General features: G+C 64.5%; 13 protein-coding genes across 42 annotated transcripts; 9 read left to right on the top strand and 4 right to left on the bottom strand.

The window, feature by feature from the left end:
• Positions 1-3,280: 3,280 nt before the first annotated feature.
• UBTF (upstream binding transcription factor) lies at positions 3,281-22,906 on the top strand. Of its 13 annotated transcripts, none has more exons than XM_037411301.1 (22): positions 3,281-3,426; positions 7,417-7,548; positions 10,535-10,710; positions 11,018-11,101; positions 11,798-11,953; positions 12,696-12,760; positions 13,403-13,532; positions 14,012-14,122; positions 14,427-14,560; positions 14,996-15,137; positions 15,484-15,525; positions 16,307-16,420; positions 16,615-16,770; positions 17,268-17,423; positions 17,657-17,767; positions 17,857-17,945; positions 18,152-18,341; positions 18,623-18,670; positions 18,890-18,958; positions 19,362-19,508; positions 19,878-19,997; positions 20,415-22,906. In XM_037411301.1, exons 2-22 carry the CDS (start codon positions 7,491-7,493, stop codon positions 20,526-20,528), a joined length of 2,412 nt encoding a protein of 803 aa, XP_037267198.1. In that variant the 5' UTR covers positions 3,281-3,426; positions 7,417-7,490; the 3' UTR covers positions 20,529-22,906. The 13 variants fall into 13 exon arrangements, with proteins under 13 accessions (XP_037267198.1, XP_037267197.1, XP_037267195.1 ...); XM_037411300.1 differs by lacking the exon at positions 3,281-3,426 and adding an exon at positions 3,731-3,756; XM_037411298.1 differs by lacking the exon at positions 3,281-3,426 and adding an exon at positions 3,863-4,163.
• Positions 22,907-24,188: 1,282 nt separating this feature from the next.
• Positions 24,189-31,743, top strand: ATXN7L3 (ataxin 7 like 3). 2 transcript variants are annotated; one of them, XM_037411283.1, is made up of 13 exons: positions 24,189-24,299; positions 25,881-25,993; positions 26,075-26,207; positions 26,682-26,853; positions 27,367-27,464; positions 27,706-27,728; positions 27,807-27,852; positions 28,089-28,120; positions 28,231-28,299; positions 28,662-28,705; positions 28,843-28,914; positions 29,242-29,375; positions 29,681-31,743. In XM_037411283.1, exons 2-13 carry the CDS (start codon positions 25,943-25,945, stop codon positions 29,827-29,829), a joined length of 1,023 nt encoding a protein of 340 aa, XP_037267180.1. In that variant the 5' UTR covers positions 24,189-24,299; positions 25,881-25,942; the 3' UTR covers positions 29,830-31,743. The 2 variants fall into 2 exon arrangements, with proteins under 2 accessions (XP_037267180.1, XP_037267179.1); XM_037411282.1 differs by having other exon boundaries at positions 27,706-27,852.
• A 253-nt stretch (positions 31,744-31,996) lies between these two features.
• On the bottom strand, positions 31,997-34,344 carry TMUB2 (transmembrane and ubiquitin like domain containing 2). 2 transcript variants are annotated; one of them, XM_037411280.1, is made up of 3 exons: positions 34,043-34,344; positions 33,084-33,900; positions 31,997-32,712 (listed from the first exon to the last, which is right to left on the bottom strand). In XM_037411280.1, exons 2-3 carry the CDS (start codon positions 33,623-33,625, stop codon positions 32,358-32,360), a joined length of 897 nt encoding a protein of 298 aa, XP_037267177.1. In that variant the 5' UTR covers positions 33,626-33,900; positions 34,043-34,344; the 3' UTR covers positions 31,997-32,357. The 2 variants fall into 2 exon arrangements, with proteins under 2 accessions (XP_037267177.1, XP_037267178.1); XM_037411281.1 differs by having other exon boundaries at positions 34,311-34,339.
• Positions 34,345-34,712: 368 nt separating this feature from the next.
• On the bottom strand, positions 34,713-37,494 carry ASB16 (ankyrin repeat and SOCS box containing 16). The gene is made up of 5 exons (XM_037410998.1): positions 36,979-37,494; positions 36,395-36,662; positions 35,318-35,810; positions 35,132-35,245; positions 34,713-35,037 (listed from the first exon to the last, which is right to left on the bottom strand). Exons 1-5 carry the CDS (start codon positions 37,286-37,288, stop codon positions 34,852-34,854), a joined length of 1,371 nt encoding a protein of 456 aa, XP_037266895.1. The 5' UTR covers positions 37,289-37,494; the 3' UTR covers positions 34,713-34,851.
• Positions 37,495-37,692: 198 nt separating this feature from the next.
• Positions 37,693-41,419, bottom strand: HROB (homologous recombination factor with OB-fold). 2 transcript variants are annotated; one of them, XM_037410993.1, is made up of 10 exons: positions 41,322-41,419; positions 41,007-41,057; positions 39,893-40,807; positions 39,729-39,812; positions 39,408-39,548; positions 39,119-39,227; positions 38,951-39,036; positions 38,628-38,735; positions 38,251-38,443; positions 37,693-38,056 (listed from the first exon to the last, which is right to left on the bottom strand). In XM_037410993.1, the coding sequence occupies exons 1-10, from the start codon at positions 41,322-41,324 to the stop codon at positions 37,983-37,985; spliced, it is 1,764 nt and encodes a 587-aa protein (XP_037266890.1). In that variant the 5' UTR covers positions 41,325-41,419; the 3' UTR covers positions 37,693-37,982. The 2 variants fall into 2 exon arrangements, with proteins under 2 accessions (XP_037266890.1, XP_037266889.1); XM_037410992.1 differs by lacking the exon at positions 41,322-41,419 and adding an exon at positions 41,272-41,314.
• HDAC5 (histone deacetylase 5) lies at positions 39,078-59,369 on the top strand. 8 transcript variants are annotated; one of them, XM_037410991.1, is made up of 27 exons: positions 39,078-39,162; positions 43,767-43,899; positions 46,245-46,319; positions 48,643-48,845; positions 49,624-49,759; positions 49,874-49,988; positions 50,087-50,214; positions 50,328-50,459; positions 51,152-51,264; positions 51,645-51,773; positions 52,451-52,673; positions 52,786-52,991; positions 53,442-53,717; positions 54,272-54,428; positions 54,897-55,030; positions 55,101-55,221; positions 55,340-55,389; positions 55,470-55,577; positions 56,304-56,359; positions 56,477-56,564; positions 56,661-56,780; positions 56,893-56,990; positions 57,404-57,522; positions 57,606-57,739; positions 57,961-58,045; positions 58,617-58,770; positions 59,225-59,369. In XM_037410991.1, the coding sequence occupies exons 2-27, from the start codon at positions 43,878-43,880 to the stop codon at positions 59,262-59,264; spliced, it is 3,222 nt and encodes a 1,073-aa protein (XP_037266888.1). In that variant the 5' UTR covers positions 39,078-39,162; positions 43,767-43,877; the 3' UTR covers positions 59,265-59,369. The 8 variants fall into 8 exon arrangements, with proteins under 8 accessions (XP_037266888.1, XP_037266885.1, XP_037266884.1 ...); XM_037410988.1 differs by having other exon boundaries at positions 51,642-51,773; XM_037410987.1 differs by having other exon boundaries at positions 49,621-49,759.
• Positions 59,370-59,777: 408 nt separating this feature from the next.
• Positions 59,778-65,119, bottom strand: G6PC3 (glucose-6-phosphatase catalytic subunit 3). 3 transcript variants are annotated; one of them, XM_037410996.1, is made up of 7 exons: positions 65,011-65,119; positions 64,044-64,270; positions 63,598-63,704; positions 62,900-62,990; positions 62,390-62,508; positions 62,111-62,282; positions 59,778-60,969 (listed from the first exon to the last, which is right to left on the bottom strand). In XM_037410996.1, the coding sequence occupies exons 2-7, from the start codon at positions 64,259-64,261 to the stop codon at positions 60,642-60,644; spliced, it is 1,035 nt and encodes a 344-aa protein (XP_037266893.1). In that variant the 5' UTR covers positions 64,262-64,270; positions 65,011-65,119; the 3' UTR covers positions 59,778-60,641. The 3 variants fall into 3 exon arrangements, with proteins under 3 accessions (XP_037266893.1, XP_037266891.1, XP_037266894.1); XM_037410994.1 differs by lacking the exon at positions 59,778-60,969 and adding an exon at positions 61,179-62,007; XM_037410997.1 differs by lacking the exon at positions 59,778-60,969 and adding an exon at positions 61,179-62,007 and having other exon boundaries at positions 62,111-62,252.
• Positions 65,120-65,138: 19 nt separating this feature from the next.
• Positions 65,139-74,233, top strand: LSM12 (LSM12 homolog). The gene is made up of 5 exons (XM_037410982.1): positions 65,139-65,337; positions 67,982-68,115; positions 73,045-73,154; positions 73,602-73,728; positions 73,940-74,233. The coding sequence occupies exons 1-5, from the start codon at positions 65,217-65,219 to the stop codon at positions 74,030-74,032; spliced, it is 585 nt and encodes a 194-aa protein (XP_037266879.1). The 5' UTR covers positions 65,139-65,216; the 3' UTR covers positions 74,033-74,233.
• An 864-nt stretch (positions 74,234-75,097) lies between these two features.
• On the top strand, positions 75,098-77,151 carry TMEM101 (transmembrane protein 101). The gene is made up of 4 exons (XM_037411491.1): positions 75,098-75,264; positions 75,949-76,129; positions 76,215-76,361; positions 76,570-77,151. Exons 1-4 carry the CDS (start codon positions 75,128-75,130, stop codon positions 76,876-76,878), a joined length of 774 nt encoding a protein of 257 aa, XP_037267388.1. The 5' UTR covers positions 75,098-75,127; the 3' UTR covers positions 76,879-77,151.
• A 1,950-nt stretch (positions 77,152-79,101) lies between these two features.
• Positions 79,102-81,240, top strand: LOC119158676 (peptide YY-like). 2 transcript variants are annotated; one of them, XM_037410870.1, is made up of 4 exons: positions 79,102-79,928; positions 80,308-80,495; positions 80,717-80,788; positions 80,953-81,240. In XM_037410870.1, the coding sequence occupies exons 2-4, from the start codon at positions 80,308-80,310 to the stop codon at positions 80,975-80,977; spliced, it is 285 nt and encodes a 94-aa protein (XP_037266767.1). In that variant the 5' UTR covers positions 79,102-79,928; the 3' UTR covers positions 80,978-81,240. The 2 variants fall into 2 exon arrangements, with proteins under 2 accessions (XP_037266767.1, XP_037266766.1); XM_037410869.1 differs by lacking the exon at positions 79,102-79,928 and having other exon boundaries at positions 80,237-80,495.
• A 2,187-nt stretch (positions 81,241-83,427) lies between these two features.
• LOC119158724 (pancreatic hormone-like) lies at positions 83,428-84,333 on the top strand. The gene is made up of 2 exons (XM_037410981.1): positions 83,428-83,606; positions 84,261-84,333. Exons 1-2 carry the CDS (start codon positions 83,428-83,430, stop codon positions 84,322-84,324), a joined length of 243 nt encoding a protein of 80 aa, XP_037266878.1. The 3' UTR covers positions 84,325-84,333.
• Positions 84,334-85,680: 1,347 nt separating this feature from the next.
• On the top strand, positions 85,681-93,503 carry MPP2 (membrane palmitoylated protein 2). Of its 5 annotated transcripts, none has more exons than XM_037411610.1 (12): positions 85,681-85,781; positions 87,573-87,673; positions 88,601-88,753; positions 88,838-88,987; positions 89,267-89,494; positions 90,550-90,681; positions 91,025-91,130; positions 91,483-91,551; positions 91,714-91,875; positions 92,190-92,392; positions 92,480-92,608; positions 92,687-93,503. In XM_037411610.1, exons 2-12 carry the CDS (start codon positions 87,575-87,577, stop codon positions 92,861-92,863), a joined length of 1,608 nt encoding a protein of 535 aa, XP_037267507.1. In that variant the 5' UTR covers positions 85,681-85,781; positions 87,573-87,574; the 3' UTR covers positions 92,864-93,503. The 5 variants fall into 5 exon arrangements, with proteins under 5 accessions (XP_037267507.1, XP_037267506.1, XP_037267505.1 ...); XM_037411609.1 differs by having other exon boundaries at positions 87,573-87,691; XM_037411608.1 differs by having other exon boundaries at positions 85,718-85,828; positions 87,573-87,691.
• Positions 93,504-94,809: 1,306 nt separating this feature from the next.
• LOC119158854 (all-trans-retinol 13,14-reductase-like) lies at positions 94,810-100,798 on the top strand. The gene is made up of 11 exons (XM_037411252.1): positions 94,810-95,046; positions 95,162-95,344; positions 96,228-96,457; positions 97,390-97,585; positions 98,062-98,259; positions 98,360-98,485; positions 98,896-99,034; positions 99,134-99,243; positions 99,363-99,529; positions 100,186-100,345; positions 100,550-100,798. Exons 1-11 carry the CDS (start codon positions 94,869-94,871, stop codon positions 100,693-100,695), a joined length of 1,833 nt encoding a protein of 610 aa, XP_037267149.1. The 5' UTR covers positions 94,810-94,868; the 3' UTR covers positions 100,696-100,798.
• Positions 100,799-117,946: the final 17,148 nt, after the last annotated feature.

Below are 117,946 nucleotides of genomic sequence, written 5' to 3'. Positions count from 1 at the left end.
CCTGGCATTCTGTCCCAGGACCCACTGAGGCCCCCCCTCCAACAGGGTCAGCTGTGGGCCCCTCACTCCCAGAGGGACACAGACGGGCTGGAGCCTGTCCAGGGACGGGACACGGGGCTGGGGCTGAGGAGCAGCAGCTTCGGGAATGGGGGTCGCTCAGCCTGGAGAGGGGGAGGCTGGGGGGGCTGGTTGCTCACTGCAGCCGCCTGGCAGGGGGCTGTAGGCAGGGGGGGGTCTCTGCTCCCAGGTAACAAGCGACAGGACAAGAGGGAACGGCCTCAGGTGGTGCCGGGGAGGTTTAGGTTGGACATTAGGAATAACTTTGTCACCCAAAGGGTGGTCAAGGATTGGAACCAGCTGCCCAGGGAGGGGGTGGAATCTCCATCCCTGGGGGTGTTTAAAAATCACCTGGATGCGGTGCCTGGGGACACGGCTGAGCGGTGGGCTTGGCCCTGCTGGGTTAAGGGATGGACCCGATGGTCTCAAAGGTCTTTTCCAACCTAAATAACACGATTCTCACTGCAGCCATTCCAGGCCAGCTCAGATGCTCAGCCCCCCCTCACCCCCCTGCACCCCAGGGTGCTCCCCTGTTACTGCCATCCCCACACCGGGGGGGGGGAAACACGCTGAGCTGCCTGCCCAGCAGGCTGTAACACATTGCAAAGCAGACCCCAGCTCCCCCCTCCAGCCCATGCTGGCACTAAATTGACCCCAATTACCTGTAATCTCATTAAGGAGAGCAACCAGCAGGGCTGCTGCCCCCTTGGAAGACACCTGCCAGTGCCCAGCTCTGTGAAATAGGGAATGGATGTGCCAGGCATCAGGGTCAGCATCTGTCACTGCTCCTGGCTGTGCCCCCAGAGGCTCTTGGTGGGGCTGGGATAAATCCCATTGTGGCCACCGGCCTGGTGCAGCTGCTAGCCCTTGTTTTCTGGAGATGGAGGTACACGGCCAGTGTTTGTTCAGCCCGAGGCCCGCCGAGCCAGCAGCCACCTGTCCTTCTGCTGGCCTCACATGGGCCAGCCGTGCTGGGTGCCATCGGGGGGGCTTCATGTGCCACCATCACTGCCAGCCCTGCTGCTGCGGCCCCTGCTCTGAGCCCTGGTGCCACCGAGCCCTGCGGGGGGGGGGGGCTCCACGTGCTGCCACCGCCACCAGCCCTGCTGCTATGGCCCCTGCTCCAAGCCCCCGGTGCCACTGTGCAGTGATGGAGGAAGGTGTCTGCCAGGGCAGCATCCCTGCACCCCGGGCAGCATCCCTGCTCCCCGTCCTTCCTGCTCCCCACCCTGGGAAGAGCTGTTTTATTCACTGGGAGATGTCAGCGAGGTCGCTGCCATGGGATCCAGCCCAGTTTGGGGGCAGGGGGGTGGGATTTAGGTCAAGCTCTCCTATGAGCTTGGCTTAGCCCAGTGCAATGTGGTTGGGGGTGATTTGTGGCAGGGACCCGCAGCACGGTGCGAGTTGTAAGGGGGAAAAAATTAAAATACTGGTTAACAGGCCTGCTAACAAGAAGCAGGGAGCACAGGGCTGGAGAGCTGGGTCACATCCCAGCATCACCCCTGGGAGCGGAGAGCCCTGGTGCCGTGGGGTGCCCCCAGCATCCCGGGGTACCCTGTGCCGTCACATGGCTGAGGACAGCCCGGACGTCCCCACAGTGTGAGTGAGATGCTGTCGGTTATAGTTTGTGCAATGAACAAGGGGAAATGCAAACAACCCCCCCAAAACCAGCCACAGTTGCACCATCTTATTGTGCCTTTATTGGCAAAAAATACTCCTCTGCATGAATTACAGCAATTAAAAAATTCCCTTGGTAAGAAGCACAGAGGGGAGCATTTGGGATGTGGGTTCGAGGAGTCTCTGTCCCTGCTGCAGGGCTGGTGGCTGGTGCCCGGGGCTCCGGTGTCCCCTCCTTGGTGTGCTGCATCACAGGGGGATCTGCACCTCCGTCGGAGCCGCAGCACGTTTGCACTCCCCATCCAAAATGGATTTTTGGTTAAAAAAAAAAAAAAAAGTTAAAAATTAAAAATGTGGATATTTCATGTGTTTGGCCTGGTTGTCTCTAAATATTTTGTAGTGGGTTGTTTTTGGTTTTTTTCCTTTTGCAATTTTTCCCTATTGCAAAACAGTGACATTTCACCTAATTCAGACCAGGGAAAACAGCTCAGCTGAGGGCCCTTTCCATGCAGAATAAATATATATATTATTTTTTTTTAAAGCTTTCGGTGGCAGGATTAACTGCTCGGCGCTGAAGCTGGCTGGCGCAGCTTGGCACACCTCGGTGGCGGTGGCCGTGCTGGCGGGAAGCAGGACCGCGGGACGTGGCGGAGGGGCCGTCCATCCCTCCGGCTGATCCCAGGCTTGGGAATAAGGCCCACATAAGCCACTCGTACAGCCGGGCGCTCCCCCGCTGCCACCCCCGCACCCCCCGATCGGCCGGGGGGGCCAACGGCACCCAGACTTGGGGATTATCATAATCATTATTTTTTCCCTTTCCACATAAGCAGAGGTGGATTTTGGCCATTCTCACGCAGCCAGCAGGGAAGTGCCCCCAGCCAGCCAAGCTGGGCACCCCAGGGCCTGATCCTGCATCCTTGGAGGGGGTCCCCCTGCCTCCCACCGCCCTGTGGCAGGTGCCTGCCAGCACTGCCTGTGCCGTCTTGGCCACCGGCACGGAGGTGGCTGGAGCTCACCAGTACCACATGGATGGCCACCAGCACACAAGTGGCCAGAGCTCACTGGTAGTGTGCAAGCAGCTGGCAGCGTGCAAATGGCCAGAGCTCACCAGTGGTATGCAAGCAGCTGATGGTGTGCAAATGGCTGGAGCTCGCCAGTAGTGTGCACACGGTCAGAGCTGCCCGGTAGTGTGCAAGCAGCCAGTGGCATGCAAATGGCCAGAGCTCACCAGTAGCGTGCAAGCAGCCAGCAGCGTGCAAATGGCCGGAGCTTGCTGGTAGCATGCAAGCAGGCTGTGGCATGCAAATGGCTGGAGCTCACCAGTAGTGTGCAAATGGACAGAGCTGGCCGGTAGCGTGCAAGCACCGGTGCCGTGCAAATGGCTGAGCTGGCCAGTAGTATGCAAGCGGATGACAGTGTGCAAGCACCGGTGCCGTGCAACGGCCGGGCTGGCCGGTGCCCCGCCGAGGGCCGGTGCCGTGCGATGGCCGGGCTGGCCGCAGCGCGCAGGCGGCCTGGAGCGGCCATGGCGGGCGGGCGGCCATCGCGCACGGCAGCCCCGGCCGGCGGGCGGCAGCGGAGTGGGGGGGGCGAGCGGCCGGGGCCGTGCCGGTGCCGGGGCCCGGAACGGCCGGTGTTGTGCCGGCAGCCTGGGATGGCCCGTAATTTGCAGGCAGCTCGGGATGGCCGGTAATTTGCAGGCAGCTGCCCGGCCGGGATTGGCTGCGGGGAATGACGCCCAGCACAACAAAGGTGGAGTTGGAGAAATTGCATTAAAAAAAATTAAGAGCGAGAGAGAGGAGAAAGGGAGCGGGGAGCGGAGGGAGGGGAGGAAACTGCCCCTCGCCCGCCCCGCCGGGGAGATTCCCCACCGCGGCCGTGTCCCGGGGCTGCCCGGGGCCGCGGGGCGGGCAAGGAGTGCGGCCCCGCCGTGGCGGAGGGGACCCACCGGGGCGGGAGGCGGCTCGGCTCGGCTTCCCCCCCCCCCCCCCCCCCCCGCTTCCCCCCCCCTTTTTTTCTCTCTCTCTCTTTTTTTTTTTTTTTTTTTTTTTATGCAAACGCCGGGCGAGGATTGTTGCACATGTAAGGAGATTTTTTTTTCCCTTTCCCCCCCCCTTCCCTCCTCTCTCCTTCCTCCTCCTCCTCCTCCTCTTTTTCTTCTCGCCACAGTGTTGCAAAAGCAAAGAGCAATAAAAAACACGGCGAAAGCGGCGGGAGCGCGGGGCGGCGGCGGCCGGCGGTGCCGCTTGGGGAGCGGCGGAGGCTGGCGGCGGACCCCGGCGCGCAGAGCCCGGCTGATTGGAAGAGAAAACGCAGCGCCATGGAGGCGGGGGAAAGCGCGATCGTCTCTGCGGGGACTGGAGCGCGTCCACGCCCGGGGCCAGCGCTGCAGAGCTGGCCGCCGTTCAACCGCCGCTTCCCCGCCCCGGCCCCGCCGAGCGAGCCCCGGCCCCGCCGAGCCGCGGCCCCCCAAAGCCGCGGCCCCGCAGGTACGTGCCTGCGCCGGGGGAGCCGTGCCGCGCCGTGCCGCCCGGGCTCGCCATTCGCCGCCGCGCCGCTCCGCCGGCGGGGCTGGAGGAGGCGCTTTGTTCCTCCCGGGCTGCCGCCGCCGCCGCGCTCGGTAAGCGCCGCCGCTCCGCGGGCTCTCGCCGCCCGCCGCGGCCGGGGGGGCTTGCGCTCGGTGGGGTGGGCTTTTTTTTTTTGTTTTGGCGGCTTTTTTCTTTTTCTTTTTTTTTTTTTTTTTCTCCCCCTAATCGAGGAAAGCAAAACCAGCTCGTTTTCGCGCAGGCCCCGCGGGCAGGAAGCCGCCGCCGGGTCTCGCCCGCCCGCCCGCTCCGGCCCCGGCCGCGTCCGCGCCGGCGGGGGGCACCGCGCTGGGGCTCGGGGCGGGGGGGAGCGCACGGCTCGGCGGCCTCGGTGTGCCCCCCCTCCCTCCTTTCCCTTCCCTTCCCTCTCCTCCTCCTCGCTCCCTCCCTCCTTCCCGCTCGCCCTCCCTCCCTCCCGGCTGCCGCAGCTGGATTTCGGGGGCAGGCTTCCAGCGCTGGGCGGTTGTTTTTCCCCAGCCCGGGTGAGTCCCGCGCCGCGGCGGGGAGCTGGGCGCCGCGCTCCGCCGGCTGCGTGCCCGGGCTCGTCCGCTCCCCCCCGCCGCGCTTTATACCCCTCTCCCCTTATTCTCTTTTTATATATATAGATTATTTTTTTTAAAACACCCCTTTTTTTTTTTCTCCCCCCCCCCCTCCCTCCTCGCCTTTCTTCCCCCCTTCTTTCTTCCTTTCTTCCCTCCGGACCGGGAGCGGGGCTCCAGCCCCCCGCTGGGTGGGTGGGTGTTTCTGGGCTCGAGGAGGGGTCGCGGAGAAGGGGGGGGGGGAAGGGAAGAGGAGAGGAGGGGGCGGCGGTGGGGAAAAAAAGGGGGGAGGATTGGGTAGGAGCCGCTCCCCGGGGGTCGGTGCGGGGAGGTCGCGCTGCCCTCGCCCGGCTCGCTGCAGCTGCCCGGCCGCCCCCAGCCGGGCATCCCCGCCCCCCCTTCCCCCTCCTCCTCCTCCTCCTTCTTCTTCTTCTTCTTCCCCCAGCGGCTCCGGCGCGGGGCTGGGGCTGCGGCGGCTCGGCTCGAGCTCCCCCCCCCCTCCTCCTCCTCCTTCCACCTCCTCCTCCTCCTTCTCTCCTCTCCTCCTCCTCCCCCTTGCAGCCCGGAGAGGTGGGTTTGTCTCGGCTTTATAACCGCGCCGGCTGCACGGGTGGAGGGGAAGGAGCGGCGGGCGGAGGCGGGCGCAGCCCGGCCATTGTGTGCCGCGGCGGAGAGCGGCCGCGCCGGCCGGTAACGATGGGGGGGATGGCGGATGGGGAGAGCCGGGGGCGGGGGGGGGGGGGGGCGGCAAGCCGCGGCGCATTGCATCGCTCCGGGGGGCCGGGGGAAGCGGAGAGGGGCCGGGGAAGCGCGCGCGCTTCCCCGGCCCCTCTCCGCTTCCCCCGGCCCCCCGGACTCGCCTCCATTGTCTTGCCCGGGGGGGTGGGGGGTGGCTGTGCTGTGGGGGGGGGAAGGCGAAGGCGGCTCGCTGGCGCCCGGGTGGGAACCGGGGGCGGGAGGGGGCCGGGGAGGCGCCGCCGGGGCCGCCCGCGCTCGGTCCCACCCGGTTCCTGCTGCCTGGCGGAGGAGGAGACTGGAGCTGGCCGGCGGCGCAGGGCATGTGCGGGCTCCCCGCCTCCGCCCGACGGCCCGGCCCCTTCCTCCCCCGCCTCCTCCTCCTCCTCCTCCTCCTCCCCCCCCCCCCCCCGCCCCCCCCCAGGCGCGGGATCCGGTTCCCCCCCCCCCCCGGGGGATCCCGCGCCCCCTCCCCCCCGGGGATCCCTCTGCGCGCGCAACGCGATCGCCCCCGCCACGCCCCGCGATGATCCGATGGATCCCTCCCCTTGCCACGATCCCGCCTTCCTACCTCCGGGTGTAACCCCCCTCCGCCCCGCGGCGATCCCCGGTCCGCCGACGCCTCCGGGGGATGGGCCGATCCCACCCCCGGGGTGATCCCGCATCCAACCCACGAGGTGGTCCCAGATCCGCCCCCCCATCCCCCTCGAGGGCTTATCCCACCCCGGGGGTGATCCCTGGTCCCACCCTGGGGTGATCCCCCATCCATCCCCCCCCCCCCCCCGCCGGAGGTGGTCCCAGATCTGCCCGCCCCAGAGGCTAACCCAGCCCTGGGGCCATCCCCCCCCGCCCCGAGGGCTCATCCCACCCCGGGGTGATCCCACGCCAGGGCCTGATGGGGTCTGCACCCCCATCCACCCCCCTGGGACTGATCCCCCCCCCCCCCCCCAGCAATCCCAGACCTGCCCCCTGCATCTCCCCAGGGCCTGGTGGGGCCTACACACACCCCCCACCCCACCCTTGCCTTCTGTCAACCCCGCGTTCCCCCTCCCAGGAGCTGATCAGCCCCCCCAGGGCAATACTCGATCCCTCCTGCGGCCTGGGGGGTCCTGCCCCCCCCCCCCCCCCCCCCCCGGGCAGTCCCCGATGCCCCCAGGGTGATCCTGCCTCAGCCCTGGGGCCTAGATCCCCCCTGGGAGGCCCAGGCCCAGCTGCATCCCCCAGCCCTGGGGCCTGCTCTGGCCTGTCCTCCTGGATTGATCTGCCCCCAGGCCCGCGGGCCTGCCCCCCAAGCCCCCCTTGGAGCTGGGGGATCCTTCTGTCCTCTGAGCATGCCCCCTGGCCCTGGCGGGATCTCACCTGATCCGTGGTGTCCCTTCCTTTGAGACCCACTTTTTGTCAGGGGGGTCAAACACGGCTTGGAAGATCCCTTAGAGCCCTGTTGGCTCAGATCCCCCTGACCCCGCACCTATGGATCCCACACACCACAGGGGACCCCCTGAACCCTTCTCCCCTTGGATCTGTGGGGATCCCCCTGGGATCCTGCCCCACCCCACCCCGGGGACATCGCCCTCCGAACCTCGTCCCCCTGCCCGTGCACCCCTTTTCTCCTCACCCCGCTAGGCTGGGGGTCACGCCGTCATTCAGAATCCCCCCTCCATGAACCCCCTGCAGGATCTCGGGGACGCCCCCATGTACCCTCCTCCTTTACTACGCCTGCCCTGCACCTCCTCTCCAAGTCCCCTCCAACCTCACAGGGTCCCAGTACCTCATTCATCTGGGGGGGCATGGATGCCTGGGTCAGGCCCCCCTGCTCCCCGTCAGGGGTTGGGGGTCCCTCCAGCTTGGGGGGGGTGCCTAGCGGGGGTCTCCTTTGCTTGCAGAGCTGAGCAGGAGTGATCTCGGGTAGTGCGCAAGGGAGCCGGCAGGGACCGTCCTGGGCGCAGGCAGGTGGAGGATGAACGGCGAAGCCGAGTGCCCTGCAGACTTGGAAATGACAGCTCCCAAAAACCAAGGTGAGTCCCCCCGCAACCACAGCCCCCCCCCCTCCACACCGGGGTCCCACGGGAATACCGCTGCCGGTTTTAAAAAATAACAGCAAAAAAAGCCCCAAACATTGGGGTGGCCCTTTTGTCCAAGGGATGGAGGAGCCGCGATCCCGGCTGTGCCAGTGCTTGGGGGGGATTTACCGGTGCGGGCTCCCCCACGGATGGGCACGCACACGTGTGCTGGCGTGTGGATGCATGTGCAGCGCCGGCAGCCCCCCTGGTCCTGGTGAGGTGGCCACCAGTTCGCAGCGCTGAGGATGCTCTTTTTGGGTGGCTGGCGTTTCGGGCCCGGGGGGCTGGCACAAAGAGGTGCTGCCTTTGCCGTTCACATCTGGGCTGCATTAAAAGCTGAGTCGTTACCTTGGGCCTCCGGCTTCCAGACCCCAGGATGACATCAGAGGTTCAGCTTTTATTGAAAAAGGGGCAGGAAAACAAGAAAAAAGGGACATTTTATTTGGGGCAGCCTGCCTGGGCAGCGGGGCTCTGCTGCCCCACCACCCAAAAACTCCCTGGGTGACCCCCCCAGCCCCGGGGGGTGCAGCCTAGCCCCCCTCACCCCTCTAGTCCCCCCAGCTTCCCTCCGTTGCCGCAGTCAGTCTGTTGCCCCGAGCGAACCCAGCTGGAGCACGTGTTCTTCGCTGGGTCTTTAGATGGATTTAATTACACCGGGGCAGCTTTCCTAATATAGACCTGGCCTGGCCGATGCCAGGAGAGCTGGGGATAAATCGGTCCCAGGGCACAGACAGCCCCATTCATCTTGGCAGGTGAACTCCACAATTCCAGAGTTTTTGGGCAAACCCCAGCCAGTCGGAGGGGGACAAGAGCAATGCGGGGCTGGGTGTGGGGTCCCCGTCATCCCCACCCCGCTGCCGGCGAGGTTTTTGGGATGTTTCCACAGTTTTTTATGTATTCCTGTGGGCTGTGGTTATTTCAGCTGTCTGCTGGCGGGAGGGGGTGGGGGGGTCACACAGGGCCAGAGGTCTTGAGGCATTCCTGCGTTGGAGAGGGGAAACTGAGGCATGGGGCTTGTTGATGGGGGCAGGTTTGGGGAGGGGGGGGTGTCTCATCCCCTTTTCCTTCCCCGCTTGATTTTCCCGGCTGTGCTGCTTTCCGTTATTTCTCCCGATTTCTGCAAGTAAAGTCGGCACCAGCATCACAGCCCGATTCTGCCTCATTAGTCCTTGCCTGGTGGGTATGAAAGTGGATGGGAAAAATAGGAAGACAAAATTTTGGGCTCGGTGGCCCCTCAGCTGTGATCTACTCCCACCCAGGATGTGCTGGGGGGATGGGAGGTTCCTGTCTCTTTTCCCCCATGGTGACATTTTGGGGCTCTGAAGCTGGGAGTGCGGAGACACGTCCTGAGCCACTGGGCTCCGTGCTTTATGGTTGCGGGGGCGGGTGGGCGGGGGGCTCTTTCTCTCTACCCCCTGCCCCCAATTAATCACTAACAGACCTGATGAGGTAACCTTAGAGACCATCTGGATCTCAAACTGTTCCTGCCTTGGACCCCCAACCTTACAGGCTCAGGAGGCAAAGTGGGGTGGGGGGACAGGTTCTGGCTGTGCTCCCCACCCCTACCTGTGGGTCCTATGTGTCCTTTAACACCCCTCATGCGGATTTGGGGCTCAGTGGGGCGGTTGCCCTCCACAAGACCGATGCAGATGCAGGACATGGAGGCAGGCAGAGGTGGTGGTTTTGTGCACACTGAGTTTGAGCGGAGGGAGAGCTACAGCTGGGTATTTCTGGGAGCTTGTTTTCATTCCTGGGGGCAGTGGGAGAAAGGTCCTCCCCTCATCCATGACCGGCTTGCACTGTCCACTTCTCACCGGGATGCGCTGTGTCCCTTAGGCAGCTTGGAACACCCGTGTTCGCCCGGTGGTGGTGTGGGGCAGGGGACACTGTGGAGAGCCAGTCCCACACCTGGGGAGCCCCTGGGCTTGGGTGCCTGTCCCAGGCTGAAGCAGGCAGGGCTGTGTGGGTGTGCAGCTTGGGGCACTGCTCCTCCTCCAGCCCGTCCCCAGGGACCTCTCTTTCCGCTCCCAGGGCCCGCTGCTTTTCCCCAGGGCCACCCATCTTTGCAGAGCACCCAGGGTTCCTCTCCCCAGCTGGTGCACAGCCCAGCAGAGGAATTCCCCTGGCAAGGAAGCAGCCCCGGAGTCAGTGCTGGATGAGGCAGTCAGTGCTGGGAGATCTTGCCCGCTGCCTGTCCCAGCATGGGGCTGCTGTGAGTCCGGGCCTCCTGGTTGCTCCAGGCTCCCTGTTTTTGCCACGTGCCCATCCCGTCAGCCCAGCAGCTTGTCCGTACGGGAGCTGGGGATTCTTCTGGCAGCTCAGGGGATGATGGGGTGGCGTAACCATCGCCCCTGCTCCATCAGGGAGCCTGCTGCAAGACGGGGAGGCTGTGCTGGGCTCTGCCCCCCTTGCTTTATTGTCTCTTGAGTTTTGACCTTGGCAGAGGTCAACATGGAGCTAGGTCCTGGGTGATGGCAAGGCTCTCCAAGTTGAAGGAAAAGCAGCACTGGGGTTTTCCCATTGCTCCGGACACATCTTCTCCCCTTAGAAAGTGGGTTTCCCTGTTTCCTCCTTGGCTGGAGAGCACGTTGCTCCCGTCTCGCTCTGCAGGGCTTCGCTCCTGTGTGTAGGAAATAGCCCTCTGCTCCCGCACGGCAGAGCTGTTGCCTTATCTGATGGTGTACTGGGATGAGCGAGTCCCTCTGGTTTGCACCGAGTGGATTTTCTAGCTTTGCCTGGATTGTTTTGGCCCGTAGAAAGTTGCTCGAGGGTGATGGAAACAGCCATGTCCCTTTGATCTTTAATCTTGAGAGGCAGCATGTGGAGATTACGTGTCCTGGCGTGCGGTCCAGAGCTGCACGCTGGGAGCTGTAGTCCCCATGTCCTGCCGGGAAGGCTGCCTGCCCGTTGCTGCTGCTAAGCCTGTTTCTTTGCTGCCCAGACCGCTGGTCTCAGGAGGACATGCTGACTCTGCTGGAGTGCATGAAGAATAACCTGCCCTCCAACGACGGGAGCAAGTTCAAAACCACCGAGTCCCACCTGGACTGGGAGAAAGTGGCTTTCAAGGACTTCTCGGGGGAGATGTGCAAGATGAAGTGGATGGAGATTTCTAATGAGGTAATCGACAGCTGCGCGGGGCTCAGAGGGGTCTCTGTGAGAGGGACCAAGCATCCTGGTGACCTTCTGGGACTGTTTGAATCGCTCAAGCCCAGCGCCCCAAGTCCTTGGCCATTAGTGCCGACACTGTCACGTTGCCATCGGCATTGCGAACCCCTCGGAGGTGCTGGGATGGGTCATTTGCCCGGTGGTGTTAGGAGACCCTGTGGGTTCAAGCTGTGCTGAGAATGGCTCAGTGCCAAGCAGGCATCTGCCCTGTCCCCCGCGTCCAGCCTGTTCATGTTTGTGGCCCTTTGTTACCCCACAGGTGAGGAAGTTTCGGACCCTCACGGAGCTCATTATGGATGCCGAAGAGCACGTGAAGAATCCTTACAAGGGCAAAAAGCTCAAGGTATTGGGCAGGAATTGTGGTCGGTCCCTAAAGGGGGACCTCCTCCTTCACCGGGACAGGGGCCTGTCACCCATGTGGCACCCCAGATCCATGTGGCTCTGCCACTAGAGTCCCTGCAGGCACCTCACCGCCCGTAATCCCTGCGGCCGGCTGCCCAAGGCTCCGCAGGCTGCGGGCTCTGGGCCCAGGCCAAGTCCAGGGTACATTTAATATGGCTGGCTGTATTGCTGGCAGCCTGCATCCAAGTTTAGCACCAGGGGGGCCGGGAAGCCTCTGTCCTATTCCTGGCCTGCTGGGTCGGGTGGGGTGCTGCTTTTGTCCAGGCGGCCTTGGGGCAGCCAGTGCTCTGCCACCAGCCGTCCCCAGGAGGTGGGTCCCATCCTCGCCTTCTGCCTCAGTTTCCCCTCTTGCAGCACAGCCACTGTGCCCCCAGCTCTGGATGGCTGGAGGCTGCTCCTGAGATGCCCTGGGATATTGTAGTTCCTGGGGAAGGGAGTCCTTGTTCCCAGCATTTTTCCCTGCCTTCCCTGCAAAGCTGGGGTGTTCCCAAGTCAGGGAGCTGGATCACCAGCAGGGCTGGATGGAGGCAGGTCTCCGCCAGTACCAGCGGGAGCTGGGAGCTGGCAGGGTTTGGCCATGCCCTCCACAGTGCTGCCGGCTCCACACTCAGCATCTGCCACTCTGCTCTCTCCCCAGAAACACCCCGACTTCCCCAAGAAGCCCCTGACTCCCTATTTCCGCTTCTTCATGGAGAAGCGGGCCAAATATGCCAAGCTTCACCCTGAAATGAGCAACCTGGATCTCACCAAGATCCTGTCCAAGAAGTACAAGGAGCTTCCTGAAAAGAAAAAGGTACGGGGTGGGGGGGCGTTAGCAAGCCCCTTCCCACTTGTGTGCCTCTGCATGCTGGGCTTTGCCTGTGCAGCTCTCCCAGTAAAACCAGTAGAGCCCAGCCTCTGCCTGGTGAGGGTTTAATCTGGCTCTCAGTGGGAGAAGGCCTGGGTGCTTGTTCAGTCCCGTCAGACCAGTAAGACTCCCTTTGCTTTTCCTGTCCTTGTTCCCAGGATCTGTGGGGTGGAGGCTGGCTGGGTCTGTCCCTTGTCCGTCTCTTCCAGACGGACCTGGATGATGACTTTGCTGTTGGGTGGATCTGTATTTAACGCTGGGGTTAGATCACACGCCCCACCGCGGCTTCCCTGTCCGAGTGAGGGATGGAGGGGCCGGCTCTGCTCCGAGATGCTGGAGGTGGCCTTGGGCTTGGCCAGAGCCTGGGCAGGCATTTTGGGTGTCCCAGCTTTCATCCTGGGTGGGTTTGCCACCAGCAGGACAGGTCCAGGGCACAAAGCCCTGCTGTGCCCTCTTGCCCAGGGCTGCTGGGGTGCAGGGAGAGAGGGGAGATCCTGCCTCTGAATCCCGAGGCAGGCTGGAAACCCTCAGCTGGGAGCTGCAGGACTGGTCTGGTGGGCTGGGGAGCCTTTGAGTCCCACTGGGGCTGCGGGCTGCCCAGCTGGCAGGGTCGACAGGGATGTATCTGCCTGCCCGTTCACCAGTGCTGACGTCCTTCTCCACCTCCCCGGTGACTTTGTGTCCCCAGATGAAATACATCCAGGACTTCCAGCGAGAGAAGCAGGAGTTTGAGAGGAACCTGGCAAGGTTCAGGTGAGCAGGCAGCCCCCTGCCCCATTTCCCGCTCTGGGCAGACCCAGTCTCCCCTCCTGCATGTAGCTCAGAGACGAAGCTCTGATGGGCTCTGTGTCTTGAAGGCAGAAAGGAAGAGGGGATGCTGGAAAAAAAAAAGAGCAAGGAGAAGGTGTCTGAGAGCAGCCATCTGTTTGGGAGACTTGGTGTTGGTGACGGGGAGAGAGTGGAGGACCGGCCACGCTCTGGGGGTTAGGGTCTGCAAGGGGAGGACAGGAGCCCTGCCACCAGCGCTGTGAAAAGCTGTGGTGGCCACCCCGTTCCCCCCAAAGCTTCCCTTGGAATGTGGTTGCTGTGACCCAGGTGGGGTCCTGGCGTTCCCCATGACCCACCGCTGCTCCAGGGATGCAGCCCTGCCTGGCACATGAAAGGCAACACTTGTAGTTGATGCTCCCCCAGGAGGGGTGGGCTCGAATCTCTCCTAAAACCCTCCTGCTCATTTTGGGGACAGACAAACCCACTCACCCCACCCCCCGATTGTCCGAGCCCGTGGAGGCTCAGCCCTGCGGTGACGGTTACCCCTCAGTGGGGAGGTTTAGGGGGTGCTCTCCTGCCTGCGACCTCCGTAACGCTCTCCCTTCCCCACCTCCCTGCCGGGTAAAGGGAAGATCACCCGGATCTCATCCAGAACGCCAAGAAATCTGATGTCCCTGAAAAACCCAAGACCCCCCAGCAGCTGTGGTACAACCACGAGAAGAAAATCTACTTGAAAGTGCGTCCAGATGTGAGTACGGTGGGTGGGAGTGCGTGTGAGTGTGAGTGTCGAGGGGTCCTGCACCCCGCTGCTGGGGGGAGAGGAGGGGGAAATGAGAGAAGCAATTTTAGGGGGGGGACGGGATGGAAGACGCTACTAGAAGCTCCCAGCAGTCTGGATGGAGGTAAGACGGGGCTCTGCACATCTGGAAGAAGCTCAGGGGTACAGACCCCACTTTTTGCCTGCAGTCAGAGGGGTGACCACAGCCTGAGGCAGGGCAGGACAGGTTGCCAGCGCAGACCTCCACCTCTGGCCATGCCCCACACTCACACGCACCCCCTTCCCCGGCCACGAGCTCAGCTCGCAGCCACCCCACGGCCCCAAGATGGGTGCTGCTGGGACAAAACGGCGGGCCACACTATTTTTGCCTTTTTTTTTTTTTTTTCCTTTTTCCCCCCCCCCCCCTTCTTTTTTTGGATTTTACCCCTCTGCCCTCACCTCTGGCTTTGGGTTTTCAGGCCACCACGAAGGAGGTGAAAGAGTCGCTGGGCAAGCAGTGGTCTCAACTCTCGGATAAAAAGAGGCTGAAATGGATTCATAAGGCCCTGGAACAGCGGAAGGAGTACGAGGTAGGGAGCAGCCTCACCCGTTCCCCTCCACACTCGTCCCTGCGTTCACTCTGAGCCACTCTGCCTCCCGGCCACAGCCACCGGCAGCTAGCTAGCCTCACCGGATAGCCAGCGTGGGCATTCAGCTAGATCCTTGCAGGTCCCTAGTGAGTCTGAGCCCTGTCTCCTCCAGTGACATTCGGGGAAGGGAGAAGTACCACTGGGGAGATGATTAGGACAATGGTTGGCTTCTCTTTCCTCCTCCTCTGGCCCCAGCCAGGCGGGGATCGGAGCCCTTCTCCTGACCGCTCTCTGGCCTTTGCAGGAGATCATGCGTGACTACATCCAGAAGCACCCCGAGCTGAACATCAGTGAGGAGGGCATCACCCGCTCCACCCTCACCAAGGCGGAACGGCAGCTCAAGGACAAGTTTGACGGACGACCCACAAAGCCACCTCCGTGAGTCCTGTCCCTCCCTGTCTGGGCGCAAGGGATGTGTCCCTCTAGGAGCTATGGCTTCAGGCTCTTGGCTGGCTTGGGCAGTCGTGGGTTCTGGCTAATGAGGAAGCCGAGGCTCTGCCTGGCTTGGAGAGCCCCGATCATTTCTGGGACCATGAGTACAGACTGTCAATGATGCCATTAACCTGGTCCTTAAATAAGTTACATATACATTTATGGAGAATCTGAGCAAGGTTTATGGCGATGGTGTTATGCTCCAGGTTGGGGGAAAATCCAGCCCCTCGATTCCCTCAAATGCAGGCACCTCTGGCACAGCACTTCACTGCCCAGTGCACCTGGGAGGTCTTGGGGGGCTCTGAGCACCCAGCTAGCTCTGCGGAGGGGACGTGAGTGCGCCAGGTTGTCCCTAATGCTGGGTCCCTCCATCGGTTGCAGGAATAGCTACTCCCTGTACTGTGCAGAGCTGATGGCCAACATGAAAGACGTGCCCAGCACCGAGCGGATGGTGCTGTGCAGCCAGCAGTGGAAACTGCTCTCCCAGAAGGAAAAGGACGCGTACCACAAAAAGTGTGATCAGGTGCATGGCTGAGGATGGAAAGATGGGTGGACAGGCCGATGGGCGCTGGTGCTATGGGGAAGGAAAGGAGGAGCAGGATGGGAGAGCTTGGGCTACACATCTTGTTGGAAGTGAGCCCCTCACCCTTCCTCAGTGCCCGTTTGTGTCATCTCGACCGCCAGTTCCCCTGGAGGTCCTCTGTCACCTCCCTTCGTCCTCTGTCTCCCCGCTCTGTGTGTGTGGGACCAGCAGATGGTCTGGGTGGAGGATGCTGTGCCGGGCGGGCTGAGGTTGGGTCAGGGACTGCGTGAGGCAGGGGTGGGGCGGGGGATCTCCTGTGTAACCACACGCTTCTGTCTCCCTCCAGAAAAAGAAAGACTACGAGATTGAGCTCCTCCGCTTCCTGGAGGTGAGTGCCGTGGGGGTGCCTCAGCCATTGGGTGTGGGAGACCCCAAACGTGGGGAGGGAGCCCTGGCCAGGGGCTGGAATGGGTTAAACAGGGGCTGCACTGATGCTGCCCTCTTCTGCTCCCCCCAAACGTGGCTGGACCCAGCCATGGGTGCTGGTGCAGAGGTGTTTGCACATAGTCTTGACCCTTCCTCAGCTGCCCTAATGCCTGAGCCAGTGTCTCTGTTAGGCACTGGGAGGTGGGGACAGTCCCCCAGGCTGGCAGGGGAAGCGGGGGTGAGTGGAGAGCTGGTGCTGGAGGAGGGGTTGCTGGCAGCAGCTGTGGCTGTGCAGGCGGCAGTGAGTCTCTCGCTTCCTTCCCTTGGCTGGGGCGTAGGTGGGGGGAGCCGCGCGGAGCTCAGCCTGCCATCATGCTCGGCCCCTGGGCGGACGTGACGCGGCCCCCGCTGCATCTGCAGGGGCAGGGGGTGGAAAACCCAGGGGTGCACCCGGATCGGGGCACCTGCCTTGGCAGAGGCGAAGCAGATGAGACTGAGCCGGGGAGGGAACAGGGCTAGGGAGGAGGGATGTTGCCCAATGATAGGGGTGACACAGGCATGGGGACCTCCAAGCTGTGCTCCCAGGCTTGCGGTGCCTGCCGTTGGCCCTGGCTGGGGTGGTCTTTGGGTGAGGACAGCTGAGTGCCTTAGCTCCCCTTCCCCAGCGTCCCTGTTCCCTGACTGCATCAAAGCCTGGTGAGTGTCAGGCCAGCTAACCGTGTCTCTCCTGCTGTGCCACACAGAGCCTGCCTGAGGAGGAGCAGCAGCGGGTGCTAGGCGAGGAGAAGATGCTGGGCAGCAACCGGAAAGGGGCAACGAGTCCAGCATCCAAAAAGTCCTCACCAGAGACTGGCAAGGTGAGAGCAGCAACCAGAGAGATGGGGCAGCATGTGCCAGAGACGTGGGATGGGGTTGCTGGCATCTTGTGGTGTTTTGAGGGTTTCGCTCCATGGCTCTTTAACCATGTTATTCCTGGGGTTGGAGGCTACCAGTGCAAGGCAGGTCCCTCAGTGGGCTTGCTCCTAGCCACGGTCCCACGTCCCTCCCTCAGGCCAGCTCAGAGAAGCCCAAACGGCCCATCTCCGCCATGTTCATCTTCTCGGAGGAGAAGCGGAAGCAGCTGCAGGAGGAGCGGCCGGAACTGTCAGAGAGTGAGCTGACCCGGCTCCTGGCCCGCATGTGGAATGACCTCTCCGAGAAGAAGAAGGTTGGTACCGTCCCTGACCCTTCTCCTCCATCCCTGTCTCTGCTGCTCCATTGGGCATCTCCAGCAGTCTGGGGGACACTGCCTGGCCTTGTGCTGCTGCAAGGGGCTTTTTGCTTGTTCCCCAGCATTGCAGCTGGGGGACGATTGTCCCCAGGAGCATCGCAGCTCCAGTGAGCCATCACCCAGGCGCTGGTGCCAGCACTGATGGGTGCTGCCAGCTGTGCCCTCTCTCTCTCGTGACCTAGTGGGTCAAAATCCAGCAACTTGAGAAGCCTTGGAGGGTCCTTGAGCCTCAGTCTAAAGACTGGATGGTTTTCCTAGTGGTGGGAGTCCTGAGGTGGGAGGGTGTGTACTGGGGGGCTGCTGGTGTTACCATGGGAACAGCACTGGGGGCAGCTGCGCCGTCCTGCTGCCTGCCCTCGCAGTGCTTGGTGGCCGGGGGCTCGTGCCCAGGTGGCCACGCTGCCCCTTCACCCCCACCGTGCACCCCTGCGCAGGCCAAGTACAAAGCACGGGAGGCAGCGATGAAGGCGCAGTCAGAGAAGAAGCACAGCTCAGATAAAGAGGAGCGTGGGAAGCTGCCCGAGTCTCCCAAGACAGCTGAGGAGATCTGGCAACAGAGTGTCATCGGTGACTACCTGGCTCGTTTCAAGGTGAGGAGTGGGCTGGGAAAGGAGCTGGAAGTGGGATCGTTGCTCCCGCCAGCAGGAATTGCCCAGCACCATCTCCCCTGCTTTCACAGTTGAGGCAGTGGGTTGGGGCTGGGAGCCATGGGGAGGACAGGGTCACAGCAAGGGAGTGGGTGCCCCGCAGTGCTTGGGGGGGCCAGGCTGGCGTCCTGGGAATCTTGGGCGCCTCTAATGTGGTGCGGGGTTCTGTGGCACAGAACGACCGGGGGAAGGCACTTAAGGCAATGGAGGTCACTTGGAACAATATGGAGAAGAAGGAGAAGCTGATGTGGATCAAGAAAGCAGCGGAGGATCAGAAGCGATACGAGGTGGGTCCTTGCTCCTTCCTGCCCCTCGCCACATACCCATGGCTGGCGCTGCCCCTGTCTCCCTGACCCCTCTTTCTTCTCTGACTCAGAGGGAGCTGAGTGAGATGCGGGCCCCTCCGTGCTCCACCAACTCCGCCAAGAAAATGAAGTTCCAGGGAGAGCCAAAGAAACCTCCCATGTGAGTACCTGGGGGTCTGGGGTCTGAAAAGTTAGATCTGGCCAGGCAAGCGGGCTGGTGCAAAAGAGCCTGGAGCAGCACTGGGGTGGAGGGAGCATGGGATGGACCATGGTGGGGACGGATGACGGTTACTGTGGGCTGCTTGCAGACACCTGGGTTCTTTGTGCATGCCATCTGATCCGCTCTCCGTGTTCCCCCCTTTGCAGGAACGGTTATCAGAAATTCTCCCAGGAGCTGCTGTCAAACGGGGAGCTGAACCACCTCCCGCTGAAGGAACGGATGGTGGAGATAGGCAGCCGCTGGCAGCGCATCTCCCAGGGCCAGAAGGACCACTACAAAAAGCTGGCAGAGGAGCAGCAGAAACAGTACAGGGTACACCTCGACATCTGGCTCAAGGTGGGTGCTGAGTCCTGATACCTGGTGGCGGCACCAGAGGGCTCTGGGATCGGTTGTTCTTGGGAATGCTTGGCGTGATCTCTGCTCACAGCCTTCCTCTGGGAACCACCATCTCCAGACCCTTTTTTGGCATTTTGTAACTTAAAGAGCCTTTAAAAAAAAATTAAAAAAAAATGCACGTGGGGAGGGGGTGCCCTGTGCTGGAGTCCTTCTTGGCTCCATGCCCTGCTCCATGCCTGCCTGGCCCTCCCTGCCCCTGACTGTCTCCCCTGTCTCCGCAGAGCCTCTCGCCCCAGGAGCGGGCCGCCTACAAGGAACACACTTCCAACGTGAGTATCCCCCCAGCATCGCCGGGGGGACCCGGGGGGCTTGGGGCTAGCCCGGGGTGAGGTTGGGCTGAGCAGCTGATGAGCCGGGCTCAGGAGAACGCCCCCGAGGGATGTGCCCCTTGCAGCTTGGCGGTGGGGTTTTCTCCCTGCTGGGCGGTGGGAAGCTGCTGAGCTCGAGCCCTGCAGCGCTAAAACGGTTTTGCTCTGTTCCCCCTGCAGAAACGTAAGAGCATAGGGAAGATCCGGGGCCCCAACCCCAAGATGAAGCCAACCATGCAGTCCAAGTCGGTGAGTGCACCGTGGCCGTGCTGGGGGCACACAGCACCCTCCTCTCTGTGGAAGGCGCCTGGGGGACACACCCAGACCTCTTGTCCAAGGCATCCCTGGTGCTTTCTTCTGCCTCCCCTTTGCTGAGACCATAAACCAAGGGTCCTCCCCAGATCTGTGCTCAGAATCCACCTGGGTCTGAGTTTTGACCCCCTGTAGTCTATGACATAAGCTTGCTTCCGCTCCTGGAGCCTTTTTGGGGCCATTTGTAAGATAAATGGGGAAAGGCTCCCAGGAAGACATGCGGGAGGAGCCACCTGATCCTGCTCCATGGGTGGAGGAACCCAGGGATGGGGTGCTGCACCCAGGGGTGCTGGTGTGTCCCAGGGTCTCTGCCTATGACCAACCCTCTCCCACCCCACAGGAGTCAGAGGATGACGACGAGGAGGAAGAAGAGGAGGAAGACGACGATGAAGATGAGGACGATGACGATGACAACGGTGACTCTTCAGAGGAAGGTGGCGACTCCTCAGAGTCCAGCAGTGAGGAGGAGAGTGAGGACGGGGACGAGGTGAGGCTGCGGTGCGTGCCGCGGGGAGGGCGCTGGGGCCAACCCGGGCCCCGCTCCGCTCCCATACTACTTGCTCTGCCCCCCACTGACCCTCCAGGGCTGGGCGTCCGCACCCGGGCTCAGATAGGACCATGGTGGAGGAGCTCCCGGGAAGCAGGGGGACACGGGGAGGCGAAGGGGAATGGGATACCCCCACACACCCCCCCAACGTCCCCGGGGAGGGTGCGAGGAGCAGCCGCGGGGCGTAGTTAGGAGCAGCCTCGGGACGTAGAGGTGCGGGTTGTGCAGAGCCCCCAGTGAGCAGAGAAAAATCTCCTGTCTTTTTCCTGGTGGAGATACTGAGTCTGGTCTCGGCTCCGTTTGCGCCAGTGTGAATGCCGAGTAAGTCACCAGAGTCAAAGTTTTACACCGGTGCAACTGAAATCAGAGTATGCTGGATGGCGCTGGGGCCAGAAACCGTGTCCGTGCCTTGTGCTCGCCACCGGACAGGTGAGGTGTTTCGACCCCCTCGTTGGTCTCAGCTCACGCCTCTTCCTTCCCTGGCTTTAGAGGGGGGAAACTGAGGCACGAGGCGGGTCGGGTACCCTACCTCAGATCGTGTAGCGAGGCAGTGGCAGAGGTGAGGGTAGGACCCCCGCGCGCTGCTCCGGCACGCTCCCCCCCTTCTGGCACCCCTGAGCTGAGCCCTTGCAAATTCATTCCCGCCCCATGTCCCTCCTCCATCCCCCCGACCCTGGGGTGGCAGCGGTGGGAGGGATGGGGTTGCACCCCCTGCTCCGTGGGGAACCCCCTGTGCCACAGTGGGGAGGGTGAGCAGGGGGCCAGGGGGAGATGATGGACAGCAGCTGGGGCCCCCCCACCCTGCCGCTAACCCCCCCATCCTCTCTGCCATGCCCCCCTCCCCAGAACGACGACGATGACGAGGATGAGGATGATGAGGATGAGGATGACAACGACTCAGAGGGCAGCAGCAGTTCCTCCTCCTCCTCTGGGGACTCCTCTGACTCCGACTCCAACTGATGCAGCCAAGCTCTTAGTAACGTTGTTTGGTTTCTCGGTTTCGGTCCCGAATCCCACCCCCAGCCCCCCAAAACCTTTTCCTCCTCTTCCTCCTGCCCCACCCGGTGAGCCACAGCCCCCCGTGGGACCCCCCAACCCGGGGAGCGGGGGCCAGAGGAACCCCTCCGCCGAGCTCACACTACCAAGAGGGAGCCAGGGGCTGCTCCTCCCCTTGGCTGGGGGGAGAGGAAAGGGTGAGCCCCCTTGTCCCTCCCACCTCCCATTTATTCTCCCTTTACTGAGGGAGGGGAAGCGATTTTTTTTTTTTTTTTTTTTTTTTTTTTTTTTTTTTTGAGATTTCATTATTTTCAGAGAATCACCCCATCTCACCGCCTTCACACCCTTGCTGCCAGCTCCGGACTTTATAGAAAGAAAACAAAAACACACAGGAAAAAAACAAATACCCCCACACCCCCCTTTTTTCTTTTTTTTGGTTAAAAAGTCCCAAACAAATGCCACCACCCCCCCCACCACCACCCCTGCGCAGACCCTCCCAGCCTGGGGTGCAGAGCATGAGCCGAGTTGCTCAGGACTCAGCTGTTGGGATGTCTCCTTTCTGCCCCCTCCTCCCCTCTCTGTGCACCACCCCGGCATCTCGGGGCTGCCCACCCACCCACCCAAAAAAACCCCAACCAACCCAACCCCCCAACTCTTGTACAGTCTGGAAGCTGCACTGGGAGCTCACCGGGACCTCTGCATCCATGGCACTTGGGAACGCCGGCCACAGACATGACCACCCGGCGTGTCCCCGTGGTGGGGGGGGGGGGATGGGGGGGGGGACGGGGGGGGGGATGGGCGTGCGTGTGTGAGCGTGTGAGCGTGTGTGCCGGGGAGGCACCCGGGGCCGTGGCACGCATGGCTCCTACCCGCCCGGGGTCCTGGCTGCTCAGCGTGACCAAGGGGGGGGCATGGGGGTGCTGCCGGGGTGCCCCTCGGTGTTGTCGCTGGTTGTTGTGCTGTTGTATTTTATTTTATTCTTTTTTTTTTCTTTTCCTTTTTATAAAACGAGAAAGATACATCTTTTATTTTTTCTCCCCTCCCCCCATTTTTCCCTCCATGTCTGGTGAAGCTGCTCCTCTCCCTTCGCCCCAAACCCTGGGGGGGACCAGCGCTCCCCTTGTCCCAGTTACCCCCAGTTTGCCTCACCGGGGGGGTTCCTGCCGTCCCCGACCCCCCTGGCCATGCTGTAAATATTGGTGCGGTTTGGGTTTATTTTGGGGGGATCGATGCCCCCTTCCCTGGGAGGAGGATGGGGCTGCGGGGACCGGAGTGGGTGCGTGGGGGGGGGGGGGGGGCTGGCAGTGCCTGTCCAGGGCCCCCCCCCCCCCCCTTTTTTTTTTAAGCAGACATGAGCACCAGCAATCCCACGGCACCTCCCTGCAGGGTTCCTGTCCCCCCCCCCCGTCCCCGTCCTCCCCCCAGAACGCTCAGTGCAATTGGGGGACCCACCCCAGACTCCCACTCTGTGAGGGGTGGGGGGCACAAGGTTTGTCCCTTCTGGTCCCCCCTGTCCTGTCCCCGGAGAGGAGCTGGGCTGGGGGACAGGATTTGGGGGACCCCAGGGAAGGGGGTGGGGGGCACCTGCCCCCCCCCCCCCCCCCCCCCAGGTTGGGGAGGGGAGGCTGGGGCGGGGGGGCTTTTCCTTGTGTGCTTTAATTTAGCCATTTTTCTCTTCTTTTCACCCAAATCAGCTCAGCAGGTGGCTGGGGGGGGCGGGTATGCTGCAGGTTTGGGGGTTTTCTGGCTGCAAGGGTGGGGTCCCACGGGGCCTCACCCCCCCAGCCATGACTGCCCCTCGGGTTTGCTGCTCTCAGCACCCCAAATCCAGCCCCCCCCCCAAGACCTTGAGTCACCCCAAAACACAACCAAGGACCCCCTCAGAGCTGGGGGGGGTGTGTGTGTGACACCCCCTTCGTGGCCTCTCACTTCAAATTGGGCTGAAAAACCACCGTTTTGGGGAAATGGACCCCAGCCCTGGGGTGGGGGGGTGAACCTGGGTGCCCCCACGTGGACAATCCCCCCGTGTTCCCCCTGGGACCGGGGCCCCGAAGAGAACCCGGCCGGTGTCGTGTCCCCACCCCCCATGTCCGTCTGTCCGTCCCTCTGCCCCCCCCCCCTCCCCCCCTCCATTTGGTAATTTCCTTTAATTTTCTTCCCAATTTTTAATGCCCCCCCCATCCCCTTCCCCTAAGGGGAACCCATCCCTTTTCCTGCTGAATGTACCCAGCACCGTCGTGTTTTAGTGGATGTGTTTTTAGTACAAAAAAAAGACAAAAAAACCCCGCCTTTTTTTTCTTTTTTTCTGTTTAAAAAAAAATAATAAAAATGAAAAATTCTTACAGCGCCGACAATTGGGGGAAAAGGCGTTTGCGCTGCAAGAGAGTTGAACCTGAGTGCATTTTGGCACTGCCACAAAATCCCGGGATCCTTTAGATGGAAGTTCTTGTGAATTACATTAAAAAAAAAAAAAAAAAAAAAAAAAAAACAAACAAAAAAAATCATCTTTTTTTTCTAATATTTAAAGAGTGTTTTTGTAGGTTTAAAAAAAAGACAAAAAAAAAATTAAAAAAAATAAATAATCCCAACTTGGAATTTGTACGGCTGAGCGGGACACGGGGGCCTCGCGGCTGCGGTGTCCCGGTTTGCTTGGGTTTCGGTTCTTTTTTTTTGTTGTTGGGTTTTTTTTGAGTTTTTTTGAGTTTTTTGTTTGTTTTTTTTTTTTTGTATAATAAAGTGAAAAATAATGTTTCTGTTCTCATGTCATTACTATAAAAAATAAAACTTTAGGAAAAAAAAAAAAGCGTGAAGAGTGTTTTTCCCCCACCTGTGTTGTGGCTGGGGGGATCAAGGGGGAGATCACTCGGGGGGGATCCACTTCGGGGGGGATCCCTAGGGGTCATTTGGGGGGCTGGGGGAAATCCATGGGTGTTTGTAGGGAACGCTGGTGGTGGTGGGGGAAAGCTGGGGTTATTGGTGGAGGGATCCGTAATGGCATAGGGATCTGTTAGGATCACTGCGGGGGCCTGTAGTGATGACGGTTAGGGGACTCCGTCGGAGCCATTATCTGGGGGGGATCCCTGGGGGTCACTGGGGGGTCTGTAAGGGTAGGAGGGATCCGTGGGGATGGGGGAGATCCATGGGGAAAGGGGGATCTTTGGGAAGGGAGGGGATCCGGGGGGATCCATAGGGGTGGGGGGGACCGTGGGGACGAGGGGGTCCCTGAGACCGGGGAGCCTCGGGGATCGGGCTCCCAGGGGGTTCTGCAGAGGGCCCGGGGAAACCCCCGGGGCACCCGCTGGGAGGGCCCCAGGCCCCGCCCACCACCAGGCCCCGCCCACTCCCGCGCCCCCCGACAAAGTGCCGGCCCCGCGCGGCGGCGGCGGTGGCGGCCGTTCCCATTGGCCGCGCCCCGCACGGCGCCTCCCCATTGGCGGCGGGGCGCGGGGGCGGGCCGTGCGCGCGCCGGCTGCGGCGCCCCGCCCCTTCCCCCCACCACCCCCCGCCTCGGGCCACCGCCGCCGGGCGGAGGGAGCGCCAGGCCCGGCCCGCTCCGCGCACCGCTCCCGCTGCGGCCCGGCCCCCCCGGCCCGGCTCCGGCCCCGGCCCCGGCCCCGGGAGGGCGGGCGGGCGGCGCTGCCGCCGAGCATGGCGAGCCGCCGCCGGGCCCCGCGGCGGAGCTGCGGGGGCCGCTGACCCGGCCCCGGCCTGGCCCCTCCGGGCCCCTCCGCGCCGGTGAGTGACCGACTGACCCCGCCCAGGCCGCAGTCGCCGTCCCGGGGGCCCCGCCCCGCCGTGGGGCCCCGCACCACCGGAGCGGAGCCCGGTGACCCCGCCCCGGCGGGTCCCGGGCTGCCCCCGCCCCGCGCTGTCTTGGGGCCCCCCCCCTCGGCCATTGGGGGTCCCCGATCCGCCCGGCCCCGGGCCGGGACCCCCCCGGCACCACCCACCCATGTCCCACGACCCCCCCCCGAGCGCCCCTGCTGGGGCCCCCCGGCCGATTTCCCCCACCTCCACCCCGCTCCGTGGGGCCCCCCAGACCCTGACCCCCCCCCTCACCTGCCCTCCAGCCGCCCCCCACCCCAGCTGATGCAGCGCCCCGCTCCTGCGAGGCTCTCCCAGCCGTGTGTCCCCCGGGGGGCTGGCATCGCCCCCCCCTGGCTGGCATCACCCCGGGGGGGGGGCTGGCAGGGTGCAGCCCCCCCCACATCCCTTTTGTTCAGCTTCTCTAGGCCTTGCCTGCAGTGGTGGTGGGGGGGGGGGGCAGCACCAGGCAGGCCCCCCCGCGGGCTCTGCCCGCGCCACACCGGCCTCTCAGCCCAGGAGGGTCCCTGGGGGGCGCGGGCCTGAGCCGATGCCAGCCTGTTTCCTCCTTCCGCGGCAGAGGGAAGAAATCCCTGGCTCAGACCCGGAAGCGGGTGGCTGGGTTGGGGGGAGCAAGAGGACGCCCCCTCCCTGTTCCCGGCCCGGCCCCCCTTCCCCCGGCCCCCTTCCCCCGGCCCCCTTCCCCCGGCCCAGTGGTTGGCTCGGAACCCCCTCTCCATGGCAACCAGGGGGTGTGACCCACCGGCCAGTAGCCACCGGGTGGGTGCTGGTCGGTGCTGGTCAGAGTGTCTTGGTATGAGTCTAAGGCCCCCCCTCTTTAAACCTGCTGTTGGGGGGGGAGGGGTTTGGGGTGCCCTGTGCATGGGGGGGTCACACAGTGGTCCCTGCCTCCTCCCTCCATCACCTTCAAGGGAGGGTGATGCAGCAAAACCCACCCCGCCTCGGGGGCTGGGGGGGCAGCTTTGGGGTGCAGGGGGGGCACCCCTAGTTCCCTGGGCCCACCTGCAACCCGGAGACGATGCTGGGGGAGCTTCTGGGGGCCTGATGCCTTGGTGATGGCCAGCCATGTCCCAGGCTGACCTTGGGGGGGGGGGGGGGCTGGCAGTGGAGCACGGGGGATGTTGTTGCCCCCCTCCCCACAGCAGCCAGCAGGGAGAGGTCTCTGGGTGAGCAAGGCCCAGGGGGTGGCTGTCCCCCACCCCGGGAAGGAGAGGCTGTCCTGGAATCTGGCAGGGGCCAGGCAGCGGGCCCGAATCCAGGCCCCATCCCCTTGATGCCCATGGTGGGGGCCAGACTGGGGGCCCCCCCTGCTTCCCCCAGCCACCCTGTTCCTGGGGGGTTTAATCCAGGGCTCGGCTTTTTGGGGTTTGGAGCCATCCCGGAAGCCCTGCGGCCTTGCTGGTTCCCTGGGGTGGGGGGCTTGGCTGGGCAGGGGGTGCTGCTGGCTGCGGTGAGGTGCCAGTGTGGCCCCTGCTTCCGTCCCCCCGCCAGTGAGACCCCCGGGTGTCCTGTGCTATGAGCGTTCGGCCTGACTTCTCCACGAGCAGTTGCAAATGAAAATGGAGGATATGTCTTTGTCTGGCCTGGATAACAGCAAACTGGAGGTGAGCGGCCCCCCAGGGCTGTCCCCCTGTCCCCCCCACAGCCCCCATCTCCTCATCTCTCATAGCCCCCCCTCACCCCAGGCCATCGCACACGAGATCTACACGGACCTGGTAGAAGATGCCTGCCTGGGCCTCTGCTTTGAAGTCCACCGGGCGGTCAAGTGCGGATACTTCTTCCTGGACGACACGGACCCTGACAGCATGAAGGACTTCGGTGAGCACCCGCAGCTCCTCAGGGACATGGGGACACTAGCAGTGGGGACATGGCAAGCACCCTGCTCCTGGGGATCAGTTGTCCCCAGGTGTGGGGATTTGGGCGTGAGCAGCGCCGAGGATGGTTGAATGTGCGGTGGCCCAAGCATCCCCCCAGCAGTGCTGGTGCTGCTGGGACACGGCCATCCAGTCGCAGAGGAGCCATTTTGTGAGCCCTGGGGCCAACTGAACCCCAGAGACATTGCCCCAAGGTGTGGCGCTCTGCGCTGGGTGGGTGGGCGTAGGAGATACCCCCTGGCTGTGACGCCACCACCGGTTTCAGGCCCCCAAAGCCGAGCTGAGGATCTGGGAAGGGACTGGCAGCACAAGGAGCACCCGCCCAGAGCAAAGCAGTGGAGAGTGGGATCACAGCCAACGTCACCTCCAGGGCAGAGGGAGATGGTGGGGGGGGGGCTGACGTCTGTGCCTCCCACAGAGATCGTGGACCAGCCTGGCGTGGACATCTTCGGGCAGGTGTACAACCAGTGGAAGAACAAGGAGTGCGTGTGCCCCAACTGCAGCCGCAGCATCGCTGCCTCCCGCTTCGCCCCCCACCTGGAGAAGTGCCTGGGCATGGGCCGCAACAGCAGCCGCATCGCCAACCGGCGGTGAGTGCGTCCCCCCAGAAAGCTGGGCTGGGGGCTCCTGCGGACCCCCCTGTGTGGGGAAACTGAGGCACAAGGGGGGAGTGGGGCTGTGTCTCTTCTCACTGTGGGGGCTGCAGTGGAGCCTGGGGTGGAAACTGGACATTCAGGCTCTCCCCCTCCCTTGCTTTTCACCATGGGGGTGTATGCCCATGCCCCCTGGCCCTGGTGTCCTACCTCCAGCTCCTCTTGCTCTAACCTGCTGCATCCTTCCGTCCTGGAAAAGAACCCTAGGAATCCTGGCTCCTCTGTCCCCACCTTCCCTTGGGGGGGCTGCTGGGAAACCCCCATCTTGGATATGGGGCTGGGACTGCTTGGGGTGGGCGTGGCAGAGCTGATGGGGTGTGGGATGGATCCTGGGGTGATAGGGAGGGTGCAGGACAGATCTTGGGGTGCAGGATGGATCCTGGGATACTGGGGAGGGTGCAGGATGGATCCCGGCGGTGGGTCCCTGACCTGCCTCCCCTCCCCGGGCAGGATCGCGAGCAGCAACAACATGAACAAGTCGGAGAGCGACCAGGAGGACAACGATGACATCAACGACAACGACTGGTCCTACGGCTCCGAGAAGAAAGGTGAGGGGATGCGGGGTGCGCGGGTGCTGGCTCGTCTGGGGGTCCCTGGCCACCTGTGAGGGGTGGGGAACACGTTCCGGCTGCCCCGTGGCCCTTGAGCCCCGGTGCTGGGCAGGCATGTGGGGGTCCCCGGCTGCCCCACCCTGGGGGCGTCCCGGCAGCGGCTGCTGCAGCGCTTGGGGCTAAATCCACCAGGAAAGCTAAAATGTACGAACGGTCCCTTCTCTGTCTCTCCCCGCAGCGAAGAAGAGGAAATCGGATAAGGTGAGGGGGCTGGGGGTGAGGGGGCTGGGGGAGCCCGGGGGCACCGTGCACCCCACAACGCCCCCGCTCTCGTTGCAGAACCCCAACTCGCCGCGCAGGTCCAAGTCCCTGAAACACAAAAATGGTGAGGGGGCGGGGCTAGGGCAGGGGGGCGGGGAGGGGGGCTGGGACAGGGACGGGGCGGAGCTGGGGGCGGGGGTTGAATGGGGGCGGGGCTGGGGCAACCAGCAGGGAACGAGGGGGCGGGGCTTGCTCGGGGGTGGGGCTCTCGGGCTGAGCACGGAGGGGGTAGTGGGTACAGGCCGGGGCAGGGACCCTCCTCGCCCCTCCTCACCCCCCCTCGCCCCTTCTCTCTTCTAGGCGAGATCGGCGGGAACCCCGATCCCTTCAAGGTGAGCCCGGGGGCTGGGGGGGGGGATGGCACCCGACCCCTCTTCCATCCCCTGCGCCGGCCCCGGTCCCCGCCGGCCCTGACCCCGCTCTCTGCCCCCCTCCCCCCCAGTACAGCAACTCGGCAGGAATCAACTACGAGACGCTGGGCCCCGAGGAGCTGCGGACGCTGCTCACCACGGTGCGTGGCCGGGAGGGCGCAGGAGAAGGCCCGTCCCCAGATGGCCGGGGTGTGTGTGGCCGGGGGGCTGCCGGGACCCCTCCCAGCATGGTCCCACCCCGGCAGGGCTGGCTTCCAGCCTGGGAACAGGGACAGTCACACACCCTGAACTTGGTGACAGGGACATGCATCCTCCCCTGGAGAAGCCCTGGCCCCCAGGAGGTCCCAATCCTGGGGGACATAGGGGCTGCTCTGGGGGACAGGCCAGCCCTGGGAGGGTGGGGGTCGCTGGGGCTGGGATCCCCGGGGCCATCCTGCTGGAGTGCAGCTTGGGGGCTGCGTGGCCACTCCGCTGCTCGCTCACCTACCCCTTCTCTCCCCAGCAATGCGGGGTCATCTCTGAGCACACCAAGAAGATGTGCACCAGGTGAGTGTCCTGGGCTTTCCTTGCTCAGTGTGGGGCTGCAGGAGGCTTCATGGGGGTCCCCAGTGTGCCTGGATCCCTGTGGGAGCTGGGGAGGGCACAGTGAAATGCCTGACTCTGCCCCATGTCTCGTTTGTCAGGTCCCTGCGGTGTCCCCAACACACTGATGAGCAGCGGAGATCGGTCCGAGTCTACCTCCTGGGTCCCTCCGCGTAAGTGAGCGCACACGTGGGGTCTGGAAGGTCCCGGGGCCGCTGTCCTGGTGCAGGGACAGGGACAAGGCCCTGCCACCCAGCATGAGCAGAGACTGGGGGGGCTGCATGGGTGCTGCTCTGGTGATGGGGACAGGGACACCTGCGGGGTGGCCTGGAGGGGATGGAAGCGTAGGGCTGGGGTTGGGATATGCAATCCGGACGGGCAGTGGGGGGCTGGGTTGAGCCCCTGGCATCCCCCACGCACTGAGGGGTGCCGCACTGCGGACTCGGTGCCCCGCCGCCTCATCCCAGGGGCTGGGGACCCTCCGTAATGCCTCTGCCCAGGTCCCTGCCCGAGGCAGAGGGCAGCGTGGAGAATGACAGCTTCGAGGTGGCGGAGAGCCAGGCCATCATGAGCCGGCTGCAGTGGGACGGCTCCTCCGATATCTCGCCCTCCGACTCGGCCTCCTCAAAAGCCAGTGAGTGTTTGGGGGGCAAATCTTGCAGCACAGACCCCTCGGCAGGGGCAAAACTGGGTGTTCCTGGCGTCTCCCCAGCACAGGAGGGGACGGATACAGGCTGTGGCTACCCAAAGCCACCTTGAAGAGTCTGGGGCATCTGCTGGGACATCTTGTCACCCACCTTCCTGGGGTGGGGGGAAAGTTTTGGGGTACATTTTCCTGGGTATAGGTCAGTGATTGGGGGATCTTCTCCCTTCTGGAGGGGCTCTTGCTGGCACAGCTGTTCCCCAAGACCCCCACCTCCTCCCTTTCTCCCCCCTCAGGTACAAACAACTCTGAGTCCCGCAAGACCAAGAAGAAGAAGCCCCACTTGGGGCTGGTGAGCGGAGCCCCGGGGCTGGGCTCCAGCAAGAAGAAGAAGCCCAAGCCCCCCGCGCCCCACACCCCCAGCATCTACGACGACATCAACTGAGCACAGCGGAGCCGATGGCAGGGGGACGGAGAGACGGACAGACTCGGGCTGGGGCAGCCCCTCCCACCCTGGCTGGGGCAGCCTCATGATTCGGACACAAAGCGGGTACCCGGGGCGTGGAGGATGGAGGACTTGGCCATCGCTGCAGGGGGTAGGGGAGGGGGGGGGGGCTGGATTTGGGAGCCCCCATTAGAGCCCCCCTCCCCCCAACCCCAGTGCCTCTATTTATTCTGTGACAGTTTCTGTACATGGGTATCCCATCAGGGCTCTGAGGGGGGTGGTCTCTCACTTGGAGATGGGGGCACAACCCCCCTTACCTTCCCACCACCCGCCCAAAAACCAGCTGTGCCCCTTCCCATGCTTGTTTCTCCAGAGCACCCTTACCCCAGCTGGGTGGGGGGCACCTGGGCCCCCAGGGAAGGTCTGGACTGGGGTGCTGGGGGCACCAATCCCTCCTGCCCCACAGCTTTGAGATCACCCCACAGCCTGGGGCTGCTCCCCCTCTCCATGCCCCGGGCCAACACTCGCTGGTCGGGCTGGCTCAGGATGGGGGGAGTGTGATGGGGCGGGGGTGTTCCTGCTTGGAGGAGACAAGTGGGGGACCCCCCCACACCCCAGATCTGCTGTAAGCAGCTGGATTCAGCTGCTGGGGGTGTTCGGGGCCCAGCAGGGCCTGCATGGGACTTGCCCAGGCTCTGGGATGGGGCGCGGGGGCTGTATGCTGCATCCTTCGTGTTTGGGACTGTTCGTGGGGGACACCCAGGGCTATGTCCCCAGCTCGGGGCAGGGGTGGGGTCGCTGTGACCTTCCCTGCTCTGAACTGGCCTCTGTGTGGGGAGGAGGGACACAGCCCAGCTTTGAGGCAGTGCCCCCCTGCCTTGTATCCCCAGGCTGGTGGCCCTAGGGCAGCTCTGTGTCTCCATCCCTGTGGACCTGCTGCTGCAGCCAGAGGGGGTCCTTTGGGACCCCCAGCAGCTCTGGCTGGTGTTTGTAGCCCACAGGCTCTGGTCTTCAACCAGTGGGGCTGGGATCAGCATCTCTCTGTGTGGGCCCAGGGAGGACAGGTCCCTCTGGCTGGACCCAGGTCCCCCCCAGCCCAGTGCTAGCCCCCCTCTCCAGCTGTTTTCCACTGCAGGGGCCATGTCGGGGACAGGGTTGGCATCGTCGCCTCTGTTGTACCCCTCCAGTGGCTGTCTGACACCCCAAGTTTGGCTCTGTGTCCCTGGAGGGGTGTTGCTTCTGTCCCCTCCCTGTGCCATGGTAGTGTGGCTCGTCCTTTCGGTGGGGTCTTGCAAATTATGGTGCTCTTGACTCTGGATTCACTATTGTTTTAAAACTGCTGCTAAAGGCTAGTGCTGTGGCAGGACCTGGGGGTGTCCCCACTGATCCCTGGGCACCCCAAACTGCTGGGGGGGGCCAGCTGCATGAGGGGGGACCTCTGTGCGGTCCCTCCCTACCGCAGCTCCTGGCATGGTTTGCGGCTGGGGGGCCTGGCCCCTGGAGCACGCTGAGCTGGCCTTTGCGTGCCCTGGGGCCCTGAGGACGGGGGTCTGGGCACCCAGAAATATGAGGCACCACCCTAGGCCCCCCCTCCAACTGCTTGGGGAGGGCAGTGGCTGGGGGTGGGGGGTGGGCGCAGCTTGAGCCACTCCAGCTGCAGGAGAGGTGCCGCAGTTTGGGGCCCAAGGGGTGTTATGGGGCTGGGGGGCTCGGATATGCCCCATACCCACTCCAGGTCCATGTCCTTGCCCACATGGCAGAGCCAGCGGCCACCCAGGGCCCTCCTGGGCTTGAGACTTGTATTTTTGCGCACGTTCTCCATCCCGTACGGGTAGTTGAGCCGTTGTAAGGTCTGTGTGTCCCATTAGTGGGTTGTGGCTGCCCTTGTAAATAAAACTGCATCTTGACTTGGTATCTCTGGCTCGTGGCTGCTCTTCAGTGCCAGCACTCCGCTTAATTTGTGTCTAATTAAGCAGGGCCATTGTACCCCACCACCCCCATCACCGAGCCTGGTTCTCTCCTCTTGATTTAACAAAAATCCACTTTGTGGGGCGTTTGTGTTTTGGTTTTTTTTTTTTTTTAAACACAGAAGCGCAGGGAAGGCAGCAGGGCGGTGAGCCACAGTGCCACCGGCAGCGGCCCCTTGGGCAGGAAGGCAAGCCTCAGGCTGACTTACACCTTTTATTTGCTTTAAAAAGTCTCTGGGAGGAAGCCACAGCCTGTTCCGGTGTGGGGCCCTGGGCTCATACCTGCTTTGCCATTCAACCAGGCAGAGACCCTGCCCCAGGGGCAGCTCCTCCCCGGAGCTGTGCTTGAAGCCGGGGTCGGGGGGGGGGGGGGTGGGGGGGTGGAGGGGAGGAGGAGGAGAGCATCTGGGGGGGGCCACAGCCCCTTCTGGGGGGCAAAGTCCAGCACCAAGACTGGGAAGGAGGCACCCAACTGCTACCGCACCGGCTGAAGAAAGTGGTGCTGATAGGAGCACTGCGCTCCCACAGGGACGGGGCCAGCTCCTGCCCCGCATCGAGTCCCTACTGTCCGTACATCCCAAACACCAGGAAGCTGAACAGGACGGTGACACCAATCAAGGAGACTGTGGCCGGTGCAGTGAAGAGCTGCCGGTAGTTGATGCGGAAATACCAGATAATTGCCAGCACCACCATGACTGTGGGGACCATCAGGTTCCCCGTGCCCAGGGGGAGGCTGCTGGCATCAGGGGCAGTGGTGCTGGGGTCAGGCAGGGCGGTGGCGGTGCTGCAGGAGCGGTGGCAGTGGATAACGCAGTTGTCTGTGATGTGGAGCGAGCGCAGCGTCTGCCCCTGGTCCTGCAGCAGCTGCCCGCGGTAGATGAACTTCATCTGGCTCTCCTGTCCTGGGAAATATTTGCTGCAGGGGGAGGGAAGAGGTCAGGGATGGCAGAGGTGCAGCTCACGGATGCACCTGAAGTGATCTGGGGCTGGTGGAAACCCCACCCATCAGAACATCAGGGAGGGGCCCGGGTCAGGGGACATCAACAGCGCTGCCACCACGTGCTGTCTCGTCTTTTAAACCTGTTATTTTAAAATGGGCACCTCCTCGTTATTTTTGGAGGGATCCCTCAGCAAAGCGCTGGGGTAGCAGTGCAGCAAGAACGGACAAAAGCCCTCCACTGTTCTCAGGCAGTTCTCAGACAAGTGCTGCAGGGCCAAGTGCCGCGGCAGGGGGGGGGTTGCAATCAGGCAGCACCCCCTCGTGTCCCCCTCTCCCCTGGGACTTACCTCTTGAGAACCCCCACGGTGTCCTCGGGCCGGACCACAGCTACCTCCTCTGTGTCATTAAGGAATTTGAGCCGGATCTTGATGAAGCCAGAGCACAGGTCGCTCCCCCCTGGGGTGGGCGGCCCCCCCCGGCTGCCCAGGGTGCTGGGCTCAGCGGCCGAGGTCTGTTTGGGCGAGCTCCGGATGTCCAGCAGCGGCTCCAGGCCAGGGTCGGGGGGGCTGCCGCTGCCCCCCTGCTCTGCTGCCAGCCCTGAGGCCGCCCCTGCTTCCTCTTCTGTTTTCTCCTCTGTGTTTTCAGGGACCCTGGGGGGTTCTGGGGCCTCGGCTGCCCCCGCTGTCCCCACGTACCGCTCCATGTGGCCAAGCCGGATGACTGCCGCATCCCCCGCCGTGACGATCGTTCCCAAAAGCTGGCCGCTGCTGTCAGCGACGTAGGTAGACAGCCACGCCAGGACCAGCGCCAAGACCAGCGCCACCACGCTGGCCATCACCGTCACCTCGTCCCCCAGCCCTTGGATGAAGGCGGTGGCCGGTGGCTCCATCTCCGGAGGGGGCTGGAGCAGCCGCGATGCCCCCGCTCAGCCCAGCTCTCTTGCCACCGAGCCCCCGTGCCCAGCGGGGACCCCCGCGGCTGCTTCGTGGTCACGTTGGGCCGTGAAATGACCCCCGCTGCTGCCGCCGCCGCGCAAGGGGCGAAGGGACAGAGACTCCCGCACCGCAGGGGCTTCCCCTCCGTTACCGGGGCCGGGGCTGGCAGCGCTCGGCGATCGCGAGGCTCGGAGGTGACGGCCCGGTCCCGCCGAGGGGAGCGCAGCGCCTGTAACAACAAGCCGAGCTGGGACGGAGCCCTGCGGCTCACCGGCCCGGGGGGTTCCCGCAGCCCTCGGTGCCCGGTTCGGGCCAGGCCCGCCCCGGAGGGGGGCAGCGCCAGCTGCCAGCGGGGCGAGGGGCGACGTTACCGTCGGGCCAAGCCGTCCCGGCTGGTCCCGCAGTCGGCCCCGAGCCCGGCCCCCCCGGGGAAGCGGCACGGTCCAAGCGGGGGGTGCCGAACCGCCGGTGGGGCTTTATCCGGGGCGGCGGCGCCGCTCGGGGGGGAGGGGAGGCCTGGCAGGCCCGAGGGTCCCAGCCGGGGTGTCGCCCTGCCAGGCCCGGAGGGTACCGCTAGGCCCAGGCTGTCCTGGGGACCCGTCTGTGCCCCGCCGCGCCGGGGGTCCCGCCCGCACCCACCGCGTCCCGCCGCCGCCCGCGCGCCGGAAGCGCCACGTCACTCAGCGCCGCCGAGGGACGGGGCCGCGGGCGCGCACGCGTCTCGTCACGCCCTCTGGGCGGGGCCCGGCGCACGCTGATAGCGCAAGGCGCGGGGACACGCCCCCGGCGGACCGGAAGTGGGCGGTGCCTATCAGAGAAGGCGGGGCGCGGCGGGGCGGGGCAGTGGGTGCCCGGGTTGTCCCCAGGCCTGTCACCGCCCGGGCCTTGGCCGCCCTCTCTGGGGACTGCCCGCCCCAGGGGCTCAGCCACCACCCCCGGGCCCCGCCAGCCCCTGGCTCTGTGTCTGCCCTCGGTCCCCTGCCCCGTCCCCCCGCCCCCCCCCCCGGTGCCAGTCGCCGCGGGGAAGGAGCCGCGCCGAGAGCCGCCTCTGCAACGTCCTTTAATGCCACCGGTGCCCCCGGGGGGGGACACCCACGGGAGGGGAGGGGAGGGTCAGCCCTGGGGGGGGATACAGGACTTCCGGCCCCCCCTTGCCCCCATCCCGTCACGGGGGGCACCCTCAGGAGATGAGCCCCTCGAGGGGCAGCTGGAGGTAGCAGCGCAGGGGGGGCGGCAGGGCCAGCTTGGGGACGGCGGCGTGGCAGCGGGTGCCCAGGCACCGCCGGACAGCGCAGCGGGCCAGGTGCTGCAGCCGCCGTGGCTGCCCCGCCATGCGCACCACCGAGGCATAGAAATCCGGGTGCTCCTGCAAAGGAAGGGCACAGAGGCATGGGGGTGAGTGACCTGGGCCTGGGGGGGGGGAGGTGCAGGGCATGCTGGGGTACCCCACAGCCCCTTACCTCCCACAGCTCAGGGGGCACAGCCCCCAGCCAGCCCTCGGCAGGGGGGATGCGGTCGTAGGCATTGAGCACCAGCTCCAGTGCTGGCGGGTACCGGCAGCAAAACTTGAGCATCTGCCGAAAAAGATGTGTCACCGAGGGGCGGCTGCCACCCAGGCCCCCCACAGCACCCCCCTGGGTGCCCACCTTGGGGTGGACGGGGCCGGCACCGTGGCCGAGGAGGAGGGCGATGGTCTCCTCAGGGTGCTGATGCCGGTACTCCTCAACGGCGTGGAGGGCACAGTCCATGGGGGTGTAGCCAGCGCAGTTGGGGACGGTGGCATTGGCGCCGTGGTGCAGCAGCAGCCGCGCCAGCTGGGGCTGCCCGTTGGCACAGGCGTTGTGCAGCGGCGTGTGGTCCTTGCGGCCCGCGGCCCCAGGGTCAGCGCCGGCTGCCAGCAGCAGCTCTGCCACCCGGTAGTAGCGCTCGGCGTCATCAGGGCGCTCGGCAGCAGCACAGGCAGCGTTCAGGGGGGTCTCGCCTTGGTGCGTGCGGTGTGCGGGGTCGGCGCCGTGGTGCAGGTACAGCTCTGTGTGGGCCACCAGCCCCTGCCGCGCCGCCACGTGCAGCGCCGTCACCTGCCGCTCCCGCGTCCCCAGGTTCACCCGCGCCCCATGTGCCAGCAGCAGCTCCGCACACCTGGGGGGATGTGGCGGGTGAGACGGGCCGGGGGGACCCTGTGCCGCGGAGACCCCGGGCACCTCCCGGCCCCCCCCAGGGACCAGCGAGGCGCGGGGGCGGCGGCGTGGGGTCCCGCTGTTGGGCGGGGCTTACCGGTGGGGGCGGAGCCTAACATGCAGATGAAGCCGCCGGGGGGCTAGGGAGTGGGCGTGGCTTTTGTGGCAGGTGAGGGCAGGGGTGGGTGTGTGGGCAGGGTTTGGCATGCTGATGAGGCTGTGGGTGGGGCTTGGTGGGCGGGGCTTGGCATGCAGATAAGGCTGTGGGCGGTGATTGGTAGGTGGGGCTCGGTATACAAATGAGACTGCGGTGCTTTCCGTGGTGGGTGGGACTTAGTGTGCAAATGAGATTGTGGGCGGGTTTATCATGCAGATGAGGTTGTGGGCGGGGCCGGACATGCACATAAGGCTGTGGGCGGGACTTGGTGTCCGTGCCGTATGGGCGGGGCCCGGCCTGCAGATGAGCCCCGCCCTAGGACGGGGCCTGCGCGCGGTTGGCTGGAGCACGGGTGGGGCCCGTATGCAGATGAGGGGGCGGGGCCGTACGGGAGGCTCTCCGGCGCCACGCAGAGGTGCAGGGGGGCGGCGCCCTCGGCGCTCAGCACGTTGGGGTCGGCGCCGAAGGCCAGCAGCAGGCGGGCACAGTCGGGGTGGGGGGCGGCCACGCTGTCGTGCAGGGGGGCCCGGCCGCCCACCACCGCGTCCACCTCCGCCCCCCGCAGCAGCAGGTGCCGGGCGCAGTCCCCGAAGCCCCGGCCGGCCGCGATGCGCAGCGCCGACGTCTGCTGCCGGCGGGGGCTCAGCACCCACAGCCCTGCCAGGGGGTGGGGAGGTGTTCAGCCGGGGCACTCCCGGGGGCTGCCGCCGCTTGGCAGCCCCCCGTTCCGCCGCCCAGCCCAGGGGGCCGATGTGAACCCCCACACAGCCCCTGGCGAGGAAGAGCCTGGGCAGAGCAAACCCTGGATCGCGCCCTGCTTTCCCAGGGCACCCTCCCTCCCACCACCCCCAGCTGGAGCAGCCAGCCCTGGACCCTCAGCCGTCACTCCTCATCCTGCTCCCCTCACCCCCTCCCACTCCCTGTTGTTTTTCAGGGAAGGACACGGACCCCCCACCAGCCCCCCACCTCATACCCTGCTCCGGCGACCACACCAGCTCCTCGCTGACCATCTCCATGACCAGGTTTGTGGTGATCTCGTCCTTAAAGATGCTCTGGATGCGCAGGAGGTCCCCGGTGTACAGGGCATTGTGGACTGCAGGGTCCCGGCAGTACTGAGGCCGCCGGGCTGGGGGCAGGGGGGGCCGGGGGCTTGCCGGCAGGAACCGCCGCGTGGCCCATTCCCGAGCCAGGGCTCGTCGGCGATCCTCCTGCTCCAGCAGCTCCCGCTGGAGCCGCAGCGAGCGCAAGGCCGAGGAGGTGAAGGCGAAGGTTTCCTGGGCCATGGGCACCCTAGGAGGGCAAGGGGAAGCTGGGGGGCAGCAAGTGGCCTCTGGTGCCTGGAGGGGTTTATAAATAGGGCTGTGCCCCACGCTCAAATGCTGAATCAAGAGCCCAAGCCTGGCCACCCTATAAATAACTCCCCTGGCTGGTAAACAGAGTCACATTGGTTTGGGGCTGCCAGGGAGTTTAACCTGTTGATGGGTCAGAGATGGGGATGGATCTGTGGGGCTGGGGTCTGCGTGCCCCCCAACCTGCAGGGCTTGGGCTGAGGCTGCACAAGCCCCAGGGGGTAACAGCACCTTGTGCCCAGGAGTCTGGGGTGCTGCAGCTCAGCAGGGAGGGGACAGAAGGGCACCGCTGGCTGCAGCGGCAGAGGGGATGGTGACACATATGCAGACAGGGCAAGGCAGGTACAGAACAGCCCTTTAATGCAGGTTTGGGAGCCAAGAGGGGCCAGCCTGCCCGCAGGAGTGGGGACAGGCACTGAGGCCGTGTCCACCCAAGACCCCCTGGGTCCCCCCAGCTCTTGGCTCCAGAACAAACGTGACGATACTGAGGAAGGAGCAGGCGGGTGGGTGGTCAATGCATCACCTGCTTGCTCAGCTCCCTTGCCGGGCCATGGTGCAACCCAGGCTGTGGCAGTGGTAACCTCCTGGTGCCTCCCCGGCCCCCTGGCCATGCTGCAGCCCCCCGAGGTCAGCAGCAGTCAGCTTGGGCTGGAGCAGAGAAGAAATCCTCAGGCAGCTCTCCCAGGAGCCCATCCAGGTCATCTGCACAAGCACAAGGAAGATGAAATTCATGAGTTTTACGCGTGCATAGTGGAGGAATCAAGCCCACGTACTAGGGACACAGTGGGACGAGACGCCCCTTTGGCACTGCCCAGGGGGGAGACTGCCCAGCCCCAGGATGGGTTCTCCACATAACATCAAGCTTTCCCTCCCCATGTGGCACGGGCCCAGCTCACCCATGTCGCAGGCATCAGCTCCCACCAGGTCTTCTTGCCCAGGCCCGGGGTTCTGCAGGTGCAGGGAGAAGCCCCCAGGAGACTGCTCTGTGCTGTGGCTCCCTGTCCCCGATTGTCCCCCATCCCCAGGGCCAGGGACACCCTGGGGGGGCTGTGCGTGGTGGTCCAGGAGTAGCCCAGCCTTAGCAGGGACCTGCAAAACCCAGCAAAGATGAACTGTTGGGGGCCCACAGAAGGATTTATCTGTCCCTCCCAAGCCGCCCCCCACCTCCCCAATTACTCTTGAGGGTCCCTGCAGCCCGTACCCCGTGGTAATACCCCTGGGAGTCCCAGCATCCCCATCCCTCCAGGGCCAGCAGCACCATGCCCTCCCTCACCTCCCGTTGCGAGAAGCTGCCCTCGGGCTCCGGTGGGAAGATCTTGAGCAGGTTATTGGAGGTGACGTTGAGGTAGTGGTTGCGGTGGGACGGGGAGAAGACACCCACCTGTTGAGGACAAAGTGGTGGGTCAGACCCAGAGCTCCAGTTTCTGCTGGTGCCACTGGCCACAGCCTGGGGGGGAGCTGGAGCAGCCCCCTGTCCTGTTCCTCTGGGATGCGAGCTGGGCGGCTGGACACGGTGACCATGGGTTAGTGGCACCTGCAGCAGGAACGGCCCCAAAGGCCTCACTGCTGCTGGAGATCTGCCTCCACATCCCCTACCTGCTTCAGGAGCAGCACTGAGCCGGGCCTGAGCTCACTCTGTCTCTCTTCCAGCAGCAGACGATGCACCGTGCCCTGCATCTCTCCTGCAGATGAGGAGGGGACCCATTAGCCATGGGGAGCGATGGCCAGGACCCCCAACACGGGCACAAGCGTGGCTGCACTCACCAGTCGGGTCCCTGAACACGGCACCAGCATCGATGTTGGTCCTGGTCAGTGTCTTGATCATTACCGCCATGCTGGGGACCTTGTTCTTTGGGAGCTGCTTTAGGGCTGCCTGCCCACAGAGACCCTCATCACACCAATGTCCCCAAGGGCAGCCCCACAGGGGCACAGGATATCTCCAGTCAGCCCACCTCAGCCCCCTCCCCACATTGATGCCTGGCCCTGGAAACAGCTCCAGGGAGCAAGGGGAGAGATGGGAAGCCGAGTCCCCAGAGCCAGTGCCCTCACCAACCTTCCGCAGCACCATGACCACACTGTAGGTCCTGAGGAAGCAGCCAGGGTCCCTCTCATCCAGACCCAGCTCTGTCTTCATGGCAAGCCAGGGGCCTTTCCCGAAATCCTCTTCCGTGGGTGGTGAGGCGCTGGGCAGTCCCTGGACAGGACAACCGTGGTCACCACCCTAGCACATCTCATGGCCCCGTTGCAGCAAGAGGGGAGCCCCAGGGACCCCCTCCCCTTCCAACATCATCCTCTAAAAGCCATGGCCTGGGGACTGCCCGCAGCAGCAGCACTGGTATTCACATCCGGATCTGTGCTGGAGTAGGGGGGTTACCTCCATCCGTGGTTTCATCACAGCCCCATGAGCTGGAGTTTGGGGAGCAGAAACAAGGATGTTCTCCAGTAGCTTCCCAGCATGCTGATGGGAGAAACAGAGATGTCCAGGGGTTTGTGTCTCCTCACCAGCTCAGCCCATCCCATCCCATCCCCTGCACCTACCTGCTGGGGCAGGATCCCAGCTGGTCCTGGGAACCGGCGAGTCTTCCCCTGCAGTGGGAGTCGGGGGGCAGCCCCAGGTGCTTTGCTGGCCGCTGTCACCAGCTGCACAAGGTGGTTGGTGACCACTGGTGTCTGCAAGCTGCCCGGGGCTGGCCCGAGCAGCTGCCTCGGCGGGGGCTCCACACTGCTTACCAAGGCCGGCGGGTTCGTGGGGGGCCTGGGGGGCAGCTGGGACGGGGGGCAGCCCTGCCGGGGTGCCTGTGCAGTGGGGGGCTGGGACACCCATGGCCCCACAGAGGAGCTGCTCGCTGTGGGCTGGCATAGGGGCACTTGGAAAGGCCTCAGGGCTGGACCCCTGGGTGCGGGGATGAAGCCCCCGGAGCCACCTGGGCTTCCCAGGGGGGTGGGCGGCTGGGGGGGGCAGGCACTGGCTGCGCTGGGCCGCAGCACCAGCTTGGGAGCAGGAGCTGCCTGTGGGGTGGGCAGGGGGCCCTGCCTATCCTCTGCCCTGCCGGAGCCGGGTGGCACCAGCTCGTCTCCCACCCGCAGCTTCTTGGGGGCCACCCGCTCCTGGGGGCTCCCCTGCCCTGTGCGCACCCACGGGGGCTTCTCCCACTGCCCGGTCCCCGCCAGCAGCTCGGGGCCCTCCAGCTCCATGCAGGCTGCCAGGAACAGGTCGTTGTCCAGCTCATCCTGGGGAGCTGCTCCCCGGGCCGGGGGTCCCCCGCAGCCCGTGGGCTGCTCCCCCTGCCTGGCCAGGGGCCGCAGGCCAGGGGCTTTACCGGGACCGCGACCAGGCTGGGGTCCCAGCGGGCGGAGGGGCTGCGCGCAGGGAGGCGGCGGGCCATGGCCGGGGGACAGGCGCCCGGGGACCACGAACTGGTTCTCCGCATCCTCCACGGCGGAGAGGAAATCCTGCGGAAAGAGGTGCGGGGAGCCGGGCAGCGCCGCGCCGAGGGGGCCGGCCAGAACCGACCCCACGGCCCCCGGGGGAGCTACCGCCGCCGAACGGGCACCAGCGCCCGCTGCCAGCTCCGTGGGGAGGCGCCGGGCCCGGTGCTGCCCCCGCGTCTGTCCCGGTGCCAGGCGGGGGCCATCCCGCCCCGTCCCTCACCTCATCCGCCAAGTCCCCGTCGGCCCCGAACAGCTTCTGGAGGCGGCCGGCCTGTGGGAAGGAGGTGCAGCCGGGGTGGGGGCCGGTCGCGGGGCGCCCCCCCCCGTGCGAGCCCCCAGGACCGCCCCGTCCCACAGGCGGCCCGTGGGGCTCCCGCCCCCTCCCCACAGGCCGGCCCACCCCGCGCAGCCGGAGCGGACCCCGGGGGCCCCACGGCGGCAGCCTTCCCCACCCGCCTAGGCTCCCCCCCGGGAGCCGGGCTCACCCCAAACCTCCGCATGGGGACCCCGGGCCGCCTGCCCCCACTCCCGTTACCATGGCAGCGGCGCAGGCCCCGCAGCCGGAAGTGGGCCCGGCCGGGCCGCGAACCCACGGCTGCGGGGAGGGCGGGCGGGAACGGCCCCTTTAAGGGCCTCGCACCGCCTGTCGGCGGGCAGCAACCGCGGCCGCGCCCCTTAAAGGGGAGGTGGCAGCGCCCCCCGCCGGCCCGCCCGCCCCAAGGGTCCCCCCCGCCCCGCGCTCACACCACACCCCTCCCCCCCCCCCCGGGCACCCACGCGTGTGAGTGTCCGCGCTGGTCCCCGGCGGTGACTCACGGCGGCCCCGGCCCGACATGACTCACCCCCGCGCGCCCACGCGTGGGCCTCACGCGCAGAGCGGCCCCGGGGGACCTGTCCCGTCCCCCCCTCAGCGCTGTCTCACACACGCGCGTGCGATTGCACAAGCAGGGGCTACCAGCCGGTGGGGCAGGAACGCGCGTGTGCATGCGTGTGAGGGCACGCCAGCCCGTCGTGCATGCACACGCGTGTGCGGCGGCACACAGGCTGCCGTGGAGCGAGCACACATGTACCAGTGCATACCCACTTGCCATAGGCACGCTCACACGTGTGCACCGCACTGCCAGCTTGTTGCACACGGTTATTCACACATGTGCATCCATACACTTGTGTACAAGCAATTATACGCCAACTTCTTGTGCATGCACGCAGATGTGTGCTGATGCACACCAACCCACAGCACTCACACGTGTGTGCCATCACACACCAGCCTATGGTGCGCACACGCACACACTCATATGTGGGTCATGGTACTGTAGTGCATGGTGCATGCTCACACGTGTGTCTGTGCACCAACCCCTCCCACACACAGAGGATGTCCCATTGCACACTAGCACATGGCGCACACTCACACACGTGCCCACATCAGCCTGTCACACATGCGGGCAGTAGACCATGCTGCATGCTCACAGGTGCAGTTGCACACCAGGACGCATTGCACACTTACATGCACTGTTGCGCACTAGCAAGCAGTGCATGCTCACACGTGCCGTTACACACCAGCATGCGCTGCACACTAGGACATGATGCACACTCACATGTACCGTTGCACACCCACATGCAGTGCACACTCAACACGTGCCATTGCACACCAGCACATGATGCACGCGGTGCATGCTCACATGTGCCGTTGCACATGCACATGATGCACGCTCACACACGCCTTTGCACACCAGCACGCGGTGCACGCTCAGACGCGCCGTTGCACACCAGCGCCGGCCCCCCCCACGCGTGTCATTACACGCCCGCCCCACGCGGCCCCTTTAAGGCGCCCCCCCAACCCCGCCGCGCCCCGCCCCCGGGGGAGGGGGAGGGAGCGAAGCTATTTTTAGCGCAGGGTTCCGTCACGTGACGGCGAGTGACGTCACCGAATGTTGTTGTCGGGGCGGGCGGGGCCCCGCTGCAAAGATGGAGGGGCGGCGGGGCGCGCGCGGGGCGGCGCGGCCGGGCACCGCGCAGGTACCGGGGCCGTGCAATGGCGGGGGGGCCGTGCAATGGGAGGGGGGGCGTGCAGTGGCGGGGGGGCACCGGGCGATGCGGGTGTGGGGAGCGGCGGCGGCGCGGTGCAGCGGGGGGGGGGCGGTCGGTGCAGCGGGGTGGTGGCGGGGGGTGCCGTGCATGGCGGGGGGGCTGCAGCCTGGGGAGGGGGCGGGGGGGCGCCGTGCAGTGGGGCTTGCGCGGTGCGATGCTGGGGGAGGGGCCCGTGCAGCGCGGGGGGGCGCGCCGGGGGGGCCCGTGCGCCAGCGCGGCGGGGGCCCCGCAGCGCGGGCCGGTTGCAGCGGGGGGGACCGTTGCACCGCGGCGGGCTCGGCTCTGCCCGTAACGCTCCGCCCGCCGCCCCGCCGGGTCCGCCGCGCCGCTGGGCAGATGGATGTGGCCCCCCCGCGTGGCCCTGCCGACCCCTGCCTCGGGGGTGCCCCGAGGGGCTGCAGCACCGGGGGAGGGGGCGCTGGGCCAGCCCCGCTGTGAGCACACGCATCGCCCCCCGTGGGGTGGGCCTGACCACCCGTGTCCCTGTGGGGTGGCACCGCAGGGGGGTCCTGGGGGCTGCACTTGCCCGCTGCCCCCCCCCCAGGTTCCACGTCTGTGCCCTCCCCCCTTTCTCTGCAGAGCCTTGTGTAACGCTGTCAGCCCCCCCGGCCTCCTCTGCGCCCCCACCTCGGGTCCCCACTGTGGGTGCCCCGCAGACCCCCGGGTCCCCCTTTTCCCGGGGGTAGCGGCAGGGAGCAGGGCCGCATCCTGCCGGCGGCTGCTGATGGGCTGGGGGGTGAAACAGACCGTGGTGCCGGATCTGGCCCCCAGCTCAGGGAAGCTCGTGGTTCTGAGCAGCCCGGGCCCCCCCGGTTGGTGCTGTGGGGGGTTCTCGGGGGGGCAGGGGCAGGATGGGGGACAGGGGTGCTGACGAGGCTGCTTGGTCCTGCAGGGCTCCTGGGCGGTGCGGGCACAGCCCCAGTGCCTCGGCCGGCGCTGACGGCATCTCCGGACACCTGCCTCTCTGCACCCCCCCCTCCACCGCTGTCACCCGTCAGCCACCATGGACCCCCAGAGTGACACAGGTGAGACTGGGGGACACCGGGCTGGGGGGCTGCACCCCACCAGGCACCCTGCCCTGTCCTGGGCATCGCGTCCCACCCCAGGTGCAGCCGCATCCCACCTGTACGGGGGTCGGGTCCCTGCCATGGCTCTGGACCCCCTGCTCCGCTCCCCAGCACCCGTTGGGTGTCGGAGGGATGGGGACCTGTGTGTCACAGCGGCATCTGACCCACCACGGCACCTGCCACGGTGCCGTGGCTCCTGAGCACCCACGTGGGTGTCACAGTGAGACGGGTGTGTGCGGAGCGGCGATGGCACCGTGCCGGGACCCCTGAGCTGTCCCCAGCCACCCTGGACTCCCGGCATCCCGGGGGGACACTGGGGCAGGGGTCACACCCCACTGTGCTAGGTGCCCCAAGGTGCCATGCAGGGGTGATGGGTGACGCAAGGGCTGCGCCTGCGTCGGCTGCCGCTGGCTCCTCGTCACAGCTGCCCGGTAATGAGCCCGCTGGGAATTCCGGCAGCATCTGGGCATGGGGACCCCTGGCTGCCTGTGGGGTGCGCCGGGGGGGGGCAGCTGAGGCAGGGGGTGTGGGCAGAGCTCCCCATCCTGTGGGACAGAGCTGGGTGCTCGCTGGTGGTTCAGGTGGGGGGGCACGTGTCCCCTCTGTCCCCAGCCCCCCGTGCCGCTTGCCCCCCTTGCTGCCCGCCGGTATTTTTGGAGCAGCCGCGGGGCTGGAGCGGTGCCCGGCCGTGCCTGGCACGGGGCTGGCACGCGGCGCGGTGGCACAGGGACACGGCCCGGCTGCCTCTGCCCGTCCCCGCCGTGATTTCCTCTGGGTCCCCTCCCGGCCGTGGCTCTGGGGCTGAGCCTGGGGGGCTTCGGGGGCCCCTGGGAGATGCTTCCGTGGGACGAGGCCCTTGGGCTGCTGGGATGAGTTGGCCAGGTCGCAGCTGGGCATCCCCAGGGCTGCATCTGTCACAGGGACGTGGCAGGGGGCACCCCAGCGCCCGGGGGTCCCCAGTCACCCTTAGGGTGCTCTGTGCCTTCCCAACCCGCTTGCTGCTGGCCCCCCTTCCCCCGCATCACCCCAAAGCTGGGATGCACTCGGGGGTCCTGCAGGAGCCCAGCATCCTCCGGCATCGCGCGGGTGGCGGTACCATCCCTGGGGGTGCAGGCACCCACCTCCCCTCCATCCCCCCTCGGGTGCCTGGGGGTGTCCTCCCCCATCCCACAGATGTGCCACCACCTCTGGCTGGGGCTGCCCTGCCAGGGGCTGCCTGTGTTGGGGGTCCAGCAGCCAGGAGGGCTCGTTCCCGTGGCCTCCTGCCCGCTGGCGGCACCAGAAATAGCTGGGCTGACGTCAAGCCCCAGAGCACCCCGGGGGGGGGCAGGGGGCTGGCAGGGGGACAGCCCATAAATATCTTGGCTATTAAAAGTCTCGGCTTGGGATTAAGATGCTGGTAAATAAACATGGCTGCTGCCAGCGGGGGGTTACGCGTGGCCAGAGGGGTGGGGGGGTCCCCCCATCCCCCAGAGCTGGGGGGGGGTCCCCACTTCAGCCCATCATCACCCCCAGCCCTGCTGAGCTGCTTCAGGTCACTGATCCGGCAGAAAATGTGCTGAGTCGGCACCTGTGCTGGGGACCCTGTCCCCATGGAGGGCTCCCGCTGGGGGGTCCCGGGGGTGTGTGGGGGCTGCTTGCCTTCACTTTCCCGGAGTGGGGGCTAATCCCCCTCCACGTAACCTGGATTTTATTCCCAGCGGCGCTGATGCGGATTAACGTCCCCTGCAATTAGGGGCTCGCCAGGGACAGGCTGGGGGTGCCTTGGGGGGGGTCGCGGGGATGCCAGCCCAGCTGCAGGCCCCCCGGTCCCTCCGTGCAGGAGCAGCCCCTCCCCCTCAGCCCCCAGGGCAGTTTGGGGGTGCAGCTGGGTGGGTGGCCTTTGCGTGTCCCTGGAGGGGGCTGTGTCACAGGACACACACACACACGCACACACACACACACACACACGTGTCACGCTCCGTCCCACGGGAGACGGCGTGGCTCCCCCTGGCGTGGCTCCCCCCGGCGTGGCTCCCCCCGGCACGCTGCCCTATTTATAGTGGCTCCTCCCGTGCATGGCTATTTCCAGATGTCAGAGAAAAAAGTCTGGCAGGGGGCGGGGGGGGGGGCCACCCTACCCTACCCTACCCTACCCGGGCTGGGGGGGCCACATCCGCTTCCCTTGCCCCTAATTCCAGGGATGCTTGGTGACCCCTGGCCCACTGCTCCCCCCGCCACGGGGGGGGTGACACACACACGTGCCCCAGGGCCCCCTGCGATGCTGCAGCCCGTTTACAGCAGCAATGGCTGTCTCTCCGCAGAGGGGGGGTCCAGCCGTGAGCCCTCGCTGGAGCTCCTGTCCCGTGCCCAGCTCCATGCTGCGCTCCCTGCCCCAGGTGAGTGCTGGGGGTGGTCCTGGACCACCACCCCCCTCCTAAACCTGGCAGCATCCCGCCACCACCAGTCGTGTTCCCCCAAGTGTCCCGGAGCGCTGGGAGGTTTTGGCTGTGTGTGTCCCCACCGGTGCTCTCCCTTGCCGGGGGGCTGGGGCATGTCAGGGGGGATGCACTGGGGATGTGCCCCCCCCCCCCCGGCATCGTGCTGGTGACACCCGTAGTGCTCTAGGCTGGATGCGGCCCTGAGAGCCCCCAGCAGTGTGTCCCCCACCATGGGTTTTGGGGTGTGCCGTCCCTGGGGGGGCACCCTGGTCCCCAGCCCCACGGCGGTGGGGCACCCACTGGGGGTTTTTAGCTCCTGCTGTGCCGGGGGGGTTGCAGTGTCTCCCCACCAGGGCAGGGGCTCCCCGCTGGCTCTGGGGTGGTTTTGGGGGGTGGGTGCTGCTGTGGTGGCACAGGGGGGACGACGAGTGCAGAAAGGCGGCTGGGGTCTGGCACAGAGGGGTCGAGTGTGGCATGGTGCGGGGGTGTGCATGCCCTGGCACAAGTGTGCAAGAGGGGGAGCCGCTTTCCTCACACGAAGGTGTGCAAAGGGGCCAGCCCTCCTTGCACTGACGTGCACAGGGTTGGCTGTCCTTGCATGGGTGTGCGGTGGGGAGAGCTGCTCTCCATGTGTGGGTGTGCAAGGGGAGCGCTGGGCTCCTTGCATGGGTGTGCACGGGGGGGATCTGCTCTCCTCGGGGAAGTGTGCAAAGGGGCCAGTCCGCCTTGCACCAGCGTGTGCGGGGTTGGCTGTCTTTGCACGGGTGTGCAATGGGGAGAGCTGATCTCCGTGCACAAGTGTGTGTAAAGGGCTGGGTGTAAGGGGGGGGCGACCCAGCCGTGGTGGTGCTGCCCACCCTGGCCTGCCCCGTGCTGGGGACGGGTGCAGAGGGAGCCCCTGTGCTGCCCTGGGGGCCCTTTGCTTTGGTGGGTCCGTGGGCACCCAGGGGTTAAGCAGCCCCATTTCTCCCGGGGGGGTGGCGGGGGGCTGCAGGCTGGTGGCCCCCCCGGCAGGGTGGTGGCCCGGCCGGGTAGGGTGGTGGCCCTGGCCCCTTGCCAGCCCAAAGCCACTTCTGAGCCCCTAAGTGCAGGTTTGGCCAGGGCTGGGCCGGCTCCTGCCGTGGCCCCTCCCGGGGCTATTTTTAGCCCCTCCCGGGTGCTGCTCGCTGCTCCCCCCCACATTGCCCCCCCCCCCCCCGGGTGGTTTTGTTACCCCCCAAACTGGAGGGGGCTGTAAGTCCTGGGGGGCTGCAGGAGCACCCCAGTGTGCTTCCCCCCCCCTCCAGGAGAACTACCCCTGCCCGGGGGGTGGATTGGGATGATGAGGGGGGGCTGCTTGGCACTGGGGGCACTGGTGCATACTGGGGAGGTTGGTGCTGCCTGGCTTAGGGGGCTGGGTTGTACTGGGGGGAGCTGATTGGCACTGGGGAGCACTGCGTGGTACTGGGAAGGGGTGAGTGGGTTTTTTTAGGGGGCTGGGGGCGGGGACAGGACTGGGGTGGGGGGATGGCAGAGCGGGGGGTGCTGGACCCCCGTGGCTTGGTGACGTCTGCAGGTCCGTGCCAGGCACATGTCCACGTCAGTGCCCGATGTGCAGCCACGAGTGGTGCGGTGCAGGGGGGGGGAGGGGGTGGGCGCATTAGCTTGCAGCGTGTGCCCCCCGCCCCCCGCTTTCCTGTTTGCGTGGAGATGGGCCCCCCCAGCTGCCGTACCCCCCTCCCGGGGGGGCAGGGCCCCCGCATGCCTGGGTTCCCTCCCCCTGCCCTTTGCTGTGGGGGGGGGGAGCTGTGTCTGTCCCCTCCCTGTTTTCTTTGGAGGCTTGGGGGTTTGTGCCCATCCCTGAGTCGGGGCTTTAGGGGGGGATGTTGGGGGGGCGTGTGTGTCGGTGTGCCCCCACCCCAGCAGCCCTCTGGGCTAGTTGTTGCATGTTACAGATGCTTATTTTGGGGGGGGGTGGGGGGTGGGGCTGTGCTTCAACTGGGGGAGGGAAACTGAGGCACAGGGCTGATCCGGTGTGCCCGGAGCTAGTGGGAGCCCTCAGCAGCCTCATGGGAGGGGCTCATCCCTGACACACACCCAGCAGCTCCCCCCCCCCCCCAACAGCCCCCTGGCTCTGGGATTGCTCAGCCTGCCCCCTGAGCATGCCCCAGCTCCCCCTCTGCGCCTGGGACACCCCCAAACTGCCCCCTACGTGTGCCCCAGCTGTCCCCCTGCCCGGTCCCAGCTCCCTCCCATCCCTGGGACCCCCCTGAGCACCCCTAAGGCTGGCTGGTGCCCGCAGGGGTGGAGGGGCCAGCGGAGGCGTGCGGGGAGTGCCGGGGGCCAGGGCTGGACGCAGCGGCGCGGGAGCGGCAGCTGCAGCGGGAGCTGCTGGCCCTCAAGCAGCAGCAGCAGCTCCAGAAGCAGCTGCTCTTCGCCGAGTTCCAGAAGCAGCATGAGCACCTCACCCGCCAGCACGAGGTCCAGCTCCAGAAGCACCTCAAGGTGGGCTGCGGGCAGTGGAGCCACTGGGGGGTGGTGTCGCTGGTGGAGGGGGATGGAGCTGTGGGGTGTCGCCTGTCTGGGGTGATGGAGCCATTGGGTGGAGACTGGGGGTGATGGAGTTGTTGGGAGTGATGGAGCTGTGGGGCATTGCATGTCTGGGATGATGGAGATGGGGGACATTGCCTGTCGGGTGATGGAGCTGCTGGATAGAGATTGGGGGTGATGGAGCTGTTGGGGGCGTTGCCTGTCTGGGGTGATGGAGCCGGGGGGGCATTGCTTGTCTGGGGTGATGGAGCTGCTGGGGGCATCACCAGTCTGGGGTGATGGAGCTGTTGGGGGTGATGGAGATGTGGGGTATTGCCAGTCTGAGGTAATAGAGCCTTAGGAGGGAAATTGGGGGTGGTGGTGATGGAGCGTGGGGCATCACCTGTTTTGGGGTGATGGAACCATTAGAGACAGTGTAAGGGTGTTGGAGCTGGAGGGCATCACCTCTGCACAGTGATGGGGAGGGATTAGGGGTGATGGAGCCTGTTGAGTGGGGGAGGAGATTGGGGGCATCACTGACCGGGAGTGACGGAGCCGTGGGGCATCACTGATCAGGGGTGATGGAGCCATTGGGGTCGACGGAGCTGTGGGGCACCATGGATGGTCCTTGGGCTGCTGGAGCTGTGTCGGGGGGAGGGCAGGGTGGCGCAGACCCCTCAGGGCCTGCTCCGTGCAGGGGGTGGGAGGTGGGGGGTGTCCGTCCCCAAGCCCCCCCGGCTCTGTCCCGCAGCAGCAGCAGGAAGTGCTGGCTGCCCGCCGGCAGCAGGAGCTGGAGCAGCAGCGGCAGCGGGAGCGGCAGGAGGCCCTGGAGCAGCAGCAGCGCCTGGAGCAGCTGCACGCCCTGCGCACCAAGGACAAGAGCCGTGAGAGTGAGTGGGGGGCACGTGTGGGGCTGGGGGCCGGGGGGTGGGAGGCAATAGGCTCCTGGGGAGGGGGTGTGGGTGCTGTGCCCCTGCTGCCGCCCCCACCGTGTCCCCCCCCAGGCGCCATCGCCAGCACGGAGGTGAAGCTGAAGCTGCAGGAGTTCCTGCTCAGCAAGACGAAGGAGCCGGGCACCGGCCCCCCCAACCATTCCCTCCCCCAGCACCCCAAATGTTGGTAGGTCCCCCCCAAACCTAGACAGCCTCCCTCTCAAACCGGGCCAGGGGGGGACCCAGGCGTCCTAGCGGGGTCTCTGCCGCCTTCGCCCCCCCCAGGGCTCACCACACCTCGTTGGACCAGAGTTCCCCCCCCCAGAGCGGCAGCCCGGGGACCCCCCCCTCCTACAAACTGCCCCTCCTCGGCACCTACGACGGCCGGGATGACTTCCCGCTCCGCAAAACCGGTGGGTGCGGGAGCGCCCGTGGGAGGGGGGCTGCCGGGGGGCTGCCAGAGCCGTGCCGGGGCTAATGCTGCTTCCCGGGTTCCCCCCCCTCCGCCCCCGCCCCCCCCCCGCAGCCTCCGAACCCAACCTGAAAGTGCGCTCGCGGTTAAAACAGAAGGTGGCGGAGCGGCGGAGCAGCCCGCTGCTGCGGAGGAAGGACGGCACCGTCATCAGCACCTTCAAGAAACGAGCCATCGAGATCACGGGTGAGCCGGGGGCGCCGCGGGCGGGCTGGGCTGCCACCTGCCTCAGTTTCCCCAAATCCCCGGGTGGTTCGTGTGCAGCGGTGGCAGCCTCCGGCCAGCACCCCGTGTCCACTCCCTGCTGGCTGCCGGGTGTGCACTGCTGTGCACGTAGGTGCTTGTGCATCCACATGCTGGTATAACATGCTTGCGTGCATACGTGTATGTGCTGTGCATGCATACATGTTTTTATTGTGTGCACATGCGCTTGTGCATATACATGCTTGCGCAGTGTGAGTGTGCATGTGTGTATGTGTGCTTGTACAACCTGTTTGTGTGCTTGTGCATGTATGTGTTTGTACTGTACACATTTATGTGCGTGCTTGTGCTACGTGTGCACATGTGGGCCGCTGCACATTTGTGCAGTGTGCACGTGTGTGCGTATACAGGCTCGTAATGTGAGTGCACGCACATACTTGTACATATACATGTTTGCATAACACGTGCTTGTGTATGCTTGTGCTGCACTTGTGTGCTTGTGCACCGTGCATGCTTGTGCACCACGTGCTTGTGCATTTGCACACCCTTGCACGTGCATGCGCACACTCAGGTGCAGGCTGCCCTGTCCCTCCCACGGCCGTGCACCTTGGCAGGGGAAACTGAGGCAGGGCTGGGGGTGGCGGCAGCAGCCCCCGTGACACCTGCTGGCCCTGCAGTGTCCTCGGTGTGCAGCAGCGCCCCGGGCTCTGGGCCCAGCTCCCCCAACAGCTCCCACAGCACCATCGCTGAGAACGGCTTCACCGGCTCCGTCCCCAACATCCACGCTGAGGTAGGAGCTGCCGGGGGTGGTGCACGCGTGTGCAGGGTGTGTGCTGTCAGCGTGCTCAGGGCGCACATGTGTGTGCGGGTGTGTACTGTGAGCATGCTCAGCATGCGCGTGTGCTCAGGTGTGTGCTGTGAGCATGTCGGGTGCACACGTGTTGAGGTGTGTGCTGTGAGTGCTCGGGGTGCACGCATGTGCTTCAGCCATGCGCTGTCGGTTTGCTCAGGTGTGTGCTGGATCACGTGTCTGGGTGCACGTGTGTGCTCAGGTGCATGCACCCCGCGTGTGCTCCCAGGACTGCAGCTCATGCATGTCCTGGTGTGTCTTGGCACACGCATGTGCACGTTCATAGCGTGTCAGTGCCGTGTCCCCCTGCCCCACAGCAGCTCCTGCCCCAGCACCGAGCCCTCACCCTGGACGGCACCAGCCAGCTCAGCCTCTACACGTCCCCGTCCCTGCCCAACATCTCCCTGGGGCTGCAGGCCACTGTCACCGTCACCAACTCCCACCTCAACGTGAGCGGGGCCAGCGCTTGGTGTGGGGACCCTGCGCCCTGGGGGGTGGCACAGGGACCTGGGGCCCCATGGGGGGATGTGGGGACACCACGCGGGGTGGCAAAGGGACCTGAGACCCTGTGGGGGGATGTGGGGACCCCATGTGGGGTGCCATGGGGACCTGAACCCCATAGGGGGGATGTGGGGACCCCACGGGGGAAGTGGCATGGGGATCTGGGACCCTGTGGGGCGATGTGAGGACCCCATGCAGGATGGCACGTGGACCTGAACCCCATAGAGGTGATGTGGGGACCCCGCGGGGGGTGGCACAAGGACCTGATGTCGTGCAGGGCTGGCCTGGGGACCCAGCACCTCAGAGGCTTGGTGTGGGGACCCAGTGCCCCCCAGGGGACCCCATGCCCATGGGTTGACTGTTGGGCAGGAGAGGGGGGTTCCAAGCCAGGAGCCCTGGGTGCCCCCCCCCCCCATATGCCCCCTCATGGGTTTGTGCCTCAGTTTCTCCACGGGAGAGAAACCGCATCATGCAGGGGGAGGGCTGGCAGCACCCCAGGCTCCCCAGTTTGGGCTGCTGCCAGACTGGGGGGCGCAGGGCTGGGTGGGGGTGTCACCTCACACTGGGTGGGTGCGCCTGGCCACCGAGGGCTGGGGGGGCACAGCGACGTCCTCCGTCCCCACAGGCGTCCCCCAAGCTGTCCCCGCAGCAGGTGGAGGCCGAGCGCCCGGCGGTGGCCACGCTGCGTCCCGGGGCCGCCCTCAGCGGCAAGTTCCTGAGCACTTCGTCCATCCCGGGCTGCCTGCTGGGGGTGGCCCTGGAGGGGGACCCCCCCGCCGGCCCCGCGTCCCTGCTGCAGCACGTCCTGCTGCTGGAGCAAGCGCGGCAGCAGAGCACCCTCATTGCCGGTGGGTCCCCTGCTCTGCCTCGGCGTCCCCTGCTTGCAGCACCCCCTGGCACTGCTGCCCTGGTGGGGGTCCCGGGGGTCCCAGGGTGCTTCGCTGACACCGGTTCCCGCAGTGCCACTGCACGGGCAGTCGCCGCTGGTGACGGGGGAGCGTGCGGGCAGCGTGCGCACGGTGAGCAAGCTGCCACGGCACCGGCCCCTCAGCCGCACGCAGTCGTCCCCCCTGCCCCAGAGCCCCCAGGCGCTGCCCCACGGCGCCCTGCCCCACGGCGCCCTACAGCACCACTTCCTCGACAAGCAGCAGGTCCAGCTGGGCAAGGTGGGGCTGGGGCTGCCGTGGGGCTGGGAGAGCGAGTGTGGGGCGGGCATGGGGCAGCTGTGGGGCTGGGAGAGGGACTGGAGGGCGTGGGTTGGGCATTGGGCACCCGTGGGGCATATATGGGGAGGGTGTGGGGGGGATGTGGGGTAACTGTGGGTTATGGGGTGGGGATGGGGTGGGGGGTGGATATAGAGTGGCTGTGGAGCATGGGGTGGGGATGGGGTGGATACTGGGGGGGCCATGGGGGGGATGTGGGGTTTTGGGGTGGGTACAGGGTGGGGGTTGGATGGAGAGTGGCTGTGGGGCATGGGGTCTATACGGGCGGATACTGGGGGGGGGATGTGGGGTAGCTGTGGGTGTGGGGTGGGCATGTGGGGTTGGCTGCAGGGTTTTTGGTGGGTTTGGGGGTCAGTTTGGCCCCCCACACCTATGCCCACCCCACCCCCCCAGCTGCTCCCCAAGCCGGGGGAGCTGGCGCGGCAGCCCCCCACCCACCCCGAGGAGACGGAGGAGGAGCTGACAGAGCAGCAGTCGCCCCCGCCAGGGGATGGGGTGTCCCCCAGTGCCCCCCTTGCCCTCATCTCTGCGGATGCCGGGGACTCCCCGGAGCGGCTGCAGGACCCCGAGGGCTGCGGGGTGCCCTGCGACGAGCCAGGTGACAGTGGGGACGAGGCTGAGATCCCCGGGGTCCCCGATGCTGCTGAGCTGGGCGTCACCTACAAACAGGTGAGGCCTTGGGGGGCCCCATGGACCTGTGGGGGGGGTCCCAGATATCACCAGTTCCCTGAATGGCTCCGCCCCAGACTCCTGCACAACTGTCCTTTGCACAACCATCCTGTGCAGGAGTATCCCACTTCGCATGCACATCTTTTGCACAGGCATCTCTCTTGCACAAGCACGCTGTGCACGAGCATCCCCCCTGCACGCACATCCTTTGCAGGCGTGTCTGCATCCCTCGCCCTTGCACCCCATCTCCTGCTCCGTGGCCAGCTGTGCCCGCCCCCCCCCAGCTTTTTGGGGGCCTGCCCCCCCCCATGCTGCCGCAGTGATGACTCGGAGGGGCTGGTGACTCATCCCCATCCCCCCCCCCCCTTCCCCGGCCTCCTGGCTCCACCACCCCCGCACCGCAGCCCCCCCGGCCCCTGCCGTGACTCATCCCTCCCCCCCTCTCCAACCTCGACTTCGGACGTGGCCACCCCCTCCCCAAGCGGGACGCGGCCTTGGCTCATGCAGGGCGATGGGCTGGGGTTGATGGCGGGGGGGGGGGCTGGGACCCCCAGGTGTTCCCCGAGGCGCAGCTGCAGCTGTATCCTGCCCCCTCCTTGGGCATCCTGGCGCTGCCCCACCCAGCCCTCGCCCGCACCCAGTCGTCCCCCGCCGGTGCCGGCATCAAGCCCCCTGCGCCCGACGGGCCCCCAAAGCACCTCTTCACCACAGGTACAGGCTGGGGGGGGAGCATGGCACAGGGGGGTTGTCCTGGGGCGAGCGCGTTGCCCTATCGCTTGGTGGGCTTAGGGGTGCCTGTGTCCCCTGGGGTGCCCCGTCCCCTGGGGTGCCCAGGGGTCCCCCTATTCCATGGGATCCCCGTCCCATGGGGTGCCCCATCCCTCGGTGTGCCCAGGGGTCCCCGTATCCCATGGGATTCCCCATCCCTTAGGGTGCCGTCGGGATCCCCCTTTCCCCTGGGGTTCCTAATCACTTGGGGTGCCCAGGGATCCCCCTATTCCATGGGATCCCCCTGTCCCCTGGGGTGCCCCATCCCTTGGTGTGCCCAGCGGTGCCCATGTCCCACAGGGTCCCCCTCTCCTGTGGGGTTCCCTGTGTTCCATGGGATCCCCTGTGCAGGGGGGGGTGGGGGTCCTGGGGGTCCGGTCCCAGGCATGCCGCTGTGGCTGCCCGGTGCAGGCGTGGTGTACGACACGTTCATGCTGAAGCACCAGTGCACCTGCGGGAACACCAACATCCACCCTGAGCACGCCGGCCGCATCCAGAGCATCTGGTCCCGCCTGCAGGAGACTGGCCTCCTTGGCAAGTGCGAGGTGAGGCACCCCACGTCCTGGGGGTCCCCTGCTTGGCTTGGGGGGCTCACCCCTCTGTCCCCTTCCCCAGCGTATCCGGGGCAGGAAGGCGACACTGGAGGAGATCCAGACAGTGCATTCGGAGCATCACACGCTGCTCTATGGCACCAGCCCCCTCAACCGTCAGAAGCTCGACAGCAAGAAGCTCCTCGGTAGGTGCTGGCTGGGGGTGGGGGGCGCCCACATGCCTGGGTCCCCTTCTGGAGCATGTGGGGGGGGACACTGTCCCCACCAGCCCCCACCCCGGCACGGCACGCTCTGCCCCATCAGGTCCCATCAGCCAGAAGATGTACACGGTGCTGCCGTGCGGGGGCATCGGGGTGAGTGTATGGTGGCCGGGGGGGGAGGGGTCCCCGGGCCACTGTGGCCCCGCTGATTGTGTGTGTGTCCCCGGCTGCAGGTGGACAGTGATACGGTGTGGAATGAGATGCACTCGTCCAGTGCTGTGCGCATGGCGGTGGGCTGCCTGGTGGAGCTCGCCTTCAAGGTGGCTGCCGGCGAGATCAAGGTGAGCGGGGCAGGCTGGCACAGGCCACCTGCCTGCCCGGGTGTGCACGCTGCGCCGGGTGTGCACTGCCATGTGCACGCTGCCCTGGGTGTGCATGCTGCCCCAGGTGTGCACCACTGTGTGCACGCTGCCCCAGGTGTCTATACACGCTTACCTGAGGGTGTGATGATCCTCGCACACGCTTGTGTGTGTGTGCACTGTCCTCACACATGCTTACCAGGACGTGCGATGGCCCCTGTGCAAGCTTGGCTTGTGCACCGCTCTCGTGTGCACTTACCTGCGGGTGTGTTGGTGCTCAAGCACGTGTGCTTACCTGGGCGTGCATGGTGGTCCTTGTGCATTTTTGCACATGTGCAGTGTTCTCATGCATGCTCACCTGGGGGTGCGGTGGGCTCTGTGCAAGTTTGCATGTGTGCACCACTGTTGTGCATGCTTACCTGTCTGTGTGTGGTCCTCGAGCAAACTCACGTGGTGTGCACTTGCATGCATACTCGCAGGTGGTGTGCACTTGCATGCATGCTCCCCTGGGGGGGCACGACAGCCCTTGTGTGCTTGCATGTGTGCTCTGATGTGTGCCCGCTTGCAGAGGTGTACGTGATGGCACATGTGCATGCTTGCATGTGTTTGCACTGTATTTGTGCATACTTGCATGTGTGCTGCTCCCCTGCACGCTCACCCCAGGCGTCCGTGTCCCCCTGCCACACATGTCCCTCTGTGTCCCCACAGAATGGCTTTGCCGTCATCCGCCCCCCAGGACACCACGCAGAGGAGTCCACAGCCATGTGAGTGGGGGGCTGCGGGGGGGCTGTGCTGGTGGGCCCCTGCCCACCATGGGGTGGTGAGGGAGGGTCAGTGGTGACCTGGGTGCCCCCATGGCTGACCCTGTGCCCTGTCCCCAGGGGCTTCTGCTTCTTCAACTCGGTGGCCATCTCTGCCAAACTGCTCCAGCAGAAGCTCAGCGTGGGCAGGATCCTCATCGTGGACTGGGTAAGGCCCCCCAGGAGGGGGGTGGGGACCCCCCCTGGGTAATGGGGACCCCGTGGGATGGGTGGGGGGTCTGTGACACCGCTGGTGCCCCGGCAGGACATCCACCATGGGAACGGCACCCAGCAAGCCTTCTACAGCGACCCTGACGTCCTCTACATCTCCCTGCACCGCTATGATGATGGCAACTTCTTCCCAGGCAGTGGGGCGCCCGAGGAGGTACCGGGGCAGGGGGGCAGGAGGGAGGGGGTCACCCTGCATCCTGTTCTGCCCTTCTCCCCTCCCCCCTCCGCTGGCTGCAGCGGTTGGGGTCACCCTTGGCTGTGCCCAGGTGGGCAGCGGGATGGGAGTGGGCTACAACATCAACATCGCCTGGACCGGTGGCGTCGACCCCCCCATCGGGGACGTGGAGTATCTCACTGCCTTCAGGTGGGCATCTTGCGGGGGGCAGTGGGGGTCTTGGGTCCAGGGAGGAGTTCCTGTGTCCTGGGAGGGGTCCCCACACCCTTGTGGGGATTCCCACACCCCTGGGGAGGGTCCCCATGCTCTTGTGGGGATCCCTGTGTCCTGACCGTGTCCCTGTGCCTTAGGTGGGGGGGGGGTTGCACTCCTGGGGGTGTCCCTGTGTCCTGAGGGGGTGCCCATGCCCTTGGGGATCCCCATGTCCTGGGAGGGTCCCCATGCCCTTGGGTTGGGGGTCTCTGCACCCTTGGTGATGAAGTCCCTGTGTCCTGGGGGGGGGGAGCTGTCCCCCGTGCCTCTAGGGGATCCTTTTGTCCTGGGGGGGTGTCCCTACATCCTGGGGGGGTCCCTGTGGTCAGCCCTGACCCTCTGCCCCCCAGGACCGTGGTGATGCCCATCGCCAACGAGTTCTCCCCGGACATGGTGCTGGTCTCGGCTGGCTTCGATGCTGTCGAGGGTCACCTCTCCCCACTCGGTGGCTACTCCGTCACCGCCAAATGTGAGTGGGGCCTGGGGTTGTGCTCGGGGGGGGACACAGACCCTGGATGAGCCGTTGTCACCCCCCCACTTGGTGTCCCCCAGGTTTTGGCCACTTGACAAAGCAGCTGATGATGCTGGCGGGGGGCCGGGTTGTGCTGGCGCTGGAGGGGGGGCATGACCTGACAGCCATCTGTGATGCCTCGGAGGCCTGCGTCTCCGCTCTGCTCGGCCTGGAGGTACGGGGGTCACCTGTGGGGACCCCCCACCCGTGGGAATCCCCTTGGCCACCCCAGGGTGCAGGGCTGTGCTGAGGTGCACACCCTGCGTCGTGCCTCAGTTTCCCCTGGGTTGATGAGGGGGGTTCCAATCCTGGCCCTGCTCTTGGTGGGGGGTTTTGGGGGGTGCTGGTGGCAGGTTTGGGGGTCTTGATGGTGCTGTGTGTGTGTGCCCCCACCAGCTGGAGCCCCTGGATCCATCCCTCCTACAGCAGAAGCCAAATGTGAATGCGGTGGCCACCCTGGAGAAGGTCATAGAGATCCAGAGTGAGAACCTGCAGCCGGGGAGGGGAGACACGGGCCCTGCTGGGGTGTCCCTGCGGCTGCCCCTGCCACTGGGGGACATGGGAGAGAGTCCCCAGGGCTGATTCTGTTGGGGGGGCGGGACACATAGAGGGGTCCACAGGGCTGCCCTCACCATCGAGGGACCCCAGCGGGTCTGTCCCTGCCCTGAGAGGGAGCTGGAGGAGTCTCCAGTGCTGTCCCTGCCGTGGGGGGGGGATCCTGGGGGGCTGCCCCCGCCTTAGGGGGGAACCGGAGGGGTCCCTGGGGCTGTCCCCTGCCTTGGGAAGAGGGGTCCCTGGGGCTGCCCCCGCCTTGGGGGGGAACGGGAGGGGTCCCTGGGGCTGCCCCTGCCTTGGGGGTCCCATGGGTCCCCCAGTTGTCCCTGTCACGGAGGTGCTCAGGGTTGTCCGCACCATGGGGGTCCCAGGGCTGTCCTGGCTGTGGGTGACAGCAGGGGGTCCCGTGCAGTGCCCCCTGCCCAGGGGGTCCCACGGGTCCCCAGGCTGTCCCTGCCGTGGGGATCCGGGGTGCCCAGCGCTGCGGCTGCCCGCAGGCAAGCACTGGGGCTCGGTGAAGCGCTTCGCGGCGGCGGTGGGCTGCTCGCTGCTGGAGGCGCAGAAGGGGGAGGCGGAGGAGGCTGAGACGGTGACAGCCATGGCCCTGCTCTCGGTGGGCGCCGAGCAGGGGGGTGCCAACCCCCAGCCCAGGTATGGCCCCAGGGTGGCCCTGGCTCTGCGTGCAGCCACACATGTCCTTGGAGGGGGGGAAGGATACGTGTCCCCTGGGCTGTGCACGGAGCCACGCGTGTCCTTAAGGGGATGATGCGTGTCCCCTGGGCTGTGTGTGCAGCCACGCGTGTCCCTGGTGGGAGGATGCTTGTCCCCTGGGCTGTGCATGGAGCCATGCGTGTCCTTAGGGGGGATACGTGTCCCCTGGGCCGTGTGTGCAGCCACACGTGTTGGGGGGGATGCGTGTCCCCTGGGCTGTGCGTGCAGCCACGTGTGTTGTGGGGGGTTGATGGACACATGTCCCACCCCAAGGACAACTGGGAGTGGGGTTGGGAGGCTGGAGGCCACTGTGGCCACTGAGCTGCTGGTGTCGCTGCCTCAGTTTCCCTGCCGGGGGTCCGGCGCCCTCATGCCCCACTCTGCCCCTGGCCAGGCCGGCGGAGGAGCCGATGGAGGCTGAGCCGGCGCTGTGACCTGCCATCCCCCAGCTGAGGTTTTTTTTCTGTTTCTGAAGAAGAAACACCAAGAAGAGAAGAGAAACACACACACAAAAATCACATTTAAAAGAAAAAAAAAAACCCAACACATAAAGGGGGAAAAAAAAAAAAAAAAAAGAAAAAAACCCAAACAACTGAAATGGAAGAAACCAGGAGGAAAAACAGAAAAAAGAAGAAAATATTTTCTTTTTCTATTAAAAAGAGGAGAAAATCACAAAAAAATACCACCCCCCGTCCCGTTGGACCCCAGCTCCACGCAGTGTTTGCGGTTGTGTCTCTCGTGAAGCATCAGTTCCACCAGCACTCCCGCCCCCTCTGTCCGTCCCTCTGTCCGTCTGTCCATCCGTTGGATTTTCCCATCGCTGCCTGCCCGCCCCCCCCCCTCCCCCCCCCCGCCCCCGGGCCCGCAGCGGCTCCTCTTTTTTTTTTTTTTCCCCGAAGATTTTTTTTTTTACTTCTTTTCTCTCTTTTTTTTCCCCACCCCACCACCCCCCCACTTGTTCCCTCCCCAGCTCCAGTGTCCGTCCGTCCCCCAGGGAAAGGCGATGGGAAATATTTGTGCCTTTAATTAAATCTTTTTTTTTTTTTTTTTTTTTAATGCCTTAATTTCCCTGGGATTTTTTGGGATTTTTTTTCTTTTATCTTTTCCCCCCTTTGACATCCCTGTATCAGAGTGGGACGCAAGACATAGGGGACAAGCCCCGTTCCTGTCCCTTTGTCACCCTGGGTCAATGGGTGATGGATCCCAGCACCACCACTGGGATAAAACTTTGTCTGTTCTTAAAAAGAGAGGAGAAAAAAAGGAAAAAAGACACACACACACACAAAAAAAAAAAAAGGAGGAAAAAAACCCACTTGATTTTCCTGTTACTTCACCAGCCAGAGGGGACTTGGAGCGATCTTAGCTTTAAAAGAGGGAGAGAGAAAAACCCACACAAAACAAAGGTATATAATTTTATTACAGATGTATTATTTAATAGTATTTTTTTAATGGGTGGGTCCCGGGGCGGAGGGGGAGGATGGGGACAGCGCTTCGTGTTTTAAGTTATTCCTGGGGGTTTTGGGTTGGCTGCAGGGCATCCCCAAATCAGGGGGGTGGTGGCGGAGATGGGGGTGAGCATGTGCCCTGTCACCTCCGGCGGACCCTGGCTCAGAGCAACAGGTGGGGAAGGAGGAAAGGGGTGTCACTGGGGGTGACCCCAGCCCGGTTGTCCCCAACGCTAAGGACAACACCTTGCCCCAAGGTGGGGCTCTGTTGGGTGGCAGTGGCAGCCCAGGACCCTTCCCATCCCTCCCCTTTAGTAGTGGGTGGGTCACAGCCCACAGCCCCCCATCCCAGGAGGGAGAAACACCTCACCTAGAAACCAACCACCTCCCGGGGGGGGGGGGCGAGGGGTGCCGGCCCCCCGGCAGTGAGGCTGTCTTGCTTTGGGCTGGTGTCTGTGTCCCCCTGCCCTGTTCCCCCCCAGCCCTGCCTCGGTTTCTTTTCTGTCTGTCCGACGCCCGCTCGCGCGCTCTTGATATGGTTTTCAGTTGAGTATTTTGTAAGATGTTACCGATGTTCGTCCTTGTATAAATAAAACTGTTTCTGGCAATACCCGGCGGTGCCCCGCTGCATTTTGGGGGGGCCCCGGGGGGGAGTAAGTGGGAGTGCTGGGGCTCTGTGTCCCCTTTCCTGAACCTGTCGGAGCAGGACAGACATTCCCAGGGCTTTGTGGTTGCCCTGTGTGCCTCAGTTTTCCCACCTGCAGCAACAGGGCAGCCCTTTGCCATCCAGCCAGCAGCGGGGGCTCCATCCACCCCACCACCCCCCAGCCCAGGTGCTGCCCTCCCCGGGGGTCCCCAGCCCAGCCTGTGTCCCCCCTCTCTGAAGAACTTGGGGCTGGCAGGTTGGTAACGGTGCCTTTATTTGGTTAGAAACAGGGTGGCCCTTCCAGCCAGGGCGCTACAGTGGGGATCCGGCGTGGGGGATCCCAGCGCCTTCCCCTTCCTGTGCCAGCGGGGGAAACCAAACTGGGAGAACTGGGGCAGCTGGAAGGGGGCAGAGTGGGGGAGTGGAAGGTGGTGCCATTTGTCAGGGACCCCAAGGCTGGGGATGTCCCTGTGCTGTGTCCCCAGACCTGCTGGGCATGGGGCACCCCCAGCTCTGCCCCCCACCTGCCCCGTGCTGAGGGGTCCCACTTCCCAGGGGGGCAGCAGTGCTGTTAGCACAGCAAGGGTTAAACTGGCCTGTGGTCCTAAGGAGGTGATGGGGGTGCCCTCCTGCTGTGAAGCTGGTGGCCGCTCAGGCCAGAAGCCACCTACAATGGGCACAGCCAAGGGCAGAGCCAGGAGGGCATGGAACCCACCAGGACATGGTGGGGACCCCTAATCAGTGTGGGGGGAGCCCTGCGGGCGGCTGAGGGAGAGGACGAGCCGGGGCAGGAGAGATGTCACCAGCCAGGGCCCGGTGGCATACTTGAGGAAGCTGGTGCTGTACCACAGGGTCACATCCGTGGGCTGCAGCAGCTGGTGCAGGCCCTGCATGGCTACCAAGGCCAGCATGGCACTGGCCACACGCTGCCAGGGGTCCAGCTGCTCACCCTGCTGCAGGGGGAAGCCGGCGGCCAGCCCCAGCCCCAGGGCACTGCCGGTGTCACGGCAGATGGAGGCAAAGGGCCGGGTGTCAAGGCGGAGCCAGGTGGGGCTGGAGCACCATTTGGTGGCCAAGTGGATGGACCTGTGGCAGGGGGAGAGGGGTTGGGGGGCAGAGCTCTGGGGCTAGCCCCCCACCAGCCTAGGGGGCAGATCCCTGGGGTTAGCCCCCGCAGCCAGGCACTCACCAGTCAATGTCGATGCCGGCGGCGATCACCATGCTGTGCAGGGCGAGGGAGCTGAGCAGCAGGGCCAGCGCAGCAGCCACGAAGAAGCCCGGGGTGCGGGTGGCCGGGGTGCGAGCTTGCAGCCCCCAGCCCAGGGCTGCCCCTGGATGGTGAGGACAGGCAGGCTGGGGTTCTGGGACGGATGGGGGCGGCTCAAGGGACGAGGAAGGAGCCCAAAATAACCTGGCCCAGGGCAGGTGTTGGGCTCCGGGTGGAGGGACCGCCTGTTCCCCGGCTCACCTGCCAGGGTGCCACAGACCACCTGATGGGGGAAGTGGGCCAAGATGAAGACGCGCGAGAGCCCCACGGCCAGCAGCAGCAGAGTGTAGGCACCAAAGGGGGCCAGCTTCACCACCAGGCTGGAAGGCAAGGGGAGGGTCAGCAGCCGGGAGGCAGCCACTGGGTCCAGCTTAGTGGTCCTGAGTGTGTTGTGCCGGGCAGGGCAGGGCTGGCCCCGCTTGGCAGGAGGAATGAGTAAAGCACAGGTGAAAAAGGCAAAAAAAAGCACGTTGGTGGGGTGGGAGGGGGCTTTATGAGGGTCTCCAGAGTTTTGCAGCCTGTTGCTACAGCAGGCAGAGCTGTCAGGGTAGAGCTATGTTCCCCAGGAGCTGCTCTGCTGGGAGGGGAAGACATCCTTCCCACTGCCCCCGTGGCTGCTGCCTGCTGAGGAAGGGTCCCACATCACACCTCCCTCTTCCCAAAAGTTCTCTGGAGATTTCCAAGCGCCGGCTTCCCCGTTCTGGGACTCACCTCCTGGACTGTCTGGATGCCAGCTCTGTCAGAGCAGTGACAAGCGGCCAGAGGGCTGCCCCCGTGATCATGCAGTGGCCGGAGGGGCTCCCTGCAAAGAGGAAGCACAGGACGCTTGACACGGTGGGTTGGGGGGAGCATGTCCCAACACGGCGAATGCCCGAGGTCACCCGGGAGAGCTGGGGACCCATCTGCTGGGTCTAACCCTCGCGGCTGGGCAGCCCCGCCAGAACCCTACACTCCCTCCTGGCTGCCAGCCACCGCCGGTGCGGGGAGCTTGGCTAGAGGATGAGGATGGAACAAGCTGCTGCCTGGGGATGATGATCACCCGCCCAAAAAAACAGGCAGGGATGCAGGCTCCGTGGGCAGGGGAGGCCAGGCAGACTGGGCGAGCAAGGTGCCCTGGTGCCCACGGCCAGCAGACTCTCCTGTGGGTTTCCTGGCCCTGGAGCCATCTGTGCCTCGTGCGCCATGCCAGCAGCCGTGGCGCCCGGCCCGCTCCCCGCCGCTCGCTCATTTGCTTTGCTGCGAGGCGCTGGCTGATGGATGGCTTTCCCCTTAGCGCGTCCTGCCAGCCTGGCAGCAGCCTCCAGCCAAAGCACTCGCATCCGGGTGGGGCCTCCCAGCTCCTGCAGCCCTTCCCTAGGGGTCCCGGGGCCTGCCGGAGACGCAAAGAAAAGCTTTCATCTGTAACTCACCTGGTCCAGTTTCACAGGAGACAGGGAATTGGCGCAGCGTGAGCAGCTGCTTACTGGTGAGCCCTGACTCGTGAACCCACCAGAAAGGGCGCTCCCCAAACAAGAACCTGGTGGGGAGAGAAACCACAGAGCAGTGAACGCCCAAATGTGGCCCAGCAGCTTTGCTGCCCACCCCAGTGGGCCCAAGGGCTGAAGCCGGCAGCAGGAGGGCAGGATCCCTGCCAGTTCTTATGGCTCCCGGGCTTTTTTCTGCCATGAATGCCTGGCAGATGTGTTACTACGGCTCGGATGACCTGCAGAAACGCGCAGGCAAGGAGCAGCACGTGTCTCTGCCTGCCGAGCGGAGCCCGTGGTTGTATTTCTGCTACTGTGAACACGCTACCGCTCAGCCCTTGGGGTGTCACCAGGTGTGACAGGGACCCTGTGACTCCCGGCTCTCCCCTCACCATTTGAGGACCACGTTGAGCCACTCTGACACCAGGCCAATCCACAGCACCGACACTCCCACCTTGCGGTCAAGAAAATAGGCAATAGGGAAGCAGATGGTGAAGACGCATTTGGGATCAGCCAGGGAGGTCACGGAGATCCAGAACTTTTCCAGCCAGGGTGGCCCAGACTGCAGTGCCTCTGCGAAGTGGATCCCGGTGGTGTGCAGGGCATCCATCCTGCCGGGCTGGGGGCAAAGAGGGAGCGTTATTGCTCAGTCCACAGCACAGAGTCCGACTGAGGGGCAGCGATCTCAGGAAGGGGGTGTGAGGTGGCTCCCTGGGGTGGTGTCACGCTGCGGCCAGCTCCCACTCTCGGCGTGATCCCGAGGGACAGGCGCCCCGGTGCTTGATGCCCGTGCTGGCACAGCTTCAGGGAGCCGCTCGTCACCGGCAGTTTGCCTGCGAGGGACTCTCTATCTTCTCATCCCACCCCCGCGGCTCAGAGGGTCCCGGTGGTGCCGCGGCAGGGATGGCGGTGCAGGGCTGCCTGCTGAGGGGCTGCCCACCGATGGGTGCTCCAGGCTGACCTGGCACAGGACGTCCTGGGGGTCTCAACATGGGGGTCACTGGAGCAGCCAGGCTGCCCTGAGGAGCCCTGGCCTCCCTGGGGCTGGTGCTGGGCCTGCCCGGGGCCCCCCTGGAGCGGGCCTGGGGGCTCCCTGTAGTGGGCCCAGGGCCTCCCTGGAGCGGGCCTGGGGTCTCTCCAGGGCCTCCCTGGAGCGGGCCTGGAGTCCCTGGGGTCTCTCTGGGGGGTCCCTGAGGTGCCCCCAAGCCTGCCTAGGCCTGGCCTGGGCCCTGGGCCTGCCGGTGCCGCCTGCCCCGCGGGGGCCACCCCGGCACGGTGTGCCCGGGATGGATGGGGGGGTGGGGGGGTGGGGGTGACCCTGCCGCCGCCCCCCGCCCTCCGCGCCGCTCCCGCTCTCACCGGGCCCGCTCCCGCCTACACCCCCCGGCATCCCCCGCGGCACGGGCCGGCTACGGGGCGGCGCGAGGCACCGGCGCCCCCCCCGCGCGCTCCCCTCCCACGGCCAAGGTCACCCCGCCCCTCGTCGCGCGCGGTGACGTCGCGCGGCCCCGCCCCGCCGCGCCTGGCCGAGGCGAGCCGCGGCGGCCGCTGCGGGCTGAGAGAAGATGGCGGCGCCGGGCGAGTACTTCAGCGTGGGCAGCCAGGTGTCGTGCCGCACCTGCCAGGAGCAGCGCCTGCAGGGCGAGGTCGTCGCTTTCGACTACCCCAGCAAGATGCTGGCGCTCAGTATCCCTTCGGCAGCGCCGGGCCGGGCCCGCCGCGCCCCGCCACGGCCCGCCCGGGCCTCCGCCGCCCGCCCGCCCGCCCGCCCGCCCGGCGGCGGGGTCCCTGAGGGGAGCGGAGGGGGACGGCTGGCAGGGGAACGGGGCGCCGGGGGAGGGGGGTGGGGCTGGAGGAGCCGCGGGTTGGGGTTACCGGTGCGGGACTGGGGTTACCGGTGCGGGACTGGGGCGCCCTATAGGGAGGTCTCGGGAGGGGTGAGGAGCCCTGCAGGGAGGTTACTGGGGGGGCTGTAGGGAGGGCTGGGGGGCGGTGAGCAGCCCTGTAGCTGAGCTTGGGGTGGGGAGTGGGGTGCCCTATAGGGAGGTTTTGAGGGGGCGGTGAGGAGCCCTGTAGTAGGTTTAATGGGATGGGGGAGTGGGGTGCCCTGTAGGGAGGTTTTGGGGGAGCGAGGAGCCCCATAGTGGGGTTACTGGTGAGCTAGGGTGCCCTGTAGTGGGGTTACTGGGCACGGGTGTTATATAGGGTTCTGGGGGGGAGCCCTGTAGTGTAGCTTGTGGGGTGAGTAGCTCCATAGAGGCCTGTGGATGGGGGTCTCCCACTGGGCTGGGGGGTTCAGGGAGGATAGGGGAGTCCTGGGAGGGGGGAACTGTCTTGGGGGAAATCTTGATGGCAGGAGGAGCTTAGGGGGTGCTTGGGAGGAGGCTGGGTACCTCTTTGGAGGTGCAGAGGGAGGCCTTGGAGGTGCATAGGTGAGGTCCTGTGCAGTGGGCAGGGCCTGGTGGGGTTTAGGGAGGATGGGGTGAAGCCTGGGGGATGGGATCCCATAGGAGGTATTAGTGTAATGGGAGACAGGAGACCCCTGCGGGGTTTGGCAGGGCGGGAGACCTCAGCGGGCCTGTGGGGGTTTAAGGGGAGACCACAGGGGCAAGGCAAGGCCCTCTGAGGGTAGGGGGGGCCTGTGGCGTTTAGGAGAGGTTTGGGGACCCGTGTGAGAGGAACCCTATGGGGCAGCCCCGGGGGGTGAGGGCGGGGGGCTGGTGGGTGTACCAGGAGAAGTGCCCTGTGTCTGGGGGAGGAAAGAGGCTGGCAGGGCACTCTGGGGCTGCCCCAGGCCTCATGTGGAGGAGAGGCAGGAAGACAATGCTCAGGGGTTTAAAATATAAATACATATGCATGTGTGCACAAGGATGTGCTTGTGTTTTTAACCTGCAAGTAAGGTGAAAGCACCAAGCTGTCGGACAACCGCAGAGCTGAGGAAGGTGGATGCTCAGCCCAGGGACTGGTGTTGGAAGGGGGCTGGAAGAGTGCTCAGGGTCCCTGGGGCGGGTTCTGGAGGGAATGAGGGAGGGAGGGAGGAGCTGTGAGAGGGCTTCGTGTCTGGATCTGAGAAGAGGGATAGGAAAAGCCCTGCTGGGTGCCTGGGCACGATGCAGTGCTAGAGGGGAATGGGGAACCCTGTCCCGGGCTGAGCTCCTGCTCGTGCTGGTGCAGTTCAGGTAGGAGAAGCTCCCCAGGCCCCAGTGGTGGCTGCAGGAAAGTCTTAAACAATGTCCAACAGGTTGGCTTAGTGCGTCACGTTGCCAGTCTGCTCCAGAGAGGACAAGACAGCTCCTCTTCTGGCTTTGTCCCAGGTCTGGCTCTTCCTTCCAAAGCTGGGATGCTCCATCTCATCCCTCTGAAGGAAGAGACCAGAGTTCCCTGGGCATCCCTTGTTTTCTCTCCTTTATTGGAAGGTGTTTGCTAGGGAGGGCTTCACCTGCACAGCCGGGCTTGGGCGGGATGGGAAGAGAGGAAAAGTGACTCCTGCATCTTCTTGAGGAGGAGACAGCGCTGGCATGGAGGAGCGTCTCTGTGCCATGCTCCCTGCTCCTTCCAGCAGGTGAGGGAACAGAGGGCTAACAGCACGGCCTCCTGGGGAACAGATTGTGCAGAAATTTGTCAGCTCTAGAAGATTTTTTTTCTGGATGTGGTGCACTGTTGTCTCATTTACACTTCCCAGTTGTGCTGTGATACTGCCACAGCAAACCTCACGGCGTTCAAGGTGCCACCCAGAAGGTGTGCGAGGGCGAGGAGGCCTTTCCCTGGGAACCACCGAGTAGCTCCTCTTCCATCCACGCCAGGGCCTGCTCCCAGGGAAGCTCTGGCTTAGCCACTGCCTGCAAGAGGAAACAGTTATGGTATAAAAGGTGCAAATTTGAGGTGCGGCGGTTGTTCCAGATCACTTCCCCATGCAGACCAGCATTTGTTGGATGGTGCTTGTGGTGGAGCAGGGAGGCAGGTGGCACCGCAGCTGGGGCCCAGCAGCAGCACTTCTGCACCTCTCTGGCTAGTCAGGACTAAATTGCTTTTTTGGAGGTGACCACATATTATCCCAGGCTGTGTGTGTTCTGGGTACGGTGGTTGTTGGCTGGAAAACTTGTTCTATAGTTAGGAAAACTGAATCAGCATTAAACAGGTCCAAGAAGAGATAGGTGCTGCTGTTGGGGTCTCACAGGTGACCCCATGCTTGGCTGAGCAGGGGCAGGGGTGATGGAGGAACTCCCTGAAAACCGAATGTTTTCCTGGTTTGCTCCTGGACAGCTCTGTGTATCAGGGCTGCAAGTGTCTCCATCTAGATTTGTTTTCCTTAATGTTTTTTCCTCTCCAGAATGCCCCTCTTCCAGTGGAAAGCCTAATCACGCAGATATCCTGCTTGTAAACTTACAGTATGTTTCAGAAGTGGAAATAATTAATGACCGCACGGAAACACCTCCTCCTTTAGCTTCACTCAATGTTAGCAAGGTAAGAACCTGCCCTTGTGGACTCGGAGGCGTTTGCTCCTGGGAGGGAGGGATTCGTATAGGGATGTGTCCTGGTTTCAGGATGTTAACGCCTTTTCTCCTGTTGGGGATGAGGTAGCTTTTAAACTTTAAATCGCGTGCTTTAATCACGACTTACCGGAGCTCTGTTAAGGATTTAGGTGCTGATATTTTGGGTGTGTTGAGTCTCTGTAACCTGCTGCTGGGGGCTTCTGTAGCGAGGCCTCAGGCAGCTGACCCTCTCTGCTTTGGGGTTGCTCAGCAAGGGAGCTGAGATCCTGGGTGAGAGAGAGGGAACCCCCAGCTTTGTTTTATCAAGAAACAGTCCTCGTGAGTGTGAATGAGGGACCGAGCGCTGTGCTTGCTTGGGGAGCTGATCCTGTTGCTGCACTCAGCTCCCCTGGGCTCCTGCACACCCTTGGTCTGTATTTGCTCTAGCATTGGCTGGAGTCGCCAGCGCAGTCCTACCACGTAGAATTAAGTGCCTGGGTGATGCTGTGTCCTCCTGTTAAAGCACTGAGAGCTTGGTCAACGGCTCTGCCCTGTTGCCCTCCTTGGAGGTTGCTCCGCTGTGTGCCAGCCTGCTGCAGCAGGAGTAAATGTGGGGCATGCAGGTGTAAGTTGCTGCCTGAAATGCTGGCCGCGAATTTCAGCACTGGGACATGGGAGTGGTTTAAGTAACACTGAGGCTGAAAAACACCTTTTCACTCGGGGAGAAGTCTGGTGGTCTTGATCCTCCTGGTTCCGTGGCATCCCCAGTGCCTTTGCTAGAGGGACATGGTGCTTCGCTGGCTGGAGAGAAGGGAAGATGGAGCCTTTCATAACCATGCAACAGGTTCTTCCCCTGACAGCAAATGACTCTAATGCTAAAATCAAAACCTTCCAGAGAAGATGGGCGTAGCTGAAACTGGTACTCTGCTTAACCTAGCTCCTCCTGGGTGCTCTCTGCCATGATCCCATGTTAAGAACGCACTAGAGCACTCTTTGTGCTCCTGTGGATGATGCTAGGTGAGGTTTGTGCTTTGATGGGCGCCTTCGCTGCCTGCAGCCCGCTCTCCATGTGGATGTTGGTTGTCTTCAGAAACAGAATGATTTGGGGTGAAGCTGAATGGTGGCGGAGTGGGCAGGAGCAGTGAAGTGTGCATGCAGTTGGCTGAATTTTGAGGAACTGCTTTTCACATGCTGTTCTGCAGGGGGATCACTTCTGATTCCCAGTGGTGGTGTGGAAAAAGGGAAGGTGAGCTCAAGGCTGGTGTGAAGTGGCTAGAGGTAGCCAGGCTCCAGGGAAGCCAGGTGTGGGGTCTAGCTGTGGGGCTTTTCAGTTGTCACCTCCCTGTCCCATGGGGAAACCTCTCCTGGGCGTCCGTAGCCCCAGTGGGTTCCTTCTTGGTGGATTAGCACCTTGGCAGAGGTCTTAAATGACACAACTGCCGTAAAAATGTGACTGTTCATTGTAATTGGATCAAGTGACATCGCTGGAAGCGCAGCCAGGAGGTGGATGGGCCTGTTGAGAAGAAAATGCCCCATGTGACTTTAAATACTCACTTCAGTCTTCCCAGCATCAAAATAATCACTGTGGATTTGGTGCGCGGGAAAATAATGAATCAAGTCATCTTCAGCGGATGGAAGTTGGTGTGCAGCCGCCAGTGTGGCTGCAGCCCCATCTCCAGTAACAGGAGGGTTTTTCTACATTGCTCTGACCCACATCTCCTGTCCTGTGAATGTGCAAGCAAGGCGGGGTCTGATGGTGCTGCAGGACTGGAGTATAGATGGCTGATAGTGGCTGTACTGGGAGAAGAAGCTGTTGGTACATGGGAATGCTTGTGTTCCAGGACAAGCCCTTGATGTTCTGGAAGGCCCCGGAGAGCCAGCAGAGCCCCCAGGAGATGCATGACCCTGCCTGGTCCTCAGTGGAGAGGAAAATGTTGGGACCAGAAGACTTGCTGAGCTTGGAAGGCAGCAGGATCTGGCCGTGGGGGGCCCAGCATGGCGGGGGTCTGAGCCCTTCTCGGAAGAGGGCAGGGGTGCAGGCTGTGGTGGAAGGTACAGGCAGGAGGAGAAGCGGAGTGTCGGCTGCGGGTAGCTGTTGTGAGGCTGCTGCGGGAGGGGTATCCTGTCCACACTGCAGATTCCCCTGGGGGAGACTTCAGGAGGGCTGCAGGGTGAAAACTGTGTGGGAGGAATGCTTCTGAACCTGGGCGTGGGAAGGAGGGAGACACGTGGCTTGGCTCTGGCAGCTGGGGGGGCGGTGAGGGGCCAGCGAGGAGGCAGCGCTGGTGTGACAGAGGGCTGACAGCAGTTCAGCCCAGAGATGGCTGAGCTCGAGGTTTCCTGCTGCCGGCAATGGGTGCGCAGGGGAGGTGGCACTGAAGAGGCTGGGGACACCAGCCTGCCCTGTGGGGCTGGCACCTGCCTGGGGACCCCACAGCTGAGCACCGTTCTGTGGCACAGCCATCCATAGCCATACTGGGGAGAGGTCAGCTGCCTGGTTTTGGAGGGATCCCCTTGACTTGCTGCCTGGGATACACTGTGCTTGGCTCTTCTCAACAGGCTGCCAGCACCTGAGCAGGATGGGGGCCATCCCGGTGGCAGGGGCCCGTGGCACGGTGCTGGTGCTTGGCAGCCCTCACTGTCTCTTCTTGCCACGTGCTGTGTTTTCTGTCATTCACATGGACGTGAATAGGGAAGTGACTCATTCATTCATGCCGCCGTCGAACAAGGTGTGTATCTGAGTCTCTTCAATGGCCCTGGCGCCTTCAGGTGCTCGCTGCAAGGGGGAGTGAAGCCGTGCAGTGAGCAAGGAGGGTATTTTGAATGCTTGAATTGGAGAGGCTGGAAGTGGGAGACTCGGTGTGTCTGGTTTGTTTCTTGTCAAGGGCTAGTAGTGGTGAATGGAGAGAGCGCATCCTATTGCAGGGGAAAGGCAAGAGCGTAGGGACCCTGGGTCTTGGCACTCAGTTAATAAACTAACCAGCGTTGCGAGTGAGTAGGCTCTGGGTGAGGGCTGATGTGCTCCAGCCAGAAGCAAGAGGATGAGTTTGGGTTTTGTTGATACTGAGGTCTAGGAGCGCTTGATGAAGTAACGTAGGGATGCTGTCCGTGGTGGCAACGCATGAGGGGCTGCTCTTCATCTGCACCTCTCCAGGGTTTTCCATCTTCCCATGGTGGCTTCTTGTCACCCACCTCCTCACAGGGCTGTCCCCAAAGCTGGACCTGTCTGTCTCGGCATGCAGATCTCCTGGGACTTGTGAGCAGGCAGGGAAGGAGGAGCTGATGCAGCCGCTGTTTTGAGCTGGAGGAGCATCCTGAGGCCTGGGAAAGCAGGAGTGTTAAAACTGGACAAAGCAGTTCTGAACATCAGATGGGAAGGGCTGCGGGGAGGGGGCTGCTGGGTGGGAAGGAGATCTGCTGGGGGGAGCCTGTGGTGGGCTCAGTAGGGAGGTTCACGTGCCCCGTGCTGCGTTTGTGGCCCATTGGCGTTGTGTCAGAGGGGCTGCAGCAGTGCAGGCAATGGAGTTGGGGGAGAACTGGGTAATGCTGGTGCTGGTGGGCAGCCCTGGTTGGGTGAAGGTGAAGTGTCGGTGTGGCCCCAGAGAAGGCTAGTGGTCGTCGCATGGGTGACTCGGATGCAGGAAAACTTACTGGGGAACATTGTGCCCAGTCTTACAAACCAGTTTGGAATCCTGGCAGTCTTGGACAGAGCAATTCCTATGTGGAACGGGGCAGGTGGCTTCAGGGACAGCTTCTGCAGGACCTGCAGAAGGATCCTGCCCCCCAGTTAAGGCTTCCCTGGCTTACCAGGAGGCCGAGGAGCACGTGGCGAGCAGCCGCCCAAACAAAGCTGTGGTGAGCCCTGCTCACGCCTGGGCACGGCGTGGGGACGCAGGGGCTGTGGCTGCCGTTGCAGGAGACGGGCTGGCTGGGATGGAGACAGCCATCCCTTTGCTGCAGAGTGTCCCTGCTCAGTGGGAGTTTGGGCTTTCCGTACCCAGCCAGGGCTTTAGAAGGGGTGAAGCCATCCTCAGGCAGCATGGAGAAAGCCAGTCTGGCTTGGGGAGCGCTCGGAGGCACGAGGCCGTTCCGGGAGGAGGAGGAGGAAGAGAAGGGCGGCGTGGGCGGCAGTGCTAGTGTGGCTCTTCCACTGTGGCAGCTCCAGCTGGGAAGAGGCGGCGTGTCCAGCACCGCCTGCCCATCTCCTGTTTCCAGGCAGCTGCCGCTCCCGGCCGGCCGTGGGATTGAACGAGGGTTGCCAGCGTTGGGGTTTCCCCTCTCTACGCAGCAGCCTGCCAGCGTAATCGCGCTTCCCCGCACAGGGACGTTGTGAGCTGCTGGAGCTACTCCCACAGAACCCATTCTGCTGGGTTTTTGTGGAACAGAATAACTGCTCCGGGATAAAGTTGCTCTAATTCCTGCATGGTCTGTATGGAGGCATTTACACCCTGCAAGCCCTAACGTAATGGTTACTCTGGGCTTGTCTTTCCTATCTGCATCCCCTAAACAGCAAGCAGTGGGAAGGTGGTTTGGACCTAAAATGCAGCAATTAATTCAGAAAAGGCAGAGGGGAAAGTGATGTTTGTGCATCTGGCCCCTGGCAGCTGGTTTCTTCTCTGTGCCTGAACCAGGGGGTGTGAAAAGATGGTGCCCACATCCCTAAAATATTAGGGAGGGGGGAAAAAAGACTCAAAAAGGATTTAAGCTGTGGTCTGAAATCTGTGCGATGCTCTGTAACATATGGACAAAGCTGTGGTGGGAAGGTGGAGATTGCAGGCTCATTGCTACCCTGGTTTAACTGGCGAGCCGGATGGTCAGCAGCAGAACTGTGTCTGCAGGGGACACCTGTGTCCCCTTAGAGCTCTCGAGGCTGCTCAGGCGGTGCTCAGCCAAGCTCCCTCCCTCTTTGTCTCCCCTCCAGCTTGCCAACAAAGCACGGACGGAGAAGGAAGAGAAGATGAGCCAGGCGTATGCAATTAGTGCTGGTGTCTCTCTGGAGGGGCAGCAGCTCTTCCAGACTATACACAAGACGTAAGTCCCCTCATCGGTGCCTCCTGCTCTCTGCCTCAGCCACCTGCGCTGCTGCCTTGGAGTTGCTCGTATCCTTGTTGTTTCCTGGGGTGCTTTTGCATTGGTGGGTCACTCAGACTCGCCACAAAATGCTGCTGGTGTGTCCTGGGATGTGCCGGCCAGAGCCACACAGCCCTTGGGCAGGTGTAGGAGAGAGGAGGGCTCCCTGCCCTTCGGGCACTCACCAGCCACATGCCCATCACCGTGGGCTTGTGCCCCTCTCTGCTAGGTTACCCAGGAGATGCTGGGTGGCTTTTGCGCCCACATCGCCCCCGCAGTGAGGTCTGAAGTGGGCAGCAGGACCGCGCTGGGGGTGGGTAGTGGCTTTCAGAGGGGCTGAGGGATGCTGGTGCGCAGCCCGGAGCCCCGGGCAGTTGTGTTCACTGATCCTTTTTCCCTTCCTTGCAGCATTAAAGACTGTAAATGGCAGGAGAAGAACATAGTTGTGATGGAAGAAGTCGTTATTGCCCCTCCCTATCAAGTGGAAAACTGTAAAGGCAAAGAGGGAAGCGCGCTGAGTCACGTACGCAAAATAGTGAGTATGGGCAGGGCGGGTCTGGTGGCATTGGGGCTGCTGGGGACACCAGGGGGGTGTCACATCCCTGGGGGCACCTGCCGTCCCTCCTTGGGTGGACTCGCCCGCCTGCTGCGGATCTCCAGCCCCTTGTGGGGTCCCCTGCCTGCCCCGGGGTTCCCCTGCTTTGGCTAAACCCTCTCTCTATCCACCCCACCCTCCCCGCTGGCAGGTGGAGAAACATTTTCGAGACGTGGAAAGCCAAAAGGTAATGCAGCGTTCACAAGCACAGCAGACACAGAAGGAAACCTCCCTCTCGTCCTGAGGCCCACCTCCTGGCACTGGGGACCCCCACCGCCCGCCACCGGGTCACCGAGGCGGGAGGGCGGCGGCGACGGGGGGCTCAACTTTTATTTCCTTTTTCGAGCTCGTTAATGGGGAGCTTGACCGATTCCAAACCTTAGACTTTAAAACAAACGAGAAAAGAGAATAATTTAAAAGCTCATGCATTACTTGACTAACAGACTTTCTTTTGTCCGCCATGTTTTTTTTCCTACCAGCCAGTCAGACTTTGTTAGTTTTATTTTTTGACCTTTCTTTTCCTTTTTCCTACCCCCCTCCCCTGCTGCCACCCCTTTTCCCCTTTACTTTTCTAAAGGGGGTCTGTCCCTCCCCCTCCCCCATGAACCCCTCCAAAAATAAAAGTAACGAGCTGACTGCGGTGGCTGAACCGGGACCCTTGTGACCAGCGCGGTCTCGTTTTAATTTTGTTTGCACAGGGCAAGGCTTGAATTAGTCTTATTTTTCTTATCTTTAAATATATATATGAATATATATTAAAATGTTCTTTAAATATTTTCTGCTTCTAGCAGTTCTCTCAACCAGGATCGTGGCAAAAAACACCCCCCCCTCCCCCCCTCCCTCGTCCCCAGCCCCCCACCAGCCCCGGGAGCCCGAGGGGGGCTCGGAGGCTGGGGGACGGGGCTGCGGCCCCTCCTGCCCTGCCACCCCCCGCCCTGGACCATGCTGGGGCCTGGCTTGGGGGATTTTCTCCCTTTTATTTTTTTTTGGCCCCTTTTTGATTATTTTTTTTTTATATATTTTTATTTTCTTCTTTTTTTTTGCCATGATCCTTCCCCCCTCCCCTTTTTTGTTTTGTTTTTTAAAATAAATGGATCAAAATCAAACAATTCAAGCCCTGCCTTTAGAAGAGTTAAAAATTAAAAAAAAAAATTAAAAAAAAGGAAAATTTTTTAGTATTGTTTAGCAAAAACAATAAAACCCGAAATTTTTTTAACCATCACCCGTGTCTGGCGCTCTGCGGGCGGGGCCTCCGCGGGGGTAGGGCCTTCCCGTGTAGGCGGGGCCCGTGGGGCGGGACTTCCGGCGCGGCGCGGCCCTTCCGGTGGGCCGGGCGGCGATGGCGGCGGGCCGCGGGTGGCGGCGGCGGGCGCTGCGGCTGCTGACGGCGGGCGGCGGCGTCCTGCTGACCCGCTTCCCCTTCTGGCACTGCTTCAGCGGGCTGCTGCTCTGCGCCGAGCGCGCCGGCGGGCGGCGGTGCGGGGCGGGGGGGACCTGGGGGGGGGCTCGGTGGTTCCTGGGGTCAGTGTGGGGCTGGGGGGAGGAGGGGCGCGAGGGGGTGTGGGGCTGGGGAGGGACTGGGCCTTGGGGGGCTTCTGGGCGGGGTGTGGGGCTGGGGAGGGACTGGGCCTTGGGGGGCTTCTGGGCGGGGTGTGGGGCTGGGGGGGGGCCAGGGGGGCTCCTGGGGTCAGTGTGTGGCTGGGGGGGGCCAGGGGGGCTCCTGGGGGGTGTGGAGCTGCAGGAAAGCAGGAGGGCTCCTGGGGTCAGTGTGGGGCTGGGGGCTCTTGGGGGCCGAGGGGCCTGGGCCTTGGGGGGGCTTTTGGGAGGTGTGGGGCCAAGGGAAGGCAGGGGAGCTCCTGGGGCCACTGTGGGGCTGGAGGGCTCCTGGGGTCAGTGTGGGGTTGGGGGGCTCTTGGGGTCACTGTGGTGTTGAGGGGGGCCTGGGGCTGGGGGGCTCCTGGAGTGAGGGGCCAGGTGAAAGGGAGCGTGTGGGTCAGGGGAAGGGCAGAGGGGCCATTGGGGGGCTGGGGGGGCACAGAGGGCTGTGTGGGGCCAGGAGAGGGCTGTGGCAGAGTTTGGGGGTGAGGGGTTTGGGGGGCTGGGGCGAGCCTGCACGGGGGCGTTGGGGGGAGCTGGGGCTGGAGCTGCGGTGCCCCCCAGGAAGCCGGACATCCCGGTCCCCTACCTGTACGTGGACATGGGGGTGGCCGTGCTCTGCGCCAGCTTCATGTCCTTCGGGGTGAAGCGCCGCTGGTTCGCCCTGGGGGCCGCCCTGCAGCTCGCCGTGGCCACCTATGCTGCCCACGTCGGTGGCCATGTCCACTACAGTGACTGGCTGAAGGTGAGAGCCCCCCCACCCCCCTGAGACTCCCCCTCATCCCACCTGGGTCTGGGGGAGCCAGGGGGTGACAGCGGCCCCGGCGCAGGTGCGGATGTACTCCCGGACCATCGCCATCATTGGCGGCTTCCTCATCCTGGCCAGCGGGGCCGGGGAGCTGTACCGCCAGAAGCCACGCAGCCGCTCGCTGCAGTCCACGGGGCAGGTCTTCCTCGGCATCTACCTCATCTGCCAGGTACAGGGGAGGGGGGGAGCACGGGACAGCGGGGGGGCAACAGCCACCTCCTGCTCCCCACACTGCTGCAGGCGGCGGGCTGGATCTACCAGAGGTTTCCTTCCCTGGGGGAGAGGCTTGGGCCAGCGCTACCAATGCCACCAGTGCTGCCAGTGCCACCAGTGGCACCACTGCCACAGCACTGCAACCCCCCTTGTTGCCCCCCCAGGCCTACTCCCTGCAGCACAGCAAGGAGGACCGCCTGGCCTACCTGAACCACCTCCTGGGGGGTGAGCTCGCCCTCCAGCTCCTCTTCATCCTCTACGGCCTCCTGGCCCTTGCCTTTCTCTCTGGCTACTACGTGCGGGCAGCGGCGCAGGTGCTGGCGGTGCTGCTGCCCCTCGCCATCCTGCTCATCGACGGCAACATCGGCTACTGGCACGACTCGCGCCGCGTTGAGTTCTGGAATCAGATGAAGCTCATCGGGCAAAACATCGGCATTTTCGGAGCCGTTGTCATCCTGGCCACTGACGGCTGAGCAAGGCGGCCGCTGGCCAGGACTGCTGGGGGCTGGGCGGGGGGGGGCAGTTTTTTTAAAGAATCACCGCTATTTATTCTTTTTTTTTATTTGTAAATATTTGATAATTTTGCCAGAGGACGGGGTGGTTGCTGCGCTGGGTGCATGGGGGAGCTGGGGGGGCTCCTGCCTGTGGGGTGCTGGCCACTGTGTGGCCAGGCCTCCTCCCCACCGCGGTGTGGCCCCCCCCCCCAGGTGTATTTTTACTGCTGAGATGAGAAATCTTTTCCGTCATCCCCGGCTGTCTGGGCTGTTGTGCGCTGGCACGGCCGGGCCCTGCTGCTTTAGGGGAGCTGCTTTGGGGGGCTTGGAGGGGAAGCAGTCTCGGGGGGCTGTGGGGAGGGGGGAAGCCCCCTTGGGGGTGCCCAGCCTGCGGTGGAGTGTGGGCAGTGCTGGACAGTGAGTTCTGCTGCCAGTTCCTGCCCATCCTGGGGGCCGCGCCTTGGGGGGGGCTCAGCTTGTGGTTTGCGGCGGGACGTTGTTGTGCCATGGCGGGGCATCATGGTGGGACATGGCGAGGGGCTGGCAGACCCCTGCGGGCCATGTCCACGCTGTCCCTGTCCCCACTGTCCCTGTCCTGCCACCTGGCTGGGCAGGTGTGTGTTGCCCCCCCCTCCCCGCCCCCCCGGCTGGGCAGTGGAAAAGCAAACAGGGGCTGATAAGGGCCTTCCTCTGGGGGGGCACACGTGGCCCCTAAAGTGCCTCCGCCGGAACCGGGGGCCATAAAGTGCGGGGAAGCGGCAGGGCCCTGTTTGCTCTCCCCCAGCTGGGGGGGCCGCGGGGCCCCCTCATCCTCCCAGGACACGACGCCCCCCCCCCCCCCCCCCCGGGGCTGCCTGGGCTCCGGCAATGCACCTTCAGCCCCAGTCCCTCCTCCTCCTCTAAGCCAGTGGGAGGATGGGGGGCATGCACTGCACAGCCCCTGCCCCCTCGTCCCCTTTGGGTCCCCCGGGGCCACCCTGGCTGGGGGGGGTGGGCGCTGAACCCAGGCCCCCCACCTCTGTGCCCGCTGCGGGGGGCTCCCCCCGCCGGCAGAGCCATCCTGTGACCTTTGGAAAATTGTTGTTTACTGTCACTTGGGGGAAATGGTGCAGAAAACCCTTGTCTCCTGTCCCCTGCCCCCCCGGGGGGGTCGGCTCTGTGCCGAGGGGGGGCTGGGGGCCACCCAGACCCCGATCTTCCTTCGCTCGGTTTAGGGACAAGTGTGACAATGCAGGGACGTTGCCGCTGCCCTGTGTGTTTGGTCCCCATGCACAGCAGTGGGACGGGGGGGTTGGTGTCGTTCCCCCCCCCCAAACCCCGCGATGGGACAGAGCCCCCCATCACGGTGCTCCTTTGCTGGGGAGGGGGCTCAGCCTCTGCCAGGGCGGTGCAGGCCACTGTGGGGGGGTTCGCAGCCCCCACTGGTCCCATTAGCCCCCATTGGCCCGGGCCTTTGCGGGGATGTGAAATGTGCTGGCCTGGGGGGCTGCGCCGGGGCTGCTCCCACCCCCCTGGGCTCGCGGGGGTCTCAGCCCCCTCCCAGGCTGCCGTGGGGCTGAGCACTGTGTGGCCGGGGCAGCATGGACCCCCGGCTGTGTCGCTGCACACCGGTGGTGACACCACGGCTGCACCACGGGCAGAGTGTCCCTGGGGCTGGGGACAGCCACAGGGCTGGGACCCCCGCGGTGGCACTGCCACCAGACGTGACCCCAGCGCCGCTCGCCGGGGTGATGACCGGGTCAGGAGTGTGGAGCGTGTCCTCTCCAGCCAGGCCAGTGGCACCCCGGCGGGTCCCCACCGAGCCGTGTCCCCTCCATCCCACTGGCTGCAGCCGCGGCTGGGAGGGGCCATCCCGGGGCTTTCGGGGACCCTCTCCCCACCCCAGCACGCACACGGTGGCTTTGGTGACCCCTTCCTGGTGGGGACCTGGAGCCCCTCTCGTAGCATGTCCCCACCAGGCTCCTCCGTGCCTCAGTTTCCCCCCGGAGGCCTGGGCTGGGTGATTGCTCCTTAACGCCAAATCCATAATTAATTAGTGTGTCCCCCGGTGCGGGGGGCTCGTGGCGGCGGAGTGGAAAGGGCAGCTCATCTGTCCTGGAGGGCTGTGACAGCGGTCGATGGGGGGTGGGGGGGCTGCGGTAGTGGGGGCTGCGGTGACGGGGGCTGCGGGTGCTGCGGTGGTGGGGGCTGCAGTGGGGGCTCCGTGCCCTGCCCTGCTGCCTGGGGAAACTGAGGCAGCCACAGCTGTGGGCTGTGTCCCTTCCCCTGTGCTGTCTCCTGTGAGTGGCCTGTGCCAGGGCTATGTCCCATGTGCTGTGTTACAGCTGTGCCATGTTTGTGTCCCTGTGTGTGGCTGATGTCCCTGTGTGCCACTGCCACATCCCGAGGCTGTCTTGGGGCCATGTGTGTGTGCCGTGGCCGCATGCGACATCCGTGTCCCTGGGCTGTGCCCATGTGCCGTGGCTATGTGTCACATCCGTGTCCGTGTGCTGCATGTCACGTCTGTGCCTGTGTGACATGGTCATATGCCGTGGCTGTGTGTCACATCCATGTCCCTGTGCCATCGCCATGTGCCACCTGCCATGGCTGTATGCTGCTGTGTCCTGTGGCCACATGCCATGCCCATGTGCCATGCCTGTATGCCATGGCTGCATGTCACCAGTTGTGCCTGTCTGGCATTGCCACATGCTACATCCGTGTCCTGTGGCTGTGTTCTGTGTCCCTGTGCTGTGTCCGTGTGTCCCACCCATGTCCCCTGTGCCCCATGCCTGTACCCCAGCCCCTCGGGGTACTGGGCTGGGGGCCTCTGCCAAGGCATGGTGACAAGGGGCTGGCACATGTCCCCTGGGGTGGTGGCGGGGGGAGGGGGCTGCGGGATCCTGCTGTGCCCGTGGGTCGGTCACAGCTGAGGGAGGAGCCAGCAGCCCCCCCCGGAGCTATAAAACCCCGGGCAGGTGGAGGAGCTGCTGTGTCCCCGGCACTGTCACCCCACTGCCAGGCCCTGCTTGTCACCTCCTGCCTGCTACATCGTGAGTGCGGGGACAGCTCAGGGCCAGGGCTGGGGTCTTGGGGGGTCCCTGGAGGGGAGGGGTCCCTGTGGGGGGGCTGGGGACTCTGGGGTCCCATGAGGTGGGAAATCTCCCTTGGGGATGCTGGGGGGGGGTGTCTCTGGGATGAGGGTGTCCCCGTGGGACATGGGGGAGGTCCCTGGAGGGAGGATGTCCCTGGGGAGGGGGGCTGGGGTCCCAGGTGGGGGAGGGAGATGAGGGGGTCCTCAGGGGTGAGACACCTCTGTGGGCTTGGGGGGGCTTTGGTGGGGGGCAGAACCGCTCTGGGGTGTGCTGGGGGTACCCGAGGGCGATGGGGGTGATCCAGACGCAGCGGAGGCTGTCCCCTGTCCCCATGCAGATGGTGACGTCCCCGAGGCCGTGGCGCATGCTGGTGGCTGTGGCCCTCTGTGCCCTGCTGTGCCTGGGCACGCTGGTGGCTGCCTACCCCCCCAAGCCCGAGAGCCCTGGGGACGATGCCTCCCCTGAGGAGATGGCCAAGTACTTCTCGGCCCTTCGCCACTACATCAACCTGGTGACACGGCAGAGGTGAGCACAAGTGGGTGTGAATATGTGTGTGCGAGCCCGTTGGCGCTTGTACAAGCTCCTTTGCATGCACAGGCAAGTCCCCATTTGCACACTCGTGCCTGCCCTGTTGCACATCTGTGTGGTCTGCCATGTGCACCCAGCAGTTCCTGTTTGCACACACCTGTGTGCACGGGAGGTCGCATTTGCACGCCCGCATGTGCCCCTTTGCACGTGTCCCACAGGTACGGCAAACGCGCCAGCCCCGAGGCCGTGGTGTCGGAGCTGCTCCTTGGGGCCAGCAGTGACAAGTCATGGTGAGTGTCCTCATCCCTGTCCCTGTCCCCATCACCCTGTGGACAGGGAAAGGGGCTGTACCATCTCCTGCACCCTGGGGTGGGGGTCCTGGGGGTAGTTTGGGGTCCCAGGGGGTGTTGGGGGTCTTGTCCCCACTTTTTCTCATGTCAGCTCTTCCCTGCAGGTACAACGATGACTCTGCGTGGTGACCGGCAACTCCCAGTCCCCCCTGTCCCCCAGATCCTCCCTGTCTCTCCGTGTCTCCCTAAGGGACCCGGGGCTCCGCCGCAGGGTGGGCCCCAGCACCCAGGGCCAGCACAGACCCCCCCGGCCAGGAGGGCCAGGGACCCCCAGAACCTGGTCCAGGGGTGTCCCACTGGGGGGGGCCCTGACCCCGTCCCCTCCCCACCGCTGTCGGGGGGTCCCATGTGGTCCCTGCACGCCCCAGCCAGCGGCAATAAAGAGCACGATCGTGGGCACCAGTCTGGGCTGTGTGTGCCGGGGCACGGGGGAGTAGAGGGGGGATGGAGGGATGCGGGGGAGGGGGGAAGGGGGGAGGTAGGGAAAGATGGAGGGGATGCAGGAGGGATGGAGGGCAGAGGGGTGAGGCTGGCTGGCAGAGCACCTGCTGGAGTGCAAGGGCGGAGGGATGGAGAGGGATGTGGGGAGGGGGGGCAGATGGAGGAGTGGAAGGGGGTGAGGGGCAGAGGGTCTGGTGGAGGCTGGGGAGGGAGGGAGAGGTGGGAGGGGGGTGCACTGGCGGGCTGGAGCACACGGGTTGGATGCTAGGGTGCACTGGGTGTGGGGGCAGCGGGTGGCACAGGGTGCTGGGGGGTACTGGTGGTGTTGGGGCACACAGGGTGCTCAGGGCATGGTGTGCACTGCCACTGGGTGTTGGGGCGCACTGGGTGCAGGGGGGTGCTTGGTGGGGGGGGTGCAACAATGCTGGGACTCAGGGCACAGGGGTACGTTAGTGGTGGGTGCTGGGGTGCATGGGTTACTGGGATGCACTGGGTGTGAGGGGCACTGCGTCTGGGGCTGTGGGGTGCACTGGTGGGAAATGCTGGGGTGTGCTGGGTGTGGGGGCACTGGCAGTGGGTTGTTGACATCCACCGTGGGGTCCCTGTGGGGACAGTGACTGTCAGGGGCTGTGTCAGGGCTGGGCCAGAGGGTCACTGGGACCCTGCTGTGGTCCCCCACCCCTCTGACCCCCAACCTGGCCCGTGGTGGCAGTGGGGAGACCACTGCATCCTTGGTCATGGCCACAGCGGGGGGGCTGGCTGCTGTCCCTCCATGCCTCGGTCTTTCCATCCCACCCCTCACCCCAATGCTGCACCTTTCACTCCCCACCCTCCCCATCTGTCCCTCTGGTGTCCCTCTGTCCCGCTCCTCATCCCTCTGTCCATTCGTCGCTGTCCCTCTGTCCTGCTGCCTGCCCTTCCTGCCAGCCTCCAGCCTCCACCCTTGCAGCCCACCAGCCTCCCCTGGCTGTGTCCTTCTGTCCCTCTGTCCCCACACCTGTCCCTCTGTCCCCACACCCATCCATCTGTCCCCACACCCACCCCTTGGTCCATCCAGGGCCAGGATGCTCTGGGGATGGACACCGGACAGCTGTGTCCGTGTCCTCAGCCCCACCAGGAGCCCCCCTGCCCAGTGTCAAACATTAACCAGGGCTGTGTGAGGGGCCAGGTGTCCCTGTCACCCTGATGGCCCCTGTCATTGTGTCCCCCTGTGTCCCGCGTCCCGCCCCCCCCCCCCCCCCCCCAGCTGGCCACCTGGCCACAGGGGCTGCGTGGCAGGGTGACATCAGCAGGGGGGACAGGGGGGATATAAGGGCCAGCACCGTGGTGGCAGCGGTGTCACTGAGGAAGCTGGGAGTCGACAGCAGCGTCCTCTCGCCTCACTGTGTCCCTGCTCGTGGAAGCAGGTGAGTGGGGCAGGACCTCGTCCCCATGGGGGATGGCTGGGGGGTGGCAGTACCTGTGCTGGGGGACAAGAGGCTGAGTGCGGTGTGTGTGCTGGAGAGCGTGGTGTGCGCCAAAGGGGGTGTACATGTGTGCAAGGGAGTGTGTGCGTGTGCACACAGGTGTGAAACAGGTGTGCATGTGCTTGTGCAAGGCTGAGGATGTGCATCTGTGTGTAGGGGTGTGAGGCAGGGTGTGCACACACGTGTGTGCATGCTTGAGGGCCAAGTGTGTGCGTGCGCTCTGGGAGTGCAGCTCTTGTGCACTCTGGGAGCAGGGAGAGCGTGCGTGTCTGCCTGTGGGTTCACAAGCGATGTGTATACACCGACGTGTGTGTGCTGCAGGAGGTGTTATGCATGTGCGCGTGCATACTTGGAGCAGAGGGGTGGGTGTGTGCGTGCAAGGGGGTGTGTGCATGTGTGTGTGCATACTTGGAGCAGAGGGGTGTGTGTGTGCGTGCAAGGGGGTGTGTGCATGTGTGTGTGCATGGCCTCAGAAGCAGAGGTTCGGTGTGCATGCCTGGGTGCATGCAGAGCGGTGCATATGCTAAGGGGTGTGTGTGCGCACGTGCTGGTGGGTGGTGTGCATGTGTGTGCACCTATGTGTGTGCGTGCAGCCTGGTGGTGTGTGTGCGTGTGTGTGCATGCAGCGCCATGCTGTCGGTGGACCCTGAGGCCATGGCATGTGGCGCAGCCATGGCTCCCCGCTGGCCCTCCCTGCTGCTCCTCGCCTGCGCCCTGGTGCTGCTGGCCGGGCACCCTGGCAGCGCTGGCCCCACGCAGCCCACCTACCCTGGGGATGACGCGCCCGTCGAGGACCTCGTCCGCTTCTACAATGACCTCCAGCAGTACCTCAACGTGGTCACGCGGCACCGGTGAGCGGCAGGGCAGTGGTGGGGGGCACAGCTGTGGGACCCCTGTGGTACGCTGCCTGGTTGCAATGTGCTCCTTGTTGCAATGTTCTCCCTGTAGCAACGTGTTGCCCCCTTACAACGTGTTGCCTGTTGCAGTGTACTCCCCATTGCAACTCACTCCCTGTTACAATCCTTTTACCTGCTGCAACCAGATTTCTGCTGCAGCACACTCCCCATTGTTGCAGCACATTCCCCATCTGCAGTGTGCTCCCCCTTGCAACATGCTCCCCATTGCAGCACACTCCCCATTGCCGCACACTCCCCATTGTAGCGCACTCCCCACTGCAGCACACTCCCCATTGCAACTCACTCCCTGTTGCGATCCTTTTACCTGCTGCAACCAGATTTCTGCTGCAGCACGCTCCCCATCTGCAGTGTGCTCCCCCTCGCAACATGCTCCCCATTGCAGTGTGCTCGCCATTGCAGCCTGTTCCCTTGCTCCTGCTGCAGCTTGCTCCCATTGCCACATGCTCCCAATTGCAACGAGCTGCTCCCCTGCAGCCTGCTCCCTCACTGCGCCCTTCACTCGCTGCAGCCAGCTCCCCTGTTGTGCTGTGCTCCCCGCTGCATGGCGGTTGCATGGCGCTGCCCCCCAGTAACGTGCCCCTCTCACAGGTACGGCAAGCGGTCGGACAGCCTGGTGCTGTGCGAGGAGCCCTTCGGCACCACAGGGTGCTGAGCCACCAGGTGAGGGCACCCAGTGACTGAGCTGGGGGGCTGGGTGAACCCCCAGGGCCACCCGTGCCTCGATTTCCCCAATGGGCATCTACGGGGAAGCCCTGGGGTGGGGGACATGGGGCTGGGGGGGATTCAAGGGGGGTCCTGTGGGGGCCTGGGATGGTGACCCCCTCTTGTTGCAGGGACACTGCCGGTGCCAAGCAGGTGAAGAGGAGCCTGGTGGGGTGCAGTCCCCACAGCCCCTGCTGCACCCACAGCACCCACAGCACCCACAGCAGCTGTCACCCAGCACCGGGCTGACCCCCCCAGCAATAAACCCCCCCTGCAGCCACCTCCTGCCTCTGCCTGCTTGGGGGAATGTCAGCGCCTGGGGGACACTGGGGCTGGCTGGGCTAGGGACACTGGGGACACTGGTGCTGGGGACACTGGGAATGCTGGGGCTGGCATCGCTGAGGATCATGGGGACACTGGGGCGCGGGATGCTGGAACTGGGGGCAGTGGGGGTACTGGGGACACTGGGGGCACTGGGGCTGGGGATGTTGGTACTGGGGCTGCTTGGGGTACTGGGGACACTGGGGGCACTGGGGCTGTGGCTGCTGGTACTGGTGGCACTAATACTGGTTGTGCTGGGTACCATGGAGGCACTGGTGCAGGAGACACAGGCAGTACTGGTGTTGGGGACACTGGGGATGCTGGTATCCAAGACAGTGGTACTGGGTCATGGTGTGGGGTGCCTCCCATTGTGTGGGTGTCGGTGCCAACACTGGGGGTGTCGTCGCCAACACTGGGGGTGTCGTCGGCCCCCCCCGCGTGGGGTAAATGTGGGGCTGGAGAAGTGCAGGGGCCTCGTGTGTCCCTGCACGTCTGTGGTACACTTGAACACATGCACAAGCGTGTGTAAGCACATACCCATGTGCCTGAGCACACCAGGCCATTCATTGCACGTTGTCCCCTTCAGTGCCACCCATGCATGGCTGGCCCTGTCCCCATCGGTGCCACCCACGCATGGCTGGCCGTGCCCGCAGCACTGCTGAGATGCCGGCAGCAGCCCCCAGCTCCGCCACGTGTGAGTGTTCACTAGGCCGTGGCTTGCACACGCGTGTGCAAGATCTGCCTGGGTGTGCTGGTGGGATGAGTCATGCCGGGGCCAGAGGCTGCGTGTGCCACAGGGCTGTGGGTGCGCACACGCGTGTGCAAGGGTGCGGCGGGCGCTGCCGGCTGGGCACCTGCCTGTGCGTGTTCGCTCGTGTGCGTGGGTGCGTGCGTGGGCACACGAGCGGGTCATGGTCCCTTTAAATCTGTTGTCGCCCCCCCCTCCCCTCCGCGGCGCTCCCCTGCTCCCCGGTTGCCACGGCAACAGCGCGGACCCGCACCACCCACCCGCCCCCTTAAAGGGGCCGAGCCCCCGCTGTCCCCCTCCCCCAGGCGCGGGAGGCTGCGTGCGGGGGGCTCCCACGGGTGAGCATGCACGGGGGGCGCGTGTGCCCGCGGGTGTGCAAGCACGGGTGAGCAGGCATGGGGGTGTGCATGCACGGGTGGGTGCGCACAGGGCGAGTGCCGTGGGCTTGCACGCGAGTGTGAGCATGCGTGGGCTGTGTGTGCACACATGGGTGTGAGCAGGCACAGGGGGGTGTGTCGGCGTGTGTGCACCCGAGCGTGCGTTCGTGTGAGCGTGCAGCAGTGAGTGCATGGGTCTGCACGCGTGTGTAAGCATGCACAGGTACTGCTGCCCCTTGGCACCCGCGGTTGTGCATGCTCACACACATGTGTGCACACAGATTCGTGCGCGTGCAACATGTGTCATTGTGCACGTGCATGCACGCGGCTCTCCACACTGCGCGTGAACGTGTGAGCGCGCACAGGCGTGTGTTTGCCCACACATGGTTGCCTACACGGGTGCACGCACGCATGAGCATGCAGAGGTGCGTGTGCATCCGCTGTGCACGCCTGCGTGAGCACGCTCACGCACACACCCGGCCGCGGGTGTGCAAGGTGTTTGCACGCGCAATGGCCGACGTGGCGCGCCCGCCCCGCGCGCTGCGTGTGCACGCGTGTGCAGGGCCCGCGTGTGCAGGGCCGGGGGGGCGGGGGGGGGCCGCTGTACCCGGATCTGGGGGGAGGCGGCAGCCCCGGCTCTGCCCCCGCAGCCATGAGCGGCCCCGGCAGAGGGGCGCCCCCTGCCCCCGCCAGCGCCCCCCTGGGCCCCCAAGGTAGGGGGGGGGCGGGGGGTGATGCCACGCAAGGGGGTGGTGGGGGAAGAGGGTGTTGTGGGTGTTCGGGGGGTGGGAGCTGGGAGCGGGGAGGTGGAGGGTTCTCTTGGGGCATACCGGAACCCCCCAGATATGGGGGGGGGCCGCTGTCTGGATTGCACAGCACTCCCCCAGCCCCGGGCTTCATCGTGAGCATCCCCCGCCATTGCAGCGCAGCCTCCTCGCCGTGCAGTGCTCCCGCTTGCAGCACAGCCCCGGGGGCTTTGCAGCACCCCCCCACCCCCCCCATTGCCTCGCCCCCCCCACAATCACCTCCCCTCCCCCCAGCTGCACTGCACCCCACTCCCCTGCGTTGCCCCCCCAGCTGTATTGCAACAGCCGCATTTGCATTGCACACTCCCCACCCCACCCCCCGGGCTCCTGCCTGTACTGGGTGTGGCAAATGGGGAATGGGGAATGCCCTCCCTGCCCTGGGGGGCTTCTGAGGGATTCCCCCCCCTCCCCATAGTGCTGGCTTGGGGGAAAAGCTCCTCGTGGCCCCTGCTGCATGGGCCGGGGGTCCAGTGCAAATCCCTGCAGGTGGGGGGAGGTTGGGGGGACAGTGGTTCCATGTGCAGGTGAGCTCTTTCCATGCTGCTGGGGGCTCCTTGGTTGGGGAAACTGAGGCTCTGGGGGGCTGTGGTGCTGAGCAGCCAGGATTAGACACCCCCCTGGAGGTGTTGGGGTGCTCCTGCCCGCACAGGGGCTGCGATGCCCCCCAGCCCGGCAAGACAGGGTGGCCAGCACTGGGGGGCACATACACTTGTTTGTCCTTGCTGTAGGATGGGGAGAGGTCCCTGCTCCCGGGGACCCCCCCACTGTCCCCCTCATTCCTTGCCAGGTTCCATAACTGGGGGGCCCTGGGATGAGTGGGGCAGGATTGGGGTGCACAGCACCCCTGGCTGCATTTGACTGTCACCCATGTTGCTCTCTCCTGCTCTGCGCCCCCCCACTCTGTGTCTGTGTGTCCCCTGCCCCCCCCCCCCCCCCCCCCCCCCAGCCATGCAGCAGGTCCTGGACAACCTGATGGGGCTCCCCGGCACCCCGGGGGCTGCCGACCTGGACCTCATCTTCCTCCGCGGCATCATGGAGAGCCCAATAGTAAGGTCCTTGGCGAAGGTACGGTGGCGCAGGGGTGGCACTGTGTCCCATCCCCCCCCCCCCCGGCCCCCTGCCGCAGGTGGCAATGAGTGGGGCACGGGGGGGATGTGGGAGCCCAGGGGTGAGCACACGGGGGGCAGTGTGTGTGTATGGGTGCACGAGTGTGTGCATGCACGCACATGTGTGTGCTGTGTGAACATGGACGTGTGTATGTGGATGGACACATGCATGTACATGTGTGTGGATACATGGATGTCCGCTTGCGCGTGTGTGCATACAGGGAGGTGTCTGTGCATATTTGCACATATGCATGTGTGCACGCATGGAGGGGAGCGTGCACATTTGCACACGTGTGTGCATGCCTGTGTGTGAGGCTGCAGTGTTTCAGCAGCAGGGGAGGGCGGTCGCTTGGGGGGCTGGGGTGGGTGCTGGCTGTGTGCTGCCCCTTGGGGTGTGCATGTGTGTGTGTGTGCACATGCCTGTGTGTGTCACCTGCTGGCCATGCTGTTGAGGTGTGTGTGGCTGGCACCGTGTCCTGCATGTTTAACCAGTATGTGTGTATTTGCACCTGCGCACAGTCGTGCAACGATGCACGCGTGCATGCATTGGTGCAGCGATGTGTGTGCAAGGGTCTGCATGGACATGCATGTGCATGCACGCATATGTACTTGGGGATGTGCATGTGTGTGCATCCAAAAGGGTGGCTCTGCAATTGTGTGTGCATGCAGGGCACTGTGTGTGTGCAAAGGGCGTGCGTGTGCACTTGTACATGTGTGTGCTCATGTGTGTGCACAGTGGGCTGTGCCAGAGACCCCTGCTGTGCGCGGGGGGCTGCACCCCCCCGCCCCGCACTGGGAGCAGATGCCAGGGGTATTAGTGAGCGGGTGGGCGGGCGCGGGGGTCTCTAATCCCCCCTGGCCCCCCCAGGCCCATGAGCGGCTGGAAGAGACGAAGCTGGAGGCGGTGAGGGACAACAACCTGGAGCTGGTGCAGGAGATCCTGCGTGACATCGGGCACCTGGTGCGGCAGGACAGCGCGGCCGCCGAGCTGGCATGCATCCTGCGCGAGCCCCACTTCCAGGTGGGGCGTGCAAGGCCTGTGCGTGCAATGCACGTGCAAGGGTGTGTGCAACGTGGGTGTGACAGCCCTCCCTGTGCATTGCAGTCCCTGCTGGAGACCCACGACTCAGTGGCCTCCAAGAGCTACGAGACGCCCCCGCCCAGCCCCGTCCTGGATCCGGCCTTCAACAACCAGCCTGTGCCCCCCGACGCCGTGCGCATGGTGGGCATCCGCAAGACGGCTGGCGAGAACCTGGTGAGCCCGAGCCTGGGGCGCTGAAGGGTGCTGGGGGCATTGCGGGGTGCCGGGGGGCATTATGGGGTGCTGGGGGTGTTGGTGGGTGCTGGAGGACATTGCTGGGTGCTGGGGGTGTTGCTGGGAGGACATTGCTGGGTGCTGGGGGCATTGCTGGGTGCTGGCGGGCATTGCTGTGTGCTGGGGTGTTGCAAGGGTGACTGGAGGGTGCTGGGTGGGTGCAGCGGACGCTGTGGGGGGGACACGGCGTGGGGCTGACGCGGGGCTGTGCCCACCCAGGGGGTGACGTTCCGTGTGGAGCGGGGGGAGCTGGTCATCGCCCGCATCCTGCACGGGGGGATGGTGGCGCAGCAGGGGCTGCTGCACGTGGGGGACGTCATCCGGGAGGTGAACGGGCGGGAGGTGGGCAGCGACCCGCGGGCACTGCAGGACAGCCTGCGCCACGCCAGCGGCAGCGTCGTCCTCAAGATCCTGCCCAGCTACCAGGAGCCCCACCCGCCCCGGCAGGTACCGATCCCCACAGCTGCCCCCCCCATCTGCACCCAACATCTGCACCCCACACCCAGCACCCTGCCCACGGCTCCCCCATGGGCCTGTGCCTCTGTCCACATCTATCCCCATGCCACCCTGCCAACGTCCCCATGCTCACGTGTCGCACACCCCCTGCCTCATGTCACCCTGTCCCCTGTCCTCTTGCCACGTGCCTCAGCTCCCCCTGCATCCCTGAGCCCCACAGCCCCTTGTCCCCCTGTCCCTCTGCCTGTGTCCCCTGCACGCTGATCGACATCCTCCATGCCCACGTGCCCCATGGCTGGTGGGACCCCCGTGTCCCCCATGGTGCCCAGCACTGGTGAGGGCACCCAGCTGTGTGGTAGTACCTGCCCTGTCCCCATCCCTGCCCTGTCCCCATGTCCTCAGCCCTATGGCAGGACCTGGGTGGCAAAGGGTGCCCTGTGTGCCCCCCTCCCTGTGCCAGCCTGGCGCAGGCGCCTGCTGTCACCCTGGCTCCAGGGACAAAGCAGCACTGTCATTGCATCCCCTGGCACCGTGTGTCCCTGCACTCGGCTGGCCCCGTGGCACCCTGCTGCTGCCAGCACTGGGCAGGGGTCCCGTGTGCAGGCACACGCGTGTGCCCCGTGGTGTGTGTGTGCGTGGCTGCCTTTGCACGCTCCTGCACACATGTGTGCCATCGTGGGCACGGTGGTGGTGACGCTGGGCGCGTGTGTGTGCCTGTGTGTGGGTGTGGGGCTGTGCGTGGGCGCTGCCGTGGGTGCCCTGTGGGGCGCAGTGGCAGCTGCCAGTGCTGCCTGTGTGTGCGCAGGTGCTGTGCGTGCCTGGCTGTGCCGGGTGGCAAGGGGGCACCAGGGTGGGGGGGGTGCCTAGTGGGGTGCACAGGCGTGTGTGTGTGTGTGTGTGTGTGTGCGCGCACGCGCATGGCACAGCTCCTGCGTTTCCCACTGGCATACTGGGGAAACAGAGGCACAGGCTGGCAGCATCCAGGCGATGCAGAGCGGGGAACCCAAGTGGCTGGCGGCCTCCCCCCTGACCCCCCTGGTCCCCAGGTCTTTGTCAAGTGTCACTTCGACTACGACCCGGCCACCGACAGCCTTATCCCTTGCAAGGAGGCTGGGCTCAAGTTCACTGCCGGTGACCTGCTGCAGATCGTCAACCAGGATGACCCCAACTGGTGGCAGGTCAGGAGGGACCCTGGGGTGGGGGGACCTGGCCCTTTGTCCCCCTCCTGGTGGTATCCCCAGAAGCTGGCGTCCATGCAGGAGCAGGGGTGTCCTGGGAGCTGAGGGGTTCCCTGGGGCCTGGGGGGATGGGGGTGTGTCCCCGAAAACTGGGGGGGTCCCTGGAGCTGGGGAGAGTCCCTGGAAACTGGAGAGGTCCTTGGAGCTGGGGGGGGCTTGTGTGTCCCCGGGAGTTGTGGGGCATCCCTGTGGGGCTTGGGGGTTCCCTGGAGCTAGGGAGGGTCCCTGGGAGCTGGGGGGTCCCCATGGGGCTGGGGTCCCCACACGCAGTGCTGTCCCCCAGGCGTGCCATGTGGAGGGGGGCAGCGCGGGGCTGGTGCCCAGCCAGCTGCTGGAGGAGAAGCGCAAAGCCTTCGTCAAGCGGGACGTGGAGGTGGCCCCCACATCTGGTATGGAGTCCCACCCCAGCCCTTGGTGGGGACATGGCCCTGGGGGCACAGGGACAGGTGGTCACCTCCTGAGGGGGAGCACAGCGGGTCCCCTGCGCCCTATGGCAATGTCCCCATTGCCCCGTGGTGATGTCCCCATCCCTGTGGCGCTGTCCCTGCGGCAGGTCCCCAGTTCCCAGGGTGATGTCCCCACTGGCACTGTCCCTGCAGCAGGTCCCCAACTCCCCAGGTGATATCCCCATCCCTGTGGCACTGTCCCTGTGGCAGGTCCCAGTTCCCATGGCACTGTCCCCACGCCATGGCACTGTCCCTATGCCCGTCCCCAGCTCAGCCACCCCCTTGCCCTCGGCAGGGGCCCTGTGTGGCAGCCTCAGTGGGAAGAGGAAGAAGAGGATGATGTACCTGACGACAAAGAACGCCGGTGCGTGTCCCTGATGGCATTCCCCAGGGAAAGGGGGAACAGTGCCCAGGCTGTGCCCCTGGCAGGCTAGTGGTGGCACCTCGCAGGACGGGGTGCCCTGCGGTCCCCATGGCACCCAGCTCGAGGGTGCTACTGCAGGTGACAGCCCCATCCCTCATCCAGAGTTTGACCGCCATGAGCTGCTGATCTATGAGGAGATGGCCCGCATGCCGCCCTTCCGCCGGAAAACGCTGGTGCTGATTGGCGCCCAGGGTGTGGGGCGCCGCAGCCTCAAGAACAAGCTCATCATGTCAGACCAAGCGCGATACGGCACCACTATCCCCTGTGAGTGTTCCTGTGCACATTGCTGTCCCTGCCAGCATCACTGTCCCCTGCAAACATCATTTCCATGAGCATCCCTGTCCATGCGAGCATCCCTGTCGCCCGCCAGCATCCCTGTCCATGCGAGCATCCCTGTCCTCTGCCAGCATCCCTGTCCCCACCAGCATCAGCGTCCCTGGCACAGCCCAACCTGGCCAGCACCACCCCCCTGGGGGTGTGGGTGCAGCATCACAGCCTTGTGGCCATCCCCGCGGGCTGTGGGTGCCCCCGGGGTGAGACCCCTGGGGTGGTCACTCAGACAGGCCACCCTTGGGCAGACACATCACGGAAGCCGAAGGAGAATGAGAAGGATGGGCACGGGTACCGCTTCGTGTCACGGGGGGAGATGGAGGCGGACATCAAGGCGGGCCGGTACCTGGAGCATGGCGAGTATGAGGGCAACCTCTATGGCACCAAGATCGACTCCATCCGCACCGTGGTGGAGGCTGGCAAGATGTGTATCCTGGACGTCAACCCCCAGGTAGGGTACCCGGGGGAGGCAGCACACCAAGGGGGTGGCTGGGGCTGCCCCCGCCCCGGGGCTCAGCACTGCCCCCCTCCCACCCAGGCAGTGAAGGTGCTGAGAACAGCTGAATTTGTGCCATACGTGGTCTTCATTGAAGCCCCCGACCCTGAGACGCTGCGGGCCATGAACCGGGCAGCGCTGGAGAGTGGTGTGGCCACTAAGCAGCTCACGGTGGGTCCCAACCCCGGGGGGGTGGGGGCAGGCACACAGGGAGCGATGGGGAAACTGAGGCAGGTTTGTGCGGGGCAGGAGGCCGACGCCAAGCGGACGGTGGAGGAGAGCGACCGGATCCAGCGTGGTTACGGTCACTACTTCGACCTCAGCCTGACCAACGACGACCTGGAGCACACCTTTGGGCGGCTGCAGGAGGCCATGGAGCGCCTGCGCACCCAGCCCCAGTGGGTGCCCGTCAGCTGGGTCTACTAGTACCCCCCCGGGGGTCCCCACCACCTTTACCCCCCCTCAGCCTGACCAGGAGGGCTGCAGGGGGAGGAGGGTGGTATTGCCCCCACTGTCTCACCCAGTGTGATGAGCTTGCCGTGTTCAGCACTGGGGTTGGGGGGGGGAGGGGGGCTGGCTGGCTGCACAGTGCCCCCGCCACTCAAGCCAGGCTCCTGTCTCCCTCCTACTTAGCCCCACATTCATGGGGGAGAAGAACAGGGCAGTGGGGTCCCTCTGGGGGACAGACCCCCTCCACTGTGCCCAGCACCCACACAGCTAACTCACTGCCAGAACCTCACCCCCTCCCTGTGTTACCCCCGGGGACTGTGCCCCCCCCAGCCGGGGTTGCTGCGAGCTGGGGGGCACAGGGACATTGCGGGGGTCACCACTGTTGTGTGGCTCTGGCCCCTCGTAGCCCTGTGGCTCAGTTTCCCCATGGGAAAGCACGCCCCATCCCAGGGCAGCGTGTGGGTCAGGACCCCCAGGGCAGGGGGTGGGGTGGTCACACCAGCTGAAGCCACATGAGCTGCTGTGGCCCCAAGCCCCTGCCTTGCTGCACCCCCTCCCAGCAACCCCCTTTCACCCTGACCAGGATGGGGGTCCCTTTCTGTCCCTTTTGACCCCCCCACCCCTTCCCAAGTAGCAATAACCCCCCCCAGACCACCAGCCGGTGTGGGTTCCAGCCTATAATTAATCCTTAATTAACCCTGTAGTTAACCTGGGAGGTGCTGCAGCTGGGGACTTGCTGGGGGTGCCTGGGGGGGGGTGTCCTGCCAGGGGGTAACCCCAAGGGACCGGGACACAGAGTGCAGCACACACACATACAGGTGTGTGCCAGCGGGGTGTGTGTTCCCCTTCCATCCCCCCCCCCCCGCCACCCCCTATCCCAGTCCCCAGGTGGCTCCTTTTTGGTACTTTGCTGTGACTTTTATTAAAGGAAAGAAAAGTGTCGGGTTTGTCCCTTGCAGCTGAATCCAGCTGGGTGTGGGGCACCCCTGGGGGGGCACATGGTGTCACCGTGTCACCACTGCCCCACCCTGGCTCTCTCCCACCTGGTGCTGATGGGGTTTGTTTCTGCAAATCAGGGGTTTGCACCAGGTTGGTGCTTGGGGGGTGTTTGTGGGGCTGGGGGCTGGGGTGCGAGTGTGTGTGCGTGTGTGCATGTGTGCACATGTGTGTGTGCGCACACGTGGCTGTATTTGGGGTTTGGTGGGTGTGGGTGTTGGGGGGGTGGGTTGAGGTGTTTGGGGTCTGTGGGGGGGGTTGTGTGTGTTGAGGTGTAATTGTGTGTGCGCGTGTGCGTGTGACATTGCACACACAGGCCCTACTTGGTGCTGCCGGGAGAGGTCAGCAGAGCTGCAGGCACCGCAGCTGGGGGGGTGGGGGTGTGCACGCGGGGGGGGGGAGCAAGGGGGTGTGGGTAAGGGTGTGTTTGTACAGGGGTGTGTGTATGGGTGTGCCAGTGTGTTTGCACAGACATGTAAGGTGTATGGGTGTGCATGTGTTGGAGTGTGTGTACAGTTTGCTTGCACAGGTCTGTAGGTGTGCATGTGCTTCCTTGCACAAGTGTGGCTTTGCATGCATTTGCACAGTTGCACACCTGCATGCACGTGTGTGTGTGAGCGTGCATCACCCAGCATACCAGCACACACCCGTGCCACACACCTCTCCACCTCATGCACGCACGTGTGCACACCCAGCAGACCCTGTTCTGTGCACCCCTCAGCTGTGAGCTGCTGTGGCCATAGGGTGTCATGGCCATAGGGTGCTGTGGCCATAACACTGTCATGGCTATAGGGTGCCGTGGCCGTAGGGTGCCATGCCTATAAGGTGCTGTGGCTATAAGCTCCTGTGGCTTTAAGCTGCGGTGGCTATAAGCTTCCGTGTCTGTAAGGTGGCGTGTCTATAATCTCCTCTGTCTATAAGCTGCTGGGGCTATAAGCTGTAAGGCACCAGGGCTATACAGTGCAGTGTCTATAAGGTGCTTTGCATGGTGGCAGCCATGTGGGCCACGCTGCTGCTGCTGCTGGCTCTGGGCACGCTGGCACTGGGGTTGGTGGCCCACCGGCTCCTGGCCCCAGCTGGCAACCCCTTCACCTGGCCCCCCCCGGGCCCCCCCCGGCCACTGGTGACGGAGCCACGCGCCCGTGACAAGGTGCTGAAGCGGGGTGAGTGCTGGGTGTTGGGTGCTGGGTGCTGGCCATCCATCCCGCCTGTGCTGCCCACCTGTGTGCCCTCGTGTGGTGCCGGGGCGGGGGGGCTCAGGCACACGCGTGTGTGCAGGGTTCAGCGCCCACCGGGTGCCGCCGGAGCTGGACGCCGTGGTCATTGGCAGCGGCATAGGCGGGCTGGCAGCAGCGGGCACGCTGGCCAAGGTGGGCAAGCGGGTGCTGGTGCTGGAGCAGCATGACCAGGCCGGCGGGTGCTGCCACACCTTCCAGGAGCAGGGCAGCGAGTTCGATGTGGGTAAGGACCCCCCGGCTGCCCCTCCTCAGCACCGGCTGCCTGTGCCTGAGCGTGCAGGCAGTGTGCATGTGCCTGGGCGTGCAGGCAGCGTGTGTGTGTGTGCCTGGGTGTGCAGGCAGCCTGTGCCTGTGTATACAGGCAGTGTGCAGGTATGTGCAGGCATGTGCAGGCAGTTTACGGGTGTTTGCAGGCACGATGGGGGTGTAGCTCAGCGTGTGCATGCAGCATGGCTGCTGCTTACCCCCCTGCTGTGTGTCTGCAGGCTGGTTGCACCACTGCATGTATCCCTGTGCAACAGGGTGGGTGTGTTTGCAGTGCGTGTGCAGTGCAGTGCATGCAGTGTGCCCTGCTTGCACATTCAGTCAGTGTGGTTGCTGGCATGTGTCGCATGCCCCATGTGCACGTGCATGCAGTGCCTGTCCCTGTTCAGTGTCCACTGAGTAGGTATGGTAGCGTGTGCATGCAGTGTCTGCAGTATTTTTGCAGTGCATGCACTTTTTGCATGCAGCATGCACGCATGCACTGCTTGCAAGCAGTGTGTGCGCAGGCAGCACTTGCAGTGTTTGTGCAGTGAGCGCGCTGTTCACAGTGCGTGTTTTTGCTGTGTGCAGTGTGTGTGCATGCAGCCTGTAGTGCACGTGCAGTGCGTGCGCAGTTTGCTTGCGCATGTGCAGCTGTGCAGGCAACTCATGTGCTGTTTGCATGCAGCGCGCGTGTGCTTGCTCTGTGTGCAGTGCATGCATGCAGTGTGCGTGCTGTGCCTGCTGCCCCAGCCATGCCACCGCCCCTGGAGGTGACCTGCACCAGGAAAATGATAAACACTTAATTCCCCCGTGGGCCTCTGGTGCCCAGCCCCTGGGCTGCTGACCTCTAGGGCCCACAGGCATCCACTACGTGGGGCAGATGCACGAGGGCAGCATGCTGCGCGTGGTGCTGGACCAGCTGACAGACGGGCAGCTGTGCTGGCAGCGCCTGCCAGACCCCTACGACGAGGTGTGCCTGGGCCCCCGGCGCTACCAGCTTCGCGCCGGCAAGGCCGCCTTCGCCACCGCCCTGGAGGAGCAGTTCCCCGCTGAGAAGGCGGCCATCAGGGAGTTCATGCGGCTCTCCAAGGTGGGTGTCCCCACAGGGACCCTCCCGTGGGTGGTGGCATGTCCCCGGCGTGCAGTGCTGGGGTGCCTCCAGCTTGGGTGTGGGGGTGGTGGCACTGGTGGGTCTGGGTGGGGGCATGGTAGGGCCGTGTCTGATGGTGGTGGTGGGGAGGGGGCACTGGGGATATTGGGGACACAGGTTATGGTCATGGTAGTGACAAAAGGGATCATTATAGTGGGGACACTGGTGACGGGCATGGTAGGGACAAAAGTGGTGGTCATGGTGGGGACACAGATGACGGGCATGGTAGGGATAAAAGTGATAGTCATGGTGGGGACGCAGGCATTGGGTGTGGTGGGGTAAAGCAGTGGGGATGGTGGGGACGTGGGTGGTGGCCCTGGTGGGGATGGGTGGGGGTGTGGTGGGGCTTTGTGTGATGGTTGTGGTGGGGAGGGGGCACTGGGGATATTGGGGATACAGATGACGGGCATGGTGGGGATGAAAGTGATGGTCATGGTGGGGACACAAGTGATGGTCATGGTGGGGACACAGGCATTGGGTGTGGTGGGGTAAAGCAGTGGGGATGGTGGGGACGTGGGTGGTGGCCCTGGTGGGGATGGGTGGGGGTGTGGTGGGGCTTTGTGTGATGGTTGTGGTGGGGAGGGGGCACTGGGGATATTGGGGATACAGATGACGGGCATGGTGGGGATGAAAGTGATGGTCATGGTGGGGACACAAGTGATGGTCATGGTGGGGACACAGGCATTGGGTGTGGTGGGGTAAAGCAGTGGGGATGGTGGGGACGTGGGTGGTGGCCCTGGTGAAGATGGGTGCCAGGGACAGGGGTGGCTCTGGGGTCACAGCAGTGACAGTCATGAGGATGGGGTGGTGGCAGTGGTGTGGCCATGGCCATGGGAGTGGCTGGGGGTGACACGGGGCCGGTCCCTGTGCAGATGGCCTCGCGGCACGTGGCGCTGCTGGCGGTGCTGAAGATGGTGCCGTGGTGGCTGGCTGCCTTCCTGGTCCGCACCGGCCTTGTCTACTGGATCTCGCCCGTCTTCCGCATGGCGGCCACCAGCCACAGTGAGGCCGTGGCCCGGCTGACGGCTGACCGTGATCTGCGTGCCCTGTTCAGCTACCTCTTCTACGGTCAGGGGGCCGTTGTGATAGGGAAGGGGCTGTCGCGATAGGGAAGGTGCTGCCGAGATAGGGAGGGCAGCCTGGTGATGAAGGAAGGCTGTATTGCAGTAAGGGAGGTTGAGTCACAATAGGGGAGGGCCACACCGTGAGAGGGGATAGCACCGTCATGATAGAGGTGGGCTCTGTTGCAGTGGGGAGGGCTGTGTTGCAATAGGGCAGGCTGTGTCGTGATATGGGAGGGCCCTGTTGCAACAGGGGAGAGCTGTGTCATGATAGGGGAAGGCTGTGTCATGATAGCAGAGGATGTGTTGTGACGGGAGGGCAGCATTATGATAGGGGGGGCCATGTCAGGATCAGGGAGGGCTTTATCTTGATGAGGAGGGCCATGTCACGACAGGGGAGGCCAAGTCGTGATAGGGGAGGGCTGCCCCCTGTTGGGGCGGGGGCCAGCTGTGCCTGTGCCCCACCACCGTCCCTGTCCCCAGGCACGGCCCCGCAGGACTCCAGCTTCCTGGTGAACGTGCTGATGGTGCACCACTACCAGCGGGGGGCCTGGTACCCGCGGGGGGGGGCCAGCGAGATCGCCTTCCACACCGTGCCCCTCATCGAGCGCGCGGGGGGTGCCGTGCTGGTGCGCGCCCCTGTCACCCGCATCCTCGTCTCCCCCGCTGGCACCGCCGTGGGTGAGCGCTGACTCCCACCCCAGCCCCCTGCCATCGGGGGGGACGCGGTGGGCACAGGGGGGTGGTGTCCTGTGCCCCCCTCACCCCCCACGCCTCCCAGGGGTGGTGGTGCAGAAGGGGCCCAGTGAGGAGGAGGTGGAGATCTTCGCGCCCCTCGTCATCTCCGACGCCGGCATCTTCAACACCTTCGGCAAGCTGCTGCCCCCCCAGCTCCGCGGCCACCCAGGTACCGTGTCCCACATGCCTGCAGTCCCCATCATCCCTGCATCCCCAGCATCCCCGTGTCCCTGGTGTCCCCAGCGTCCCCGCATCCCCAGCATCCCAGTGTCCCCAGCGTCCCTGTGTCACCAGCATCCCCATGTCCCTGGTGTCCCCGGTGTCCGAAGCATCCCTGGTGTCCCCAGCATCCCTGCATCCCTGGCATCACTGGTGTCCCCCTGTCCCTCATGTCCTCAGCATCCTCAGCATCTCTGTGTCCCCAGCATCACTGGTGTCCCCCACATCCCTGTGTCCCTGGCACCACCAGTGGTCCCCAGCATCCTCATGTCCCTCATGTCCCCAGCATTGCTGTGTCCCCAGCATCCCCTCTGCAGGCATCGGGTGTCACCTCCCGCATCCCAGCCCATGTCCCCACAGGTGTCCGCTCCCGCCTGGCCATGGTGCGGCACGGCATGGGCTCCTTCCTGGTGTTCGTGGGGCTGCGGGGCAGCGCGGCGGAGCTGGCCCTGCCTGCCACCAACTTCTGGATCTACCCCCACAACGACTTGGACGCCATGTAAGGGGTCCCCAGGCACCCTGGGGTGGGCGCACGGCACGTGGTGTGGGTGCTCAGGGGTGCACATTGGGTGCATGGTGCTGCCCACTCTGCCTGCAGGATGACCCGCTACGCTGCCCTGAGCCGTGACGATGTCCCCGAAAACCTGGCCATGATGTTCATCACCTTCCCTGCTGCCAAGGACCCCACCTACGAGCAGCGGCACCCAGGTACAGGGTGGGGGGCCCCACCCCACTCTGTGCCACCACCACATCCCGGGCTGATGTCAGCACCGGGGTCCCCTGTGACGGGATGAGGATTGTCACCAGCTGTGTCCCCTGCCTCATAGGCCGGTCGTGCATGACGATCCTGACCATGGCACGGTATGAGTGGTTCGAGGAGTGGGCCGGGACCCGCGCCAAGCACCGGGGCCCTGACTACCAGCAGTACAAGCTGGCCATTGCCCAGCGCCTCCTGGAGCGGGCACTGCAGCGCTTCCCCCACCTCCGTGACAAGGTGATGGGGGTCCCCAGGGTGTCCCCTGCCACGCAGGGTGCCCAGCAGGGACGGTGTGTGGTGGGGACAGGGTGTTCTGCAGGGATGGGGGGGTTGTAGGGATGGAGTGCCTGGGTGCCCCATGGGGTTGGGGTGCCCCACCAGGAGAGATGCACAGTGGGGACCGGGTGTCCTGTGGGGTTGGGCTGCCCTGTGGGAACAGGGTCCCTTGTGTGGGTGGGATGTGTGTGTGGGATGTCCCATGGAAATAGGGTGCCCCACAGGGTTGGGGTGCCTCATGGGCATGGGTGCAGAGGGGGCATGGGGTGCAGAGTGGAGACTGGGTGCCCTATGGGGTGGAGTGCCCAGGCAGGGATGTGCTTGTTGGGGACAGGGTACCCTTTGGGGCTGGGGTGCCCAGTGGGGACAGGGTGTCCTGCAAAGCCATGGGACATCACAGCCCCCAGGACCTTTGCATGGGGTGGGCACCCACCAGAGAGACGTGGACTTGTTGTGGTGGGACCTGTTGTTTGGTGGGATGGGTCTACCTGTGTCCCTGCATGTGCCCCGTGCACCCCTGGGTGCCCCATGCACTCTGGCGTTCCCTGTGCACTCTCATGTGGCCTGTGCACCCCAACGTGCCCCGGGCCCCCCGCCCCGGGCTCCTGCTCGGGCAGGTGGAGTTTGTGGAGGCGGCGTCACCGCTCACCAACCAGCACTACCTGGCGGCCCCCCGTGGGGAGATGTACGGGACCGAGCACGAAGTCGGCCGCTTCAGCCCGGCTGTGGTGGCTGCCATGAGAGCCAAGACACCCGTGAAGAACCTCTACCTGACAGGTACGGGACCTGTGCACCCACGCCCCCATGTCCCCCTGTCCCTCTGTCCCCATGCCCAGCTCCAGGCTGCAGACAGTGTTCCCAGGGGCTCCCTGAAGCAGGGGATGTCCTCCTGAAGCAGGGCAACGGTGGTGCCCGGGTCCCCCACGCTGGTGGCTGTGTCCCCCCTGGGGGTGGCTGTGTCCCACTGTGGCTCATCCCCAGGGCAGGACGTGTTCAGCTGTGGGCTGGCGGGGGCCCTGCACGGGGGGCTGCTGTGTGCCTCCACTGTCCTGGGCCGCCTGCTCTACTTGGACCTGCTGCTCCTCAAGAAGAAGATCAAGCGGTGCCGGGGCCAGCAAGCGGCGTGAGTGGCTGGGGACACCTGCCACCGGGATGGCCCCGTGCCAGGGAGTGCGCTCCCCACTCAATAAACCCCAACATCCTGCTGGCCTGAGCCCATCTCTTGGGAAGGGGAAGAGATGGGATGGGGACAGGGATGGAAATAGGATGGGATGGGGATGGGGACGGGGATGAGGATGAGCATGGGGCTGGGGCTGGAAATGGGATGGGCATCAGTTGGGATGGGAATGAGATGGAGATGAGAATGTGATGAAGATGGGGATGGGATGGGAGGGGGCAGAGATGGGGATGTGGGCAGGGATGGAAATAGGATGGGATGGGGGTGGGCATGAGATGGGGATGGGGGTAGGGATGGGGCTAAGATGGCAATGGGGATGGGGATAGGGATGGGATCAGATGGAAATGGGGATAAGGACAGGATGGAGTTAGGGACAGGGATGGAGAGAGGGATGGGAATGGGGACAAGGACGGGGACAGGAACAGGGTGTCAGGGCCCTGGCTGACACATGCTCACATGCCCACCTGGCAAAGTCCCTGCAGTGCCAGGGTGCACCCACAGCTGGGGGTGCATGGATGGTGCAGAGCCCCCCCTGAATTTTCCCTCTTCTCCCTCTGTACATCCCAAGCCTCCCCAGCCCCTAAAACCAGCGTAGCAGGGAGCTCTTTTACACATTTAAAAATAATAAATAGGGAAACCCCTGCCATGCGCCAATGTCATGGTTTGGGGGGGAGGTGGACCCCGGTGTCCAGAGAGGGGCAGGACACGGACCCAGGCACCTGGATGGCACCAGGCCATTTGGATGCCTGGGTCCATGTCCCCCTCCCCAGTGCAGGCTGTCACCAGGCTGTCCTCAGGGTGGAGATGACCCCTAGAAGTTGGTCTGGATGATGAAGGGGTGCTGAGCCCCAGGGCTGCGGCTGCATTCGGGGCATGGCCCCTGCGGTGGTGGGTAGAGGAAGGGCTTTGCTGTCACCTAAGTGTGAGTGTGGGTCAGTGGGGGGGAGACTGTGACACCCCCCCGGCTTCCCAGGGCTGACCTCAGGAGACTGGAACTGGGTTCCCCCTTTGGGACATGGCAAGGTGGGGTGCATGGGAGCAGGGGAGGGTGCTCCTGGCATGGGGTGGCACATGGGCTTGTGAACCCTCATAGTCCCCCCATGCCCTGCTGAGCCCCATAATGCCAGTGTCCATCACCCCATAGCCCCAGCACCCGCCACCCCATGCCACCAGCACCCCACATCCCATAGCCTCTGCACCCACCACCCCATGCCATCAGCACCCCACATCCCATAGCCCCAGCACCCACCACCCCATGCCACCAGCACGCCACATCCCATAGCCCCAGCACCCACCACCCCATGCCACCAGCACCCCACACCCCATAGCCCCAGCATCCCCCATCCCATGCCACCAGCACCCCACACCCCATAGCCCCAGCATCCCCCATCCCATGCCACCAGCACCCCACACCCCATAGCCCCAGCACCCACAGCCCACCCCTGCCCCCATGCCAGGCTCAGCCGGGTGCCCAGCACCCACTTCCGGGTGACACCCACCTCACTGTAGGGTGGGGGCTCCAGGCCCACGGGGATGGCCCCACCGGGCAGGCTGGGGAGCGCAGGTATCTGGGTGAGTGGGGGGGGCACAGAGCCGTGGGTGTCCCCATAGGGCGGGGGTGGCATGGGGTCGTGGCAGAGCTTGCGGCAGATGTGGAAGATCATGATGAGGAAGGTGACAGTTATGAAGGTGATGATGATGATGGTGAACATGATCCTGGGGACACCAAAAGGCATATGCTGGGGGCTGGCATGTCCCCCTCTCCTGCCTGCTCTCCCCCCTTGCCCTGTCCCTACATCCGCAGGGCTGACGGGGCCTCTCCCAGGCCCCTGTCCTACAGCCCCCATCCCCAGGGACCCTTCCCAGGCATGGCACCCTTTGCAGGGTGGCTCCAGACTCCATGCCCCCCCAGTCGACCCAGGTGTCCTGGCATCCCCCAGCACTGCCGTGCCACCCTCCTCACCAGAGCCGGACTATGGCCGCGGGTGCCTGGGGCACCCCACTCCCTGCACCCAGCCCCTGGGTGCCCTTTGCACCCTGCCTGCCCCACTGCGGAATTTGCCCTGGGTGGGGGCTCGTGGGAACCCCCGGAGTGGGGCAATTTGGGGTGGGTTGGGCCACTTTGGGGGCTTCTTTAGGAGTGGCCACACACCGAGGGGTGCTGGCACCCTGCTATGGGGTGCTGCCCCCCAAACTGGGGGGGGGGCTGAGGCCATCCTGCTGCTGGGACAGGAATCCCCGAGGTGCGGGGGGGCTCTGGCCTGGCTTGTGTGTCTGTCCTGTGCTCGGTGCTGCAGGTGGGGGGGCTGTGGCACCCCCGGGCAGTCCCGATGCCTGGGGTCCTGGGTGATGGGGTCCCACGCTGAGGAGGTGCAGTAGGGTCCCCAGGGACTGCGTGCTCCTGAGGTCCACCCCGGGGTGGGCTGGGGAGGGTGATGGGGGGGCTCCACGCCCCCCACCCCCGCCCCTGCTTCTCCCTTCAGCCTGGTGTCGTGTCCCCCCCCCCCCCATCCCTCCCCCATCCCTCCCCCATCCCTCCCCCCTCCTCTGGGCTGTGCCTCTGCCCATCCCTCTCCTCGCCCCCCCGCCCTCCCTCCCCCCTCCCTGGGGAGCCCGGGGGGGGGGCCCGGCTCAGCCCGGTGTCAGCCCGGTGTCATCCTGCCCCCCGCGGGGGTCCCGGGGCTGGGGACACCTCGGGGCTGGCTCGGCCGCTGCCCTTCCCCAGCCCTGCGGGCGGGGTCCCCTCCCCGCTGCTGCTGATGTGGCAGCCAGCGCGGCGCCCTGTCTCCTGTCCCCAGTGTCACGGCCACCCGTGGGGCTGCGCTTCCCGTGGCTGGTCCCCACTGTGTCCCCGGTCCTGCCCCCCGGACCCTCTCCCCATCCCTCCCCACACCGGGTCCAGCTGCCCCCCCAGCCCCCCGGGGCTGGGGGTCTTGGCAGTGGCCCTTGCTGAGCTCTGGCTTGGTGGGGAGGGGGCATGGGGTGCCTCCGTGGTGGCTTGGGCTCTGGCTGGTGGTGGGATGGGGGGGCTGCTGGGGGGGAGGGGCGGGGGGGCACTGCTGGAGCTGGGGGCTGCCAGGGCCAGGGAGTGCCTTGTTCAGTCCCAGTGGCCAAGTGGGACATTTTGGTGATGGTGGGACATTTGGTGACAGTGGGACTTGGCATTAGAGCTGGCAGGGCAGCCCTGAGTCCCGCTGGGGGGTGTGGGTTGATCGGCCACCTCCCTGCTGGGCAGGGAAGGATTTGGGGCCCCTGCCAGGCTGGTGTCTCCCTTTGGTGGCAGAAAGGCCACGCGTCCCCAGCCATGGGACCTGGAGCAGTGCCCAGGGGGGTCCAGTCCCCCCAGAAGCTCTGCTACCCCCCGAACCTGCCCTTCTTGGGGGAGACCCAGCTGTGGCACCCCCAGGGCTGGCGGAGCAGCAGATGGAGCCTGGGGGAAGGCAAAGGGCTGGGGAGGAGGGGGAGGCTGGGAGCAAAGGTGATGGGGTGGGACAGGAACGGGGACATGGGGACAGGTGGTGGTGGGCTCTCTCCCCTGCAGGGCCTTATCCCCTCACCTGCCCCAAGGGAGTCATGGCAGGTGGGTGGGCGCCTGGCTCCCCTCCACCAGCACGGCCAGGGCTCTGCAGGTGCTGGTGCGGTACCCCCGGCCCACAGCCCCTTCAGGGAGCGGCTGGGTGGGTGCTCATGGGTGGTGCGTGTGTGTGTGCGCACAGTACGTGTGTGTGCTTGTGCTCAGCAATGGGGAGTGTGTGCAATGTGGGGGTGTGTGCACCACTTGTGTCGGGTGTGCATGCGCTACATGTGTGCAACATGTGCATGTGCTCTGTGTCTGTGTGAATGCAATGGGTGTGCATGTGTGCAATGTGTGTGTGTGCAGTGTGTGTGTGCAATGTGTGTGTGCGTGCAATGTGTGTACGTGCAGTGTGTGCAATGAGTAGGTCTGTGCAGTGCATGCTTGGTGGGGTGTCTGTACACGTGTGTGTGCAATATATTGGGGTGTGTGCACAGCAGTGTGTGCAGTGCATACTTGGTGTGTAGGGAACGGGCACAGGGGGTGCTCGAGGTGGCACATGGGGTGCAGAGGGTGGCACCGGGCATGCTCAGGGTAGCTCACAGAGGGTACAGGGTGGCACAGAGACTGCCCAGTGTCACAGATGGGTGGCACAGGGGTCACGCAGGGTGGTACAGGGGCTGCCTAGCCTCGCACACCCTTGGTTGTGCCCTGCTGCTGTGCCAGAGCTGCGTCCCTGGGCCAACGTGAGGGTGAGGAGCTGGTGGCAAGGACGAAGGAACGGGATCATCTTGCAGGTGTGAAGAGCCACCGAGCTGCCAGCTGAGGACCATAAGCTCCCCAAAGCCGATCAGCACCCTGCAGGGGCGGCTTCGGGCAGTGCTGTGGGGGGTGTGCCTGGGGGGCTGCCCCACACCGTGCCCCTGGCACCGCGGCGGCTGGCGGCAAGCGGGTGAGTTGCCCAAGGGCAGGTGGGGAGGCAGTGGCAGAGGGGACGCCGGTGGGGACAAGGGGATGGTTTGGGACCGATCCACAGCGCTGGGGGAGGAGGGGGCTTGGAGACGTGGGGACCTGTGGGTGGTGGGGCTGTGGGGTGCTGAGGCGCTGCCCTAAGCAGGATCATCCCCCTAAGGGGTTTATGGCTGCCCGGGGCACGGGGGTTTCGCCTCACGGGTCATGGGGAGACTCCAGCGGCATAATTGGCTCAAGGGCTTAACCAAGGGTTTGCTGCCACGCATCCTCCCGTGCCCCAGGTGGGTCCCACATTGGGGGGACATCCCCCCCTCCTCAGTCAGCCTCCTGCTGAGGCAGAGCCCCTCCAGCCAGATAAGACCCCCCCGCCATGCCCCAGCCCTCCCAGCTGCACCGAGTTTGCCAGGTCTCTGCTGCTGGCCAGGGGGCTCCTTCACCCCCTTGCAGTTCCGGCCTGTGGGCGCCTGCACCCCCTGCACCCGCCGGGGCCAGGGCGCTGGGTGTGAGCCAGCCCCAGGGGATGAGAGGGTGCCCAGGGCTTTTTTTTTGGCTCCTAATTACACGCCAGCCGCAGGCAGGGTAGAATTAAATCCAAGCTGGAGCCAGAAATAGCTGCGAAGCCAGGTGGGTGCGGGCAGCCAAACCCAGCTGGACACGCGGGCACCAAAATGGGGGGGGTGCACACGCACACACACATACATGCATACATGCACATGCCATACCCAGCACACAGAACCCCCCCAGCCCGATCGATGTCTCCCCATGCCTGCAGGGACCAGCCCTGGGCCACTGCCAGGGCTGCCACGGTGCCACCAGCTCCGACAGGCACAGCCCTGCCCTGGCAGTGGGGACAAGAACCATCCCCAGCCACTGTCCCCAAATGACCCCGTCTCGCCACTGCCCATTTCCTAGTCCAGGATGACAGGGGGGGGCATGGGGCAGCCAGGCACCGGTGCCACCCTGGCACAGTCACGCCAGGGTGGGACATGCCACCGTCCCTGCCAAATCCTCACTGTGCCACAAGCCGGGAGCAGTGGGGTGGACCCTGGGCTCCCTGCTCGCCTCCCGCTCTCCCCCCGCTCGCTTTTGGTTGACTTGGCGGTGCTGGCGGCGCTCACAGACACACGGTTGCGTAAGTGGCTCTGCCGAGGGCCCCCCGAAAACGTGAGAACCAGCTCCGTCTGCAGCGGGAGCCTCCCGGTGGGGCACAGCTGAGGCCCTGCTCGCTGCAGCCTGCTGTGGGCACACCCGGAGTGCCTCAGTTTCCCTGGCAGGGTGTGGGGCTCGGGGGTGGAGATGCCACTGTGCAGACGGATGTGCCCAGCCATGTGTCCCTGTCCCCTCCCCAGGACTGCTCATTCCATCGGGCGTGCACCCACACGCTGTGCTCACTGGCCCGTGCACACAAGCGTGCACAAGCCTGCATACGCCTGAGATCCCCAAAATGGACCCAGCTGCTGCTCCCCAGGACAGGGACACTGCAGAGGGGACCCACATGTGTCTCCATCCCTATCCCTGCACCCTGTCCAGGCCACTGTCACTGCAATCCCCTCCCCCCACCCTGCTTGGCCTCATGCCCCCCTTCCCCACCGCGGCCCCTCTCCCCTCCCTCAGCCCAGCCTTTTCCCTTCCAGCTCTGCTGTTTGAAGCTATTTTTTCCACAGCTCCTGCCAAGAGCCGCTAATGAGAAACAAACGGGCTCCTCCGACCACTGCTGCTCCCAGCCCACACACCTCCAGCTGCCCGTTGGATCGGGACGGGGCACCATCCTCCTGCAGGCACTGCCGTCCTGCCCTCCTGGCACCATCCCTGGGCATCTCCACCCTTCAAATCCAGCACCATCCCAGGGTATCTCCGTCCTACCCATGTGCCACTATCCCCAGGGATCTCCATCCTGTCCATCCAGCCACCATTCCTGGGAATCTCTGTCCTGCCCATCTAGCCATCATGCCAGGCATCTCCATGCTGTCCTTGTGCTACCATCCCTGGACATCTCCATCTTCTCCATCCAGTAGCTTCCCTGGGCATCTCTGTTCTGCCCACATGCTACCATCCTAGGGCATCTTCATCCTGCCCATCTGGCACCATCCCCAGGCATATCCATTCTGTACACACGCCACCATCCCAGGGCATTTTTCATCCTGCTCATCCAGCATCGTCCCTGGGCATCTCCATCTTGCCCATCTGGCACCATCCCCAGGCATATCCATCCTGTCCACGTGACACCATTCCTGGGCATCTCCATCCCACCGCAGCACAGAGATGGGCTGGGGAAGGGTCCTACCAGCCCCCAAGCACCGAGTGTCCCCACAGCAGCCTTCTCTGTTTCTGCCATCCCCACAGGGACACTGCTGTGGCCAGGGCCAGGCGCAGGAGCGATGCAGGAGGTGGGAGGGAGCGAGGCATGAGGGAGTCCCAAGCTGTCCCCCCCGCCGGGTCCCCCAGCCCCCCCTGGCCACCATGGGCTCAGCCAGGGCCGCAGCCAAGCCCGTGCTGTTCCAGTTGGCCCTGGCCCGGCCCTGAGTTATCTGCAGCTTCATGGCAGGTCACATTTTCCACTGAGCTGTGTTTGTGTTTGAAAGGCAGCCGGGAGGAGGGGAGGAGAGGAGGGAGCGCGGGAGAAGGGCAGAGACCCCCTCAGATTCACACCGTGGGGAGGGGGACAGGATGGGGGGAAGGCGTATTTATGGAAGTGGGCATGGGAGCAGGATTTTCACCCAGGGAGGGAGCATTGTCCAGGGGCAGGAGCAGTGACTGGAAGTAAGAGCAGTAGGAGGGGATGGAATTGGTTCCGAGGATGGGAGCTGTACCCAAGGCTGGGAGTGTGGCTCAGGATGGGCACATCACCTGGAGATGGGAGTGGTACACAGGGACATTACCCAGGGATGGGAGCATGACCTGGGGGCAGTAGGACATTTTGGGTGTGGGAGCACTGCTGAGGGATAGGAGCAGCACGTGGGATGGTGCTCCCAGGGATGGGAGCAGTACCCAGGGCTGGGAGCGGTACTCAGGGATGGAGCAGTACCCAGGGGTGGAGCAGTACCTAGGGATGAGAGCATCACACAGAGATGGCACAGGTGTTGTGTGAGCTGAACCCTTCTGCTCCCTTTCATCATGGCCTTGAGGCTCCCAGGGTGGTCATGGCTGAGCCAGCTCCACAGTGGGTGGCTTTCCTTGAAGCCCCCTCCCCATCCTCAGGCTGTCCAGGCCCCAGGGGAGGCAAATGCCCCCGTTTGGGGCTCACCCCTTGGCTGGGGCTTTGGGGCCAGGGCGGTTCCTCGAGCAAGTGAGCAGCAGCCAGGCGCAGGCTCGGTTGGTGCGTGTTGTGTGCGCCGGAGGGGACGTCACTGGGGCCGGATCCTCGCCCTGCTTCCTCGAAGGAGCCGTCTGCTGCCTGCCAGGGTGACGCTGGCGGCTCAAGGCTGACCTGGTTTCTCTCCTCCAGCCCTTTTTTGCTCCGGCATCCCTCTGGCCTGGCCTGGCCCCGGTGCAGAGCGAGCGCCGAGTGCGCTGACAGCTTCCTGTGGGGGTGGAGGAATTTGGCACCCAGCCGGCAGGGCTGGGAGCTGGACACCATGCACTGCCTGGCAGCATGGCCCACCCAGCACCGCCAGCCCCGAGCACCGGCCATGGGGAGATCCATCATCCCCACCAAAGATGGGCCTTGGTGTCAGGTCCCCCCCAATGGCAACGGGCACGTCAGAGGTGGGGACAGAGGTGGCAAGGGGTGGAGCATGTGGGGTTTGCTCTGTGTGCATCCTCGAGTGTGGACATGCATGACACAGGCATGTGAATCTGGCTGGTGCTGCCTGACACATGCCTGTGCATAAGCAGCGGGTTGCACACTCAGCAGTTGCGCACGCAGGGGTTGTGCACACAGAGATTTCGTGCACAGCGCTTGCACATGCAGGGGTTCTGGGTGCATGAGTTGCACACACGAGTTTGCACATGCAGGGCTTGCGCACACACACACACACACACACACCAGCCCACCTCCATTCCTTTCCCCCAGCCCCTGGGGTGGCTGGGAGCAAAATGCCCTGCTCAACTGGGGGTCACAGATGTGGTCACCCCTGCTCCCAGACTTGCATCCCTTTGGGATGCCTCCGTGCCACTGGCAGAGCGTACTGAGGGACTGAGGTCCTTGCTGTGACCCCATGGTAATGGAGCATCCCACGTTGAGGGGTTGGGGACCCTTGTCCCACCCTGCTGCCCTGGGGACCCCCAGAGAAGCCCCAGGGCTTTGGGAGGAAGCCATATCCTCTGCTTTCAGCTTGGCTGATCCCGACACAACCCTGAGAGCAGGGAGGGGACAGTGTGGCGTGGGCCCTGGCAGTGGCATACCCAAGGACCAGGCATCTCTGCCAGGCTCGAGACAGCCTATGACGGCAGAGAAAGGCAGCAATGTCCTGCCACATACCATGACCTGCCATGGTCCCCAAGGACATCCTGGACATGGCAGAGGCTCCAGCTGGCCCCAGGCTCTGGCTGGGAAGCACTTGGGAGCAGAAACACTGAGTTTCCCAATCAGGCATGCTCCGTGGCCCACAGGAGACCGGGTTTGGGGCCAGAGGGCTGGGTGGTGGTAGGTGCTCAAGACCCTCTTAGACATCAGAGAATCGCCACTGAAGCAGCTGCTTGGCAGTGAGGGCTGAGAAGCTGAGCTGGCAGGACCTGACTGTCCTTGGCCCTGTCCCCACCCAGTTCCCTCCGACCTGGCCGGGCAGCAGGGGGGGAATGCTCGGGGAGCTCAGCCTGGGTGAGCACACAGCCGGCTCCTGGCAGCTCCCTGGGGATGGGAGCCGGCAGCTGCTCCAGCTGGAAGCACCCCAGGGTGCTGCCGTGGGCAGGGTGCCGGGGCCCTGGAGGATGTGTGGATGGGGAGCTGGCTGTGGTGAGAGCGGGACGGAGGGGACGGATGGGATGGGACGGCTGGTGGAGGCACCGACGGAGGAGAGGGGACGGATGGAGCAGAGAGAGGGAGGAGGTTGAATGCGTGGGCATGGGAAGGGAGGGAGGGAGGAAAGGATGGAGGGGTGGAGGGATGGAAGGATAAATAAATAAAGGAATGTAAAGCAGTAGGATGGATGGATGGATGGGAGAAGGGACAGATGGTGGAGGACAGATGGGTGGCTAGAGCGAGGGATGGCTGCATCATGACCAAGGGGGACATTTAACAGTGTGGCACTGTCAGACCCTAAAAGCAAAAAGCCACTCTTGGTTTCACCACAAACCCCTTTTATTCCCTTTCTGCCCCCAAAGCCCACCCCTTCTGCAGGGCAGCACTAACTCCCACCCCGGCCTCAGGGATGTGCCCATGGGTGCTGCAGGCAGTGGTGATGTCCCACTGGCTCTCCGGACAGCATCCAGTGTGTCCCCGCAGTGGGGCCACATGTGCCTGGGCTCGCAGGGGCTGGCATCCCAGGCCAGCACCCATGGGACGCACTTGCTCCCCACTGTGCCCATGGGTGGGGAGGGGGACACACCTTAATCTTGCCCTGACCTACATGGGGGGGCCAAGCAGCACCTGAGGAGTCAGGACCGCTGCCATGGCATGTCCTGCCCCGTGGCCAGACTGGCACAGCCCGGGCAGATGGAGCAGGGAAGTGGGCTCTGATCATGGCACAGCTGGGGGTACAGCCCTGATGCTGCCCATGCTATAGCCAAAACACCGCTCGTGGTATGGCCCCAATGCTGCCCATGCTATAGCCACAACACTGCTCATGGTATGGCACTGGTGCTGCCCATGGCATGGCTCCAGTGCTGCCGATGCTGTGTCCCCAAGCCCTGCCTGTGGCACAGCATGGCACATCCCCAGGCCTGGCCAGGCTCCTGCTGGCACCTCAGGGCGATGCCCAGGAGGGTGGGCCCTGGGCTGCACCCCCCCCGGGGATGAGCAGGGTAGGGACCAGCCCGGTACAGGGTGGGGGGCCCTTGCCAGCACCCCCAGCTCCCGGCACAGCCCCGGGCCCCCCCTCCGGCTGCCGACGTGGAGGCTGTGCTGGAGACGTGTCAGCAGTGGGGTGGGAGCCAAGGGCATCGCCTGCGCCTGCCCCCAGTTTCGGGGGGGCAAAGGCCGTCAGCAGCCACCCCGCCAAGGGAGGAGGCACCGGCCAACGGGGGCCAGAGGAATGTGCCGGGCACCGCAGCCGCTCGCCGGATCCCCGCCGGCCGGAGTCCATCATCCCTGTCCCCCTGTGGGGATGCGGCTGCTTCCAATTAGGGTCCATAGTGCCGGGGGGACTGGGGGGGCTGGGGTCAGGGGACACCCCCTGCACCCCACTGCTGCCTGTCCTGGGGGTCTTCGTGGGCACCAAGCGGGGGGTCCTGGTACTGGGCACAGACTATGACATTGGGGACACTGTGGGCTCCGGCACAGTCCCCCTGGCGCTGCTGTGCCTCAGTTCCCCTCCCAGGCGGGTGCACACGTGTGCATGGGCAGGGACGGCAGGATGCTGGCGGTAGGGTTTTTTTGGGGGGAGGACTTTTAAAACTTTTTTTAGCTTTGCCCCAGTTTCATCCCTTTGAAATCCTTTTGTTGAATGTCCCCGCCCACCCCGCACAGGCCACGCCCAAACAGACCGGCCACGCCCTGTCCCCATCCCCCCCCAGTTCCCGCCAATCCCCCCCCCCCCGCATTTCCACGATGCCCGATCCTGCTGCCAAAGAGCAGGGACCGGCCCCGGCGGCTGTGGACGGGACGTGGCGGGGGTGGGGGGGGACCCCGTGGAATGGGGGGGGACTCTGTGGGATGGGAGGGACCCTGTTGGATGGGGGGACCCTGTGGGGTGGGGGGGACTCCGTGGGATGGGAGGGACCCTGTGGGATGGGGGGACCCTGTGGAATGGGGGGGGACTCTGTGGGATGGGGGGACCCTCTGGGGTGGGGGGGACTCCGTGGGATTGGGGGGACCCTGTGGGATGGGGGGACCCCATAGGGTGGGGGGGACTCCGTGGGATGGGAGGGACCCTGTGGGATGGGGGGGACCCTGTGGGGTGGGGGGGACTCCGTGGGATGGGAGGGACCCTGTGGGATGGGGGGGACCCTGTGGGGTGGGGGGGACTCCGTGGGATGGAAGGGGATCCCGTGGGATGTGAGGGGACCCCCTGGGAATGAGGTACACCATAGGGGTGGTGGGACCCCGTGGGGATGGGGGACACTGTGAGGAGGGGGAGGACCCCGTGGAGAGCAGCCAGCTGAGAGGGAAGAGTTAACCCCTCCTCGTCCATGCTGGTCCCCCAGGTAGGGAACTGGGATGAACTGGGGGGAGCAGAGGGAGGGCTGGGAGGAAGGTGCTGACGTGGGGCTGGGAAGTGGCCGGGGAGGAGGAGGAGGAAGAGCTGGGGCTGGGCTGGAGCATCGCTGCTGCCTGGGCCGAGCTCCAGCTGGAGGGACCCCTTGCCGGGGGTGGTGGAGCTGAAGGGGCCGGGCTGGGGGGCTGGGCTGGGGACACGGTCCTGGCTCCCCCTGCCAGGCCCCAGCTGAGCCCTGCCTTCCTCTGGGGTGAATAGATCCTGCCCCACAGTGGGGCCTGGCCTCCCACCCCCCTGAAACTCCCAGCCCCACAAAGCCTGGGACCCCCAGCTTTGGGGAACCCTTCTCCCCAGGGACACAGAGCTCCCAGAACCTCCCTGGAGTAGGGGGTGCCTGTGGCTGGGGGACCCCCTGGGCTGTGGGACCAGAGAGCACTGGTGTCCTTGCATCTCCCAGGGGACATCCACACCCTGCCTGCCTGGCTGCAGCTGTCCGTCTGTCCTGCCATCCATCCACCTGCGCCACCTCCCACCTGTACGTCTGGAGGATCCCAGCCCCTGGATCCAAACTGAATCACTCCTGATGAGATAAACCCCCAAACCATATGCCCACCAGCCCACCCCCAGTCCAACCATTCATCAATGTCAACCTCAACCCAAGAGCCCCAGCCACCAACCCAACAACCCCAGAACCCCAACCAACAACCACCACCCCCAGAACCCCAATCACCAACCCAACAGCCCCAACCCCAGAATCCCAATCACCAACCATCATCCCCAGAACCCCAATCACCAACCCAACAGCCCCAGAGCCCCAACCACCAGCCTCAGAACCCCAACGACCAACCCAACAGCCCCAACCCCAGAACCCCAGCCATCAACCACCAGCCCCAGAACCCCAATCACCAACCACCAGCCCCAACCCAAGAACCCCAACGACCAACCACCACCCCCAGAACCCCAACCACCAACCAACAGCCCCAACCCAAGAACCCCAACGACCAACCACCACCCCCAGAACCCCAACCACCAACCAACAGCCCCAACCCAAGAACCCCCACCACCAAGCCAACAACCCCAACCAGAAACCCAACAGCCCCAACCACCAAGCCAACAACCTCAACCCAAGAACCTCATCTGCCAACACAAATACCCCAACCACTAACCCAACAGACCCAACCAACAACCCAATAGCCCCAACCACCAACCCAACAGCCCCAATCACCAACCCAATAGCCCCAACCACCAACCCAAATACCCCAACCACCAACCCAACAGTCCCAAACCACGCCGGACTCCCCACTGGGACTCATATCGCCCCTCCCCAACCAGCAGTGGTGGGGACTGCTGCCAGATGTGCCCAATGTCCCTTGGGAACCAGGGACCTGCCACCCCTCTTGCTGGCAGGGGAGACCCCACAGCTCTGCCCCCCAAAAGCCATCAAACCTTCAAGCACTGTGAGTGCCGGGGCTCCCTCCATCCCTCCTGGGGGCCTCTTGGGGTTTGCACACCCCCTCTCCCCAAGAGTTTGGGGTACAGCAGCCTCCAGGATGCCCCCCGCACCCCAGGGTCCTGTCGGCAGGGGTGACGGAGGGTGTGAGGCAGGTGCCGGCAGCCCCACGCCCCGGCCACGTGGCACCAGAGCCACTGTCCCAGCCAGGCCACGGGCGCTCGCCCAGCCCACGGTGGATGAGGTCACTCCGAGGATCCGCGCCGGAGAAATCCCAGCCAGGCTCCGGTGCCGACCGGCAGTGCGGAGAGCCCTCACATCCCCTTCCCTGTCCCCATCCTAGTCCTGGTCCCCATTCCCAGCCCTGGGGATATGAATCTGGCAGCTCCTGGGATGCTTTTCTGGGGGGCTGAAGTGATGAGAGGGGTGGGGACCCCCTCCAAAGGGACCTGGGGGCTGTGGGGGGTTGGGGTCCTGAGGGTATCCATGCACCCCTCCCAGCCCCATGGTCCAGCTGGGATGGGGCTGAGGAGCATCACCCCCTCCCCAGGCTGCTCCAAGGGTGCGGGGGGCACTGGTAGGAGCAGCAAATTCTTCAATGAAACTGAAAAAGACAAAAAAAAAGGGGGGGGGGGCCGCGAAGGAAAAAAAAAAGGAAAAGAGAGCAAGCAGGGAAGCAAACTGGGAACGGAAAATGTTTGGCGTGGAGCTCGGCCCTCAGAGTTTCCATCCCGACTCCACGAGCCCAGACGGCGAGGGCCCGGGCTGGGCTGCTGCTCCCCACGCGGGGGGTTCCCCCCTCTCAAAGCCCCTCTGCCCCCAGAAGCCCCACTGGCCCCAGGGGTTGCCTCCCTCCTTCCCCAGCTCTGCTCTGGACCCCAGCCCCAGAATACAGGGGTGCAGAGGGGGTGGGACGAGCCCCCCCAGGAGGGACCCAGGCCTGGGAGGGGGCAAAGCCTAACCCCGATCCTGCTGGACCCCTCCCAAGCAGAGGGACCTCCGTGCTGCTGAGTGGGGCGAGGCTGTCACCTGCCCGTCCCTCCCTCCAGCTGGGGGTCCCCAGGCCACCCCGGGGGGGACACGGGCAGCCGCTGCGGGACCCTCGGGCAGCCGGTGCCCCCGCCACGGAGCAGCGTGGCGCTGGCAGCCCAGAGGCTAATTAAGCAATTTGCCCGGCTTGCTTTGAGCCGCTGGAAATAGCCGGGGAGCCGGGCCGTGATTACGGGGTTTGCCCTGCCTGCCGCAATTGAGGGTGCCGAGGGCCGGCCGGCCACCAGGAATAGCTGGGGTGGTGCCGGGCTGCGGGCTGCGGCCGGGCTGGGGAAACTGAGGCACCGAGTCCCCACCACGTCCCCACGGCAGATGTAAAATGAGGGTGGAAGTGTTTTGGGTTCAAGCGGGGTGGGATGTTGGGAAAATATCCCTCCCCCCCCCTTGCCCCCCTCCCAGGCTTCTCAGTGCTGGCGTGGTGGGACATAGCTGGGTTTGGGGACGCCTGGGTCCCTTGGGAGTCGGGGGGGGTCCTGCAGTGGGGACCTCAGTGGGGTCAAGTCCTGCCGTGGTGTCAAACACCTGCGTGGCACTGCCTCGTGGGACACCCACTCCCCATCCTTGCCTGGACCACCCCTCCAGGCAAAGCCGCAGAGCCGGGGGGACCCAGGCATCCCCGGTGGGGACTGATGGGTCCCAGGGCTGGGTGCGGGATGGGGAGTGGGGTGACTGGGGGGCCTGGTGTGGGGCTGGCTCCCAGGGCTGCAGAGTGGGGAATGGGGCAGGGGAAGGGGGAGAAAAAAGGGAGTTAATCCGATCCATGTGTCTGCACTGTCGAGGGGAGTTAACTCACACCAGATGCTGATGTCTGCTCCAGCTCTTCTCGGCACAGGCAAACAAACCCCAGCCCCCGGCCCCACCAGCTCTGGGTTTCAGTAGGTCCCAACCAAAGGGGATGGGGGCAGCGGGGCAAGCTGCCCTCCCCTCCATCCATGGGGCAACCCCTGCCCTGGATGCGGTCACCAACTTTCTGGGGCATCTGCTGAGTTTTTGGCTTGACTACTGAGTTTTTCAGATGACCACCAAGTTTTGGGGGTCACCACTGTGTTTTTGGGGCAGTCAACTCCATTCCCACACCCCCAGCTGCAGATCCATTTTGCACCAGTGAAACCAGTCTGGGCTGTGCGGGACAGGCTCCCAGATTGCCCCAAAGGATGGGGCTGACGGGAGGTGGCTGTGGGGGACAACCCTTCGTCCCAGTGCCCCCAGGAGCAGGAGGTCCCAGGTGGGCATCACCACCCTGGGCAGGACCCAGCACCCGGGGCATCCCCCAGCCCGCACCCGCAGCAGTCGGCCCAGGCCTATGCTTGGCGTCTCTCATTCCGCTTCCTAGGATCCTAATGACTTTTCCAGGCTTTTTAAATTTTTTTTTTTTTTTTTTTTTTTTTAAAGCAGGATTTCTTCCCTTTCCCTTCCCAGCCCCCAACCCCTGCACCGAACCCTCCTGCATTCCTGGGGCAGTCGGCCGGGGGCTGATGAGGTGGCATCGTCCTGTTCCCCGTTCCCCCCCCTCCTTTTTTTTCCTCCCTCTCCATGCATATATTTAAAAAAAAAAAAAAAAAAAAAAAAAAAAAGATGACATTCTTTTCTTTTCTGTCATGCTGCAAAAATTAAAGACACATCTTCAGGCTGGAGCCTGGCCAGGGGTTTTCGAGTTGCCGAGGCATGATTGGAGGAGTCTTCTCCTGCAACGTGTCTCGGATGCATAGATACAGGGCTTGAAAGCTGGCCAGCTGCTCCTTGCGCGCGCACGCGTGTCCCCGTGTGCATGCGTGTGTGTGCGTGTGTGCAACCCGCACAGATAACTCCTCCTGGGCTGTTTTTTTTCTTTGCATTTAATTGCAGGCTGGAAAAAAAGACCTCGAGAGGTCACTGGTGTGAGGGTGGGTCGTTGGGTTTTTTTTTTTCTCTTTCGACGTGTCTCTTCCCCACCCCCCGGCCCCGTTATTTCATTGTTAAATTGCATTGATTTATTTTTTTCCTGAAAAAAAAAGTAACTTGGTGGGACCTCCCGCTCAGACGTGGTTTCCCTCTGCAGGGAGCCCTGTGCTGCTCCCAGTGCTCCCAGTGTGCTGAAGAGCCTGCAAGCCCTCAGTGTGGTGGGGGGGCAAGCAGAGGTGTGAGGGCTGGACCCAGGACTTTGCTCCCCCCCTACAGGAAAGACCCCACCCCCATTTGCCACCCCTTTCCCTAAAAATCACCCCTTAAAAGAGGGGGTGACCTCCCCCGGGTGCCGCATTGCCTTTGCAGGGTTCCTTCCCCACTCCATCCCTGAGCTCCAGGCAGCCACCCCAGCCCTGGTAAATACGTATATTTTTTTGGCGTGTAATTACACCCTCCCCAAATTGCACAGTAGATTGTGGATTATTGTCAACGAGCTTTTGCTTTTTCCAACCAACGTGGCTCCTTCAAATGTGGAAACGGCCATGGAGGCGTGCCAGGAGGGGAGAGGGGAGAGGGGAGCCGGATGGCTAGCAGGGAAAGGAGTGAGGAAAAGAAAGGAAAGAGATGGAAAGAAAGGAAAAAAAAAATAACTAAGCGAGTGTTTCTTGGTGGTGGGTTGGGGGTGTCTGTGAGTTGGGGTCCCGTACGGGGCTCCTCACCCAAGGGATGCTCTGGGTGCCTGTTGCTCATGCCCTTGGCCTTTGTGCTGGGCTGGGGGGTTTGGTCCTGCTGCATGAGGGTCTTCATGGGGACAGGTGGGTAGGTGGGTGCCGGCGCACCCTGGATGTGGGGATGGGTGGCAGGGTGGGGGCTCGCAGGCAGGAGCAGGCGTTTGCCGTGCCCCGGCTCCCCTGGTGCAGCGCCCAGCGTCGTGTAGCACCAGGGTCCCCAAAGCGCCACGTGCCACATTGCCTGTCCCCACCCCACCCAGCCACATCCAGTCCCCCAGACACCTCAGGGTGCAAAACCCCCACCCCCAAAACAACCCCCCCCATGCCCCCCACCTCCCACCCCAGCA

The sequence above is a fragment of the Falco rusticolus genome, chromosome 18 (genome assembly GCF_015220075.1).
Source record: "Falco rusticolus isolate bFalRus1 chromosome 18, bFalRus1.pri, whole genome shotgun sequence".
NCBI lineage: Eukaryota > Metazoa > Chordata > Aves > Falconiformes > Falconidae > Falco > Falco rusticolus.
Note: the sequence above shows the minus strand (reverse complement) of the source record. Positions and strands in the feature narration are given on the sequence as shown.

Bases quoted from the DNA above. Each gene is read 5' to 3' on its own strand.
- UBTF (XM_037411301.1), top strand. From the start codon at position 7,491: ATGAACGGCGAAGCCGAGTGCCCTGCAGACTTGGAAATGACAGCTCCC. The intron at 14,561-14,995 runs GTGAGTCCTGTC...CATCGGTTGCAG, and splicing joins CGACCCACAAAGCCACCTCC to GAATAGCTACTCCCTGTACT. The intron at 18,959-19,361 runs GTGAGTGCACCG...CCCACCCCACAG, and splicing joins CAACCATGCAGTCCAAGTCG to GAGTCAGAGGATGACGACGA.
- ATXN7L3 (XM_037411282.1), top strand. From the start codon at position 25,943: ATGAAAATGGAGGATATGTCTTTGTCTGGCCTGGATAACAGCAAACTG. The intron at 26,208-26,681 runs GTGAGCACCCGC...TGCCTCCCACAG, and splicing joins TGACAGCATGAAGGACTTCG to AGATCGTGGACCAGCCTGGC. The intron at 29,376-29,680 runs GTGAGTGTTTGG...CTCCCCCCTCAG, and splicing joins CTCGGCCTCCTCAAAAGCCA to GTACAAACAACTCTGAGTCC.
- TMUB2 (XM_037411280.1), bottom strand. From the start codon at position 33,625: ATGGAGCCACCGGCCACCGCCTTCATCCAAGGGCTGGGGGACGAGGTG. The intron at 32,713-33,083 runs GTAAGTCCCAGG...CTCCCCCTGCAG, and splicing joins ACCGTGGGGGTTCTCAAGAG to CAAATATTTCCCAGGACAGG.
- ASB16 (XM_037410998.1), bottom strand. From the start codon at position 37,288: ATGGCCCAGGAAACCTTCGCCTTCACCTCCTCGGCCTTGCGCTCGCTG. The intron at 36,663-36,978 runs GTATGAGGTGGG...ACCCCCTGGCAG, and splicing joins GGTGTGGTCGCCGGAGCAGG to GGCTGTGGGTGCTGAGCCCC. The intron at 35,038-35,131 runs GTAAGGGGCTGT...CTTCCTTTGCAG, and splicing joins TGCCCCCTGAGCTGTGGGAG to GAGCACCCGGATTTCTATGC.
- HROB (XM_037410992.1), bottom strand. The intron at 39,813-39,892 runs GTAGGTGCAGGG...TTCTCCCATCAG, and splicing joins CTGGGATCCTGCCCCAGCAG to CATGCTGGGAAGCTACTGGA. The intron at 39,549-39,728 runs GTAACCCCCCTA...TGTCCTGTCCAG, and splicing joins TGATGAAACCACGGATGGAG to GGACTGCCCAGCGCCTCACC.
- HDAC5 (XM_037410983.1), top strand. From the start codon at position 43,878: ATGGACCCCCAGAGTGACACAG. The intron at 56,781-56,892 runs GTACCGGGGCAG...GGCTGTGCCCAG, and splicing joins GCAGTGGGGCGCCCGAGGAG to GTGGGCAGCGGGATGGGAGT. The intron at 57,740-57,960 runs GTACGGGGGTCA...TGCCCCCACCAG, and splicing joins CCGCTCTGCTCGGCCTGGAG to CTGGAGCCCCTGGATCCATC.
- G6PC3 (XM_037410994.1), bottom strand. From the start codon at position 64,261: ATGGATGCCCTGCACACCACCGGGATCCACTTCGCAGAGGCACTGCAG. The intron at 62,509-62,899 runs GTGAGTCCCAGA...CTTGCCTTCCAG, and splicing joins GCATCCAGACAGTCCAGGAG to CCTGGTGGTGAAGCTGGCCC. The intron at 62,283-62,389 runs GTGAGCCGGGGA...CATCCGTCCCAG, and splicing joins GGTCTGTGGCACCCTGGCAG to AACCCCAGCCTGCCTGTCCT.
- LSM12 (XM_037410982.1), top strand. From the start codon at position 65,217: ATGGCGGCGCCGGGCGAGTACTTCAGCGTGGGCAGCCAGGTGTCGTGC. The intron at 68,116-73,044 runs GTAAGAACCTGC...TCTCCCCTCCAG, and splicing joins CTTCACTCAATGTTAGCAAG to CTTGCCAACAAAGCACGGAC. The intron at 73,729-73,939 runs GTGAGTATGGGC...CCCCGCTGGCAG, and splicing joins TGAGTCACGTACGCAAAATA to GTGGAGAAACATTTTCGAGA.
- TMEM101 (XM_037411491.1), top strand. From the start codon at position 75,128: ATGGCGGCGGGCCGCGGGTGGCGGCGGCGGGCGCTGCGGCTGCTGACG. The intron at 76,130-76,214 runs GTGAGAGCCCCC...GCCCCGGCGCAG, and splicing joins ACTACAGTGACTGGCTGAAG to GTGCGGATGTACTCCCGGAC. The intron at 76,362-76,569 runs GTACAGGGGAGG...TTGCCCCCCCAG, and splicing joins GCATCTACCTCATCTGCCAG to GCCTACTCCCTGCAGCACAG.
- LOC119158676 (XM_037410869.1), top strand. From the start codon at position 80,260: ATGGGGGTGATCCAGACGCAGCGGAGGCTGTCCCCTGTCCCCATGCAG. The intron at 80,496-80,716 runs GTGAGCACAAGT...CGTGTCCCACAG, and splicing joins AACCTGGTGACACGGCAGAG to GTACGGCAAACGCGCCAGCC. The intron at 80,789-80,952 runs GTGAGTGTCCTC...TCTTCCCTGCAG, and splicing joins GCCAGCAGTGACAAGTCATG to GTACAACGATGACTCTGCGT.
- LOC119158724 (XM_037410981.1), top strand. From the start codon at position 83,428: ATGGCTCCCCGCTGGCCCTCCCTGCTGCTCCTCGCCTGCGCCCTGGTG. The intron at 83,607-84,260 runs GTGAGCGGCAGG...CCCCTCTCACAG, and splicing joins AACGTGGTCACGCGGCACCG to GTACGGCAAGCGGTCGGACA.
- MPP2 (XM_037411606.1), top strand. From the start codon at position 86,473: ATGAGCGGCCCCGGCAGAGGGGCGCCCCCTGCCCCCGCCAGCGCCCCC. The intron at 88,754-88,837 runs GTGGGGCGTGCA...TGTGCATTGCAG, and splicing joins TGCGCGAGCCCCACTTCCAG to TCCCTGCTGGAGACCCACGA. The intron at 92,609-92,686 runs GTGGGTCCCAAC...TGTGCGGGGCAG, and splicing joins TGGCCACTAAGCAGCTCACG to GAGGCCGACGCCAAGCGGAC.
- LOC119158854 (XM_037411252.1), top strand. From the start codon at position 94,869: ATGGTGGCAGCCATGTGGGCCACGCTGCTGCTGCTGCTGGCTCTGGGC. The intron at 99,035-99,133 runs GTAAGGGGTCCC...CTCTGCCTGCAG, and splicing joins CACAACGACTTGGACGCCAT to GATGACCCGCTACGCTGCCC. The intron at 100,346-100,549 runs GTACGGGACCTG...GCTCATCCCCAG, and splicing joins GAAGAACCTCTACCTGACAG to GGCAGGACGTGTTCAGCTGT.